Source organism: Mytilus edulis, chromosome 2, assembly GCF_963676685.1.
Source record: "Mytilus edulis chromosome 2, xbMytEdul2.2, whole genome shotgun sequence".
NCBI classification, from domain to species: Eukaryota; Metazoa; Mollusca; class Bivalvia; order Mytilida; family Mytilidae; genus Mytilus; species Mytilus edulis.
The window spans coordinates 17,823,991-17,937,196 of NC_092345.1; the positions used below are offsets into that span (position 1 = coordinate 17,823,991).

Sequence of the window (113,206 nt, forward strand, 5' to 3'; positions counted from 1 at the left end):
CTGTCTGTAGGACCAGGCTACTTCGAAAGGAGGGTAGTATACCTTACCTAACAATGACTTCACGGTTTAGCTAACAAGCAAGCTAACCAAAGATATTTTCTTTGCCTACATACGCAATGGAATCGGCTGTAACTAAAAACTCGAATACATTTTAACAGACAGTGATCATGTTTGTTGAGGAATATTGTTTTTCCTAGATTCACTCTTGAAAAATCATTTGGTAACATTTGGTCAAGTAATTTCAGAAAAGATCTTTTTGTAATTGCGGACGCAAAGACAATACATGAACCTCACACGACTCATCGACACAGGTGAGCTTATATATGATCTTACAGCGATTCGGGTTGATAACCAGTTGAAATTAAACCAGTTTTGTGTGTGTGTAGATTTGTATTGTTTTAAACTGTTATGACCTTTTAAAGGTAAATGTAGGTGATTAATCTAAGAATTTCTTTTTTAAACTTATGTACTTGTTTTATACTCAATTGGTAGTATGAAGCTACGAGATATTTTAATTTTTGAAATTGAAGGCACAATTAACAAAGCAAACGGTAGTTTCAAATACTTTTAAATAGATCTTTAAGGATAATGTACCCTTGTGTTGATCCCATGCTAAACATAACAAAAATCTCTGTACAAAGGTTAACTCGTCTTCATTCTCTGACATATTCTAGTCTGCCCTTTCATAAAATAGTGAATTTTTCAAGTTTTAGTGTTGTATCGAACTTTCGAAAAAAAAAAAAAAATACCTGATAACCGTTCAGAAAAAAAAATCATGTTGAAAAAATCTTACAGATACAGCAAGTGATTCTTAATAGCTATAAGATACATTTTTCTTTTTAAAATACAACTTTAAAATCTTACGAGAAACTATTCCAAGCTTAAAACTTTTACTGTAACCTCGCGCTAACTTATCCCCCCCACCCCCCAAAAGAAAACAACAAACAAACAAACCCGCAATACTATCGTCATTCTTATAGTCAGCACTAAATTGTTCACAAACAAATGTCTTTTAAGCTACTAAAGACATATGATTCAAACGCAAAAAGTCCTTTGTTTAATATTTTTGCTCTCCATTTTTATGCAAAACCTTTTACATTTTTATTTTATGGGTTATTGTTGAAGGTCGTACGATGACGTATGGTTGTTAACACATACTTCCTTTGGTTTCTTATGGAAATTTGTCCATTGACAACAAACATCCCACATCATCTACTTTATAAAAGTATTGTATAAATTACAACGTATTTTGGTGATCTTGCAAAATGATCGTAGTCCCGAAAATCGTAAACATATTTTCTTATCTTAAAAGGGGGAAAGAAGGGTTCCATTAACAGGCCAATACATACGATTACAGTTGATTTAAAAAAAAATTAAAAAAATAGGGGTATTTTTTCTTTCATAATAACAGTAAACAGATTCACAACAATGTCAATTTCAAGAAAGCAGACAACAGTTAATTAGTCAATAACAGTACAGCATCAATGATCTTGAATATATGCCACTTTTAACTAAAATATAAAGGCACAGAACCAGGACATAGGAGCACAGAACCAGGACCGTTTTTCTTATCACCAGCACAGCGTCAGGACAATTCCGTTTAACGAACTTGCACGACTTTTGCAATATAATATTGTTGTAATATACTTTGTATGGTACTTATGACGCATCAGAGAAAAATTAAGCAACAAAACAGTCGTTTTATTGCCGTTCTGATACAATGTAAACAAACCCACCAGCACAGAATCAGGACCCACCAGCACCTGACAGGACCAAATCACCAGCACAGAACGTTCTCTCGCAGGACAACCATAACCACCGTGCTAATGCAAAACAAGTTCATAATTAAATTTCAATCATTATTTTAGTGTAAAATCTTCATTAAAGAAAAATCCGCGAAAATATGTTAACTTCTTTGGTCCCTACACTAGGTGACGTCATAGGTATGCTTCCGGCGTCAAACATAAACACCGGGCGTTGGCTGGCTTTTGTGCCGCTTCAGAATATAATCAGTTGGAAAGCAGGTCACGGTTCAGTGACCCCAAGTTTATCAGCAACAATAGAGTCACGTGACCGTGAAAATTCAGTAAAAAAACGGATGAGACAAACCTCATTTTAACTCACTGAATACTATTGTCGTAATAAAAACTTATTGACCTAACTAATCTTGAGTATCCATAGTTTATTCTCGTCAAAGCTCACACATCAAATCAAAGTCCTTTATTCTTTATTTTATCTGCAAACTTGGAGTTTGGGTGAAAATTGTCAAGTCTCCTGAACGAAAAATCTAAATATTTACGAGGAAACTAAAAATGATGGGCTGAATTTAAATTTAATAAAGCATCTCATTAAGACAAACACTCGATATGAATATCTCGGCAATAGAATGTTGGATACGCAAACGTCAAATTGATTTCAAACCGAAGCGGTGGTGTTTATGCCGATTTGTGCAAGTGGTTATCTCCCCTTAATATCACCAGTCAAAAATAAAAACCCAGCAAAATGCATAAAAATTACAAAAAGGAGTTTACTTTACAAAAATTAGAAAGAAAATAAACGAAACTTGATTTATAACTATGTTATGATAATATAAAGAAGAGATACTTCCCCCTATTTTTCAGAGAAGGGCTATAACATGTAAATATTAAAGGACAAAATATTACTGCAGTAAAAAAAAAACAATTCAGAAATGTGGATAATGACATCTACATGTAAAATTAAAAACCTAGCTATATTGAAAGAAATTAGATCTGGCGGATGAAATATACTACATGTAATTTTTATATGTGGGATCATTCCTAGCAGAATTTTTTTAAACACTTCTAATTATATTTAATGCAATAAAACATAGTTTATACAATTTCAATAATCTTTCTGAAAATTGATATAATTATTAAATAAATAGTACTGATCATATATATTTTATATTCTATAAAGTGTGACCAAGAGTTACAACAAATTTCTTCAAATTAAGAGAGCCTTTAAACTCAAGCCTATGTTTCTTAGTTGAACAGTAAAATACAAAAAAGGGATTTATAAGTTTTATACCAGAAATATTGACAGAAATTCTGTAAAAAAATATGCTTTAAATTATAAGTGAAAGTGACACAATTTTGAATTTCAGAATCATTATTATTGTAAAATTAAACTATAAGTTTAGCTTGCACAGTAGCCCTTAGTCTTATTTCTCAGGGTATTTTATAGATTATGAAAGTAAACTTTTTGGAAAAAATGGGGCTTCTTCTCTTGAACAGGTTGCTGTATCAGCTTCTTTAAATAATTACATATTTATAAACAAAGTATTGTATATATACTTTACCTGAATACTGGTAATAGGAAATGAAATGAAACTGGTGGACAAATTTTGTGCATTTTACTTCAATAATGATCAAAGATGCTTAAAAATTTGACAAGAATTTGCCATTTGAATAAATTCAATTTTGTAAGAACACATCTCTATGAATAAACTTCTTGTTTGGCTGACTTGGCTTGATAAGCTAGTTTTTGCTCTTATTACTATAAAATTGAGAATGAAAATATAGCTTACTAAGTAAAGAGATAATAATATAAGCAAAATTTTATTAACTGACCTTCATTTTCTTTTTTCATATGTTTTTTTCCTACAGAATTTTCTTTGCAATGCATTTTCTATTGCTATTTTTGTGCTTTTGTCCATCCATACAGTAGGCTATCAATAATTTGTCAGATCTGTCAGAATTTTCCAAGACGTTTAGCTTTAAACGCAATAAAGAAGATCTTTGTTTGTTGTTTCACTTTTCCAATGTGTAAATTTTTACTATGCACATGACCCTGACACATATTTTGTTATAAACGTTACATGACGTATGTTGAAAAAAGAAAACAATGTCACCGTCAATTTGTGTAGGGGATCAAAAGGGGTTTTAGTTACTTTAAAATACAAGTATCGTATGGAATTGTGAAAATCCACAACTTTTAATCAAAATTTCATTCATGTCTTTAATAAAATCAGTATTTTAGAGCACTTTGAAACAGGTACAATGAAAAGAAGCTAAACTTTACTGTTTTGAAGTAGAAATGTAGCTATTAAAAACCAGATAAAAATTGACATGGCTGGTGGTCACTAAAATTGATGTATAAAAGTAAAAAATGATGGCTTCAAAACAGTGTATAAATTTAAAATAGGTTTCCCGGTTTCATTTAAGATTATAACCGTTCTTTTCTGTATTTGGATACGCAAACGTCAAATTAGGAAAAATCGATTTTTTTGGCGAACAAAAAAGATGGCTATTTTTTTTTAGAACGGACAGGATAAAGGAATAGCAATAACAAGCTATTTTTTGTAATGTTTGTATGTCGTAAAGAAATTATATTGGTCACAAAACCTACAAATTTTAAAATTTAATTGTAATAAAGCATGACAAGTTGCAAAAAATACTTTAAACGTCAATCTTTTAGCCGATTCATTTGGCGGACTTTTTGACGTTACGGACGACTGTAGCGCCACCTAATTATTTCCCCCTGCTATTGTTGCTGATAAAGCTTGACGACAACGGACGTTTCCAAGGACTTGCTTTCCAACTGTAATAAAATTTGATAAAAAGATTTTTAGCTACAACAAGTGAGTTTTTTGGCTTATTATTGTAGAAATTACATGTCAATACATTCAGCAATTCAAAATGTCGGCTTCCTTAGTTACAGACAAGGAGATAGAGAATTTTACGCTAACTGTCATCCAATCAGAACCATTGATACAAAGTGACACCAATATCATGCGTAACGTCTATGCAGTATATCAAGTCGGTTTTGAAGACCCTTTTTAGTGTTTGATAATACAATAATGTCATCGGCGTACATAAGACAATCAATTCTACTCCCATTGATATCAACAGCATCTGGACTTCGCTCAAATCTTGGAGGCAGATCGTTAATGAAAAGCTTAAATAAGTTTGGAATGAATGTCATTAAATGACGAATGGTGTACCCTCTCAAGTTCTGTGTTTTGGACGAAAACTAAATAAGATGAAGAAAACAGTAAACAGAAGTCTACAATGATAAAAATGCCAATAGACGTGAGAGACACATGCTCTTAAAACCTATAATTTCTTCTGCAAAGATATCATTATTATTACATATCTAACAAACATCATGCGCTTTTCAAGTAATTGCATGCAGTATATCTATTGTGGAGAAGTTCAGGTGTTTTATTACTGTGCAAACAGAAAAAAATCTATGATATCTAAGTAACTTGCATGCATGCATAATTTTTATCTTTTTGTTTAGTGTTCACACTTCTGGGTAATTTTATTGTTTGAACTACACCTTTGCTCATTCATTTTTCATAAGAAAATCCCTCAGGACCAACCCTGTAGAAGATTCTACAAAGCTGAATACCTGCTTTAATAATTGATAAGTCCAAATGCATCATTGCTAGTTGGATTATTTGTCTAATTACATGGCAACGATTGTATTATGGTTTATGTATATCGAAAAAGGTACTGTCGGTACAATTCAGATTTAAAAGAATGCAACTTGGGCAATTAATAACCGGTTTTCCAGTGAGAAGGACACGTAACAAGACAATGGAAACAGTTAAGACCATTAGCGAACGTTCAAACAAGAGAGGAACAAAACGAACCACTATGGATAAGATGTTCAGAGAACAGAATAACAACAAAAAGCCGTCAAGAATCAAGATTATGGAAGTTTATGATTTTCCTAAACAATTCTTGTTGAGAAGCGAAGTTCTTTCGGACCCAGAAGACTATGTGACTATTGACAGTGAAGATAGGACTCAAAGATCAAAATCTAGATTGAAATCAGGGAGATTGAGACCAAAACTGCCAGATAAACATTCAGACTATTTAGATTTAGATTTTATGATGCCTACACAGGTTAGGGAAATTTTATTGGAGGAGGGACTTTCTAAAGATGTTATTGATTCAACTTTGGGAGTTGACGAAAAACAACATCGGAAAATTATGCAGTTGACTTTATTGGCTGAGAAGTGAGTAGGTTATTATAGTCTTTTTTGGTAGATATACATTTTATAAGTTCAATAGAATGATTTATTGAGCTTTCTTGACTAGACAAGGATACTGTTATCTGATTCGTGAATTATTGAAGCCAGTTAATGACATCTATTATCAACTCAAATTTCTGTAGAGGAATTAGCCTGTTATCGACAAATTATTCTACATTTTGATTTCTTGATAGGTAAATAAAAGTATTGCTGTGATACCATTCTAAAGTATTTGGTAAAATTTCTTGTCATCATATCGTAGTTCATGTTGACTTGACCATGCATGAACGATACACAAAGACATATATACATCTGGATGGCTATGATAAAATTTAAAAAAAGGTAGGACAGCCGGGGGTTTTGAGTTTAAAAAAATGGGCAGGGTGAACAACTTTTCAAATTAAAAAGTCAGTATGGCAATATATGTAAAAGAAAGTCAGGATAAACTAATAAAAAAGGCAGGTCCGAATTAAGTGAAAAATCAAATGGTAGCTCCCTATACGCAATTACAGTTCAACATTGTTTGCTGTTTTATTTGCGGGGACAACACAATATTTGTCATATAGGTAGGACAAATGTTTTTGCAATATTTGAGCCTTTAAAGATTGATGTAGCATTGGTATTAATAGTTAATAGACCCACTCAGTTTTTGGCTTGTATCAACGACCTCACGGCTTTAATCCATTCGGAAAGAGTTTCTACGTCTTCGTTCTCGCGTTTAACCCATTGGCTGGTATAATTCTCGACTAAATCACTCATTATTTTGAGGTTGTGTTTCTAGTTGATAGATTTAGGGAGTCGATATTTCGGGCCTTTAAATAATACATATCGCAGAGAAGTGATACTGGCAATGTTTAGGTCACCAGCAATAACGTAGCCAATTCGATATTGACGATTTTCATGTTTGCCGTTCATAAGTTAGTACCAATGGAAAAATAAGTAATTTCCGCGCCATATACACCAGGGTCTGTTCTATAAGTGCTTTTTTAATATGAATACTTGTATCTATCTGTCTTTCTTTATGACAAAATTCAGGCAAAATTCATTGTAGAAGAATTTTTAAGGAGTTAAGGCCCTTTGTTGCTTTAAAAATGACACTGACAAATGTTATGTAAAATTTGACAGCCTCTTGTTTTAAACTTTTAATGAATGAATGTTCATTTCGGCTTTGTTTGTATATTCCTTTTTGCAATTTCAAAGACGAAAACTAGAAATGTCAAACTGATCAACCACCGTAGTACTTAGATTTTAATTCTGGTTTTTTTTTCGGAATTCATTCTATCACAATTTCCAGTGTTTCTCTTATGTTTTCTTTGTAACGTGGTTAACATGGAAAAGTTAAAGTTCTACGTTTATTATGCAAACACGAATTTTATATATTGGTTACTTCATTTTGAAAAAATTCTAACCTTACAAGATTTTAATTTTTAAGGTGTTGATCAATGTTTTGTCACGCTATTTTTTTTTTCGTTTTTCTTTGTACATGAAGTTATCTATATAAGCAGCTGATATTCTATTTTTGTTTTGAGGAAAATAATATCTAAAACGACCACTCATTACTTGTTTGAAAAAGTGATATATAACCACAAATTAACGATAAGAATCAGGAAAACAAGAATGTATATCATCTTCTGAGGGATCATTATTAGTATTGTTCAAATAAGTGTCGGTTTTTACATAAATTTTCTAGTTTATCGATTTGATGAGATTAGATCTTTGTCCATAGTGAGTGATTATTATTGTCAATTGTTTGTTAATATGTCGCGATATTGACAATCACAAACAATCTAAACAAATTAATAGCTGTATAGAACAAAGAAGTTTAAAATTACAAAAAAAACCAGTTTTAATTCGCATAAAATTTCCAACAGATAGAATAAAAAAAAAAGTAATAAAAAAGGAAATAATAGAAAACATGTTACATACTGAATAATAATCTGTTTAAAATTGTTGTGGTATAACTGCACTATCAAATCAAATCAAACTTTTTTACGCTGCGGAAACAAAAACAAATTGTGTGGGTGGATTTAGATCGTAAGGTTTAAAACTGAATGTCTAGACCCACCTTAATGCAGAAGCGCATATGGCCCATGCAAAGACATTTGCCTTTTTAAATAAAAATCCCACCCCCTTTTTGAAAATCCTTTGATCCGCAATTGTCATTTAAATATTCGAAATGATGGAAACGACAAAACATGACACGAAGACAACAAACAACAAAATAATCAACTTGTTCTTAATGTATTGGCGTAAGAAGCGAAATTTATAACAGAAAAAAAAATCACATCATTATTCCAGGAATTTTCACAGGGGACAACAACAAAAAAAAACTAAACGCCGCTGTGTTCTCTTTATGTAGTGATCATCTCTAGTGTGGGATCTAGTTGATATGAACAAGGAGGTTAAACGAGTAAACATTCGGTATTTACTGCTGCTCGTGGCATTAAGGAGTTAGAACGAAAACTGAAAGGATCGTAGTCATAATGACGTGCACGGGTAGAGTGACATGTAATACTTGACACTGGCCATTCACCTAACATGGTTCATTCATCAATCAGAACACACAGATGAGGCGATTAATAATGATATTCTATTAGTGAAACATTATATGATCATAATGAATATATAGTAATTTGAACAATTGTTTATTCATCCAGTTCAAGGCTTTAATATAAATCTATTAACAGTCCGATAATCAATTCTACTATACAAATTGGGACTACTTAAACGAGTGATACTGACATTATTATGTTCATTTCTGTGTTTCTAATTAAGGTATGGTATTGCTTACAGCTATTTTGCTCATTCATAGAGGACATTGTCATATTTTCCATATCTCTTTGGGATAGATTCAGAAAAAATATCATAATATAGGATATTATATCGTCAACGAATAGCAAGAAAATGGTAAGTTTAGTAATTCAATAAATCTTTTTAACAGAAAAAAGATTCTGCTGAAGCAATTTAAAAATATCAGCCTTTAATTAATGCTCGTATTTGATATATAGTATATCCGGATTTTCCTATACGCTAGGTTTTTATTATTTGAATTAGGTTTTGAATTTCAAATATCTCGGCATCGAACATCACTGAAGAGACATTTATTGTTGAAATTCGCTACATCGGTACCTTTAACTTTACGTAATATGAGTTCTTTATCAAAATATATCTTTTTTTTTGTTTTGTATAAATATGCAATATAGATACATTATCGGAACATATAGAATGTATAGATATAATATTTCAAGGACTGGAGCTTGCATGTCAGTAACTGCTAGTAGTCCTTTGTTAATTAATGTATCATTGTCATTTTGCTTAGTTTCTTTTGTTACCTATTCTGACATCGGACACGGACTTCTTTTAAACTGAGTTTTACGGTGCGTATTGCTGTGTGTTTGTATTTTACAGTTGCAAGAGTATACAGGGAAGGGTTGAGATATCACAAAACATGTTTAACCCCGTTTCAAATCTTAGTTATTTTATAAGTTTTGGAGTTTAGGACATGACGTCCATTTTCACTGAACTAGTACACATTTTTTATTTGGTGTCCAGCTGAGGCCCATCTCCGGGTACTGGATTTTCTTGCTGCATTGAAGACCTATATAACTTCATCCAGGTTATTACATGAAAAGTGACCTGAATATAATTGTTTGAATTCCTGGACTCGACAGACTATTCATATAGTGTTATGAATAAATTATGGCTTAATTACTGGACATGAATAGGCTATCTCAGAAAAAAGTGTTGCATGGAAAGTTAATTATGTCGATATATGTGGTTCAATTCATAGGTGTACTGCTCTAGTATGCCAAAGAACAAAACAAGAAAATTAAATACAAAGGGGAGATGGAGGGATTATAAAATTAACATCCTTACTTTGGTAAAAGTAACTGGCTCTTTTTTAGAACTGTTCTATTCAGAATTGAAAGGAAATAATTATTCTATGCATTCCTAAATCGCTAACCCCATCCAGTTCTGAATACAATATTCGTCCAATAACATCACAATAATCGAGAAAAATTATAAAATAATTAGAAAATTTGATACACAGTAGTCCACAGACAGGAATGTATAGCCAATTAAGAAAAACAAGATTGTTTCAATGGTTGTCTCAATATATACGTGTATTTACAGCCGGTTCCATTGAGTGTGAAGCCAAAGGGAGTGTGAACCCAAAAGTAATATCTTTGGTTAGCTTGCTTGTTTTTTTAACTGTTCTATTCAGAATTGAAGGGACATAATTATTCTATACATTCCTAAATTGCTAACCCCATCCAGTTCAGAACATAGCGTTCGTCAAATAACATCCCAATAATCGAGAAAAATTGTAAAATAATTAGAAAATGTGATACACAGTATAGTCCACAGACAGGAATTTATAGCTAATTAAGAAAAACAAGATTTTTTTTCAATGGTTGCCTCAATATATGCGTGTTTTAAATCTTTAAAACGATCGTTGTAGATCTAAGGTTGATCGCTCGATTGATGTTTGCTTTACGTCCAGTGGAGAATATAACATTTTCATTATTAGAAGTGATTGATAGTTCGTGTTTGAGAGCACTTGATGAATGAAAAAACCGTTGCAAAATGTAAAATGACTGATTTTGTTTACCAAACTGTTCAACTCGGAAAGTCGATATTTTGTTCTACCTCTTCAGGCTTTGAACGTTTAAAACTTTGTTTTCAATACAACTTAATCTAAGTCATGTTTCTAGTCAAGTGATTTTGCAACAACCACTAGTTGAGGTAAAACCCATGTAGTAGTATAGAGGAAAGTGCATGGCAGCTATCAAGAGCCATTATTTACGTGTAAACTGGTATTGATAACGACAACAATTTATATCATATGAAAAAAACAGCAGCGCAAATTCATAAATAAATCTTCATTTCTAGAAATTTGATATTTTTGTACATTTGTCCTTTTCTCTTTCAGCTAATTTGTTCGCTAACTTGTTAACATAATAGTGGTAATCGACAGAAAAACATTAAATATTTAAACAACTAAAATGTCAACGGCAATTATGTGCAATTATTGCTAACTTTATACATGAATGTGCAAACAATATGCAGCATAATTTAATCTGGCATAGTTGCATAAGAGACAAATAAAGCCTTGTATATTGTTAAAGCAATGGCGTGTAAGTTTAACCTACCTTCAACTCTAACCGTTAACGGATTTACTGCGCTTTTTTTATTCTTTTGATTATTATGGGGGTAACTTCGATTTTTCTAATTGGATCATTAAGGGATTTACTGCGTTTTCTGATTAGTATTATTAAGAGTTTTTTATTTGGGTTATTAAAGGTTTTACGTCTTTTTTTTCTCTTATTTGGATTACTAGTACTCCGGTTTTGTTGCGTTTTCTCATTTGGATTATTAAGGGAGGCGAAAGATATCTGAGGGACATTCAAACTTATAAGTCGAAAATAAACTGACAATGCCATGGATAAAAAGAAAACGACCAACAGACAAACAATTATAGTTCACCAAACACAGCATAGAAAACTAAGGACCGAGCAACACGAGCCCCACCAAAAACTGGGGGTGACCTCAAGTGCTTTGTTTTCTGTATGTGCCTGTCTCAAGTCCACAACCGGTAATTCAGTGGTTGTTATTTATGTATCACATTTGTCTTTCTTTTATCAATTTGTACGTAACTCAGGCCGTTAGTTTTCTCTTTTGAATTGTTTTCTCGTATGTCATTTCTGGGCCTCATATAGGAAGCAATATGCGGTATGGACTCAATGTTTTAGACTGTACGGTTATCTATACTTGTAACCGTCAGAAACTCGGAGTTGTCTGATTGGTAACACTGCATGTGACATCTTATTTTTATATTTAATGCGTTTTTCTGGTTTGCATTATACAGGTTTTAAATTGATTTTCCTGATTTTAATTTTCAATGTTTTTACTGCATTTTGTTGTTGTTGTTCTTCTAATTGATTACCTTTTTGAAAATAATAAGAGTGTTTATAATCAGTCTATCTAGATTTCTTGATATCGGTTGTTTTTGTAGATGGTTTTATTGCGTTTTCTGATTTGAATTTCTAGTATTAGGGATTTTACATCGTTTTTCTAATTTGGATTATTGAGGGAGGCGATAGATATCAGAGGGATACTCAAACTTATAAGTCCTAAATAAACTGACAACGCCATGGCTAAAAAGAAAAAGACAAACAGACAAACAGACAAACACAACATAGAAAACTAAGGACTGAGCAACACGAAACCCAAAACACGTTTAATTGTGCTGAAGTTTCAATTTGTGGCGTAACTAAAAAACAAATATTAAGTTGCCATTAAAACAAGACTGGTATTATGGGAATTCTGACAAAAAACGAAATGTATGGTAAAAATTGATATTTACATCATCTGACAATGTTTAGGCTAAATTTTCTAATTAATTACTGGAAAAAAAGTTGCATGTTTAAATAGCAATCAAATTATCAGAACGGCAAATATTAACGTTAATTATATATGAATTTGATTGTTAAACATCACGAAACAACGAATTTATATCTTAGAGAATTGAATATTTACACCCTACAGCACCTAATATACCAGATAAATGTCAACGCATTTCAGATACAAGAGGTTTCCACAAGAATGTAAGACTACAAGCACAACAGATATCAAACCGAAAAATTTTCATAGTCTTTACCACGAACAAGATCATATTGGATGTAAAAGCTGCAGTGACGTCAGAGCCAGACAGGAACGAAGAAATACACGGACCCGTCCTTGGAAGGAAACAAATATACCCGACACAATGTCATCAAACGAAGAAACCAATGAAAGCCCAGGTAAGTAACGTCGATATTAATCATAGCTCATGTAATTCCATGTAAATTAATTATTACCCCAGTTTAAGCTGATGTTAACTTGTGATAGCTCAGGTTAGTCAATGTTGACTTCCGACAGCCCAGGTAAGTCGATGTTAACTTGTGATAGCTCAGGTAAGTCAATGATGACTTCTTACAGTCAAGGTAAGTCAATAAATTTGAGAATGGAAATAGGGGGTAAGTCAAAGAGACAACAACCCGACCATAGAGAAAACTACAAATGTTGACTTCTGACAACTCAGCCAAGTCGATGTTAACTTTGATAGCTCATGTAAGGAGATGTTTATTAATAAAAGCTAAGGTAAGTCAGAGTAAAGTTTTCTATTAGTTTATGGACAGGAAGTTGCCTTATCTTGATTTTAAAAGGTTTTGACTTTATTTCAGTCAGAAGGGTACTGATACTTGCCAAACGTCAAATAATACAGCCTTGAAAAAATATACGTTTTAAAAAATCTAACTTTAAATACCTCATGTATATAGACAATGCTTCGATTTTATTAGGTGAAGTATCTAGACTCCGTGATGCCTCGAATTTAAATCGTACATTATAAAACATATTTTTTTAAATAAAGCAATTTATACGGCAATCAATTTCCAGCATGTAATGAACAATTATACGACTTAAATCAATTACTATGCCGAATAGCTTCAAATGTGCTAAAATAAGATAGATGACATGGAATAAAGCAGTTATAGTGAAAAGTGCTAAAAATTTGAATATAGAAGAGATCATAGGAAGTGAATGGAAAGTGTTTTCATATTGTTGTTGTTACAAAAACTAGATAAATCGAATGTTTTTTCAGGAACAATTGAATATAATGCATATGATTATACAGAATGATCATACGGAATATTTATAAATAATATCAGACATTGGCATAGAATAAACAGGACCATATGGAAACGTTCATATACACTCATGACAATATCAGATTTGTTTATTCATTTAACCTTTTACAAACACTCGGTCAACACTAAATCAATAGAAAGGAATTTAGTTTCTTGTATCACAAGAAATCATTACATAAAAATCCTTCGCTAACATCTGTCATAAAGAAAAATCCTGTAATGTTCCGAACAAACATGTTTTCCGTGAACACGAAAAATCTCTTGGGTCTTCATCAATTTGTCATCCTTTGCTTTGTGTAAATATTTCTCTATTGACTTTTTATGGTAACTAATGTCAGTATTTGTTTTCGTCAAACATTTTTACAATATCATGATTTGTAAAAAAATATATGAGATTGATTTATATTTATTTTGTTTGTTATGTATCAGTTTCATCAACATGATATTAATTGTCAGTAAAGAATGATAAGTTTCATTCGTTCTCCTCAAGCTTCACGATCAAACCTGTGAACTTGTTTCCAACAACATTTATTTTTCAGGTTACTATGTCGATTACTTGGAATATTTTATTTTTGAAAAACACATATCTAGATTGTATCCAAAATACATATTTCTTTAAAGATTTCAATTCTGTTTATTTTGCTCTTAATTTGAGTGTGAGCGTTTCCAATACTATAGTTTTAAAACAAGTAATATTTCCTTTTTTTCGCGAACAATTGTAAATATTAAACTGACTCAGATACATACCAGCATTTATAGCTGAATGCGAGTTTCTATAGTTTGTTCCCGGTCAATGGTCTACAGAGAGTTTGCGATTCAGTGTATTCGTACACTTATGGTCGACAAAGAAATACATCGGAGACTAAAAGATTTACTTATTAGAGTTAACGAGAGAAATTTACTGCAGCAGATAAGCAGTTCAACCAGTATAGGTTAACAGTTTGGATCGGCAAAACTTATGACAAGCTTCAAAGGACTGTTATAACCAAAAATATTAAAACTTAAGCCAAACCCGGACTGCACATTAAAGATACGCATGGGGATATTTATGAGATTTTGACACAGATCTATGACTTACAATATAAAAAAGAAGATGTGGTATGATTGCCAATGAGAAAAGATTATTTCAATTTGTTGAAGATAAGTTGAAAACCAGCAAAATTATGTTATAGATTCATTTAACCATCGGTACTGACATTCACGAAATAATTAACAATCACTGATTTACTTTAAAGTGAAAGTATGAAGAAGTTGATTTTTCGACCATCTAACAGAAAAAGGTTTCACGCTTGTTCTACTTTTTACAGGTGAGAAGGTAGAAGAGACATTTTTCTTGACTGATGCAGAAAAAATAAGATGGTCTGCAGACCAAGAAGAGGAAAGAGTTTTGATGGGAAACCATTTTGATCCTCCAAGAGTTGTGGTTAGTAATGACTTTATTATGTTTCGGAATTAATGACGATGTACACAAATTTAAACTTTTATCAATCAGCATGAGAAAAGGGACCACACTTTTATTGTTACTTGACCATTCGTTTGATGTGTTTGAGAGTTTGATTTTGGTATTTGATTAGGGACTTTCCTTTTTGAATTTTCCTCGGAGTTCAGTATTTTAGTGATTTTTTTCTTTTGACTGTAAGTGTTGCTCTCAACCTGTGCAGTTTATTGAAATTCTGACCAGATATCAATTTGCTTTCTCAAACCAAACTGTTCAACTGGTCAGAAATTTCAACAAACTGCTGTAGAAAACAACGAACAAGTTGTGAAAGTGCAACATAACATAATTGTGGAAATAACAACAAATATCGACCCTCAATTTCAAACAAAAGAACTTAGTATTCAAATGTCAACGAAGAGATTTAAGATTTGATTAAACCATGTTTATGTTTACAGTTGTATGTTCCAATATTTTTTTTTACAGTGAACAAAGATATCTGAGAGGAATGAAATTTTGGAGAAAAAAAGATGTTAACGAGTGTACTAAAAGATATATTATAAATATGATTGTGATATTTAAATGTTTGTTTGATAAAAATATCTAAGTAAACATTCAATTCTTTTGGTTTTTTTTAATTCAAAATCATGCAAACATTACATTTTTATGATATCATTTTCTTTTATACTTTGCTAGTAAGTGAGTAGTTTTTCATTGAGTTTATTGACACGGTTCAACTGGATTTCTCTTTCAATGATATAATCTTGATAATATGTTGAGTTTAATTTATTTTTTTCAGCTGATATCTTCCAAAGTTCCAAAGAAACACCTTATTCCAAAGCTCTTTCATGACAATAAGAGAATATTACAAATTGTTTACGTAAGTGATTTCATTGGTGTTACTGGAAAGGGGTTTTGGAGTATTTTGTTCTGTTTTAGTAATACAATTTCTCGAAAGAACAATTAGGTAGACCTACCTGGAACAATGTTTAGTGTCCAATCCTAATCGAAGTATGAGTTATAATGATGAGGTGTTTTTTCAACGACCTTGACTACCCATGTGGGTCAATTTCTTGAAAGGACAAAGGTAACACAAAAAATTAGGTAGACATACTTGAACAATGTTTAGAGTTCAATCCTAATCAAAGTATGAGTTATAATGCTGTGAGAGTGTTTAAACGATCTTGACTACCCATAAGGGTATTGCACGGTCGGGTGTGCGGTAATATGTTGTTAAAAAATGAGTTGAGTAAGATTATTACATTTTTGAAAAAAGTAACAAACAAGTCAAACAGGGTTTTCAGTTATCTGTTTGTAACCTATCAAAAGATATAATTGGCCATAAATTACTGCTTTCACATACCTATCAAACATGATAACTTCACTTCATTGTCCGTTTTACACACTCAAGTATATGTGCTTTAACGAAAATTTTGCGAAAACACTTCATTGGAGTAACTTGTGGTGCGCCATTCAAACTATTAGTGTTTTATAGCAATTCATAGTCAGTGCCAAAGTTATAATTCATTAGAAAGTTTCCTTTTTTCATTTTTCCTTTCAGTTTTTTACAAGTGTACATGTACATCATGCCAAAAAATATGATAACTGATATTTTTTTTTGTCCTTTTCAGGATTTTGATACTTGGTCTTTCTCTGATATAAATGGTAAGTAATACATTTTTACTTATAAGAATAAGGAGATGTGGTATGCTATATACTGTTGTTGTTTTTTTGTATCTAAATGAAACGGTAGTCTTAAAACTAAACATAATTTTATTGAAGCATTTTTGTCGAAGGTTTTAGTTTGCAGACAATCAGCCACTTAAGTTTGACCAGGAGAGACATAGGAATTTAAACAAACGTATGCATATAACTTGTGGTCGAACTGTTTTTAAATATGTTGTTTCAAATAACACATTTTATTTTTGTTCTTTCTAAATTACAGTTTATTTTTGTTTATCATAAAAGAATGTTAAAAAAAAGTTATATGTTTGCTTTTTTATTCCTTCAGAAATATTTCATTCTGTTAGAAAAATTTCTTCTCATTTATATAACGTGCGATCCATTTGATACAAAATAGGACATATAATGCATAGCAAGGATAGACCCTTGCGAGGTTATTTCCTACATCCAGTTTTAAATTAGTTGGGTTCTTAAAGGGTTAGTTTAATAAATAAAGGCAACAGTAGTATACCGCTGTTCAAAAACCCGATGTGTATTCATTAGTTTGTGGTTATCTCTATTTATATATTAATTTTCTTGTACTTCGGGAATTCGCTGTTGACAACAGAGTATAGTTTCTATTGAATATACTGACAACATTTCTAGGTTAGGGACGGTTGAAGTCGACATATTTTTTTTTGAAGACTTTTCTATTGTTGAATTCCGTACAATCATGTCTGAGTAACTTTGGGTAGGTTGCTGTTTAATTTATATTTATTCGATCTCTTTTTTTTTGTGTGTTAAAATCAGAGGTAGTCGCTAAATGTGGACAAAAATATATCACTAAAACATAAGAAATCGTCATGTGGATAAAAAATTTATCACTAAAACATAAGAAATCGTCATGTCGATAAAAATATATCACTAAAGCATAAGAAATCGTCATGTGCTTAAAAATATATCACTAAAACATAAGAAATCGTCATGTCGATAAAAATATATCACTAAAACATAAGAAATCGTCATGTGGATAAAAAATATATCACTAAAACATAAGAAATCGTCATGTCGATAAAATATATCACTTCAACATAAGAAATCGTCATGTCGATAAGAATATATCACTAAACATAAGAAATCGTTCAGGTCATCATAGTCAATACTTGGCGGTTATATCTACAACAAAGAATTTGTTCAAGCGTATACTATTTGGTGACTCCATTAGCATATAATTCCTATGCATTACCTACATTTGCCTGGAATTTGATGCGAATGTCATACAAGTGAAAGGTTTAGCTAGTTATAAAACCAGGTTCAATCCACCGTTTTCTTCATAAGAAAATACCTGTATCAAGTCAGGAAAATGACAGTTGTTATCCATTGTTTGGTGTGTTTGAACTTTTGATTTTGCCATTTGATCAGGGACTTTCCGTATTGAATTTTCCTCAGAGTTCAGTATTTTTTTTATTTTACTTTTTATAGTCCTATTAACTAACTTACAATAATCGTTTTTCAGATGCTATTCAGAAGAGATTGGATAGTGTTAAACCTGCCTGCAAAGCAAAGTCTGTGATATTATTTTGTCAGGTAATGTATGCCAGGAATACAAATAAAGTTAGAAAACGTTTCTACCAATCATAACAATTAAACTTGTTGTTAGCATATATTCTTGTGACCGTTAAACGTTTCCATGATAAGTACTGAAATCTATAACTGAAAACTTTGCTTATGTGCTTGGTATGATATTTTATGCCGTTAAGGATAGGAATTTATATTAATATTGAATTCATGTAATTGTCTATTGATTCTAGTTTTATAACAACCTTCTCTTTCAAAAACTGTTGACTTTTATGTTATAATTTCAAACATTCCATTCTATAAAGTAAACATATTCATGTAATTACGAGTTAATGATAATTGTGTGAGAACTAAGTGTGCCGAAACAAATGATTTAGTTTGTCTTCACTTGCGTCGCCAAAAGCAAGAGCATATCGTGTAACCACCCCGTTAGTTTCAACTAAAAGTCATTTAGGGGATCATGTTCATGATCATGTGTCATTCGTATCTCCAACAGTTTTTCGTTTACATTATTCAAACTTTGCACCGATGCCGCACACAGAATGAATATCTTAACTTCCGATTTTATACAGATATATATACTAGTATATTCCAATCACAAATCTCGACACATTTGTAATCCGTAATACATGTATACATATATATATCTATATATATATTTGTCTCAAGTTCTACATGTCTGCTTTTTAGTCATGCTTGTCTTTGAATTTTATTGATGGTACCTAAAGATATGTGTAACTCAGATGATTTCGTTCAATATTATTTTAACTTGTACTGTACAGTGAGTGTAAATATATTGAAGACTGAAGACTAAATAGAACTACATCCTCCCTAAGTTTTCCCATACATCCTTTCCCAGATTTCCCACGCTGCGTTGGAGATCCATTGGGGACCTTCAGCTTCTACGCTTTGGTCGGGTTGTTGTCTCTTTGACATATTCCCCATTTTCATCATCAATTCTATGATATGTTTGGAACACAGTCCTTTTGTCATTGAATGAGTTAGCTTGTAAATTACTACATCCTCCATCGGATTTCCCATGTATGACATGTTTGTAACGTAGTCCTTTTTGTCATTGAAAAAAATCAGGAAAAATAGTAGAGGAGGGAATCGCACGAATTTTAAAAGGAACCACACCGTTTGCATAGGATTAGCGACCTACGTTATTTGGTCCCCGGTTGATAGTTGTCTCATTAGCGATCGTTCCACATATCTGTTTATTATATAAGCGTCCACTTATATGCATACATGACTATTTTATTAAGTATATTATAGAACGCATAGTTTGTGTCATGTGTTATGCCAACAGTGTTCCTCAAACATTAAACAATTGTTCATTCATTGAAAGCAGATTAAAGATGTATTTTCTTATCCCAGGCATAGATTACCTTAGCCGTATTTGGCACAACTTTTTGGAATTTCGGATTCTCAATGCTCTTCAACTTTGTACTTGTTTGGCTTTATAAATATTTTGATATAAGCGTCACTGATGAGTCTTATGTAGACGAAACGCCCATCTGGCGTACTAAATTATAATCCTGGTACCTTTGATAACTATTTACACCACTGGGTCGATGCCACTGCTGGTGGACGTTTCGTCCCCGAGGGTATCACTAGCCCAGTAGTCAACACTTCGGTGTTGACATGAATATCAATAATGTGGTCATTTTTATAAATTTCCTGTTTACAAACCTTTGGATGTTTCGAAAAACTAAGGATTTTCTTATCCCAGGCATAGATTACCTTAGCCGTATTTGGCACAACTTTTTGGAATTTTGGATCCTCAATGCTCTTCAACTTTGTACTTGTTTGGCTTTATAAATATTTTGATATGAGCGTCACTGATGAGTCTTATGTAGACGAAACGCGCGTCTGGCGTACTAAAGTATAATCCTGGTACCTTTGATAACTATTCACAATCTTTTTTGGACAGATTTGAATGATTTTTGTCTTGTGGTTTCGTTATTCAAAACTTTATATTTTTTATTGAATGCTTAGAGTGCCATATTGTTGGTATCATGTTTTAGTTTAATGGCGTTTCTTCAAAATAATGTGTTTAACTTTGATAAATGTTTACACACAAAATAAAGATACAAACCTCTTCTTTTTTTTTTTTAGACATATTGAATTATTGTATTGTTTCTTTGTGTATTAAAATTTATAATTGTCATAATAAAGCCTAGCGAGTTGTCTCATTGGCACTTAAACAACACCTTCTTATATCTATATATAGGATTGAATACCCTGATGGTAAATACAAAGGTTGAGAGCATAATTGATAAAATAAACAAGCAAAAAAACAGGCTAACTTGACTTTTTATAGTCATTTCAGGGCAAAAACTCATGAAAGATAACAAAAATATATTCAAGGGCACAAAACACACATTTTGTTTACAAAAGTCAAACTGATTGATGGCACTCAAATCAAAATAGTTTGTCACCCAAATCAATTACGACTCTGAAAAGCATTGAAAAGCATTGAAAAGCATTGAAAAGGATTGAAAACCAAAAAAACGTTGTTTCAAATCTGACTAAGTACATGTAGATATAAAATTAAAACTACATTGTATAGGGGCGATTGTATTAACACACCGACAGCATATAATATTAAAGATTAAATGAAAGTAAAATGTTAATAGTTCAAGAGATGTTAATTTCATATTTCTACTTTAGGGTGGATCCGGTTTTTTGTACTTATTGAGAAAATATGTAGTAACTCCTCAGAAAATGCACAAGGAATCGTATCAAGATGTTAGAGAGTAAGTAAGTATTTAACTATGAGTCGTTATCTGTCACATTACCCATTTCCATTTATTCTTAGTTTTATTGGTTTTTCAAATAGTCTGGAAATTGTATTCATAAATAAGGTAGACATCATTCATTATTTATTTAATTCATAAAACTTACCATAGTTACATTGGTAAAGTACATAAAAATTCATAGAATTTAAGCAGATATGCATTTGCGTTGAACATTTATAGACCAATTGAATTATATGTTATGTCCAAAACAGACAATCATGATTAATGCCAGAATATTTTATATTTGCATTTTTTTCTTTCTATCGCTATTTCATCGTTTTTTCGTCATTTCACGATCTACTCTTACCAGTATAGACCCGTGACTAAATGTCCCTTTTCCATTTTAGTATAGATGACTGTGTAAGTGCTGGTTTATTTATGTATGCAACGTATTGAAGACTATAGTCCAAGAGTGACATACATTCTATTAACTTGGTACGCTTTCCTGTTTACATGTATATGAAATATCTGAATATACCATTTATTCTATTCTCAGATTCTGGAAACGTCTTGGAAGTCAAATCAGCAAACTTTGCCAAGGAGAATCAAAAATAAACATTGTATGCAAGAACGTGAGTGAAGGTCGACAAGGCAAAGAGGTATAATACTGATATTTATAATATAACATATCAATACTTTTGAAAAGGAATTTTTAACTGATATACTAGTTTACAATAATAAGTGTAAATATGAGTTAATCAATAGTGATATAATATTGAACATGGTTAGCAAACTAGTATATATTGTCCGCTTAATAATTATTCAAATTCAGTTAAACTTATGTCACACATACCTCAGACAGTAGTTTACCAAAGTTGAAATATCGTTAATCGATTAAAAAAATACAAATCAAGGTATTAAATCAAAACCGTGAGAATTAAAAAAAAAAAAGAAGACCAGCGCATTGACAGGGTACGCGTATACTGTTCATGCTATGTCTGCATCGCCAGCCTTTTGTAGGATTCGTGTTTCTCTCCTTTTCTATCTGTAAAAGTGTTTTGTGGTCTAGTATTCTCTTTTTCACCATTATGTTACATAGATTTCTTCGACATATGTTTTATTTCACATGTGTCGTTTTTTTTTTCAATCGATTTATGACTTTTGAACAGCGGTATGCTACTGTTGCCTTTATTTATGAAATTCCTTTTTCGGAATAAATACATATTATATCTACAAAAAAAGATATGACATTTACACTAAGAGTTATCATAACGTCACAGACACATGCCTTGCACAACAAGATAATATAAATTTGTCATTAGATGAATTTAAAAATAGCAATTGTTTAGTAAGGTATGACACTTTTGCATAATGTTTGCTTGCACTAGTCTACATAACTATACTCATTTTGAAAATGTTTTTGTTTTTATAATTACATGACATGTATGTTTCTTAAATATTGGTCTTTTTAATTAGCTGAAAGTAATTGCGGGGCATTATATTCAAATTGAAAGTCTCAATAAAATTCAACATTGATGACTGTGCTTTCAATGACAACATCACCACAATGCTTTAGAAAACAAACAAAATTCTTGATATAACTCATACACTCTTACACTTTATACAAAATGTGCTCCGGTCAACTCTTTTTACTCCCAAATAAAATTACATAAAGAATCATATAATTTTTAAACGAAAAAAAGGACGATGAATTACAGTTATAATTTCACCTCATTGCCTAGATGATTTTCAGAACAAATGTAGACATCAATGATATAAATACCATTTAAGGTGGTACCCAACACTTTTACTAAAATTAATTTGGCTCGTTTATTTTCTTGAAATTTTGACAAAGTATTTACTTTGAACCTTTAACAAAAATATAAAAATTCTAAAAAATTTGAACCAACCGTTTTATCAGAAAAATTACACTGGTTATATAGCAGTTTGACAAACACTTATTTTGATGATTGAGAAGCTTAATATTCCCTTTACAACACAACGTAATTAAAACGTGTAGCTGATTTTACAGAGTGATCTCCCTGTAGTGTTAGGTACCAGCTTAATCATAAATATTTTATTTTTTCCAATAAAGGTGATTAGATCAATCCAACGATTGGTTCACTCAGACATGGTGAAAGTTGAAGTAGTCGACAATACAAATGAACAAGGTATGTATTTTTCCTTGTCGAAGGAACTTGCCGGGTTGTGCACAACGACTCGAAAAAGGCTGCTTAAATTTCTCTTCAAATTAAAGCTTACATGATGTATATGCATGTACAATATTAAACCTTTGCATAAATGAATATACCCCTTGATCTCTTATTTCTGTAAAGATTTAGACAAGTAGGTTAAGAAGCAACTGTATTGGATGGAAAAAAACAAAATGTTCATTGACCCTTTTCACAAAGAACTGCTTATCTGACGGTAACTATTTCATTTTAATATTGCATTTTTGGCGATTTAAACTTATGTCAGATTCATTTTATTGATGAACAAAAACATGAAATTTGTTATAATTTGAAGTCTTGAAGTACTGCAAACAGAACATATTTTTTAATTTGAAATTTTAGTTGCAGTTTCTTGTCTAGTGTAATTCATGTTATTATAAAGAAGACGAAAGGTCTAGTTTTGGAACAGCTCGAACATTAAATAAATACGTTCATAGATAACCAATACCATCATACAAACATCATACAGATTTCTATATAATTAATGTGTGATTTACTATTTGTCTCTTCAGGGAACCGTGTTAGATTTTGTTAACGTAGTTTAATTAAAACATTAACAGCGAGATCAGTTTTTTTTTACAGTTGTGATATGTTTCCCGAGAGAAACAAGCACGTTGAACCTTGTAAAATGTGTAATAACAAAATAAAATTTTATAATAACACAATACCCATTACTTGTTCCAAACGATACAGGATAAATTGAAGATGTAAGGACTTGTAAATACTCTATGGATGAAAATTATTAATAAAATCGTTACATTTTAATCTAATATTAACAGTTTATAAATTACAAGAATATAAAGTATTGCTAAACTAATATCACAACTCCCGCAAGTAACATTATTCTATGATGGTTTTCTGTTAACGCCCATTTTATTCAAATATCCTAAACGTTTTACAATTTAGGCTTGCAAACAATTGGTTAGAGCTTGCCTTACTTGTGTATATTGTATTAGAAACAATGAAAACGATATTAGGTGTTGGTTTTGTTTTAAACTATTTTAAATAACTTTGCGCCTTCAAACTTGTTATATACGCTGATAGAAGAAAAGTAAAATACTCCAAGGAAAACCAAAATCGGAATGTCCTTTATCAAATGCAAAATCATAAGCTCAAACACATCAAACGACTGATCTTATTGATTTTTACTGCTCTTTTAAAATTTTGTCAAAACATCTTATTGTAAAATTCAAATGTTTTACCTTTTTAGCTCACCTGGCCCACAGGGCCAAGTGAGCTTTTCTCATCACTTGGCGTCCGTCGTCCGTCGTCCGTCGTCCGTCGTCGTCGTCGTCGTCGTCATCCGTCGTTAGCTTTTACAAAAATCTTCTCCTCTGAAACTGCTGGGCCAAATTAAACCAAACTTGGCCATAATCATCATTGGGGTATCTAGTGAAAAAAATGTGTCCGGTGACCCGGCAAACCAACCAAGATGGCCGCCATGGCTAAAAATAGAACATAGGGGTAAAATGCAGTTTTTGGCTTATAACTCAAAAACCAAAGCATTAAGAGAAAATCTGACATGGGGGTAAAATTGTTTATCAGGTCAAGATCTATCTGCCCTGAAATTTTCAGATGAATCGGACAACCCGTTCTTGGGTTGCTGTCCCTAAATTGGTAATTTTAATGAAATTTTACTGTTTTTGGTTGTTATCTTGAATATTATTATAGAAAGAGATAAACTATAAACAGCAATAATGTTCAGCAAAGTAAGATTTACAAATAAGTCAACATGACCGAAATATTCAGTTGACCCCTTTAGGAGTTATTGCCCTTTATAGTCCATTTTTAACCATTTTACGTAAATCTTAGTAATCTTTTACAAAAATCTTCTCCTCTGAAACTACTGGGCTTAATTAATCCACACTTGGCAACAATCATCATTGGGGTATCTAGTTTAAAAAAATGTGTCCGGTGACCCTGCCATCCAACCAAGATGGCCGGTACGGCTAAAAATAGAACATAGAGGTAAAATGCAGTTTTTGGCTTATAACTCAAAAACCAAAGCATTTAGAGCAATCCTGACATGGTGTAAAATTGTTTATCAGGTTAAGATCTATCTGCCCTTAAATTTTCAGATGAATCGGACAACCCGTTGTTGGGTTGCTGCTCCTGAATTAGTAATTTTAAGGAAATTTTGCTGTTTTTGGTTACTATCTTGAATATTATTATAGATAGAGATAAACTGTAAACAGCAATAATGTTCAGCAAAGTAAGATTTGCAAATAAGTCAGCCATGACCGAAATGGTCAATTGACCCCCTAAGTAGTTATTGTCCTTTATAGTCAATTTTTAACAATTTTCATAAAATTTGTAAATTTTTACTAACATTTTCCACTGAAACTACTGGGCCAAGTTCATTATGAATAGAGCTAATTGTAAATTGCAAGAATGTTCAGTAAAGTAAGATGTAGAAACACATCACCATCACCAAAACACAATTTTGTCATGAATCCATCTGCTTCCTTTCTTAAATACTCACATATACTTAGGTGAGCGACACAGGCTCTTTAGAGCCTCTATTTGATGTTTGATGTTATATTTATAATATTACACTATAAGGATAACAGGACTTATCTTAAATTTTGGACAGAACGAAAAACTTAACTACCAACTAATAACAAACTCCCCCTACAAAACATAGATGTACAAATAACAAGGAACAACCCACGGTCCAGATAGCAAGACTTGGTACAGTCACACAGTGCGTTTGTGTTAACTGATCATACGTGCATACAAACCCTTTAGTCGGTGATAACCATTGGTTGTATAATTTAAACATACATGTTGTGCAGTTAAAAAGAGGATGACCATTACCTTGAAAAAAAATCAATAGAAAACGGTTATAGTTTGGAAAGCATTATGCTATAATATTATAATTTTCTTATTTTGATTGTAGGTTTAAAAATACTTGATCTTTATTTTAATGTTGATCGATTTAACTTGTGGTCAGAATCTATGGACGATAGTGACAATGAAATAGATTTTAGTATTCTGGATGAGAAAAGCAAGAATTGTCAAATAGACGATGACAAGGACATACCACGAACTATCTCATCATTAGCAGCAGAAGTGGAAAATGAATCTTCATAAAATGGACTGTTTAGGTTTATGATATTTAATCATTTGTGCTTTCACTTGACAATTTAAAAAAAAAGATTGTTTTGATTATGCAAGTTCAGTTAATAAAAGATGTAAATTTCATAGGACTTATGGATTTACTAAAAGGGGCACTAGCTGCGAGATATATAAAAAATCTAAAGTATGATTTTTTTTTTATCAACAACAGTGACTTTGACAACAACATAAGTTAAAACTATCGTGCGTACCTTACATTGTCGTATACTAAATTTATAAATTGTCTATTGCATTTACCCGCACTTGGTTGATACAACAGCTAGAGGACTATTATTGCTCGAGATTAATTACTATTGTTGGATCAGTCTTCACTGTTTTAGAAATTACATGATTCATTAATCAACATTTTTTTTATAGTTCCCGTTTGATATAATTAGAAATTATTTAGAAACTACGTTTGAAAAAGTTGAACACGGACAAATTTTGCTATTTTTTAGGTGCATATTGATCAGGTAGATAATTAATTTTGACGCATTTATACATTTCTGACTTTCAAATCTTTTAAGTTGAGTGTTCCTAGAAAAGGTTACAGAATAAAAATTATTCGTTGCACGAAATTTATTGAATTTTATTTTCATTTACCTTAAGTCCAAATGCTTACAGAACTACTCTTATTTCCATATGCAAATCTTTTAAAATACATTGACTGTTATCTTTGATGAAAATCTTTATTACACTAGTAGAATATCGAAACCAAAGTCATGGAGAGCCGAATTCTCGTGCTGCCTTTTTTGAAGCCTAAAAAATAATATCATTAAAGCAACATTTTTGCGACTCACTAAAACGGTGCAATATTAATTTAAATATGGGAAAAAAATGACTTCTTTTTTAACTAATTCCATTCGATACATGTAATGAAATCGAGTGGACCTAAGGACACAACTAGTTTATGTACTAAAATTGCAGCACCAATATCGCATTTAACAAAGTTTTGTGACTATTTACTTTTGTTTTCGTATTAAAATCATTTATTTCTTTTATTATATATTTTAATAACGTATTTATTAGTATTACGTTAAATCTTTAACTTTTATTTTGCGTTTATTGTTTTCCATATAAAATTCATCCTCCCTCTCTTTACATATATATAGAAACTAAAATACAATAAAATCTATGTCATAGAATTATCTACATATTTTTTTCAATTAAATAAATGTGTTAGGATTATCTTAGGACCATCATTGTTAGGACTGTCCTATGGCAGCTTTGTTTTACATCCTAAGACATGTCTCAGACACGTCCTAAAACCATCCTAAATAATGTCCTAAGACATATCTTAGAACATATCCTAGGATACTTTTATTGACACGGCCCCTGGGTTTTAAATCCTTTGGTTGAGAATTCTTGATGAAGGTAAAAATAGAAAATCACTTCAGACGCACGAAATGTTTTAAGTATTATTTTCAATTACTAGTTCTTGGACGATGTGTCTTGATTAAAAATTGGAGTAGTAATATGGCGCTAGCAAACTAGTTCAACCTGTAACATTGTCTGTGTTCCTGTTCAAAGTCATGGGCCTGTTTTTCAGTGGTTGTTGTTTGTTACTTTTTTTTCGTTCATTGATTTGTACATAAATCAGGCCGTTATTTTGACGGAGTTCAAATGGAATTTTCGCAAATAACCTTTTTTTTGATAAAGATTATAAGGATATTATAAACGGATTTTTTTCAAATGGTAAAATCAGAAGCTCAAACACATAAACGAACTAAAACAATTATGATATTTCTGACTTGGCATAGGCATTTACTTATGTAGAAAATGGTGATTAAACCTGGTTTTATAGGTATCTAAACCTCTCAATGGAATGACAGCCGCATAGAATTCCATTATACTAATATTGACACAATGTGTGAGCCAACTATACAGACATTAACAGGAAAATATTTCAAAATAAAAGTACAGGCGTCAACATTCACGAATAATACTAATCGATATAAAACAAATAACTATTTTAACAAAAATAAAATGGTATATAGTCACTCTATTGAAAAAGTAAATAAGCAAAAACTAAACGACAAGAATAAAAAAAAAATTACATTAGCCAAATAACATAATGAAGGCATGTATAAATACTGAACCACACAAATTGATATTAATCAACTAGAGCCTGTGTCGACCACCTGATATTTTTATTTACAATTGATACACGAAATTATGCAACCATTATACTTTTGCTTTAGTTAGAGATATAAATCAAAACTACATTTCCCCCTATGTTCTAATCTTAGCCTTGACTACCTTGTTGGTTGGCAGGCAGAGTCATCGGACACAATTTTAAACTAGATACCCTAATGCTGATTGTGGCTTATTTTGGTTAAATTTATCTAGGTTGTTTCAGGAGAAGACTTTTGTAAAAGATTCCAAAAATTTACGAAAATTGTTAAATTTGACTTTAAGGTAGATAGGGTGTCTTCCTCCATCTTGGATTTTGAAATACTAGAAAACAAGGTCTAAATCTTTGATGAAATGTGCAAATTTTTATAGTAGTAGGTAATTCATGTGTAAGAATTTTCATTATAATATAGAAAATGCCATGTTTGATCATGATTGTATTTTACAAAAAAAAGAATTCTTTTGTTTGATTTTTTTTTTCCAACTTTGTCAAATAAGGGGAGGCAACTCAAATGCAAGGGCAGATAATTCAGATAGTGTTACTTTTACAATAGAATGTGTTAGGAATTTACCCATTTTTACATATAGCAAGAAAACGAGTCCGGTGACCCCATTTTTTCTTTTTCTTATCTGAAAGCATAATATTGGAGCTATCTCCTCATATTTTATCTCAAAATTCTATGGTGTGGTTTGCGTTTCATGGCGGAAAATTGGGTTTTCCATGCATAATCTATACAAAATCTTGACAATTTTGTACAACCTGTAGTGTGAAAATAAGTCCGGTGACCCATTCTTTTTATTAATGTTTTTAAACAAGCAGGATATGAACTACATTTTGGCAAATTATTAAAAGATTCTATGGATTATAATTTAGACACCCCATCTACCTTAAAGGACAATAACTCCTTAGTTGGTCAATTGACCATTTTGGTCATGTTAACTTATTTGTAGAACCATTATCCCACAAAGCCAATCCTAACCATCCCTTTTTGGTATGGAACTTGTTGTATAATTTCAGAGAGATCCATATACCGTTCCACAAGTTATTTTCTGGAAACTAGAAAAATGTTAATTCTTGACCCTTTTTGGCCCATTTTTCCTAAACTGCTAAGAACATAACCCCCAAAATCAATCCTAACTTTCATTTTGTGGTTTTATACCTTGTGTTTTAATTTCATAGATTTCTATTGACTAATCATAAAGTAATTGTCCGGAACCAAATGTCTTCGGACGATGCTGACGACGACGACGACGTGATACCAATACACCACAATTGTTTTTGCGCTCGTATAAAAAGTGCAAAAAATCCTTAAAATTACTTATTTAGGGGCATCAACCCAAAAATGCTTTTCTGATTCGTCTGAAAATTATACGCCAGAAAGATCTTAACCTGATGAACATGTTTACCCTTTGTCAAATTTGCTCTAAATGTAAGTTTCAGAGATGTAAGCTAAACACTGCATTTAACCCTATGTTTTATGTTTATCCATGCCAGCCATGTTGGTTTTGCAGGCGGAGTCATCGAACACACTTTTTAAACAAGATACCCTAATAATGATTGTGAACAAGCTTGGCTAAATTTGTCTCAGCTGTTTCAGAGGAGAAGATTTTTGTAAAATTACAACAGTGGAACAATAACTCCTTCAGTGGTCAATTGACCATTTTGGTCATAATGACTTATTTGGAGATCTTACTTGGCTGAACATTATTGCTGTTTTTAGCTCATCTCTATCAATAATAGCATTCGAGATGATAACCCAAAACTGCAAAATTTTCTTAAAATTACCAATTCGGGGACACCCAACAACGAATTGTACGATTTGTCTGAAAATTCCAGGGCAGATAGATCTTGACATGATACACACGTTAAGTTAAAGAGATATAGGCGAACAGCTTAATTTGCTCTAAATGCTCTTGTTTCATGGATACAAACCAAAATCTACATTTTACCCCCATGTTCTATTTTTAGCCTTGACTGCCATCTTGTTGGTTGGCAAAGTCACCGGACACATATTTTAAACTATATACCCCAATGATGATTGTGGCCAAGTGTGGTTAAATTTGGAACAGCAGTTTCAGAGGAAAATATTTTTGTAAAAGGTAACGGACGACGACGGACGCCAAGTACTCAGAAAAACTCACTCGGCCATTTGGGCCAGGTGAGCTAAAAATGGACCAAACAGTTAAGACTGTTGACACCGTTCAAGACAAATAATGCAAATAAAGAGAGCACTATAACACGTATAAATCACAATGACAAACAACGCCAGTACCTACAATCTATACCTAACACAATCATGTATTATCTTTGAAATTGATACGTAATATTAATCAACAAAGTCTCGGTATCTTCCGAAGAACTTCTTTAAAAAAAGGACGAGACGTTCTTTGACAAAGCCCTCGTAGAATCAGTGTAAATAAAGCTATCATGTGAGACCAGAAGTGTAATTTTTAAACCGGAATGTGACGATTATCTCCCTTATTTCAGGCTATATAGAAACATTTATTTATCTAATCAGTATAATGCTATATCGTCGTCGTCGTCGTCGTTCGAAGACACATTTTTTTCTTCAAATTTCGAATTTTGTAAAAGTTTCAATGAGAAATCTTCAATTTCACAGTATTGCGTAATAGATTTTTAACCACATTTATTTTGTGTCAGAAACCTATATCATGTATATGATGTCAAAATGTGGATCACAATCCAAATTTAGACAGTATCAAACTTGAACATTGTGTCAGATTATCCCCAACTGTTCAGGGTTTGACCTTTCCAGGCGTATCAGGCTGCGCTCACAGAATCATTTTATTCTTTGTATGCTATTGCGTTGTCAATTTGTTTTCGACTCATGAGTGTTGAACGACCCCTTTATATCTTCCACCTACTTTTTACTGGAGACAAATGTCTTTGAATGTTAGTACTTAAAACGTCCAAGAGAAATTATTCAGGAGACCAGTCTTATTAAAACCAGCCCCCACTTGCTACATTCCCCGAATATTAAAATAACAACGACAGTTTCTTCTAGTAATTATTCGATTAGAAGACATCTAACAAAGAAATAAAGACCAAATTCGATAAAAGCACCTTACTTGTGCAAGGCACTTTAACATAATTCAAAAATATATCAATAGAATCAGATGTCTACGCAAACACCCTTGACTAAAAAGTAGTTAAGACATAATCATATTCGTCACTACACGCAAGCAAGTGTTTTACAGGCATCAAGAGTTTTGTCATATTACTCGTATTTATATAAAAAAAAACCTGAATACTGATGTTTACCGATATCTTTATTATAGCCGTTAAGCTTTAATATTTTAACTCGAAAGCGTGTTCAGATTATACAAATAAAGTTGCAGTTACGTTTAAGGATAAGTTAATATGACATTGCAGGTTATTTCAGAATCAAATATTGTTCGCATAGAAATCTTGTCGAGCCTCGGCAAAAAATCTTTGGTGTGGTCTATTCCGTGCATATTGGGCGCTCAAGTATGATTAACTAGAATCATATTTTATTTTGCAGGATAAAGCAAGCCATTTAAATACAGCCAGGAGTCTGTAGTTCAAAGGTTGTTGCTTGTATGTGTATATCATATTTGTTTTTACTTTATTGCGAACCGCTAAGAATACCCAAAAATGAACTGTGGTGCAAACAATAACTTTATATTACCCTTCGTTTAACATCGCAGCAAGATAGAACAATAGTTTATCTGTATATTAAACATATTATTTATACATTTTTATTTCTACAATAGTTGGCTGATTGTAGGGTAAATATAGAGAAAATTAACTTTGGGGGTAATTATAGATTACTGTAAATTTTATATAGTGTCGATTTTAGTTGTTTTTCTTCATAACTATTTTGGAGCAGTTTTTGTGCATGGAGCACATCCTGCTAACTATGTTACTGCTGAGAAATTACTTTTGAGTTACTATTGAAACAGGTAAAATGGTTACACAAGGTGAAACAAAATATACGCTCTTTCATATAACTATATGAATTAGTCTTACAACCGGATTTGTACTTACATGAGTAACACGACAGGTGTAACATGTGGAGCAGGATCTACTTATCCTTCCGGAGCACCGAAAACCATCCCCGTTTAATTATGACCGGGTTTCTGTTGCTCAGCTTTTAGTTTTCTATGATGTGTATTGTGTGCTTTTGTTTGTATTTTTCTTGTTTTTTTGCGGTATTGTCAGTTTGTTTTCGACTCATGAGCTTGAATCTCAAAGTCGTCTTATAGGTTTTAAATGTCTCTGTAATCAGTATCGTTTCAAAATTTATATGTGTGCAAATCTCTGTTCTTTGGATAATAACACAGGATTCATGGTGTCACTTTTAATGCATCATATGATCAATCCACCTACTGATGCATGAGGAAAAAACATATATTTTTTTTCTCCAATTTGTTAGCATAGCACATACCACAATTGTCCCACACGTCACATTCATATTAAACGACATGACGTATCTAGAACAGATACATTTTTTTAAGCTCTAACTATTCATCTCAAATTTAGATTTTTTTTTAAAACTCCGACATGTTTGTCCATATTTTTAGCAATACGTTTTTACATTGTGCTTGTTCATTCCACGTTGCGTACACATAAGTGTACGTATATGTCTTCTTCTACTTCTTTCCATTAATTTGCATTCCACCGCTGGATATTATCGCAAATGACTATTTACACATGCTAAAGGAAACATCTTTCCAAAATTTATTACATATTGAAACTTTATTAAAGAAAAGTAATTTTTATGCAAGAAATTATTGGCAAATAAAATACATAGATTTACATATATGAACGACACTGATACATGTTTTAAAATATTACACAAATATTGGACAGCATTTACTTGGTTGTAAATGTTTTGTAAACTGTGATCTCTCAACACTATACATACCTTTGTAAATATATTTTGCAAATATTTATGTCTCTGTGTCAAACTTTGAAGCAAGAAAGATTTCGCAAATAAGATCCATATCTTTACATACTTGAACGAAATATACAAATGATTCTTAATATAACAAACATCTTTGACAGCATTTATTGATGTATTGCCCAAAAAACTAAAAAAAAACCATATAAATAGAAACTAGAAAAACTGCTAAGCCTCCATTTACAAATGTAGGATAATATAATTATACGATGAATTTAATTAAATATTGAATAAAAATAGTTAAACAATGAAGTTTACATGATAGCTTCATGGATGTGTTATCACATGTCAATCTACTTTAACACGTTCAATGTGTTATACATATTGTACATGCATGATATAATTTATTTTGTTTTATTTGGTTGCTCAATTATATACCCATACTTTGCCTTGACGCTAATGGGTTTCAAGAAAAATTATCAGTGGGTCATTTTCAACAAATGTTGATATAGCAAAATTGAATTTAAATTACTAATTAAAACCAACCTCTTCATACGCAAATCAAAACAAACAATACTTATGGAACAACTTATGAAAAGATACAATCTTGATAATGTCATACAACTTGGAATATATGGAAACATTTTTGATGGTGCAATATTTTTTCTATCGCTACCATGTTTAAAAGATATTTTTAGTTATTTAGAAAAGATTTCGATAAAATGTTAAGCTTGTTTTGTTATGGTCAATAAGATGGTTTTCAAGAGTAAAAATGTCTATATATTTAAATTCTGTGTAATGATAGATTATTTGTCAATTTTCAATGTTGAACTGAAAAATACCTCTAAAAATTGGGTTTCAAAGGTCATAAAACTAACCATCAATAACGCTAGTCTAATATAGCAATTCATAATGTTCAGCCATTTTTACTCTTTCTAATAAATCTAACACCAAGTAATTCCCTCACATGTTAGTTTACTTTTGTCGTTTTATTTTTGGTAACAGGAAAGACGTTAACAATATCACCATATCAAATTCTATACTGTTACCATTTTGTCTATCCTGTTACCGATAACAGTATTGCATTTTGTATATGCTTAATTGCGAAGATTAAGACGTTGTAACCTTTAAATGATCTAAAACACCCAAATATTTCATTATGTGTAAAATTTTATGTAATTATATACTTTTTAAAGACGTTTCAGTCAAATCTGGTCTATTCTGTTACTGTAACCAAAGTAACAGGACAGATATAACAGGATAGACAAATTTCTTCAAATATGAATGCTGTTGTGAAATAACTACTCTCTCTGATGCAGTGATAAGGTTTCTTTGATGTGATTTGGGTTTTCGTCACGTTATTGCACATTTTACAAGTATAATATTGTAGGAATTAATAAATGTGTTGGTAACAGCATAGACGTGATAAAAGGGTACCCAATCATATTTTTCGTAAAATGTCTAAAATTTTCTTTTCTCTAGACTGTTATGCAAGAAACGTGGTGCGTTAACTTTTAAGGGCCCTTCGTAGTTTTGAAATCATCGCTGAATGGTTCTATATGCATAAGGGAGACATTTAACTGTTGATCTAGTGTCGGTAATAGGATGGACATGAACTTCATGTACATGTTGTACGCTGATTGAATTTAGTTTGTAGAACAAATGTTACATTTATTAATAATGAAGCTGTGATTTTTAGTTAGAGTAATCATTTATAGTCCAAAATAATTGCCTTTGCAGATATCAATGCAAACAAAAAATAGGAATGTGTTACCCTGACACTGTACGCACATAAATTACGCAAAAATCGGACTTAAATATATTTTAATCTGATCAAAATAGATATAATAAATTGTATTCATTATTGATGTTCCGACTCATAAATCCTGTTAACCTATATTTAAACACTTACATCTGCATTTGTTCATGAAAAATAAAAATAAAATAACATGCAATGTTGGGTTTACTGAAAATTCCACATTTTTTGAAAATGACCCAAATACGTATGTGACCGATGGTGCATGGCACAGGTAGAAAAATGCCTTGAGCAGTCGTATTTTATCATATGGGACTTTCAATTTGATAGATCAACAGTACAAAATTAAGTACAGAAAAGGATAGTGAAATTGCAATTTTCCTGTAGAATTTGCGCACGTGAGTAATTTTCATCGATTTGAAATCAAAGATTTTTTTGGCTATTTTAGTAGACTCTTTTGTCCCATTTAATACACATTAAATAAGGATTCTGTTATTTCGGGTTGAAGACACAACACCCACGAGGTGTTTTGAAGTGGTCCAAATAACACGTAAAAGAGGGCGAAAGATACTAAAGGAATAAAAAAAAAAATACGTCGAAACTAACTGACAATGCCTTGGCAAAAAAAAAACAACCAAAAGACAAATAATAGTCTACAAAAAACAACATAGAAAACTAAAATTGAGCAACAAAAATCCTCACCAAAAACTGGAAGTGAGTTCCGGTGCTCCGGAAGGGTAAGAAGATCCTGCTCCACATATGGCAACCGTAAATCTGCTCATGAAAGTACAAACTCAAGTAATATTAATTCCTGCTCATGCTTCACATTACGTTACAGGTTTACGAAATAGTATTTAAAAACTACCAAATAAACTTATCATAGAAAAGGATTAACCCCTTTTTCGTCAGACTCGCGTTTCGTTTACAAAAGACTCATCAGTGACGCTCGAATCAAAAGAGTTAAAAAGCTCAAGTACGAAGTTGGAGAGCATTGAGGACCCAAAGTATCATTAACAATCGTACCATATCCTTTTGGTTTTATGTTAGGTAATATGAATATGATAGACATATTTTACGTAAAAAAAAACTTTTATATTAGGAGACTTAAAAAAAATAGTAGATTTAATATATTTTTTTCAACGTAAAAATAAAAATAAAAACATTTTGATAAACATGTTAAGAGGACATTTGAAACGCCAACTTTCCTTGTTTTATTATTAATATTTGACATTTTCGGAAAGTAAAGTTCACAATAACTTATAGGTTGAAAATTAATCACAGGTAAACTTACCTTTTGCTCATCCCAAAATACACAATGTCTCGAAAGATGTGGCAACATGTTTTATACGCTAAAACAATGAGAGAGTGCAGTGTGATACGAGAAATAAATATCATTTCATGCAGGGAATAGATAACAGGCCACAATCATAACTCCTTTTATCAAATGTTTTCACTTCAAAGATACTCCTTTTATCAAATGTTTTCACTTCAAAGATACTCCTTTTATGAAATGTTTTCACTTCAAAGATACTCCTTTTATCAAATGTTTTCACTTCAAAGATACTCCTTTTATCAAATGTTTTCACTTCAAAGATACTCCTTTTATCAAATGTTTTCACTTCAAAGATACTCCTTTTATCAAATGTTTTCACTTCAAAGATACTCCTTTTATCAAATGTTTTCACTTCAAAGATACTCCTTTTAACAAATGTTTTCACTTCAAAGATACTCCTTTTATCAAATGTTTTCACGTCAAAGATACTCCTTTTAACAAATGTTTTCACGTCAAAGATACTCCTTTTATCAAATGTTTTCACGTCAAAGATACTCCTTTTATCAAACGTTTTCACTTCGAAGATACTCCTTTTAACAAATGTTTTCACATCAAAGATACTCCTTTTACCAAATGTTTTCACGTCAGAGATACTCCTTTTATCAAATGTTTTCACGTTAAAGATACTCCTTTTATCAAACGTTTTCACTTCGAAGATACTCCTTTTAACAAATGTTTTCACGTCAAAGATACTCCTTTTACCAAATGTTTTCACGTCAGAGATACTCCTTTTATCAAATGTTTTCACGTTAAAGATACTCCTTTTATCAAACGTTTTCACTTCGATGATACTCCTTTTAACAAATGTTTTCACGTCAAAGATACTCCTTTTACCAAATGTTTTCACGTCAGAGATACTCCTTTTATCAAATGTTTTCACGTTAAAGATACTCCTTTTATCAAACGTGCTGATTTTGAACAACAATATCAAACAAAGGAAAGTTTCTCAGTTTTGTCATATTACTCGTATTTATTAAAATTCGCGAATAATGATGTTTATCGATACCTTTATTAAAGCCATTAAAGCTTTATCTTTTTATCTCGAAAGAGTGTTCTGATTGTACATATAAAGTAGCAGTTACGTTTAAAGATATTAAGTTCATATGACATTGCAGATGAGAGTTGTCGGGAAAAGAAACTTTCTACTACGTAATTTAAAGGTATCGTTCCACAGAGGAATAATTTACAGTAAGTTTTATCCATCTGCGAATATCTAGTATATATTTTCTTCAACTTACAGATCAGTCAGATCTTCAATATTTCCACGACAATGGCGACACCATCAGCAAAACATGCAACTTTTGCAAGTAGATCTATCAAAGGTGTTGGAGTTGAAGATGTACCAGGAATCGGTGACAAATCAACAGAAAGACTCAGTAAAGAGGAAATCACTAAAGTAAGAATAACTACATTTTGTCTTTATCTTATATATGTTGCAGTGAATTTGTATAATCAGGGATAATGTAGAATCCCTGATTTTTCAGGGATTTTACATAATCACTGAAATCATTAGTGAGTATATATAATCCCTGAAAATGACCAGTGATTTTACATATTCACTGAAAATTTTAAGAATAATTTTACAAATTTCCTAGAAAGTATAATCAATCTGGTTGGTAAAAAAATAAAATACAGATAAATAAATCATGTGTATAACCTCTTAATGGGTTAAGTGGACAATTTTCATTCCCTGTTCATTTATCAATTTTGAAATCTAAATGAGCAGATTCGCTGGTGATATTCTATTTAACTATGATAAACCAGATTAACTCATCAACAAATAAGTATCTTAAATTTAAATTACATTTACCAAAATAATAGGATGAAATTCAAAACAGTGTGGCTGTGGCCATTGATTGACACATTAAATTCATCCATTGACTGGGACAATTTAGGTGAACGTTTGTATTTAACGACCACTGATCACTATGTACTTTTTAAAGACACTTAAACTATGGGGTCACCAAAGGTTCTCAACACCTCAATAAAGTAATTCGAAAAAATTAATCAGAAATAACACGATGTTTTGATTTATATCAATTATATAAATCAAAACATAAAGGTTATTCCTGATTATTTCTTCGAATTATTTAAAGGCGTTAAGAAACCTTTGGTGACCCCATCTCAGTCAATGGATGAATTTAATGTGTCAATCAATGGCCACAGCCACACTGTTTTGAAATTCATTCTATGTAAATGCACAGATCATGTAATTTACTGTAAAATAAAGGGGGTGAAAGTTAACAAATAAGGAATTCGAACTAAGCAAAGAAATACACTAAACATCCAGAAACACAAAAGAAAACATGCTTGAAAAATTGAACACAATTTTGGAGGAGGCTGTAAATAAACTCATCATAGATACCAGGACTAAATTTAGTATACGCCAGACGCGCGTTTCGTCTACAAAAGACTCATCGGTGACGCTCGAATCCAAAAAAGTTAAAAAGGCCAAATAAAGTACGAAGTTGAAGAGCATTGAGTACCAAAATTCCTAAAAGTTTTGCCAATTTCGCATGTTGTTCATGGAAAGGGAGCCCCCCCCCCCCAAAAAAAAGAAAAAGAAAAAAAAAGAACGTAATGGCCATCGTTCATAAAAGAGCTGAAAGGATAATGCCTGACTATGAAACATGAAATTATGCTTAGATAATACACAAGAAATCAATTTGAGGTGTTTGACTGACTTTTTTAGAACCTTCAGATATCTTGAATGCACACTTTATTTCTCTTTCATGTGCAGATTCAATATGTGAAGTCAAAGGTTTTTTTGGGTTTTTTTTTTTGTTGTTGCAAAAAAATAAAAAGGATAAGCAGAGCCAATATTCATTAGTAAAGAGTCTAGGTGTGGTTTACAGAATAGATAACATAAAGGATAAACAGTGCAAAATAAAAGGGTTAAACAACAAAGAATAGACAAAAATAGACAATAAATAAGAATAGAGAATAACAGTGTGCTATAATATACAGAATAGAGAATAACAAATAAAGTAAAGAGAAAAATAAAGGACCCACTATCCAGACCCACATAGTAGATATTAACCAAATTTACAATGTAGTTTGTAAAAATAATTGATTTGTATTATAATATTGTGCTTAAGATTTTAATATTTATGTTTCTAAAGATTTAATACAATGAGTTATTGTACTTTTATTCATTGTCTCTTCATTCCAGTTATAGCGCTATAGAACCAGGTTTAATCCACCATTTTCTACATTTGAAAATGCCTGTACCAAGTCAGGAATATGACAGTTCTTGTCCATTCGTTTTTGATGCGTTTTGTTATTTGATTTTGCCATGTGATTATGGACTTTCCGAATTGATTTTCCTCTAAGTTCAGTATTTTTGTGATTTTATTTTTTATCATGCATAATCCCTGACATTTTTCTAGTGATTATATATAAATCCTGAAAATTTAAGTAGTTATATATAATCACTAAAGTTACCAGTGGTTATACATAATCCCAGAAAATTTCAGGGATCATACATAATCCCTAATTCTACAAATTCACTGTAACTGACGAGGAAAGGAAAAACCCGGCCACCGAAACCTTTATTATTGTAGAGCCTAGGTGGTTGAGTGGTCTAACGCGTCGGGCACAGTGCAAGGCTATTTTGGTGCCACGATATCTCAGTAGCATGAGTTCGAATCCCGGCCAGGGAAGAACAAAAAAATTGCTTCCGCAAATTTACAGATCTTACATTGTTGGCCTGATATTTAGACGAATTATATATATATATACATGAAGCATAGCCAATAAAATGCGTACACAAAGGGATATTATGAAACTATCTTGTCTACTAGCATCAATTATGTGATAAGAATGATATTGTTGTTATGCTTGTTTATTAACTAGAGCACACTAAGTTCATTTTGATCTTAAGTTTCGTAAACTTTTTTTAATCTCTTTTAAAAAAAACCAGAAAGAAATAAAAGTCCAGTTTATTGGTATTCTTTTTTGCTTAGATAATTTTGTAAAACGTAATACTTTCTCTTATTTTAGGCACAACAGCTTTTGGGCCATTTCCTAATACTGGGTATGGACAAAGAAAAGTTCAAAAACTTTCTTCAGAAATTTGGAATGAACGAAAAGCAGCAGAATGATGCATTCAATGCTTTGAATGATTGGGCCGAACAACATCTTTAGAAACGAAAAGTATAGACATATCACCAACCATTGAATTTTCGTATTCACCAATAAATAGATAAATGTTTATACTTGTCAGTCCTTAGTCATATGATTCTAGAAACACGAAAATTTTACTCTTTGCTTTTTACTGTCACAGGGTTGATACCGCCTCTGGTGGTCTATTAGTCCCCGATAGTAACTTCGGCTTTGTAACTAACAGAGCGGATGGTATTCTCGGACTCTATCATTTACTTCGGTTTTTCATGATCTAAATGCTACTTTTGTTCTTATTTCCAGATCATGTATCTCTGCTGAATCTTCCCCAAGCAAGTTTTCCATTAGACTGGTTTGGCTCTTTTTCTTTATGCTTTCAGGCGATTTATATACCGAAGGTCAAGAGCGTTCCTCTTGAAGTTAATATATTTCAGAATCACATCTTGTTCGCAGAGTCGAGCCTAGGCAAAACAATCTTTTGTATGGTCTATTTCGTGCATATTGGACACTCAAGTATGATTAACTAGAATCATATTTTTTTGCAGGATAAGACAAGCCATTCAAATGTCAAGTCGGGAGTCTGTAACTCAGGGGTTGTTGTTCGTATGTGTATATCAAATTTGTTTTTACTTTATTGCGAACCGCTAAGAATACCCAAAAATGAGCTGTGGCGCAAACAATAACTTTATATTAGCCTTCGTTTAACATCGCAGCAAGACAGAACAATAGTTTATCTGTATATTATGCAAATACAAGCAAAACTTTATTGTTATACATGTTATTTCTATAATAGTTGGCTGATTGTAGGGTAAATATAGAGAAAATTAACTTTGGGTGCAATTATAAATTAACCGTCAACTTTATAAAGTGTCGATTTTATTTGTTTTTTCTTTATAACTATGTTGGAGCAGTTTTTGTGTAAGGAGCACATCCTGCTTACGATGTTACTGATGAGAAATGTCTTTTGAGTTACTATTAGACGTGCTAGGAAAGGAATTTAAATATTGCGCTGATGTTAATTACCAATACCGATACAAGATTTAAGTGTGGACTTTCTCATAATGCAATTGCATTGAAAAGTATCCCGACGTAATATAGTTGAGCTTTGATGTGTGTTTGGTACAAATATGATGTGAACGGTTAACGTCAACTCCAAATTTTAAGACGTGCATTAGCCTTATGTAAATCTTCATACATTCATTTGTATTTGTTTGATTAAGGAGTACAAAACAAAACTTTAAAAAAAATATATGCAAGGGTCAAGAATGGAAATGATGGATTTTACGCCCACAAGTCTTAATAAATACATGAGTGATACGAGAATAATATTTTTAATATTCAAATAATTCAGTTTGCACAATCTAATTAAAATTTAGTTCTCTGATTTCGCTAAACTCATATGCGTATACGAGCACACGAGTTAATATGGATTAGAATTTTAATCAGATTTTTCCTAACACGTCTTTTGAAACAGATATAATGGTACATATCTTGACTCACATCTAGAAATTAAAAATGAAAGTCGGTTGAAAACAAAAAATTACGACAAAAGAGATGATTTCAGCTTCCAAGTTGTGAACTTTCCATTTCTATGTAGCAACATTCCAGCATCGCCTGCATACGGAGTATATATCTCCCAGTTGATACGATATTCCAGGGCTTGTATTTCCTATATTTATTTCTTTGGTAGAGGGTTGCTGCTCATATGGAAGCGATTCAACCCAGAGTTCCAAGTGGTGAAAAAGAAATCATCCCTTTATATGTTTTACAGATGCTATCATGTGTTGATTTACCGTTATGAAATATACGTTTCACAGATGATAGCGGATATGTTCCTAATGTCGTCCCTACAATCCCGTCCCCTTTTCCCTAATGTGACCTACGATTTAGACTTCTTACCGGGTTTGTACTAACATGAGCAACACGACGGGTGCCACATGTGGTGCAGGAACTTCTTACCCTTCCGGAGCACCTGAGATCACCCTACGTTTTTGGTGGGGTTCATAATTCGTCTGTTTGTCTTTTTCTAGCCATGGCGTTGTCAGTTTGTTTTCAACTTTTGAGTTTGAATGTCCCTCTGCTTGGTATCTTTCGCCTCTCTTTTACAAAAGAGAAGTTCAAAACTATACGCTCTTTAATATAACTATATGAATTAGACTTATCACCAGGTTTGTACATACACGAGCAACACGACGGGAGCCACATGTAAAGCAAGATCGTCTTACCTTTCCGGAACACTTGAAATCACCCCGGTTTTATGGTTAGGTTCCTGTTGCTCAGCCTTTAAATTTCTATGTTGTGTATTGTGTGCTGTTGTTTCTCTTTTTGTCGTTTTTTTGCAATAACATTGCCAGTTTGTTTCTTAATATTATAAGCTTGAATCTCAAAGTCGTCTTTAAGGTTGTAAATGTCTTTGTAATCAGTATCGTTTTAAAAGTTATATATGTGCAAACGTCTGTTCTTAAACAATAACACAGGATTACTGGTGCCACTTTCAATGCATCATATGAGCAAACCAACTACTGATGCACGAGGAAAAACAGATTTTTTTTTTCTAATTTGCAAATACCACAATTGTCCCATCTATCACATGCAGATTAAAAGATATTACGTATCTAGACCAGATACACTTTTGAAACTCCGACATGTTTGTTTATATTTTTAGCAATACGTTTTTAAATTGTGCTTGGTCATTCCACATATATGTATATGGCATTCTTCTTCCATTAATATGCATTCCACCTCTGAGGTATTATCGCAAATGAATATTTACACTTGCCAAAAGGAAACATCTTTCAAAAATGTATTAAATATTAAAACTATATTAAATAAAATTTAAAGTTTGAGTCTATGTAGATGATTAAAAATCTTATTAGGTTTTCTAAATAGAATGCAAATCTTTACAAATAATAAAAATGACAAATACAAAATTAAACCGCGGACTCTAAAAACTATTTTGCAAATACAAATATTTCCAATAAAACTTTTATTCAAGAAATTATTGGCAAATAAAATGCAAAGATCAACATATACATGTATGAACGCTACTGAAAAATGTTTTCAAATATCACATAACTATTTGACAGCATTTACTTTGGCTGTTAATGTTTTGTATACTGTGATCTCTCAAAACTATACATACCTTTGTAAATACATTTTGCAAGTATTTATATCTTTATTTTTATCATATAAAACAAAAACAATGTTGGCAATTTCAGTTCATAATTAATTCCTATAACAACAGTTACCTGGGTCTCATAAATATATTTCAATAGCCACATCGTTTTCAAAACTTCGTGTTTGCACCTAAATATATCAAAATTAAATCTAGCTTGGTTTCTATTTGATCAGAAATACTTTAAAACATTTCTATTTGTTTCAAATGATCATTACTGTTTCAAAATGTGTAGTTAAATAGTCTGTTTGCAAAGGGATGGAATTAACATTGGATACCGTCTGAAAATGGAAGTTTTTATCTTATAGTTCGTTTCTGTGTGTGTTGCATTGTCTTTTGTTTTTTGTTGCACTTCAGTGTTTCTGTTTATTTGGTTGTTTTTCTCTTATAGTTGATGGGTTGCCCTCAGTTTTAGTTTGTAACCCAGATTTGATTTCTCTCAATCTATTTATGACATTCAAACAGCGGTATACCACTGTTGCCTTTATTTATCAGACACATTTTGAACCATCAGTTCCCCTATACTAAGAACTTTATTGGTAAAAATCCTCTTAAATGCTAACAAATACTCATCTTTCGTGGATGCATTGAAGCAGCTGGAAGATTTTTCATTAAACATTAAAACATTGAAATCTCTGCTTCACTGGAGTCTGAATAACTTATTTGTAAACAAAAATGGTCAATCTTGTGTAGTTCCTATCAGATTACAAGTAACTTTGGCAGAAAACTTTATATCAAAAATTGCTTATTAGTTGAAAGTCGCATGATCGTGACCTATAGGCGTAGATATACGGTCTTCAAACTGACTTAAGCAGAAAACATTACAAGTGTTGCATATTCTTTATTCAGTTTTTGCAATATATTGGCCAAAAAAGTTGACAAAAAGAAATGTCTGATATTTTTTTGTAATTTTGATATTGTAATACAACAGTTTATAATCAAATGACAATATTGACTTATCATAAATGTTTCCCTTCATCTTAACCTAAATGTTTAGATTCATGCAGAACTTATGGCTTAAATGGCTTTGTTTTCTTCTCAAAATTTACTCTGAATGCAAACGAACTTGTGCATATTGAATAGTTTTAAGGCATATATAAAATAAAAATCCGTTTTAAGAATCATAACCTCGACTGGATTTTGCACATCAACTGGATTTTGCTTTGAACTTTTGTTTTCGCTCCTGTAGAAGATAATAAAATTTACAAACGCTTGAATTTCGTTTTGTATAGATACAATGGATAATCGTTGATTCTTTAAAAGAATTCACGAGCCCGAGGAGCGAATAGTTTGCTTTCTGAAATCAACGCTTATTTATTGCCTCCCACTTAAACTAAAAAATCAAAATTAAAGCATTTTCTTTATTAGAAGGTTTTGTCAGTTACGTCAAGTAAATGGTTAAACTTGGTATGGCTCACAGTGTCAGTTCAAATCACCTATATTAAGGTCAGTAATGTAATTAACGGAATATGAAAGGAAGAATACGTTTAATGAAGATCGATTAAATTTTCGCAATCATCTCAAACAAAGAGAGTACAATGATAAATAATAATAGGTTTATATCATCAGAATCCTACAAATTTAAAATGTCTTTTCTCTTCAAAATTAAAATTACCGTCAACTGAGGCTATAATTCCGTGTCATAATAGTCTAAGTCATTAAAACAATATTCCTGCGCCTTATTTCCATTCGGAAAATATAAACGACTTGTAATTAGATTTTCCGCGATGAAATATTTCATAAGCTGAATTTTTCTTTAACATCTAAGCCAAAAGCACAGGGCATGATAAACTATGTACTGATTTTTATTGAGCACTACTCACTATGTGCATCTTCAATCATTTTACGTTGTTTCACGCTCATTAAAGTATGAAACAAGTGTACAATTAGTGATATATAACATATAAGTCTGCTGGATAATAACAATGGTACCTATCTCAGCATTCGTCGGGTAAAAGACAAATATAGGGTGCTAGCAGAAGGCAGCTTAAATGCCTGAAAATTGTCATTCAGGGGCAATAACTTCTAAAGGAGTTTGTTGGCAATTTTAACCATGTTGCCTTTTTAGAATTTCTAATCATGCTTTACAACATCTTTGTTATTTACATTTTCTCTCTCAATATTTTATGGTTTATGCGGGCACACATATTTATATACCCCCATTTGCATATAACATTTTAAAGAGACAGAACTCAAGACCGGTAAAAGTGCAATACCCACATTTAAACTTAATCTGAGATTTTTGGTTATAAGCATTTTGTACAAGTCTCATAACAATTGGTTTAGGCAAACTTAAGTTAAGATCCGAAACGAAAAATTTAGCTTATGATCCATTTGTAAAGGGGCATGACTCAAGGGTAAACGGACAGAAAGTCACAGGACATAAAGTCACAAATTTGATAGGACAAAAAGTCATAGGACAAAAAGTCACAAATAATTTGTTGACAATTGTTTGAATATATAACAAATATATCTTGAAATATTTACTTTTTGTTACATAAATTTATATTAAAGATAAGGAAATTTGTCATTATACTTAAAAAATTAAGATTTATTAAATTTTAAGCACGCAAAAGGTATATTTATTGGTACCATGAAGCTATTCAAGTGCCAAGCCACTTTGACAAGTGACAATTATATGCAATTATTTGATCATCTTTGATATTTTTTTTGATAAATTTTGTCTACAAAGTTGGTTTATTTACAACAGTTCAAGAAAAATACAAAGATTCTTTTTTTTAAATGAGGAATTTTTATTCAAAGAAAAAAATCTGAAAAAAAATAATTGTGACTTTTTGTCTGTGACTTTCTGTCCTACATTCGACCCAAGAACGGTAAAAGTGAAGCCACCATTTGATTAAAGTGAATCTGTGTTTTGTGGTTATAAACATTGTGTATAAGATTAACAACGTTTGATCTAGTAAAACTAAATTAAGAGATTAGAAAGCAATTAGGTGTGTATTGGCGAACATGCCTATAGATGTTAAAGGGTAAAACTTGATACCCATCTACTACGGCATGGGCGAAAAAATTATATTAAAACCATCTTTCAATGCCAATAACTCTGATAAGCAGTAATTTGAAAAATGTGGCCAAGTTGACTTAATCATAATAAACAGCACAAAGCTGCATTCGTCTCAACTCGGCCGATTCCGTACCCTCATAGAAGGAGAGTAGTGGATTCTACCGAGGATTGGCGAAAGCACAAAGCTGCATATAATTTGTTTTCAAAACCTTAATTAAGCATACTTCTGTTGTGAAAGACTTGAAAGTTTAAAACTTTTGTCAGTTCACTTATCCCATTGAATAACTACAACAGCTATTGTTCTCTGTGTAGTTTGATCACTGGGAAGCTCAAAACAATCTATGTATAAATATTGATTCACTCAAGGGGTCTTTACATCAGAAATAAACACATTTTTTTCTAAATAAAGGCAACAGTAGTTTATCGCTGTTCCAAAATCATAAATCAATTGAGAGAAACCAGTTTTAAGCATGACTCCATATATGTTCTTTTCATATATTTTATGAAGAGATGATACTGAACCCCTAATGGAAGGGATTGTACTTGATTTTTATATGATGTATACATAATCCTTTAATCTTTTTAATTGAAGTCTGAATCTGTCATGTCAGTAACAGTTAGTAGTCCTTCATTAATTTATGTATCATTGTCATTTTGCTTAGTTTCTTTTGTTACATATTCTGACATCGGACTTTTGACTTCCTTTGACCTGAGTTTTACGTTGCATATTGCTATGAGTTTGTTTATTCTACATTAGCTTGATGTATAGGGTGAGGGTTGAGATCTCACAAAACAGGTTTAACCCCTCTGCATTTTGGCACCTGTTCCAAGTCAGGAGCCTCTGGCTTTTGTTAGTCTTGTATGTTTTTTTAATTTTAGTTAGTTTACTGTAATTGCAGAAAATATTGCATGCATTTATTATTGCGAATTTGTCAATTTGGACTCGAATTCTATTTTAATTTTTGCAATATTGAAAACTATGCTGCTTAATTCACATAAACAATAGAAACATCATATTCTGAATTTACAGTATATGTTTTGGAGTTATTTTGTCTAAATAGTCCATGAACAACTTGAATTGCATTCCAAATTTCTTGTAAATGATTTGATGATGTAACCAGTTTTGCAGTTACACAATAAAAGACATCAATTAAAATCAAATATTTTTTGGCACCTCATTAGGCATATCATGTTACAAATATGTATCTCTTATAATTGAGATTTTTTTTTATTTTTTCAATTTTTGTATTTGTATTTTGTAAATGTCAGCTGGTATCATTTCTGTATGGGAATTTACACCAATAAAATTATTTGATTTGATTTGATTTGATTTGTTACATATCATAACAACATAAACTTTTCAGGCGTATTCAATTTAATAATAAAACACAGTAATGAATCTAAAACAATATGCAGAAATTTAATGTCAACATTGATTTGTGTACAATATCTTTTAAAACAAAGTCTATTCAAAATTTTTGCTCTGCAAAGTATTATTTCAAAAACATTGTCGGAAAAGAAGAAACTGTATTGCTGTTTTGTTGACTATACAAAAGCTTTTGACACTATTGATCGAATGAATGTATGGTTTAAATTGTCTAAAATTGGTATACAAGGAAAATTACTGTCTGTAATAAAGTCTATGTATTTAAATGTCAAATCATGTGTTACAATAAATGGGTTTTATACAGACTTTTTCAAAAATAATTTTGGTTTAATGCAAGGGGAGGTATTATCGCCCATTTTGTTTGCTTTGTATGTTAATGATTGTGAGATGGAGTTTATAAACAATAATTGTAAAGCTGTAGAGTTGAAAGAATTCAGTTTATTTTTATTAATGTATGCAGATGACATGGTCATTTTTTCGGAAACCAAAGACGGTTTGCAAGAGACGTTAAATGCATTGTATATTTATACCAAGAAATGGAAATTAACTGTTAACATTGATAAAACCAAAATTGTAATTTTTAGAAATGGTGGCGTAGTAAAGGATGAAGATAAATGGTTTTATGATGATGTACAAATAGATATTGTTAACAAATTTACTTATCTAGGTATTGTTCTTAATCTAAATGGAAAATTTGCTGTTGCACAAAAAAAAGTTGCAGAACAAGGTAGAAAAGCTATGTTTTGTTTATTTAGTAATATTAGACAATTTTCATTTAATTATGCAACGTTATTGTCATTATTTGATACATTTGTGAGTAGTATTGTATGTTATGGTTCTGAAATATGGGGTTTTCATAAAGCGCAAGACGTAGAAAAGATACATATTGATTTTTGTAAAAGAATTTTAAATGTTAAAACAAGTACACCGAATATCATGGTCTATTGTGAACTTGGAAGATTTCCAATGTTAGTAACCAGGAAATTATGTATATTTAAATATTGGATTAAAGTATTGAATAATAACAATTGTATATTACATGGTTGTTACAATTATTTATATGATATGTGTTTGAAGAATACAAATGACAAAAATAACTGGGTTTGTAATATACGAAAGGAATTGTTCCATCTTGGTTTAAATGATTTGTGGTATTCACAAAATTCTTTATGTAAAGATCATATTATTGTTATTAAACAGAGACTTTGTGATATTGTCAAACAAGAGTTTGATGCTACTTTAGAAAGTTCATCAAAATGTTTTTTGTATAGATATTTGATATCCAATTTTTCTTTGCAGTCATATTTGTGTAAACCCATACCCGAAATTTATAAAAAGTGTATTGTTAAATTTAAATTGTCATCACATAATCTAGCTATAGAGAAGGGAAGGTATTCCAATGTTAATAGAAACCTTAGAACCTGTACATTGTGTATTGATGATATTGAGGGTGAAATGCATTTTATTTTATCATGTCCATTATATTCTAATTTGCGTGAATGTTTTATTAAACCATATTATTGGCGTAAGCCATCTGTTTATAAACTTTTACAATTATTAAGCACTACTAATGTAAAAGACTTGTGCAACTTGGGAAAATATATATTTAGAGCACTGAAGCTCAGAAATGACTGTTTTCAGTAAAATGATTTGTAATTCATTTGTTACAAATATTTTCTATTTTGAATTATATTATATATGTTTTTATACAAAATTCTCAGAAATGATCCTGAATATGTTTAATTGTCATTTGTTCCATGTTTGCATTGTGTTCTGATTCTTTGTAAATATTTTTCGGGTAAATTTATTTCTGTTTGATGTGATGCTGTTCTAATCTTATTTTAATTGTCTGTTGTTTATACTGTATCTTTTCTTTGGTAATCTGTTATGTAATAGGGAAATGTGTGTTAACACCTGAGCAAACATCCAAACTCATATCTTTTTGCAAATTCTTTGACCTGACAATTAAACCATCCTGGTGTAACTTTCTGCACTATATTTCAATTTCGCTAATAAATGTGTCAGTGAACAAAATCCTCAAAGTCACACATAATGAGTTCATAGTAATTTCATAGTAATTTAAATAATTTAATTACCCCTGATTTCTTTCAGAACACCCCATTTGAACTCATGATATGTAAAATTAAGGATTTAGTGCTCACATTATTATCGACCTAATTTTTCCTGCTATAACCTATCTTGTAATAAACTCCTGGGAAATACTGTGTAGCAATGCCATTGGTATCCATGTTTGAATTAAACATAAATCATAATTAAATTACAACTTTTATTTATATATATACATCACAATTATAATTTGGCCCTTGGGGAAACTACTCAGCTAAAAAAAATTATTTTTTGCTCCATGCCTAAAGCAGGAGCCTAGCTATGTGCATACTGAAAGTATCAAAGTATAGACCCCTGGCTTGACATCACACCAATCCAATTGGAACGATGGTTCAAAATAAATGCATGAGGCTATCATTCCTAGAGGCTATCATGCCTATGAAGCTATGAGGAAGCCTTTAATGAGACAATGAGGAAGCCTATAAGGAGGCTATGAGGAAGCCTAGTAGCGTTGATGTTGAATTGGTGTTGGAATGAATTTGTATGAAATTTGACAGTTTATCCCCAGAAATTCTTGGGGAATGAGTGAAATTTTTGAAACAACCAGTAATAAAATTTCATAAATGTCCATAACACAGAATATATATTTAGAGCACTGAAGCTCAGAAATGACTGTTTTCAGTAAAATGATTTGTAATTCATTTGTTACAAATATTTTCTAATTGGAATTATCTTTTATATGTTTTTATTTTTTGTGTATTTAAAACTTCTGTCTGTTTTGTCATGATCGTATATTTTTGTAATATATATTTAGTATATATTGATTATACATGTACCTATATGTTGTAAAACATTTGGTTAATAAAGAATTGAATTGAATTGAAACTGATCAGATTTCATACATCATTAATCTGATAAAAGTCTAAAAGGTATATTTCATATCACTCCTTATCAGCTAGTCATGATTCAATCTTGTATGAAAGTTTTTACATTTATTTGTAAATTTACTTGTTAAAAAAAAAATCCCTTTGCATAACACTACATGACATAATCATAGCATATTGATTAGGGAAATGAATACTGTGAAAGTACTTTAATTTGTGGGTATCAATTTTCGTGGTTTGAGCAACATTTACATGATCATGGGTTTTTAAATTCGTGAATTTAAGTTTTCTATGAAAAAATCATTTGAAAATTGAAGCCATTCAGAAACGAAGGTAACAAATTGTCTGAATTGAAGGAAATGCAAAGTAAACATTGACCTGTCTAAATCGTTGTGACCACACTAATTAACCCGAGATAGAGTGATCATTAGATTAAAGATCATTAAAGGTGTTGATTAGAATGTAGGAAAAAAAGTCACAGGAAAAAAAGTCACGAAAAAAAAGTCACGGAAACAAAGTCACAGGAAAAAAGGTCACAGGAAAAAAAGTCACAATATATATTTTGTATGAAATAGTCATATGGTCTGCACATACATGTATTAATAGGAGAAAAACTCCCAATATAAATATTTCTTTTTTATGAAAATGGTCATTTGGTTGCACATATATATAAATATGTTATGATTATTTTTGTTTAATATCTCTTAAGAAGGAGATGCAAGTTAAACAGCAACAATTTTCTTCAAGTTGAAATAAAATAAGAAATTCAGTATATATTTCTTAATATTGACCACATGTTATTTTGAATTTTGAAGATAAAAATCCTTCAATTTAGTGTTAAACAAACAACTCATTGCCATTAACAATAGTGTAGTATTTATAAAGATTGTTGATAATTAGGTCATAAACATGTCAGCTAAAGAAAACAATTACATAAACAAATGCTATAAACGTATCTTAAATCGTAAAATATTTTTTTATTAAAAGCCGGCCCAGCATGAAATTATTATTTCCTGTATGTATGAGAGTTATGAGTATATAAAATGAACACTTTATCATAGCATATCAATACCAAAAATCTGTCTTTCATCAATCAAAATATTGTTTTATTTGATTTAAATATCAAAAATTGTACAGTTAAGGTTTTAAAGATTAAATGGGTCTAATCCTGCCTGCAGTTGTAGTTCATAGTGCATTTGCCCTGTGACAACTATAATAGTATTCTCAGATTTGGCGATGTTCAATATGTTCTCTAGATCATATCAGAAGTCAAACCTACATGGGGATATTTCCATGTCTTTATTTTGACAATGGTAGTTTTTTTTCGTTGGACACTTAAATTTGTGGATAAAGTCATCCACGAAAACCAAGAAAATTGGTTCCCCACGAACAAAAGTACTTTCACAGTATCAAAATTAAGAGTTGAAACAGAATTGTGTTAGACAATGAAAAGAATGTGTCCATAGTACATGGATGCCTCACTTGCACTGTCTTTTTCTTTGTTCAGTAGACCATGAAATTGGGGTAAAAACCCTAATTTGGCATCCATTTTAGAAATATCATATCATACGGAACATTTGTACTAAGTTTCAAGTTTCGATTGGACTTCAACTTCATCAAAAACTATCTTGACCAAAAACTTTAACCTGAAGAGGAAGATGGACGGACGGAGGGACAGATGCACAGACCAGAAAACATAATGCCCCTACTACTATATCTTGGATGGGACATAAAAGTTCTATAAAGCCTTATGCTCATATTATCTCTTTATAGCACAGCAAAATAATAAAACATTAAAACCAATTTAGATAGAAAATTTTGACTTTGAATAACTCTTTGCAGCAAACTAATCAGTTATCGATTAAATTTTTTTGGGGATTAAAATGGAGATTACATGCATAATATGCTCCTCTGAATGTTGAACTTATAAAGTTACAACAAGGTCTGGTTTTGATACTCTTTCCAAGGAGGAGAATATCTTGAAGACTAGTATAATGTATCCCTTTTCTTAGATGGAAAAAAAAGATTTAACAACAGCACTTCATGTCACTTGCGATCTAGAACTTTCTTTGTCTGAAAAGCATCTTGATCCCTGTCAGGCCATGTTCCAGAGTAAGACCTCTGATTCTGTACTGAAGACTATCATCTTATCATGGGATAGTTTAGACCCAGCTTGTTTAGCTTTTGGATGACAAGATATGATTATTATGGTGACTATGGTCTTTGTTCATTTTGAGCTTTAAGCTCCTTAAATTCTTTTTCCCTCCTCGCAAATGTTTCTGCCATTATCAAGGGAAATATCAATGTTGCCTCTCCATAAACCTACAAAGTATAAATTTCAACTTTTAATTTTGATCAAATACAATAAACAATTTATTATAAACAGTTAGCTTGAAAAAAAAATCAGCTTTATATGATGGCAAGTTTATACTGTCACATTTCAATAATAACTTTACCTATAGAAAATAAATTAACAAATTTAAATGAAGTTTATTCTTCCATATATTTAATGATCCTTTGTCATTGAGTGTTAATTATGCTATTTGGATATTTTTCAAGCATGACAAGTAAATATCAGGTCTTTTTTTTTATTATGTGTCTTTTAACATTATGCAAAATTATCTAAAAATTGGTTCTTTGTTGTAGGAATATTTTGAAAGTTCCTTCATACCATCCAACATATATTTTAATGGAACAGCCAACACTTAAAAATACTTTTTCTATATGAATCCTTAACAATCCTACCTTAGCAGGTGTAGCTGTCTTTTTAATCTTTCCCCAGGATATTGCTTCATCTGGCCTAGCCCCAGAATCGCTCCCATCAAACTCAGAGGCTGTGTTGATAAATACACTAAAATCGGCTCCATTTCTCTGTTAAAATAACCACACATATTGTTCATAAACATCTCAATAGGAACGATATTGTCAACTTATAGATTATATGAGAGTTTGTTCGGAAACATTTGAACATTAACAGAGCTGTGATTTTTTTTCAAAGGCCACATGCTTCATAAAAAACTAATCAACTGTATATGTGCAAAATGTTTATCCATTATAGCAATAATACATCATAAACAACAACCAGCTTTTTATTATGGTTAGAAATATTTACCCAATATGATCATGATGATAAAAAGTCAGTTTAACAGGTTATTAAATATTCAATATTCAATATTCTTAATGTGACTTTGATGTTATATAGACAGGAACGCACATGCACAAAACAGGATCAACAAATAGTTGAAGTTGTATAAAAGCTAGACTTTCTTGTTCTATCTTTTTTGGGGGATTATACTTAATATCTGAATCTGCACTGTTACATACCATTAAATTAGCATTACATATATGATGTTTGATCACTCCACCTCCAATTATTATCATTCCTGTATTCAAGGCATAAACTGCTTGGTTGTTAATTCTTTTTATATCTGAAAACACAATACAGGTGTAGCCATTAAATCAAATATTCACAAAATATTAGTTTTCCTCAATCCAAGCAAATTGTGACCTTTGAAAAACAGTTGAAGTTGCAGTAACAGAAAACAATCAGATCTGTTTTAGTTGTGTCTATGTATCATATTTTTACTCATGATCAGCTTCTTAAAGACATGTTCAGTTTGCCTCTAAAATTGAAATTTTTACAAATTCAGTTGTGATAAGAAAAATATCAAAGTAGTTCTTTGCCATCTACTGGATTTTATAAACATACCCTCTACTAGTCCAATGACATTTTAGTGCTGGATTTTTATACCATTTTCATAGATCTTTGACATGTCTTTAATTTAATATACATACCTTCAACTAGATCTATAATAAGTCCTGGGTTTTTGTAGGAGTGGAAATAAATCATGTCACCTAAAGATCCATCTGTTAAAGCTGGACAAAAAACTGGAATGTTGTTCTGAAAAGTAAATATTCAAATAAATAAATGAACAATTTAACTGTATATGTTCATCATAGCTACATTCTACTATCTAGCAGATATGACAAAAAGCTAAAGACACCCTTATTTCTAAGGACTTATTCATAAAGCATCAATATTGGCCCTAAAATTTTATTTAAATCCAATATGATACTGACCTTGTGTGTCCAGTAATAAACAGATTCTGGATTGTCAATCTCTTTCCCTAGTCTATCGATTACCTTAGATGGAGTCCAATGAGTGCCCTGAAAATATATCTCAATTTTAATGCTGCTACCTCCAGTAAAAATATTTAGATAAGCCTTACTTATGAATGTGATATAGAGAACATGATCTTATTCATTAGTTGTAATTGGTGTTTAAGTAGCTTTAATTTATAGTTTAGTAGTTACTAAACTGGTGACAAGGGATGGCATATGACCATATATGCATGCTTCTAGGTCAGATGAGCCAAAAGATCCAAGATATATAATATATAATTTATTCTAAAAACAAGAGTGTGTCCATAGCACACAGATGCCCCACTAGCACTATCATTTTCTATGGACCGTGAAATTGGATTCAAAACTTTTATTTATATAATTTGGCAGTAAAACTAAAAGATCATATCATAGGTAAACATGATTACTCAGTTCCAAAATTAAACCTGAAGTGGGACAGAATGAATGAACAAACAGACAGAAAAACATAATGCGCCTATGTGGGACATAGAAAATTAGTAAAGAAAAAAATATACTGTTTGTACGGAAAAAACAGTATATTTGATTGTTAACAGATCTAGGTGATGAAGAAAAATTCAATTATTTGCAAAAGTCAAATATTTCACTTTGGTTTCATTCCAAAATGTCTTTTCAAACTGACCTCTGTTTTCTGTTCCTCCAGCATTTTATCTAAAATTGGCATCAACCAGTCTTCAAATTTACAGTAGTTGTCATTAGGTACTAACAAGTTGCCAATTCTATTTATACCCCTGTCTCTAAGATCTCCTCCTTTGTACTTGTTGAAATCACCGAGGTAAGTGGGAGCTAAACATTTGATAAAATCTTCCTCTATACCCCCTGCTGTTGTTACTATACAATCAACCTGACAAAATAATTAGTCTTTATCATTATGAAACATGATGTATCTCAAAATATTGAACTTATTTATTTGTAGTTAGTGCTGAAATACTAAACTTACACACTTCAAACGTAAATCCACAAAGAAGACTTCATGTAGGAAAAAATTATGTTGTTTTATTCTGTCTTTTTTTTATTTATGATTCATTTATTTCTTTATATTTTTGTGTCTTGCAGTCAATTAGAAATAGCCCTACTGGGTACTGGACAAAAAAAAAACAAAAACAAAAGTTATTTGAAAAGCGTACATGCTCCAGTTTTTAATGCAGTTCTAATATAAATACCAATTTTGTATGATTTTGCCTGTTAATAAAAAGTTTAATTTGTTGACACTTTTTAATAAAATGGATACCATCTTTCAAATGGTTGAAGATTGTATATTTGATTCCAGGTTATTGCACCTTTAACCTGTTAACTTATTAATTTGGGGATAGGTTGGGAAAGGTCAGCACCTCTGATTTTGTCATATGTATGTTTTGATTAAAAGTAAGACCATCAAAGGTCATTTGGAAATAAATTCTTATAGTTCAATAAGGAACAAGTATGGTTTTTTTTGTAATCAGTTCGAAACTGATAAAAATTCCGTTAAAACAACAAATTTCCTTGCCTTTTTCAGCTTTTTCTGTTACGATAATATGAAAGAAGACAACCAACCCCAATAACTTGAAATAAGAACTTAATGTTACTCAGATAATCAGTAAGCAAAACAACCCCAAAGTTTTCGTAAAAAATTATCTAAAATATCAAATTTATTATTAAAACATAACAAATATATCTATAAATTTGTAAATATTAAAACAAATGTTATTATACCCAAAAATACATTATTTTCCTTACATGACAGAAGAATCAACAGTAAAGTTGAGAAAAGGATGTAGATGTCCTCTCCACAACATACTTACCATATTATGTTCTGCAAGGTACCTAAGCATCTCACGGACACCAGTAGAAATCATATTGGAGGTAAAGCCAAGAAAAATAGTACAGTTACTTCTTTGTCTGTTACATGGGTTGTCATAGTAGTCTTCCTTCTTTTCCTCAGGTATTCCTTCCATCTTTTTATCAATCTGAAAGAAGATACAGGTGAAATATTTGAAATCATTCCATGAATATTCCATCAATCAAAAGTAAAAACTTTAATATATCATTAAAAAACAGACTTTTAAAATTGTTCCTCATAGGATAGTTTTTCACATACCTATATAGAAATTTGCTATAAAACATGTTATTTTATTTTTATATTTTATTACATTAAGCCAATATCATAATCAGTCTAGAAACAAATCTAACTTGTTACTTTAAAATCTGTCCATTTGTTCCTATTTCAAATATTTATCATTGTCATGATTTACTAAACAATAAGATGTTGATGCAGTATATCTTTATGAGGGAGCACCTCTGTTGTCTCATGGCAATGTGCTCGCCTACATATATGGTGAGAATTGGTTAGTTCAAAAGACATGTAAACTAAAATTAGGAGAAAGAACAAAGACTGGTCTTGTCAACTCAGAGTCGGAATATTACACCCTAGTAATTTGAAAAGAGGACATTGCGAGCACATTAAAAGTCTTTCTCAACCTGTCAATGTATCAAATTCTTATATGTACAAACCATTTTATTTATTTCCTCTACAGCTTTACCAAAATTAGTTGCCTGAAAACCACATCTCTTATAAGACTCCAATAACTGATGATAGTTGACACCATTGTTGAAATCATAACCTTTCACAGTTTCTGAGCCTTCTGGCATAGCTCCACTTTTGACCAAAACAGCATCTGACACTAATTGAGGAAGCTGATTTTCCATTTCTAGTTAGTCTGAAAAAATAAATCATTTATAAATGCATCATAAATACATTGTACATGTACAATACTCCTAATTTTATTTTTATTTTTTGAGAGGAGATGTTTACATGTAACTTCTGTGTCTGTTCTATTGCTACTTGACATGTAATTAATATACACTTGTATCTTATAGAAAACATAGTATTTACATGGACGGGTATACGTAGTCTCCTTACTCTGGACATCAGAAAATTGTTAAAATACACATGTCACATCCTTAAATAATGGACAAGAACCAAATTATTCAAAATAAGCTTGAATTTATTTAGAGTTAAAACAGACTGATTAACATGATAAAGATCTCATATCAAATTCCTAAATTTTCTGAGCTTGACCGTCAGTGACATATATCATTGTATATGGCATATCTATCTTTGAAAATAACAGGTAATTTCTAAATGTCATTTTATCCAATTCTCTTGTAAGATGGTTTCTCATTATGGTCTGTGACTGTTTATCAAAATCACTGTAAGTTAATTTAACATATTAAAGGAGACGAATAATAGTAATAAAATCTTACCAAATGACGTAAATGGTAATTTTTTCTGGTGCAAGCAATCAAAACTGAGAATGTAACATTATGTTTTATCTTTAAAATCAAGATGTAATGGATAATTATTTGAGACCTATGGTAAATAAAGTTGAAAACATGATGAATCACAATAAAATTTTAACCAAATAGCATGATTAGATGCTAATGGTAGCCGATAATGACTGTTTGAAACTTGACTATTTCTGTCAAGTGGAAGCAAGACAACTGGTCTCATTGGCAGACTTGCCAACTATCCCGATTTTGGCGGAATCATCCTGATTTTCATGCCTCAACTCGATTCTCAATACTGGCATCGCAAAACAAGTGAAATTCCTGATTTTCACAAAATATACCAGAAAAAAATTATTGGATACTGATTTTGAAGTTTTTCTGATCAATTTCCATAAATCTGTAATATGACCCTATGGCTATGCTATAAATCAACGGTCACAACAGGTGTCCTAATTTGTTGTTTCAGGTAATCCGTTTATCTGATAGGTTATAAAAATCTTCTAATTTTTTTAATTTGTAGACAGAATCAGTCAGTTGGCATTTCATCATCATACAATCACAATTTGCAATGTTTTCCGTAGTTTCAAGATAAAATAGTAATTAACTGAAAGACGAAAACTGTAATGAACTCATAACATGTAAGAAAGCAGTGTTGATCTTAAAATCCGTTTAAAATTTTGAAATCAGACATGATTCTGTCCAGGTCCAATTTTAAAATCGACGCCATTTTGTATTCACTTTTACTGTGAATAAGCCTCCGCCTGTAAGAGCACCTCTTAACACAAATTTTATCCATTTTCTCTTAAAATTAATACTGATAGACTAACTCCAAATATTTTTCATCTTTCTAAATTTAATGAATTTAGGACATTTAGGTTTAGGTCTTTGGAGGGGGGAAAAGGGGGGTCTTCACTTTGTATCTCATTAATACTGATAGACAAACTCAAAATCTATCTTCATCCTTTTCAGTTTAGGACATTTACTTTATGATTTAGGGTGAGTTCTTTTGAGTCATGGTGCAAAGGTAAGAAAGTCTTTCGAGGGGGAAAGGGGGGGTCTACACTTTGTATTAATTAAATTTAAAGCCATTTTCTCTATTCTCAAGTACAAGAATCATGCAAATATAAGAAATCAAGGCTTATTAGCTCATGTTCAGTGCTACCAAAAGAAGAATGAAGAGATATGAGACTATTTGAATAGTAAACCAGATGCTCCGCAGGGCACAGCTTTATACGACCGCAGAGGTTGAACCCTGAACGGTGTATGGACACAACATTCAAGCTGGATTCAGCTCTAAATTTGGATTGTGATTAAATAGTTGACACAGCATAGGTTTCTGACACAGAATGAATGTGGTCTAATGAACTTAAAATATTTTTTTTGCCTTTGAGCAAATCACTATGCTGTGGAATATTAATCTTCTCAAAAAAATGTTTGAAGAAATTTTCTTTTTATTCATGAAATCTGAAATGAGAAAAATTTAACCCCCCCCCCCCCCCATTTTTTTTCACATCCCCCTTTCCCTTTTTCCAAAACTGATCTCACTTCAAATTTCTATAAAGTGCATGTTATCACTGAATGGTAAAGATTGTTTTAATTTATCAGTTGGGGTAGTAAAAGTGAATATACATTGATATACATTGCATATTGTATAAAACAATGATTTAAGTTGATTCAACTACTATTCTGGACAAAGAAAGATAACTCCAATTGAAAATTTCTTGTTATTGCACAATATTGTGCAATTAGATATTTCTTGCTATTGCGCAATACTGTGCAATTGAAAATATTTGCTATTGCACAATACTGTGCAATTGAAGATTTCTTGCTATTGCTGAATACTGTGCAATTGAAAATTTCTTGCTATTGCACAATACTGTACAATTGAAGATTTCTTGCTATTGCTGAATATTGTGCAATTGAAAATTTCTTGCTATTCCACAATACTTAATATAATAATTTTGGATCCTGATTTGAACCAATTTGAAAACTGGGCCCATAATCAAAAATCTAAGTACATGTTTAGATTCAGCATATCAAAAATGCCCAAGAATTCAATTTTTGTTAAAATCAAACTTAGTTTAATTTTGGACCCTTTGGACTTTAATGTAGACCAATTTGAAAAACGGGACCAAAAATTAAGAATCTATTAGATTTGGCATATCAAAGAACCCCAATTATTCAATTTTTGATGAAATCAAACAAAGTTTAATTTTGGACCTCAATTTGGACCAACTTGAAAACTGGGCTAATAATCCAAAATCTAAGTACATTTTTAGATTCAGCATATCAAAGAACCCCAAAGATTCATTTTTTGTTAAAATCAAACTAAGTTTTATTTTGGACCCTTTGGACCTTAATGTAGACCAATTTGAAAACGGGACCAAAAATTCAGAATCTACATACACAGTTAGATTTGGCATATCAAAGAACCCTAATTATTCAATTTTTGATGAAATCAAACAAAGTTCAATTTTGGACCCTTTGGGCCCCTTATTTCTAAACTGTTGGGACCAAAACTCCTAAAATCAAACCCAACCTTCCTTTTATGGTCATAAACCTTGTGTTTAAATTTCATAGATTTCTATTTACTTAAACTAAAGTTAGAGTGCCAAAACCAAGAAAATGCTTATTTGGGCTCTTTTTCGGCCCTTAATTCCTAAAATGTTGGGACCAAAACTCCCAAAATCATTCCCAACCTTCCTTTTGTGGTCATAGACCTTGTGTCAATATTTCATAGATTTCTATTTACTTTTACAAAAGTTAGATTGCGAAAACCAAGAAAATGCTTATTTGGACCCTTTTCAGCCCCTAATTCTCCCCAGTGTTCTCCCCAGAAATTTTGGATAGCATCACATTTTGCGTAAAAAAAAATAACTGTATTTTTTTTTTAATGTCATTCGTCGCGTCGAGTTGATGCTCTATTTCCTTTATATGTTTTAGTTTATATTGTTCAATTCATAACTGAGAATACAATTAAACTATAACAACAAAAACAGTTGTTTCAGTTTATGTTTTCTTTATTCATTTATAGTTACAGAATTATTTTTTTCCTCTTGTGCCAAATAAAAATAAATATGTGCTTTCAGTTACCCAACAATAAGTCAAATGAATGAATGGTTCATTATAGTGCAACCTGTATATATGTTCCAGACCGTATGAGTATTTGGACCGTACGCGTACGGTCTGGACCGTATGCGTACTTTTTCAAAATACGTATACGGTCGGACCGTACGCGTACGGTCTGCTGACTAATATTAAGAAGTTGGTCAAGTTTATTAGATACAAATATATATAACAGATCAACATAACTTATATCTCAAATTAATATAAAAAGTTCAATAGTAATTGAAATAAAAACTTAATATTTTAACTATTTAAAAAAACACGCTTATTTAATCTGTTAATCTCCTGTATTTAGCATGTCAGTAATTCATTAATTGAAGCCCAGTATGCTCATTGAAATTGAAGTTATCGGAAGTAAACATAATGTGGGAGGACAATTGTCATAGAATATTTAGGAACTTTACAAAAAAAATGCATATGCAAAGGAACATGCATGAACAAAACATGTTAATGTAAAAAAAATATGACGTTCCTTGTGGATAGCAAGACTAGTGTCACCTTGGGCCAGAGTAACAAAATAGGATTCAGATATACAATTAAACAAATATTTAATGTCAATTGTTCGCTTATTCACTTCATCCATCTATTTGTAATAATAACAATTTGTATAACTAAAAATAAAGATTTTGATAAATATTTGTTTTTAACCCATATGATCTCAAAACATGTCTGGTCAGCTGGACCGTACGCGTATACACATACGGTCCGACCGTACGCGTATGGTCGGACCGTACGAGTATACGTATACGGTCCGGACCGTACGCGTACGGTCCAAATACTCATATGGTCTGGAACATATATACAAAACTAAATATCTAGTACACAAAATTAACTATTTTTTTTATATTATATTATGTAAAGATAAAGTAGCAAAAGTAGCAAAAATAATATCAATTTAAAACTTTTTTTATCATGTTTATGAAATTCATTGTTTCATGGCACTGAATGAATTAGTCCCAGTTGTTTCTTATCTTTACATCAAAATGATATGTATTTTCAACAAAGTTATCTAACAAATAGTCTATTAATGCGTAGTTTTCTGTATTGGTATATCTTTTCTGTCTACCGTCCGTCTGTTGTCATTATCGCGAAAATGCGGATTTTGTCATATCTGGTCCGGTTCCGATCCGTAGTTTACACAAAAATGTGCAATGGCGGCCGTAGAAAAATTTACGAAAATGAGCCCGAGAATAAACATTGGTTGACAAGAGATTGAGAATGAATAAGACGCTTTTAATGCATTAAATGGATTAAACATAGACTTAAGCCAATAATGATAACTTTTTAAAGAAGTATTAAACTTAGTTTAGCTCTAAACCAAAATTCTCGCTCTCGTATTACCGGAAGAGAAAGAAAGTAATTTTTGGAGAGATGCACAAATAAAGGACCTTTTAAAAAAAAAAAAAAATCGTTTCAATCTTTGAAATTTCGTATTACAAAACGTAGATTTCGAAATGTTTTGTGATTGCATTTTTCCATGTCGAAATTGGTGATTGCAGACACGTGGTATTAGTCATGTCACAAGTGGCAGCTTAAGATATTCGCATCCAAACAGTTATCACCCTGAGGGCAATTAACACCTAGCTATTTAATCTCTTAATTGCCTTTAGTGTCCGACTTAAAGGGATTACAATTAAAGGTGATATAATTTTTATGATCATAATCGATAATAGATGAAAGTTCAAAATTAAGGACAAGTAAAATAGCATCTTCAAAATAATTATAGCGTTTGCGGGAATAATTATAGCGTCGCGGGACTTATTATAGCATCACGGTGAAAAAATATAGCGTCGCTGTACCGCGACGCTAAAACGGCCTGGGGAGAACACTGGACCAAAACTCCCAAAATCATTCCCAACCTTCCTTTTGTGGTCATAGACCTTGTGTCAATATTTCATAGATTTCTATTTACTTAAACTAAAGTTAGATTGCGAAAACCAAGAAAATGCTTATTTGGACCCTTTTCAGCCCCTAATTCCTAAAATGTTGGGACCAAAACTCCCAAAATCAATCCCAACCTTCCTTTTGTGGTCATTAACCTTGTGTTAAAATTTCATAGATTTCTATTCACTTTTACTAAAGTTAGAGTGCGAAAACTAAAAGTATTCGGACGACGACAACGACGACAACACCAACGTGATACCAATATATGACCAAAAAATTTTCAATTTTTGCGGTCGTATAAAAATAGTGGACACAGAAACGCAGCAAATAAACGTTACCCTTAAAATCTGGTCACACACTAAATCCCCCATGGAGATTTACAAAAGTTGGCAGTGATCTGCACTGTCATATCAGCCCACAAGTAGTTTTAACAATGTCAACAGGGTGAGATAGCAGACCTTTATTTAACAGGATTTTAACAATTGTTGAAAATCGGGCGAGTTATCAAACCTCAATTAGTCGGGCGATTTGGAGTGGGGTGATTTGAGTAGGGCGAGTTGTCATGCTTGGTGAAGGTTTATGAAAGTTGTCAGCAATCTATCTAGATCCTTACGTGTCTGATATCTTGAAATCTGTGATAAAGTCCTTTATTTAAATCAGGGAAAACTATAACGTGCGTTTTTCGTCAATAGTGAGTGTGGTGCAATTTTATTTTTTCAATGTCAATATTGTTGCTGACCATACAATTAAACAAATATTTAATGTCAATTGTTCGCTTATTCACTTCATCCATCTATTTGTAATAATAACAATTTGTATAACTAAAAATAAAGATTTTGATAAATATTTGTTTTTAACCCATATGATCTCAAAACATGTCTGGTCAGCTGGACCGTACGCGTATACACATACGGTCCGACCGTACGCGTATGGTCGGACCGTACGAGTATACGTATACGGTCCGGACCGTACGCGTACGGTCCAAATACTCATATGGTCTGGAACATATATACAAAACTAAATATCTAGTACACAAAATTAACTATTTTTTTATATTATATTATGTAAAGATAAAGTAGCAAAAGTAGCAAAAATAATATCAATTTAAAACTTTTTTTATCATGTTTATGAAATTCATTGTTTCATGGCACTGAATGAATTAGTCCCAGTTGTTTCTTATCTTTACATCAAAATGATATGTATTTTCAACAAAGTTATCTAACAAATAGTCTATTAATGCGTAGTTTTCTGTATTGGTATATCTTTTCTGTCTACCGTCCGTCTGTTGTCATTATCGCGAAAATGCGGATTTTGTCATATCTGGTCCGGTTCCGATCCGTAGTTTACACAAAAATGTGCAATGGCGGCCGTAGAAAAATTTACGAAAATGAGCCCGAGAATAAACATTGGTTGACAAGAGATTGAGAATGAATAAGACGCTTTTAATGCATTAAATGGATTAAACATAGACTTAAGCCAATAATGATAACTTTTTAAAGAAGTATTAAACTTAGTTTAGCTCTAAACCAAAATTCTCGCTCTCGTATTACCGGAAGAGAAAGAAAGTAATTTTTGGAGAGATGCACAAATAAAGGACCTTTTAAAAAAAAAAAAAAAATCGTTTCAATCTTTGAAATTTCGTATTACAAAACGTAGATTTCGAAATGTTTTGTGATTGCATTTTTCCATGTCGAAATTGGTGATTGCAGACACGTGGTATTAGTCATGTCACAAGTGGCAGCTTAAGATATTCGCATCCAAACAGTTATCACCCTGAGGGCAATTAACACCTAGCTATTTAATCTCTTAATTGCCTTTAGTGTCCGACTTAAAGGGATTACAATTAAAGGTGATATAATTTTTATGATCATAATCGATAATAGATGAAAGTTCAAAATTAAGGACAAGTAAAATAGCATCTTCAAAATAATTATAGCGTTTGCGGGAATAATTATAGCGTCGCGGGACTTATTATAGCATCACGGTGAAAAAATATAGCGTCGCTGTACCGCGACGCTAAAACGGCCTGGGGAGAACACTGGACCAAAACTCCCAAAATCATTCCCAACCTTCCTTTTGTGGTCATAGACCTTGTGTCAATATTTCATAGATTTCTATTTACTTAAACTAAAGTTAGATTGCGAAAACCAAGAAAATGCTTATTTGGACCCTTTTCAGCCCCTAATTCCTAAAATGTTGGGACCAAAACTCCCAAAATCAATCCCAACCTTCCTTTTGTGGTCATTAACCTTGTGTTAAAATTTCATAGATTTCTATTCACTTTTACTAAAGTTAGAGTGCGAAAACTAAAAGTATTCGGACGACGACAACGACGACAACACCAACGTGATACCAATATATGACCAAAAAATTTTCAATTTTTGCGGTCGTATAAAAATAGTGGACACAGAAACGCAGCAAATAAACGTTACCCTTAAAATCTGGTCACACACTAAATCCCCCATGGAGATTTACAAAAGTTGGCAGTGATCTGCACTGTCATATCAGCCCACAAGTAGTTTTAACAATGTCAACAGGGTGAGATAGCAGACCTTTATTTAACAGGATTTTAACAATTGTTGAAAATCGGGCGAGTTATCAAACCTCAATTAGTCGGGCGATTTGGAGTGGGGTGATTTGAGTAGGGCGAGTTGTCATGCTTGGTGAAGGTTTATGAAAGTTGTCAGCAATCTATCTAGATCCTTACGTGTCTGATATCTTGAAATCTGTGATAAAGTCCTTTATTTAAATCAGGGAAAACTATAACGTGCGTTTTTCGTCAATAGTGAGTGTGGTGCAATTTTATTTTTTCAATGTCAATATTGTTGCTGACCATGGAATATAGATTTGCCATACGTTAAGCGTATTGGTGATAAAGAGTTAATCTCTAACAAAACGATAATTTTATGTTGATGTTTTAGATTGTAGGATTATTTAATAAGAAATTGAAATAATAAACGATAATAACTATTATAAATTTCGATTTTGATACAATATTTTAAATATGATTTCTAATAAAAATCTGTAACTTCTGATAATGTAACCACACAAACATCAAAATGTCGGCCACTGACTTGGTGCCGACTATGGATGAGAATGAAAAGAAAGTTGTGAATGAGTTTTGTCACCTTCTTGAGAAATCTAAACAGTTATTCAATGGCCTTAGGTATTTTTGTGTTGTGCACATGTTTCCTTAAAATAATAACTTACTATAGATGTTTGCATGATTACAATATTTCTGACACTAGCTATAGCTAGCATCTGAATTTTCCAAACTCAGAAGCATGACAAGCTGTGCATAAAGATGTAAATCGGTTAAATATTTCAATCATGGCAACAGATCTTAAATGTTAAATATGAGGCAGGTTTTATCTAACTGCCTAATGAGGGACGTAAAAGGGGGGTACCTGCACAGAAGAATGCGAAATAAAAATTATTGCCATTTCATGATGAATGAACAATTTAAAAAAATGTCTTGCACATTGATCTTTTTACTGATTTCACAAAACAAGGTGAATAACAAACCTTTTTCACAGCTGCACGTGGAATAAAAATGGCAAAACATGTTGCACGGAAATAACCCTTTACCACGTTTACCACCCTCCCCTCCATAAAGTAAACAGTAGTATGTTGATGGATTTCTGTTACTGAAGAAACAGGGTTAACTCATCCATACAATGTAGGTCACTTTGTCTTTGGAATTCATGCTAGATCCCTACCTATATCAGGACACAATGCATACCTTATTACATCACAGTAGAAAAAGATTGTTCAATAATGTGATTTACACCTCTTGACCTTGATCATTCAGATTCATAAATAAAGACTTTTTTGAATGAAATCTTATTCTCCTAGCATACAAATTTGTGGAAAAATATATTTTCCTTCAATACACCTTATTTTACATTGTACTTGACCGCCATAAGGCCAAAAATAAATATAGTCTTGTTTCTTGCTACCCGACCGGCCGTTATGTTTTTTTAGTCAAAATGAAATAATCAAAAAAAGAAATAGTGATTTCAAAACAGCAGTCCGACGAGCTAGTCAAAATTTTGATTAAAACTAGTCACAAAATTGTGATTGTAGACAAATAAACCTGTGAGCCAAATCCCAGATTTTTTCCTGACCTTTGCTGTCTTTATTGTTCAGGTAGCACTCCACAGTTAGGTGTGTAGTTTCGCATTTTGGCCCCTGTGGATTTTTCAAATATGAGAGCTAGTGTGCAATAAAATTCATTTTTGGATAGCTGAGTATTAAAATAGCCTTTGTATTGGGTTTATATGAACATCAAGATTATGTAATGTATGTAATATAGGCTGTTTTCTGTATGACAGTCCGTATTTGCATGTCCCTACCATACATTGGTCCGGCAATTATTGTAATGTTTTTTTCCAACTTTTTATCGCACGAACTTTGTGATTGGATTTTACGAAAAAATGAGGCGAAAGACACCCATTTTTTATTTGATCATTAGGAAGATTTATGAAAACAGTTTCTAAAAAGGTATCACTCAAAGGCATTGAAATTCTAGTTTGATCCAAATTTTGAGGGGATATGTGACATGTCCACCCCCCTTTTTGCAATATTTTATGGTAAATAAATGCAGAATGTTGCCATGGATACACATAAAAGGAATTAATTTTCACTCTTTTAACTTTTGAAAATCAAATCTATGGAATATACTGATTACATACATATGCACATGTACAACACAAACAGTTAGATTAATGTATTAGAAATCCAGGAATAGGAGATGATAAAACATTTTGTGGCTCATTTTTAATTTTATTTTCTAACTGTGGAGTGCTACCTCAGTTTATTCAGGTTTATTTTGATTGTCAGACATTTTTTACTTGAAAAGTACATGTACTCATTGGGGAGTGGAAAGAAACAGAAACAATGACATTACTTAACACATTGAAAACCACATGTGTTACAAACATCATGATGATTCTAATCAGAATCCTGGATCTCAAAAGTGCTTTCATAATATCAAAATAATAACATGAATACGAAATTATAATGGAAAAAAAAAATAAAATGAAAAAATAAAATAAAATCATTTTCCTACCCTATTTTCATTGATTTTTTTCTGGCTGGTTGCAGGAAACAAGAATATATATATATTTTTTTTGGCCTAACTGGATATCACAAAGGTTCCATTAAAATTCAATCTTCACAATGGAAAAAATCACAGAAAAGTGATTGTTGTTTGAAGTCAACTGTTCAAGAGGCGCAGGTTCTTTGGGGCAAGCAGCACAGACTTTCAAATAGTGATCTAGATGAGACAGGTGCTACATGTACCTGTGAAAGAGGTTTTTGCACTATTCCAGACCCTCCATATATCTCTTTAAAAGAATAAGATAATATTGTTATCTTCATAGCAATAGAAGATAGGTGAGATCCAGGATAGTTGTCTTCTTAATTAAGAAGTTGAAAAGTCATTATGTGACATTTTTATGCATCTACATCATGTACCTATATAGTACTTAATCACAATTCCCTAATGACAGCAGTGCTGATTGTCAATTATGAGAATTCAATTTGCCAAATAATTCGTGCAATATACCATCATAGTTGTCCAACCACCTGCTAAACATTGGAACGGAAATGACGACGCCCTTTAACGCACGAATGATGTTCACTAAAACCAAAGTTTTTGATGGAAATGCATCGAACTCAAAAGTTGTCCATATATACTGTCTAGATTTCTGAATTTTGTTTGTAAAATTAAATTGAACACAGAAATATTACTATCTAGAAATTAAAGTACCATAATGTTGCCGCCAAGAATGGAGCAGTTGAAAGGCCCTCAATATATATGCTTAAAAAATCAAAACAGAATGGTTTGCAATGAATATTGGTACATGTAAAAAAAAATGTACATGTCTATAATTAAATTATTTTTTTTTAAGACTTATTGATATATTATTTTTATTAACATGATTTATTAAAAAAGTTTTAAAAACATTGGCTGTGTAAATGTATTTATTCTATTAATGAAGATTTGTTTGAACATAAATGTACATTTTAATTAATGAAATGGTGAGTGGATTTGAGATTTATAATTATGACATTCGATTCTTATGAAAAAGTTGAAAACATTGATATTTGTAAAATTGAACATTCAACATACGTGTAGAAATGCAGTATATCCAAAACTATGTCTGACCGACAAAATGTCAGTCGAAAAATCATTCGGTCAGACAGAATGTTTAGGAGTTTTTGGTTGAATATAATGAAGAAAAATTAAAATTTCTTTTTCTGTCAGTATAACCGAATAAACCCTAAAACAGTTTGACACAGACTGGAAATGGTAGATTGTCTGCACTGTACATGTATAGCAGTAATTTTACTACAGAGATCAAGAATACCAAATAATTACCCTTCTAGTTGAACTCTAATTACCTTAGTCATGTACATGTTAGTACAGATAGATTTAAAAATATCATCACCCGAATCACAATATTTAAGGCCATTTGTTTTATTATCTCACTTTTTTTCTAAATTTTAAATATATTTATTTATTTTCAGAGACCTCCCTCAGTATGGACATAAACAGTGGCAGTCATATTTTGGTAGAACTTTTGATGTATATACAAAACTTTGGAAATTTCAGCAGCAGCACAGGTAAGAGTTGTTTTGCAAGGGTATACTGAAATTGTCTCCCTTGTCAGATGGTGCTCATGGATGCTAGAGTGAACTTATATTGTCTCCCTTGCCAGATGGTGCTCATGCATGCGAGAGTGAACTTATATTGTCTCCCTTGTCTGATGTCAGATGGTGCTCATGCATGCGAGAGTGAACTTATATTGTCTCCCTTGTCAGATGGTGCTCATGTATACGAGAATGAACTTAAATTGTCTCCCTTGTCAGATGGTGCTCATGCATGCGATTGTGAACTTAAATTTTCTCTCTTGTCAGATGGTGCTCATGCATGCCAGAGTGTACATTGTACTTTTAAAAATTGTCCCTCTTTCAAATAGTTGTCATGCATGCGAGGGTGTACTTAAATTGTCTCCCTTGTCAGATTGTGGTCATGCATACTAGAGTGTACACATTCTACAGAATAAGTGTAACAACATCTTAAACTGTCTCAAAAATTTTGCAATCAAATATTGGTATCATGTCGTCGTAGTCGTCAGTGTTGTCCGAAGACATTAGGTTTCCGGACAATAACATTAGTATAAGTGAATAGAAATCCATGAAATTTACACACAAGGTTTATAACCACAAAAGGAAGGATGAGATTGATTTTGGGAATTATAGTCCTAACAATTTAGAAATCAGGGGCCAAAGAAAGGGCCTAAATAAGCATTTTTCTAGTTTGCAGACTATAACTTGTGGAATGGTGTATGAATCTATTTGATATTTTACCACAAGTTTCTATACCTCGAAGGGATGGTAGGATTGGCTTTGGGGGTTATGGCTCAAACCGTTTAGGAATTAGGGGCAAAAAACGGGAAAAACAAGGGTTTCCTGGTTAATGGACAATAACATTAGTACAATGTTAAGTTTGGATTACCTCCCTTACACCGCTTTTAAAGTATGTATAAAGGAATGTTGTATTGTAATGAGGTGATTAGCTGTCAGTTTATTTTTAGAAGTTACTATTTTAAACATGCTTACTTAGAAATATTAATTTAAGCCGTGATTATGTATGTCATTTTCTATTTTAAATTTCCCTATCTATTAACGTTAATCTAACCTTAAAAAAACCGAACCCCATCAACACCGAATTCCGAACACTTTTTGAAGGCTCGTTAGTAAATATGTATTTAAAGATTACCTGTCAAAATCGATCGATTGCAATCAAAACAAAAAAGTATTTTTAATTATTTCATGATTTAATTAAACAAACACAGGATGACAGAGTATCCCCGAGGGTATTTGAGTTTAATGAAATGGTGACTTGTTATTACAAACTAATTAGCATGTTTGTGTCTATGTATTCAGTGATCAAATCTTTTTTTTTTGTGTAAAGAAGCGTTAAACTGGTCCGCTGCCCTTATCGCTGAAAAGGACAAGAATGGACCTTTCCCTTAGATCAACTAAATGCACGTTACTCAAATATTTATGGCCACAAACTCGTTACTGCCATTCAGTAGCTAGATTGTTTAATTAAATAATAGTTTTAAAGCGTTTCACTGGATTAAGAAGTCGTACAACACAACAAGGTCAACGGCATTCAAATTATATTTACGGGATGCCGGATTCCCTTTAGAGGCCTAATATGGACCATAATTTGCTATTGGGCTCGTTTCCTATAACGATAGAAAAGTGATAAAAATGTGTATTACTGTAAGAAAAGTTGTAACTACATCTAAAGATGCCTTTATTTTTATCAACATACAAGTGTATGCTACTCTTCCCTAGAAAAAAAATTGAAATTAACAAATTTCAAAGATTATACGACCGTATTTTTGTGTCGTTTCTCGCGTTACTTTTTGCTTCCGAAGTGCATAACACTGACTGATTTATAGATAATCGTCATCGACAAATTCGTAACTTTTGCTTTCAAATAATAAAGAACATCGACCAATAAGAATAGTCAGAAGAAAATGCCGAGAACTATAAGTATTTCTGTAGCAGGTGTAATAACAGTAGCGTTACTTTGGTTTCCGATTTCGTAACGCAAATTTTAAATGATGTAATCTGCTTTGTTGTAATAGAATTCTTTATAACAATATGCAAATATGAACTCTCGCGAGATGTTCAAACAGGTAAATCATCTAACAGGTAAATCAGAGATGATTTACATTCTAGTTTTGTTCTTTGTAATAATTAAGTTAGAAAATGACGTTATCGTTATGCGTTACATTTCACACGAAACAGAAGTCCAGTTATTTCCTTTTTTTTTATTAAAATTGTTTTTGTCGTTAAGTTCTAATCATTTCCGGTCATACGTGAAACATGTGACTAACATGTGATCACGCCCTTATGGCCAGATATATGAAATACTAGGTCTAAACATTGTTTTTGTTTCCAACGGGATGTTAGCAAACATAATCTGTAGACTTGTTTCGTCTTGTTTAAAAAAGGAAAATACAATTTTCAAAGAGATTGCGCCTGGGGTCTATTATTTTTCCTATGTGCATAATGTTACATACGATCTTGTGTGAAAATAAATGCCCAATGACTTGACAAAATCGATTTCAGATTTGACAGACGTTATAATACACTTCGTTTCCGGATAACGATGTAAAGGGTCCTTGGAAAATTCAATCGACATTACGTCTCTTATCATTGTACTGATGCTCGTTAGATTGATTTTGCTTCAGCAGTAAATATTACTGGATATTTTAGGTGAATAAAGATAATTTAATAAAAAATACATGTTAATATACCGTTACACTTGGAATGTACAAAGTTGGTATCTTTGTCACAATTTTTATTTATTTTTTTTTATTCATGTTCTACAAACACTTTTCAGAAACGCAATAAACTTGTCAAAGGAGAAGTAAACTTTTACTATGCATGACTTGAAAGGAAGTGCTTTATTGATTTTAGCCCACTAAAGTAGGTTAAAATGTGGAAACCATGTAGATGGTGGACAGGTCACAAATATCACATGGTGCCTATTTTAAAGATTTTAATTCCAAGTTAAAAGTTTTTTTCTTTACTGGATTTAAAGAATTTTACATTGCCAATGATTTGGAATAAATTGTATATAACTGGAATTTCAAAACCAAATATAAATACATTTCTTTGGCTAAAACATCAAGATACAACGATTATGGTATCCTGTATCAATGAAGAAAATATGGAAATTTCTGAATAAATTGTACTAATTGTTTTCAAAACAAGCATATATTTAGGAGTTTTATAATACTGTTACATTTAAGATGGATTTTAAGAAAAAGTATACTGTTCAGATTATTTTAAGCAGATTTTGCAATAAAATAAAACTAAAAAAATGCTTTCTGTTTCTTATGGTTTCCTGACCACAGTGTAGACACTATTCTGTACGCTATCCGGAAGTCGCGATTTTCGAAGCGATGATTTCCAACTGGCTAACAGGACGGTTTTGCCTACGGTAACTTTTCTCATCATTTGTTTACTCCTATATCTACAAAGTGCTTTGAATATCTTCAAGGTATATATAGCATCATAAATATGAGTTACTGTAACAAAAACATGCATTAGAATATAAAATATACGCGTGCATCACATCAACTTGGTACAAAAAAGTGAAATCGATGGACAATTTTGCTCTCGTAGCACAAAGCAAATAATCTTTTATTGCAAATATTTGCATCAGTTTACAGTTAAGTATATACTGTTTCAATATTCTTCTCGTATTTAAGTAGAATATTCGTATTTCCCATAAAAAATATGTTTTCTTTGAGGATCCCAAAATGAATTACTGTACGATCAGTCTAGAACTGACTGTATTCTAGAAGCGATTTCAGATTTTTTGACTGTATGACCAGTCGTGATTTTGAAGAAAAAACAACAGCAAGATGAAGGTATATACGTGTATATGTGATATAATGAACTATCCAGGGAACTATAACGTGTAATTACTTTCATTAGACAATACAAATATATTTCTGATGATTTTTTTAGATGGCAAAATAACTGTATTTTTGTTCCATCAGTCTTATCTAAAATCAAATGCCTAAAAAGTAATACATGATTCGCTGGTGGACTTTGTAATAGTGTATCGTTACAGTTATCTGTTTATAGCTATTACATTTTTAAAGATTATTTACACCGTCCTCCGTTGACCAATTGATGATAACATAAATCAAGCTTGTCTCTTTTAAAATAACAAAAAATGGATAAAAACAGCTTTGCGTAGGGGGTTAATTCATATGATATAATTTTGGTAAGTTTACAGAAATAGAAGGTCTATAATGCATTAATCGAGTAAAAATGGAGCAGTTTGTTTGAAATACCTGATTGGTGCCCCCGTATAATGCAATGTTCAAGTCCGTATCTTATATAAAGTAACCCCATAAAAGATTTTTACTAAAATTCGAAATAGACGGTGTACAATACAGTCATTAAACGGGAAACTCCACACTAAAATTTACAACAAAAGAGACGATTTTTCGTTTCCTATTGTTAATTTTCCATTTTTAGATGGTGATGTTCCTTTGGCACCATCTTACGGTGTTTATATTTCACAACTTGTTCGCTATGCCCGTGTCTGTTGTGACGTTTTTGATTTTAACGAACGCAACCTATGTATTACTGGTAAATTATTAAACCAGGAATATCGTTACCATAAATTACTTAAAACCTTTACTAAATTTTTCCATAGATATAAAGATTTGGTTTTGAAGTTTGATTGTACCTGTAGAAAACTTATTTCAAACGGGATAGCACATCCTCATTTTTACGGAAATGTTGTTAACCGTGCCCGGAAATTTAGAAATGATCCATGTAAACTTGTCGCTCCTTTAATTAAACTTATTCTAAAAGGTTACCTATTCAACACTGTAAAAAGATCATTGAATATTGTTTTTATTGGTATAAATATTGATTTTGTTATCAGTAAATTAAAAGCTAACTAAATATTACTAGTATGTTATATACATATACATATTCATGGATCTACAATCTGTCGATACCTGTAACTTGGCATTTCACAAGGTCATGTTTTTCTCTGGCTGTTTATGACGTCTTTACACTAAATCCATTGGATGTTGGATGTGTACGGATTGATAGTTTAGTCTTAGATGCATGATTTTTTTATTAGTTGTTAGTGGCTTTGAACTAGCTGTCAGATAACTGCGAGTACTCTCAGATCTGTTCATTGCGTCTTTTTGTGTCGGGATCTATAAGTACGCGGCCACGTCCACTTGTATTTTTGTCCATCTGATGAGTTAAGCCTTTTTCAACTGATTTTTATAGTTCGTTCATATGTTGTACTGTTATATCACTGTCCCAGGTTAGGGGAGGGTTGGGATCCCGCTAATATGTTTAACCCCGCCACATTATTTATGTATGTGCCTGTCCCAAGTCAGGAGCCTGTAATTCAGTGGTTGTCGTTTGTTTATGTGTTACATATTTGTTTTTCGTTCATTTTTTTACATAAATAAGGCCGTTAGTTTTCTTGTTTGAATTGTTTTACATTGTCTTATCGGGGCCTATTATAGCTGACTATGCGGTATGGGCTTTGCTCATTGTTGAAGGCCGTACGGTGACCTATAGTTGTTAATGTCTCTGTCATTTTGGTCTTTTGTGGATAGTTGTCTCATTGGCAATCATACCACATCTTCTTTTTTATATTATCATTTATGATAAGGAATCCGAATAAGATTAATTAATAGTTAAATCAGTTACAGATTCAAAAAAAAGGGATCCGGCAGTTTGAAACCCTTTTTTAACTATTAATGCATTTGTATGGGAACATATATTTAAAATCCCCTTTTCTCCTGGATTGGACCCCCTCTCCATTTAAAAATGGCCGGAACCCCCAATGTAGATAAAGTGGTTTATGAGGAGACACGCCTACAAAACCGGCGAAACATATTGTACCGGTCCAATGGACGAACGGAAAGACAGACTTCTTTATCACTATAACCCCCCGCTTGACAAAGTGGTGTACAATTGAGTGTCAAAGAGACAGCTCTACATCTTAAACAAAGTGAAGGAACTGTGATCAATTATAGGCTACAGTACGGCCTCAAATGTGTGTAAATACATGCATTTTTATATAACAACTAAATCTTTGTGTTTGTACAATTTTAAGTATAACGGAGGACATTTCTGAAACTTATATACTAGTATACATCAAACCTTACAAAGCAACATTTAAACATCCTTATACTTAATGTAGTAAGTCGAGTACACCCTATTTAGCTAAAAAAATGTTTCATAAGTTTTCAGGATGTGAATGTATTGAAATATATTTGTGTTATTTAGAAAAATGCCACCTCCTAATGTATCGTAAATAACTTTGAAATCACCACTAGAATACAGTGACATATAGACTGATCATACAGTTTTAAAATATACAAGCGAGACTGATCGTACAGTGAGAAATTCAAACAAGTGTAATTTTCTTAATCTTGCTTCAAAGATCTGGTTGAAACTTTTACCACCACTTGAAATATACTTCATTTAGTTAATTAAGTCTGGTTTTTACGTTAATTTGTACATTAAGAGGGTAAAAAGATTGTTTTTAGGTTCGCCGACTGATTTTTCTTAGTGATGCACTTGAAAATCTCTTGATTAAGGCAAAGAATGAAAGATACGAATAATGAATGTGCGGAATTTAATTCTAAACCCTTTGAGAATATCGATGTCGGCTGAATTAATCATTAAGCAATTGCAATGTACAGATGATCAACTTACCGTTTAATTCAGTATACCCATCAAATTTAAAATGTGATCCAAAAAGTTCTCGCTTCGAAAATCGCGACTTCCGGATAGCGTACAGAATAGTATCTACACTGTGCTGTCACGTTTAAAAAAAACTTTAATTTAACATTGAAAATAGATTTTAAATATTAACATGAAGCAAGTAACACTAGTAATGGTGTTCATTTATGTCTTTTGAAATATATCGTGCAAAATAAAGAAAATAAAGATTGGTTTTCTATTTGGTTTCCTGTCACGTAAACGGTGAATCAAAATGTATTAATTTTTTCTTGAAAAACTCAATTGTTCCGATCCATTAATACTATTCTAACACCAACACAACCCACAGAATAAAAGTTAAAGTTTTAGAACTTTTAAAAAAGGATACAAAAAGAAAACAAAGGCCGAATACCAAATTATGGTCCATATATAATATCCAGATGCTCCTGCAGACTCTCATTAGCTATTTATCAACGATGAAGTCCGCGAATAAACTGGACCCCTGCTGTTGTTTCGCTCTTATCTTGTGGCTAAGTATCAATCAGTGGGTGGCCAGTTTAGTCTGAGAACTCGTGTGTACAGATAATTGAAAATGACGATCTCGATTCAACCACAGACTCGTCATTTGGCAGTGACTGAGAATCTGAATTGGTCAGTGAATTAATAGATGAGCAAATAATTATATTAAGCAAAATCGCTCCACGTCGGACATCATTGAACCATTAATACCTTTACACAACGAGGAGCGTGATTGCCGGAGTGGTGTTTTATTAATATATAAAAAGGAACAATATGTCTATCTTCATCTACCTAGATTTTTACATTTACATCTATATCATCATGAAAATAAATTGTTGTCTGTGTGTCACCTATCGTCCCTTGTCAGTATTAAGTGTCAAAATTATTTTGGTGTCGACTTCCGTTTACCTCTTCCATCCGAACACCTGTGAAAACCGAACAAAACCTAAAGTACCGTGGGTGTTCAGTTTGGACAGGTTTCACTGTATAAAAATCCGTTGAAAAATAGGTTTGACACAGAATAACTGTTGTTAAAGAACTTAGAATTGGTTATAAGATTTAAATTTATAGTCAAGTTTTTTGCTGTTACGAATTGACCCCCCCCCCCCCCAAAAAAAAAATTAAATTACTCCCCCCCTTTTTTTGCTTTTGTGCAATACACTATGCTGTTGCAAATTATTCCCTCCCCCCATCCCCCTTCCCATTTTTGACAATTAATTCTTTCCATCAAGATATGGTCAGGATCTCAATATTGAAATTTCCAGTGGAGTTTGCAACCATAATTATCCATTTAAAATTTTGTGGGACTTTGAAAATTGTTTGGTTTAAACTGAAATTCGGTTTTATCAGGGTTCGGTTTCCCCAGGTTTCACTGTAGTTCGTTCTTATGTTGTACTGTTATACCTCTGTCCCAGGTTAGGGCCGGGTTGGAATCCCACTAACATGTTTAACCCCGCCACATTATGTATGTATGTGCCTGTCCCAAGTTAGGAGCCTGTAATTCAGTGGCTTTTGTTTGTTTATCATGTTTATGTGTTACATATCTGTTTTTCGTTCATTTTTGTTCATAAATAAGGCTGTTAGTTTTCACGTTTGAATTCTTTTACATTGTCATTTTGGGGCCTTTTATAGCTGACTATGCAATATGGGCTTTGCTAATTGTTGAAAGCCATACAGTGACCTATAGTTGTTAATTTCTGTGTCATTTTGGTCTCTTGTGGAGAGTTGTCTCATTGGCAATCATACCACATCTTCCTTTTATTCCCCATTTATTATGCCCCATTTATGGGCATTATGTTTTCTGGTCTGTGCGTCCATCTGCACGTTCGTTCGTCCGTCCATCTGTTCATCTCGCTTTTGGTCGAGGTAGTTTTTGATGAAGTTGAAGTCCAATCAACTTGAAACTTAGTACACATGTACCCTATGATTTGATCTTTTTAATTTTAATGCCAAATTAGAGGTTTCCCCCATTTTCATGGTCCACTAAATAGTAAACGATGGTATGGTTGGGGAATCTGTGTACTGGGGACACATTTTTGTTTTTTATTTATGGGCATTATGTTTTTTGGTCTGGACGTCCGTCTGTACATTCCTTTGTTTGTCTGGACGTTAGTCCAGCTTCAGGTTAAAGTTTTTGATGAAGTTGAAGTCCAATCAATGTTCCCTATGATATGAATCTTCTAATTATAATACCAAATTATCGATTTTATCTCATTCTCACGGTCCACTGAACATAGAAAATGATGGTGCGGATGGAACATCCATTTACTGGGGACACATTCTTGTTTTATATGTGTCAAATATTAAATACAATCCAATTCAGACCTATATCAAGCACGAATATTGTGTCCATTTTTGTCCCAACTGTTCAGGTTTGGACCTCTGTACTAAGTCCTATCCAGCTGTGCTTAGCAAAGCAATACAATATTAAATATCAGATTTAACATTTGGGATTATTGGGACTTTTACTAGTTGGTCACATGAGTTTGATTGAAGCATTATATTTAAGACAAGCTAAAAGGAGGATGGGTGCATGATTTGCTCATTGCACAGCTCTTTATTTCAAATACAAACTACCCGGTAGTCATGATAAAATTCACTACTCCATGTACTCTGGGGCTTGATATTGTTGGCTAAAGATTCAGATTGCTGAACCTAAAAACTACAGCTCCCAACTATAAAAACGATATACATGTACATAATGTACATGTAGGAATGGTTGAAACTTTGGACCCTGTTATGTGCTTTATTTTGATAAGCAATAAAGGCTTAAACAAGTTGGTTGATATTAAAAGGGGGAGGTTTGAGATCTTTAAAACACAGTATTACTTTCCCACCCCCACATTTTCATATTCCTATCCCAAGCCAGTAGCCTGGTTAATAGTTTTTTTATGACATATCATAAGTTTTTATACAACCACAAATATTTTTGCGTCGTATAATGGTATCATGTTGTTGTCTGCGTCTTCGTCGTCCGAAGACGCATTTAGTTTCCAGACAATAACTTTAGTTTTAGTGAATTGGTGTCTATAAATTTTTACCAGAAGGTTCAATACCACTAAAGAAAGGTTGGGATTGATTTTGGGGGTTATGGTCCAAATAGTTTAGGAAATAGGGGCCAAAAGGGGGACTCAAAATAAGCAGTTTTGTAGCTTTCAAACAATAACTTGTGTTTTAGTGTATGAATCTCTCTGAAATTGTACCACAAGTTTCCATACTATGAAGGGATGGTTAGTATTGACTTGGGGGGGGGGGGGGGGGGGGGTATGGCTCAAAATGTTTTGGAATTAGGAGCAAAAAAAGTTTTTTTCTGGTCAATTGACAATGAAGACAATTTAAAAGCAGTGTAAGGAAGGTAATTCAGAAACATTTAACATACAATGTTAGGTATGTGTGAATTTACCTCCCTTACGTACACTACTTGTAATTTATATATAATAAAATGTCAGGTTTTGGACTAAGTGCAAAAAAAAATGGGGATAGGTAGTAGTTTTCCAATTTTTTTTTCCAAATTTCTCAAATTCAAAATTTTTTAAAAGTTTGAACAAGAAATCTTTAATTGCACAATATTGGGCAATAGATTTGTAAGATCTTGACATTTGTTTTGTGTCAGAAACCCATATTATGTCAAAAATTTGATCACAATCCAAATTCAGAGCTGTAACAATCTTGAATGTTCTGTCCATACTTGCCTCAACTGTTCAGGGTTTGACCTCTGCAATCGCATAAAGCTGCACCCTGTGGAGCACCTGGTTTGTTTTGGAGAATATGGTTTTAATGTGTTTCTGTTAGATTTATTGACTCCTTTCCAAGACTAAGGACAATTTAGAGCTTGAACTATAATTTAGGCAGTCACACCTGTCTATTGATGAAGTCTATGTTGCCCTCTACATGAGGTGTCATTTGTTTATATTTTTATGTTTGGCTGTTGTTTATTTGACGTATAATCCACATGTACTGCTTTGAAAAGAGATACATTAGTTTGGAAAATGTTTTGAGCTATTCGAGCACTGTATATTCATGTATTTTTGTGTGAACCAATTTGTGGATTGATGAAAAATTTGAATTTCATGGTTAGCCAAAGTCTGCATATAATTATGCCTTATAGGAAAGAATTACTTTGTTGAATACCTTAATTCTTAGTTCACATATATAATATACATGTATATCATTGAGGGCCATGAAAAATTTGTATCCAATGAAAAATTATGAATGCACAGTAAAAATGTATAGGTCCTATATTTATGCAAACACTCATCGCCTGGTGATACAATTGTATTTTTAATGCCCCATTTATGGCCATTATTTTTTTATGCCCCATTTTTTGACATTTTGTTTTCTGGTCTGTGCCGTGTGCATCCATTCGTCTGTCTGTTCGTTCGTTCGTCCATTTGTTTGTCTGTCCCGCTTCAGGTTAAAGTTTTTGGTCGTGGTTAAACTTTTTGGTTGGTTTAGTTTTTGATGAAGTTGAAGTCCAATCAACATGAAAATTAGTACACATGTTCCCTATGGTATGATCTTTCTAATTTTAATGCCAAATTATAGATTTTATCCCATTTTCACGGTCCACTAAACATAGAAAATGATAGTGCGGAGAGGGCATCCGTGTATTTGGGACACATTCTTGTTGTAAGATATATTGGTGGACCAAACTTATCATGCTATAGTAAATTACTAAGGGTTTTCTACCTCAGGCCCAGGACTAGATATTATAACATTTACTGTGTTAATGGTAAAACCTTTCAGAATTTTTGATCCTCAATGCTCTTCAACTTCTTACCCTTTACACTTTTTTGATTCAAGCTTCACTGATAAGTCTTTTGTACACAAAACATGAGTTTTGGTGTACATTATAATTTATAAGTCTGGTATCTTTGATGAGTTTATTGTACAGTTATATATATATGTTCCTTATACATTTGTTTTTCAGACAAATATTAGATACAAAGTATGGTTTGAAGAGATGGCAGATTGGAGAAGTGGCATCAAAGATAGGGCAGCTATATTATCACTATTAGTGAGTATTTTGTAGCAGTAAAGATGGATGCAACTAAGATACTATTTTTGCTAAAAATGTGTACAACGGGTCACAAGAACTTATTATTAAGTTAATGTACTTGAAAAGTAAATTGAACAGTGAAATATTTTAAAGTAATAAAATGCTGAATCCTGAGTCATGGAAATGTTTCAAATTGATATGTTTCAAATATTTATATACCAAAGGTTTTGTGTATATATAAAATGTGTCTTTAGATTAACCTCCAAATTTGACAATATATACATCTGATTTTTAAAAACATGAAAATATAAAAGAAAAAAAATAGCTGTTTCTTGTCCCTTTGCTGAACCATAAACCAATTTATCCACTTCCCCCTTTTTCAAAGAAGATATGTTTTTACTACCAATTATTTGCAGTCAGAGAAACATACATGCACTGCAATGCTAGATGTCTTAAATTGCTGCAATAGCTAATACAATTACTAAATGTTATTGAACTGTTTTCACCAACACCTACTCAAGGAATTCTGGAAATTCCTGATTTTGTTTTGTAAATTTTGTTTTTGTTCTATTTATGGAAATATCAAGGATTGTCTTTGAAAAGGATCAACATTTATAGGCTTTCTAAAATAAAATGTTATTTTCAAATTAATTTATTACAGTTACTAAACGCAAAAAGTAAAAAAATATTGCAAAATGAATGGACTTTTTGACATATTATAATGTAGCTTTAAAATCCAACAAATTTCTGTCCAATTTCAATCATTTCTGTAAATGCATTTGATTTATAGTGAAAAAGATAATGAAAATAAAAAATTAATATGAGTACGGTTTGTAATTATATTAAAAGCCTTCAGTGGAAGACTTTCTCTCATTCTATACTGTAGTACAGACTGTTACAGTATAAATATATGTTTACAAAAAAAGATAAGTTATTATCGGCATCATATAATGACTAATTCACACGTAATCTACACATATTATTGGATTTTGTATCAATAGAGGGATATATTTGAGAAAATTATGACGAGCTTGTATCCCATATCAAACTATATACTATCTCTGTAGCATTAATTATGGATACTGTGATCAATAAACAACAAGTAGAGTAATTTTGTACGTAATTGATTTTTTAGTCTGTAAAGTTTAGCGACATTAGCTAGTATGAAATTACAATACAAATAATTTTGCTTAAGGGCAATAATTAGGTCATACAGCTGTAATTGGTGTCTTAGTAGTTCAATATCATTGAGATAATTAGGTCATCATGTATTTAAGTTGGATTTAACTGTATTGACTTATTGTATCATCAAAGATACCATATAACCATTAATTAATTTTAGCGCAAATGAAATTTGTCTTTAAACTAATATAGTGACATGTAATGACTATTAGTAAATTAATTCTGGCCTTCAGCATGTTTATAACACTACATCAATGATATCGTGGTTTTATAATAAGATTTAGATAAATTTAATTAAGAAATGAATGCTTCTTTATATAATTTTACTATAGTGTTAAAGCTTGATTGAAGCACATTTTGTAGGAATCTATATATTTCAGAAGGTGAAGACTAGGATGCTCCATACTATATGTGTGCTGGTGTCTTATTATGTTTTTGAAGATTTTGTCAATCATACGTCCCTGACCTTATTTTCATGGTTCAGTGACTTTTTGTTGTGTGAAATACTCACTTATTTATGTTTAACTTTATTTTGTATATGGGATCCTTGTAAGGTCAACATGTTCTTTAGATAAGGTTTTCTGGACTTGTACCTTATTCATGGATCAGAGATTAAGGTTAAGGTTTCCTGGTCAAGTCAATAATTCATATACTATAAGCACTAGGTCAATTAATATTATATTTGGTGTATGGAATGATTGTAAGGTCTTCATGACTGACTTGCAGGTTTCATCTGACCTTGATGACATCATTTTCATGGTTCATTGATCAATCTTAAGTTTTGTGGTTTTATCTGTTTCTCAGAAACTATAACCAATAGGTCAACTGTATTTAGTGTGTGGCATGATTTTATTAAAGGTGTACATGTCCTACTGGCAGGTTTTATTGGACCTTGACTTCATTTTCATGGTTTATTGATCAATGTTCAGTTTCTGTGGTTTGATCTGTTTCTCAGATACTACTGGTATAAGCAGTTGAATGATTATAATGTGTACATAAAAACTGGCAGGTTTTATTTGACCTTGACCTCATTTTCATGGTTCATTGATCACTATGAAATTTTGTTTGGTTTTGTCTGTTATTTGATTCTTAAAGCAATAGTTCCACTATCTTTGGTGTACAAAATTATTGAATGGTGTTCAGTTTGTCTGAAAAGGTTGATTTGACCTTGACCTATTTATGGTTTATTGGTTATTCTAATATGACGTGCTTCTTTAGCTTTGTAAAGAAACCATACTTTATTATCCAATAAAATTAGTTTGCACATGCGTATATTGACTACGGCAGAACTTGAAATGAATTTCGTCAAAATGGTATGCATTTAATGTATTTCCTTAAATTAAAACACTTTCAAACACTAAAATGATACACATTTTGTTACTAATACTTTAACAATGACAACAATGTGTCACAATTCGTAATTGAAAATAGTTGACCTAGATACAGCAACGTCCATGTTGGCTGTTCTAACTTCAAAACCCATCCCCCTAAAAACACGTTTCATCTCTCCTGTTAAAAAGGCATGTCATTGTATATTAATTTCATTGAAACATATGTTCCGACGATAAAATATAAAACAAAGAATAGGTTACTATTACTGTTGTACTGAAATGACAAAATTGTTTCATATTTCTGATAAAATGGATTGACCCTAGCAGGGAATCGAACCCCATTCTCCTATAAAAACAAATAGGCGTAATTACCAATATACCACCAAGGTTTCCAATCCATTTTACAAACGCAACAAGATTGTCACCCAGTATTAATTTTAATCTCATGTATAAATACAGCATTTGAAATCGTCAGATGCACAAAGGCGTGCCCTTTGATCAACTTTAAAAGGTGTAGCCACCGCAAGTATAAATGGATTTCTGTCAAAGGGCCCCTCCTGCCAAGTCTCGAATGTCAGCACAACTTTATCAAGAAATCCTCTATCAGATATGAACATATTTACCAATGCTACAATATTAACCGGCGGAATATTTACGATTAATTTAGTAAATAAAGACCTACCCGATTCTCCTTGTGCGTCCACCGCCATTGACGACTGACTTGAAAATGTGCGTGTCAGAAATTGACCTCAAAGGAAAAGACTGTTGAAATATAACTTTTCTGTTATATTGTGACACAAATATTAAAAATTAATTTATTAATATCTGTTTCAATTTTGAATTTTAGAAATTTATACAACTTTGCCAAATTAAACTGGTATGAACTAGTTGGATAAAAATCGACAGGAAGGTTGATGGAAGAGCCTACACAAATACCGTACACTTTATACACAGCGAACATAGATATTACCGTAATTGTCCTAATCAGAATCGAAATAATTGATGCCAGCTATACTTTATTGTAGTTTTAACATGGGTAGGCATTATATTCGTGTTATTTTAGCCCTCGCTATCGCTCTGGCAAAAATAATCACGAATATAATGCCTACCCATGTTAAAACTACAATAAAGTATAGCTGGCATCAATTATTTCTTAAATATAAGCAATAACCTAACTATATTAGGTATAAAAAGGAAGATGGGTATGATTGCCAATGAGACGACTCAAGGTGTATATAGTATGAAATTTAATCAAGTAAAGGTATTAAAATTATTATTTCACTGTTCTATATATATAACCTCACATCTTTAATTTATTTCAGTTTAAGAACGAGTGAAACTAACTATTTAAATGAGGCCTTTAGTTTTTACTCTGCCATTAGGAATAGAGGATACTATTCAAAAGCTAATAAAGAAGAAAGGTTTGTAGTTTACATTAAGCACAAATCAGGGTTGAATCCATGATGTTTAAAATGGGGTGTCAATCATTAAAAATGGAAAGTTAACTGCTGAGCAGAGTGGATAAACATTTTTAGGGACAATTTAATGTTAAAAGGAATTTATTTTCCAATCTAAGGGGGAGTGTATGTATTCCCTTTACATACCTCCCCTCCTCCCCCCTGAATCCTGCCACAAATTAATAATTACATTAGATGTATGTTTCATTATAATATGTTATTCTGATTGACAGTATGAAGCTTTTTTTTAACCTCAACATTAATCATCTATGAAATTGATTCATGTTTGGTGTTTTTTTCTCACTAAAAACCCACATTTTATTTTTCAATTGACTGTATACAATATATATATATATATAATTAATCCAATAGAACTTGAACAGCCTTCAGTAATGATCTACAATGGGGTTTTTTGCACATTGACACTTATCTCAGAATACTGTAACAGGTGTTGTTGAAATTTTATAAAAATTGTAGAAATTAACAAATGCTTTCAAATAAATGAGATGAGATAATATTCCAAATTCCTGTATTCCTCTGGGATATCTGTTCATTAGACTAATTTAATTATTTTACCTAGTAAGGAGTCCCACTCATGTGTCCCTGAATAACCATCTTTTGTCAGTAGTTATTGTTTTGAATCATTGATTTTATTCCATTGTTTTATTTTTTGCCAATTCAATGAAATGTTCTGCATATTCAGAATTTTTTGTTGTAGTTTATAAGTTAAAGATTCATGTTAACTTAGTTGTTTGATTGAGTGTTCTAAGTATAGGACCAAATTTCGCAGTTTATATATGATCAAAATAAAGATAACTTCATGATATGTTGATTCATATACTAATAAAAGAAGATTTCCAGGTGTCACTAACTACTATACTTGTATATTTATTAATCTCTGACAGCCTTAAATGGTTACCTTGGGAACAGACTCTGTTCCCAAAGTAACCAGTTAAGGCAGTAAAACCAGAAGCAATTAAGCATGATACAACCTTGTAATGGAGTCCCTGCATACAAAACAATAACACCTTAAGCTTCTTCATTTTAATCTATGAGGTATTTTTTCCAAAAAAATATCTGAAGCAAAATTGCCTATAGAGCTGCTTAATAACTAAAGTTGTACCAAAAGCATTAACTTTTATTACTACTCATTCTTACAGATCGGACTTGATGGTGAAAAAACTCAGATTTTATGCCAGATTTATAGTTGTATGTTTGTTGCTGAAAAGAATGAAACTGGTTAAAGATTTAGTGAAGGTATGTGTTGGACTTTTCAATTTTTATGGCCCGCAACGAAGTATTTGGTGTCATATAGTTTTACCCTTCTCCAAAATTCCGTAATTCTGAAATTCTGTAATTCCGATATTCTGTCATTTCATCATTCCGTAACAAACCATTATATGGAGTTTTTTTCTAAACGCCTTCAGATATTGGGCTGATTTAATGTATGTGAGTTAACCATAATGAGTTACAAATCAAGTTCAAGTTTGGTTCAGCTCCGCTAATTTTTGCTGAAATTACAGGCTTTGGACTTGGATAAATTGATGAAAATCACAGTTATACAGACTTTTTTTCTAAACGCCTTCAGATATTAGGCTGATTTTTGGTATGTGAGTTACTGTAAACCAACTTATTTTCGCAGATACTTTATTTTGCGTTTTATCTTTACAAGTCCACTTTGCGGCTATTTAATTTCGCGATTTTTAAATTTATATGATGTAGTTTAATAAGGAAAGATCCAAGTTTTACATTTTCGCGACTATTTATATTCGCGAAAGTCGCAAAAAATAAATCGCTCGTTAATATAAATCGCTCGCGAAAATAAATAGCTCGCGAAAATAAGTTGGTTTACAGTAACCATAATGAGTTACAGATCAAGTTTAAGCAGGGTTCTGCTCCATTAATTTTTGCTGAAATTGCAGGCTTTGGACTTTGATAAATTGATGAAAATCACAGTTATACGGACTTTTTTTCTAAACTCTTTCAGATATTGGGCTGATTTTTGGTATGCGAGTTAACCATGATGAGTTACAGATCAAGTTTAAGTTTCGTTCAGCTCGGCTAATTTTTGCCGAAATTACGGGCTATAGACTTTGATAGTGTTGAAAATCACAGTTATACAGACTTTTTTTCTAAATTCTTTCAGATATTGGGATGATTTTTGGCATGTGAGTTAACCAAGATGAGTTATTGATCAAGTTTAAGTTTTGTTCTGCTCCGCTAATTTTTGCTTAAATTAAGGATTTACAACTTTGAAAATTGTTGAAAATCACAGTTGTACAGACTTTTTTCTATACGCCTCCAGATTTTGAGCTGATTTTTGATATTTGAGACTACCATCATGGTTGTGTCCACATGTGTTATTGAAATTGCAGATTTTTCAACTTTTTGAGACGGAGCCATTCATGTCACTTTGACACATCTAGTTGATCAATGATTGATAAATATATCATGGCTTATAGTAACCAAGTAAAAGGGAGTTAACACATGTACAGTTTCAGGGGAGTTAACTGTTGTCAGTAGCCTTTTGTATAATACGTCAAAGAAATAGTAAAAAATTATAAGTTGGAATAGTTTTCTGTCATTTGAAAATTTTCCAGATTTAATTAAAAAGTACTTTGAAGAATGTTAGCAAACTGTGACTGTTTATTTTATTATAATTTTTCAAGAATTCAATTTATGAGTTATATAAGCATCTTACTTCAAAGTCTTTTTCATTTGTAGTATGTTTCAACAACAACCAAAGTTAATATTGTTATTCCCCATAGAGGAACTATTCTGTACATGTTTAATTACTTCATGATTAAAAAAAAATCAGATTTTGTTTTATTATATTGAAGGAATTACAAACACAGATAGAAGACTACACATTAACCTATGAACCAGAAGATCAAATGGAATGGTCCTTAGTGGTGGGAGAAATCAATGCATTTTTAGAAGTAATATTTTAAAGCTATATACTTTATACATCAACATACTAGTAGACTATAGATATAATAAAATGTGGTATGAGTGCGCCAATAAGACAACTCTCCATCCAATTCACTATTTGTAAAAGAAAAATCGTTATAGGCTAGGTCAAAGTAAGGTCTTCAACACGGAGTCTTGGCATGTTTATATTATTGACTTTTGCCACCAGTGTATACAAATTTTTAGATATTGTGGTAGGACATTCTGGTACTGGCTCAAACAAGTAAAATCAAGCTTATGATTGGTGCAATTTGGAAAAACAATTAACTGTATTATTTTTTTCTATATATATACAAATTATATACAACAAAATCATCAGAAAATATTTTTTTAGTTTCAAATTTGTGAACTAAAATTTCATGTTACATTTATTATTTCATATTGAGTTAATTAATTTTGTCCTATATGAAATAAAAAATAATGTGAAAAAATTTGGTTTTGTTATAAAATTAATTTGCTAATGTATTTTCTTTTTACAGTCAGACAATTTAATAGACATCCATGATGTAGACCCAAACTATTTCTTGTTGTCACACAGACTGACACCATTAAACACGCCCCCATTAGACAAAAGTACACCGGTGTATTTAGCATTACAAGAAATTATCATCGTGGGAAATACAGCAGATCAGGTAAGAATATAGATATTATCGTGGGAAATACAGCAGATCAGGTAAGAATATAGATATTATCGTGGGAAATACAGCAGATCAGGCAAGAATATAGATATTTTTTTTCTTTTCTTTTCATTTGGTGTTTAACACCACTTTCAGCACCTTTGGCTATTTCATGGCCGCCAATTTTTATTGGTCGGGGACACTGGACTTCATTAAGAAAACCACTGACTGTTGACAGTAAAACTGGCTATGCAATCCTAAATGGTTAGGATTGGAGTTGAACACATCTGCGACATTTAGGATTCTCACACCCAACCTCAGTGTTGACATGCTAGTGATTAAATAATTCAATTGCTTAGACCTCTCATCCACTGATGCTTCAAAAATTGACACTTAATAGAAAAATAAACATCAGAACAATATAGCCCTTTTGTGCTGAGTCAGCAAAAAGCAAACACCAATCAATCAAAACAATGTATTCAATAAAATATTTATTTCCTTTTGACTAATGTGCCAGATTTTGGTTTCAGGTGAAGTTCAGTGAATTGACACTTGATATGTTTAGGGTGCTACAGACTTTAGAAAGAGAGCCACAAGAAGATTTTACAGGAACCCAGATATACGATGCTTCTCCTGCCCCTGGTAGACCACCATTTGTAAGTCTTAACTTCATTCATTTGATTATGAAATGTCAGTTATTTGAATATAAGGGAGAGTTTTTCAGTCAAAACTCCTGGTTGAATGAAAACTCTTTTCTAGTTTAGAGACTGAAGAAGTATATAGATATAAGAAGATGTGGTATGAGTTCCAATGAGACATTTCTCCATCCATGTCACAATTTGTAAAAGTAAACCATTATAGGTCAAAGTACGGTCTTCAGCATGGACCTTGGCACACACCGAAAACAGCAAGCTATAAAGGACCACAAAATGACTAGTGTGAAACCTTTCAAACAGGAAAACCAACAGTGTAATCTATATAAAAAACGAGAAACCAGAAACACTTATGAACCACATCAACAATCGACAACTACTGAACATTAGATTCCTATACTATTTGTAAGTTGATCATGAGAGAGCTTTTATTTTGTGAAAATTTTTCCCTAATATATTTGGATAGTAGATCTTCCTGTGCTTATATTCAACATTTTGTACCCTCATGGCCAACTGCATTAAACATTTAGTACCTCATAGGCTAAAATATGTTTACTATTTTGCAGTTATTTGTAAATTATTGATATTTTCAAAAGTGCATACTTCAAAAGAGATCTTACTGGGCCATTACAAATTTTTAAAAGTTTTTGTATCCATGGCATAGTTGTTCTTTCAAAAAGTGTATAAAAAATGTTATCATTTCTTATTAGATGAATAGGTAAAATATGTTTTGAGATGATTTTGTTTTAAAGGACTACATACTTTTCAGAAGAAGCATATGAGAATATTTCATAATTCTTGTGATTTCATTTCAGGAAAATGGTGACAAAAATTCCAAGAGAGATAACCCTCACAAATATTTATTGTACAAACCAACATATAGTCAAATGAATACATTTCTAGCCTCTGGTTTTAAAGAACTCCCTCCAAATGGTGCCATGTTATTATATTTGTCTGCAGATGGTAGTTTAGGCAATGCCAAGCACACAGATGATGGTAAGTTTTACTTTAAATTTAAAGGAGAGGAGGAGGCCGGTGCCAACATTTATCGAGCTACATTGGTGGTTAATGCAGAGACATTTTATATGTCCTACTCCAAACGTTGGCTATTTTGGGTCCTGGGCTACATATATGGTTAATGCATATACATTTTACATGTCCTACTCCAAACATTGCCTATTTTTCGGGGGGGTGGGGGTGTCTATTACTCCGTTTTAAAAAGCCCTGGTTCCACATCTGATTTATCACAGTTATGCAGTATCTCTTTGTTGGCTCTGTTTATAAAGAGAAATTCAAATTCAATTTTGAATTTGACTTTGACTTAATTCACCAAGAATAAGACTGCTGCGGTTTTTTTGCAACAATGTTAAAAAAGTAATACTATTCAAGTTAGATTTATGATAAAGATGGTTGGTATTATATATAAAATTGGCATGAAGGTTTATTGAACAAAATGTTAAGGATGGATTAACTACCTATCAAGTGCTCTTAAATTGTACATAGAATATCAAATTAGTTAACATGGTTACAGTTTAAAATACACTGGAATCAGGTAAAAATTGATCCTTGGAATTTATTTTTACAATACAGATAGCATGTACTTTTTTTAGTTATTTTTATGTAACATTACTGTGGATTCCTTATATATTATTCATTTTAGGAATGACTGTAATATTTTTTCTGTCTATGAAGAAATAACATAAAAATTTGGTGCACACTCAATAACGCGCGTAGCTGGTTATTTAACAGTGTGCACCACATTTTTTATGTTATTTAGAATAGACAACCGTTGTTTGGTTGATTTTTGTTCAATTTCCACAACTTCAACATTACTATCAATTTTATTTAACTTATTTTCTTTATCATCATCGTCATCTGCCTTTCTTGTACCCCGATTGACAAATGAAAACATTGAAATTTGACGATTGGACGCCATCTTTATCAATGAAAACAAATCAGGGAGGTGCCATTAGTATTCAAATTTAAACGGTGAGGAACCGAAAAAAATCCGAAATTTGAAAAAAAAGCCAACCACCTCCTAAAATCGAAAGGTGGTCGGCTTTCAAAAGAAGGTGGTCGGCACACCCGGCTTAAATGCCGAATGGAAAACACTGTGCATACTCAGGCAAAATTACCACATCAATTATCTATGATAAACCATTTATACCTCAATCCACGAAAATTAATATCGACAGAATATATTTTCTATGACAGTTGTCTAGCGAAGCATTTGTTATTATTTCTATTACAGCTCACAATAACATATTTAGTATTACTTTTTAGCTCACCTGGTCTGAAGGAAAGTGATGATAAAGTGAAATAAATTCATAAAACACATTTAAATCGGACAAGTTGTCATTGTTTGCATCTGTTTTTATAGGATCATAGGAAGTAGTTTCTTAATCATTTTAAGGTGGTATGGGAGTCTAAAATAAAAATGATAGAATTTGTTCATACTTTGCCAAAACGTTGTATCTATTGATACATGTTGAAAAATATAATAAAAATGATAGGTCACCGCGCATTTTCTCAAGCTACAGGACGGGACAAAATGACACATTTTGTATGGATTATACAGGAAAAAACACCATTTTGTGATTAGAAACTAAACAAAATGATAGAATTGTTAAATACTTCAGGAAAAGATAGCTTTCAGACACTGCTTTGAGAATATCAAAAGAAAAGATAGGGTCACCGTACGTTTTTTCCGGCTAAAATACAAAATAGGAAAATTCCATACAGAATCCTTCAGAAAATGCACTTTTTTAGAGTTACCTCCCCTTAAAATGCCAATTTTCAAAAAAGATAAAAACAACCAAAAATAATTAACATTTGCAAAAATATCAATATTTAGAAGTTATATTCTTATAAATTTGTACTTTTAAATGAAAATGTACATTAAACATCTGCATTCCTGCATCAAATTTTGCTAACTTGATGGAAAATCTGGACCTTTGATTCTCTGTTTTTTACAATCCAAGATGGAGGAAGACACCCATACCACCTTAATGGTAACTGTATCGAACACTTGCTCATTTTGATAGGTCGATAGTCTAAATTTTACACGTTAAGATAGTCGGTAAGATAAATTTGTTACATAGTGTCCTAGTGACGTAATAAGGTATATATGGGGTCTCACCCTATATGGAATTTACTGACTCCATATATACCGTATTAGGTCACTAGCACACTGTAACTAATAATATTTTGAAAAATAGAAACATTTTTTTATTTCAGCTGCCTATGATTTAGGAGGAGTTATATGTAACAGTAGAAAAGATGCTGATATTATCAATAAAAACAGAAGACCAGGAATGTTGAAAGAATCCAACTGGTAAATTCAAATGTTTAATATCAAAATGGTGTAATCAAAGCATATCAATTGGTATAAAGCAATGCTTAGTTATTGGAGTAACATCCAATAAGGAAAAAGATATGAATAAATTTTAAGGTGATCAGATATAAATAAAATATTATAACACATTGTCGACATGCATACAAATGTTCACCTATATACTTAAAACTTGGTTTCTCCATGATAAATATGTATCAAGAAAATTAAAAAATCATGCATAAATCACATCGCGTCAACTGGAAAAGATAAAATATAAAATGAAAATATTTGTAAAAGAAATTGGTTTACAGTAGTTTTAAGGTTATGTGAACAGTAATGCAAAGAAAATCAGAACAGAACACTCCCCATCTGTCTTAAAAATTATCCGGAAACTCAAATGATGCATGTTTTAACAAAAATGATAAAGCATTAATTTAAAAAAAAAGATTACCATTCAAGTTTGAAATTATACTCAAAAGCTTCCTTTTATTTATAATTTGAAAATGCATTTTAGAGTAATTGAAAACACCTGTAATGCCTTATGATAAGCTTCCATAGAAAACATTAACTAAATATTAAATATTCAATGTAATAAATCAAGTTTATTTTGATCTGAGGCTAATCAGTTTCTAACATTGCAGTTTACATCCAGGAGATCTATATCCTTACACAAGAAAACCATTATTTTTAATTGTTGATAGTGACAACAGCTCTGCATTCCAGGTATGTGTATTTTTCATTAAGGTCTTTCTATGGTTATGAAAATAAAAAGACAAGGTATGACTTCCAATGAGACAATTCACCACTAGATATCAAACAACTATAATCCACTGTATTGCCATTAATACTAATAGATTTTGATATATGTATGTCACCACTTGACATTGTAAAATGGGACAGAATTTTGGATGTTATACAATTATTCAATCCAAACATAATTGTAACCAACTTTTTATACTTAATTTGCCCATAAATGAAAGAATAGATTTATCTTTATAGTAAAGTCAATTTATTTATTTATTTAAAATACACAATGGATACGTTGCTATCAATTTTTGGGGATTACTTAAAACTTGCAAATTTATATTTTATATCTATTTCAATGTATTTGATTACATATATATGAACTACTGTTGATCCATTATTATGGGTTTTGTTGGTACAGGTCAACCACAAAATCAAATGTTAAATGCATAAACTTTTTGCAATAGGCTTGGTATACAGAGATTGGCAAAACCACAAAATCAAATAGGTGTTTTTTTATTATCTTTTGTGGCTTTTTTATTGTGCCAAATTTATGACTGAAAATTGACATGATGATTATAAAAGGATATTATATTTTTTTCTTTTAAGAATTTTCCAAATTTGTTTGGACAGCCAGTTGTATGCTTTCTATCACCAGAACAGGTCCCTCATGCCATGCAAGGTAACTATCTTAAGGACACAAAAAGACTGCATTCAATTGAAATTTTTAATATTTCACAGTGATGTCCCTTTGTTATCAAAATGTACTACAATAATAAAAAAAAAATTCAGAATTCTGTAAGTAGAATATAAAAATGCATCAAAGTTCAATTCTATTTCCCGTCATAATTATTGTGTAGTTTTTGTGATTCCTTTTATAATAAGAAATATACAAATAGACAATTATTTCTCTTAACTAACTGCATGAAAAAGAACCTCCTAGTAATAGCTTATTATATGTTTCAACTTTTGCTTCAGTATACTCCTTTGTATAAAATTATTTGAAATTATCAAAACTATTAAGAATATAACCATGCTTACTTCGTTTGTTAAATGTATAGCCATTTCTTTATAATGCATGTTTTTATTTTTTAGCTGTTAATCAACCTATTATAGGTTTGTTAGTTTGCTGAAATCCTTTTCTTTTCATGGTTCTTTTGGGGTCTATCAAGTAAAGGGTCAAGAAAGGTGCATTTTATTTTCAAACAAGAAGGAAAATTTGATAGGTTTTAACCAATAAAAAATTCTTCATTGTTTGAATTTTATTTTTGTAACATGTAGATCCAATTTAAACATTTGCTGTAATCAGGTGTTCAGCATTAAGCAGTTGGCACATATGTGCAAGTTTAGTTGTGACATTAATCTTTTGTATCCCATGTTCTATTAGAATTACCAAACAATAAGTTGTTACAAGGGAGACAATCTGTGATTCCATATGCACCTTTTTTGATCCAGTACATTCTCTTTACCTTCTTTGCTCTTAGTTGGCATACTATGAATTTTATGTAGGCTATTATCTCATGTAGGGTTAGATTTTTTGTTTATTTCATTTTTTCATTTTTTTATTTTGAATGAATCAAAGACAGTAAGATATACTGTCAACTTGTGGGAAATACCTTCAAATGAGAAAAGTGTTTGGACAAGCAAATTTAATGTTTCATACAATAATAATAAAACAATATGAATAATTTATCATCACTACGAAAATAATTTTATAAAAAGTGATTAGAACTATTGAGATATCCAATTTCTAACATATATTCTGCTATTTTTGGTTTTCAGAGAGAAGTATGTACATTATGTGTTGATTTTTATGGATGTTTGATAACACTTGTATATGATTGGCTGATTTTTATGGATGTTTGATAACACTTGTATATGATTGGCTGATTTTTATGGATGTTTGATAACTCTTGTATATGATTGGCTGATTTAGATTCTCTCAAAAAAATTGGGACATCATGAAAAGAATTTGAATACAATAATTTTCAACAGAAATACCTGTTTTCTATCTAGTCATTGTTTGTGCCTTAATTGATTCTTAATTCATTCTGATAATGACCAATAGATCCTAATTTAAAATTTAAGCTATAATTGGGGAAATAGAAGCAGAAAGAAGTATTGTTACAATGTCTTTTTTTATTTACATTAATAGAGAGAATCTAAATACATATTTTTTGGTATTGGTGTTGTCTTATTGCTGCTATAGACAAGAAATCAATTTGATAGTTCCACAAAGATTGAGAATGTCACATTGGCTGTTGTGATATTATGTATAGCAAACTAGCACAGTACTATTTTTTTATTTTAGTTTGTTGTAGATAAAATCAGGGATATGTTAAGAAAATTTTAATTATTTTTTAATTAATCCATTCACTTTAAATCTATATACATTTCAAATATAGTTCTCAATACTTATTGTACGCTTAACGAAATTAGATTTAGTGTGAAAAAATTCCTATTTTTTTATTGAAGTACATGTCTTTTCCCGTTTTAATCCACAGTATCTATAAACCCCTCCCCTGTTTAACTATAACCATACCAAATACCCTATCATATATGAATAAGTACTGGTAGGTATATATAATGCTGCTATAGCTATGGAAAATTGGTTAAGTGTATGTGTTAATACAAGTACAATTTTTAAAAAAATGTGTAGATGTGTTTGCATTGTAAATATTTTTATTGAATGGTAATGGTGCTTGCTTTTACAATGGCTTTATAGATTTTTGCTTGTATATTTTTTTGCATGTAGATTTTTTTGATGATTTACAAACAAGCTCCTTGGTTTAGGTTTTTTGTGTGTGGTTTGTCTTATTTTCAGACACTATTTGAATGCATAAAATTATATACAAACATAGAAAAGTTAGATTTTCAATTTTAAAGAACTTGTATAGCTGATGGTAACAGCTTGTATGCCAGAGAAAAAAAGATGTAGTTAGTTCAGTTCAAATTCTTAAGTATTTTAATGCCCCACTTACGATAGTAGAGGGGCATTAAGTTTTCTGGTCGGTGCGTCCGTTCGTCCATGCGTCGTTCATCCGTCCGGGCTTCAGGTTAAAGTTTTTGGTCAAAGTAGTTTTTGATGAAGCTGCGGTCCAATCAACTTGAAACTTAGTACACAGTTTTCTTATGATATGATCTTTCTAATTTTAAAGCCAAAGTAGACTTATGACCCGAATTTCACAGTCCACTGAACATAGAAAATGGAAGTGCCAGGTTCAGGTTTAAGTTTTTGGTCAAGGTAGTTTTTGATAAAGTTGAAGTCCAATCGACTTGAAACTTAGTACACATGTTCCCAATGGTATGATCTTTCTAATTTTAATGCCAAATTAGACTTTTTACCCTATTTCACGGTTCATTGAACATGGAAAATGATAGTGCAAGTGGGGCATCTGTGTACTTTGGACACATTCTTGTTTAATCTCTACATCAGGACAGTGCACGAAATGAATGCAATTATCTATTAATTAATATCAAACATACAGAAAAAAAAAATTGTTTGTGCCAAATGTAAAAATGTAAACTGATTATCATGTTAGAACGATATTACTTTGTAGTAGGATGTTTGTATGACTTTAACTTACAATATTTCACATCCCAAATAATTTCATTTGATATTTTCAAAATGATACTTCAAATCAGCATAGTTGGTACAATCTTAGCTCTGAATTATTAAACTTCATATAAATGGAAAAAAGAAGAGAAGTAATTGTAACAAACTAGCCTAGCAACTCAGTACACATGTTAGTATCTAAGTTGTGAAAATAACAACAATCCTAAGAATAACAAGGTACTGTGGCTTCATGTATTGTCATGGGAACCAATATTATCAACTTCAGAAAACTTGCATTTTCATGGATATTTTATTTTTTATTTTCAAAGTCTGCCTGCAAGTATATATTTTTTTCATTTCGTTGATCATTTAAATTTATGGTTCATCAGATTCCGTGAAATCCATGAAAATTTGGTCCAACGAATAATAATAAATCCATCGTATATATTCTTAAAATCTTGTTGGTTACGTACTTTCAGATCACTGTCTACAACTGAATAAAATTTAAGAATGTTCATTTTCTATTTCAGATCAAAACCAGAAAGGCAAATTGTTTACATTGTTTTTACATTCCCCATTGATGGCATTCTGTCTAGTATGTAACTACATGTCAATATCCATAGCAACATGGGACAAATGTCAGGCTCAAGTCAACAAGTTTATGGCAGAAGCTTCAAAACTATTTGTTAAGTCTAGGTCAATAGGTAAGTACCTGGATGAAGTTTACTGATGGAATTAGTTTCTATCTTAGTACTTTATGCTGTTTCATTTGTAACGTGGGTGAAATAAATTCATTGTATATTCTTTACAAAATTGGGGTTGAAACACCAAATCCAGTATTTTTATTTTATTAGTTGAGTTCTGAGTCTGAGTAAGATAATTAATAAGTTTGCAAATATTGGTGTGTAAAAAAATAGTTTTCTCATAAAATACCTATGGTATATGAAACCTATCCACTTTTATTATTTTATTTTGAGGTAACTTTCATTTTATGCTTAAATAAAATATCTGTAATATAATATACTCTTATCTTACCATTTCAGATCATGCCTACATACAGTTTCTTGGAGATGACTTTTTACGGCTCATTATGTTGAGATTTCTGTAATATAATATACTCTTATCTTACCATTTCAGATCATGCCTACATACAGTTTCTTGGAGATGACTTTTTACGGCTCATTATGTTGAGATTTCTGTAATATAATATACTCTTATCTTACCATTTCAGATCATGCCTACATACAGTTTCTTGGAGATGACTTTTTACGGCTCATTATGTTGAGATTTCTGTAATATAATATACTCTTATCTTACCATTTCAGATCATGCCTACATACAGTTTCTTGGAGATGACTTTTTACGGCTCATTATGTTGAGATTTCTGTAATATAATATAGTCTTATCTTACCATTTCAGATCATGCCTACATACAGTTTCTTGGAGATGACTTTTTACGGCTCATTATGTTGAGATTTCTGTAATATAATATACTCTTATCTTACCATTTCAGATCATGCCTACATACAGTTTCTTGGAGATGACTTTTTACGGCTCATTATGTTGAGATTTCTGTAATATAATATACTCTTATCTTACCATTTCAGATCATGCCTACATACAGTTTCTTGGAGATGACTTTTTACGGCTCATTATGTTGAGATTTCTGTAATATAATATACTCTTATCTTACCATTTCAGATCATGCCTACATACAGTTTCTTGGAGATGACTTTTTACGGCTCATTATGTTGAGATTTCTGTAATATAATATACTCTTATCTTACCATTTCAGATCATGCCTACATACAGTTTCTTGGAGATGACTTTTTACGGCTCATTATGTTGAGATTTCTGTAATATAATATACTCTTATCTTACCATTTCAGATCATGCCTACATACAGTTTCTTGGAGATGACTTTTTACGGCTCATTATGTTGAGATTTCTGTAATATAATATACTCTTATCTTACCATTTCAGATCATGCCTACATACAGTTTCTTGGAGATGACTTTTTACGGCTCATTATGTTGAGATTTCTGTAATATAATATACTCTTATCTTACCATTTCAGATCATGCCTACATACAGTTTCTTGGAGATGACTTTTTACGGCTCATTATGTTGAGATTTGTCTTTTGTTATATTGTTCTTATCCTACACAGAGGCTTCAAAGTGAGTAATGATAAATGCATATAGAGTATTGTCTTTTAACTCTTATCTAATAATGTGGCTTTATTTATGATAGATCATTACATAAAGAACAGTTTGATTTTTATACGACTGCAAAAATTTTAATTTTTCGTTGTATATTGCTATCACGTTGGCGTCGTCGTCCTGCGTCGTCGTCGTCGTCTGAATACTTTTAGTTTTCGCACTCTAACTTTAGTAAAAGTGAATAGAAATCTATGAAATTTTAACACAAGGTTTATAACCACAAAAGGAAGGTTGGAATTGATTTTTGGAGTTTTGGTCCCAAAATTTTAGGAATTAGGGGCCAAAAAGGGCCCAAATAAGCATTTTCTTGGTTTTCGCACTATAACTTTAGTTTAAGTAAATAGAAATCTATGAAATTTTGACACAAGGTTTATGACCACAAAAGGAAGGTTGGGATTGATTTTGGGAGTTTTAGTTCAAACAGTTTAGGAATTAGGGGCCAAAAAAGGGCCCAAATAAGCATTATTCTTGGTTTTCGCACAATAACTTTAGTATAAGTAAATAGAAATCAAAGAAATTTAAACACAAGGTTTATGACCACAAAAGGAAGGTTGGGATTGATTTTGGGAGTTGAGGTCTGAACAGTTTAGGAATTAGGGGCCAAAAAGGGGCCCAAGTAAGCATTATTCTTGGTTTTCGCACCATAACTTTAGTATGAGTAAATAGAAATCTTTGAAATTTAAACACAAGGTTTATGACCATAAAAGGAAGGTTGGGTTTGATTTTGGGAGTTTTGGTCCCAACAGGTTTTTAGGAATAAGGGGCCCAAAGGGTCCAAAATTGAACTTAGTTTGATTTCATCAAAAATTGAATAATTGGGGTTCTTTGATATGCCGGATCTAACTGTGTATGTAGATTCTTAATTTTTAGTCCCGTTTTCAAATTGGTCTACATTAAGGTCCAAAGGGTCCAAAATTAAACTTAGTTTGATTTTAACAAAAATTGAATCCTTGGGGTTCTTTGATATGCTGAATCTAAAAATGTACTTAGATTTTTGATTATTGGCCCAGTTTTCAAGTTGGTCCAAATCGGGGTCCAAAATTAAACTTTGTTTGATTTCATCAAAAATTGAACAATTGGGGTTCTTTGATATACCAAATCTAACTGTGTATGTAGATTCTTAATTTTTAGTCCCGTTTTCAAATTGGTCTACATTAAATACCAAAGGGTCCAAAATTAAACTAAGTTTGATTTTAATAAAAATTGAATTCTTTGGCTTTTTTGATATGCTGAATTTAATCATGTACTTAGATTTTTGATTATGGGCCCAGTTTTTAAGTTGGTTCAAATCAGGATCCAAAATTATTATATTAAGTATTGTGCAATAGCAAGAAATTTTCAATTGCACAGTATTCAGCAATAGCAAGAAATCTTCAATTGCACAGTATTGTGCAATAGCAAAAAATGTTCAATTGCACAGTATTGTGCAATAGCAAGAAATCTTCAATTGCACAGTATTGTGCAATAGCAAATATTTTCAATTGCACAGTATTGCACAATAGCAAGAAATATCTAATTGCACAATATTGTGCAATAGCAAGAAATTTTCAATTGATTGGAGTTATCTTTCTTTGTCCAGAATAGTAGTTGAATCAACTTAATTAATTGTTTTATACAATGCACAATGTATATTCACTTTTACTACCAACTGATAAATTAAAACACTCTTTACCATTCAGTGATAACAAGCACTTTTTGGTTACATTTTAATATTTTATGATGTATTTAAATGAGTAGTTATTGTTGCAAACTCCATTAGAAATTTGAATTGAGATCAGTTTTGAAAAAAGGGAAAGGGGGATGTGAAAAAAAAATGGTGGGGGGGGGGGGGTTAATTTTTCTCATTTCAGATTTCATAAATAAAAAGAAAATTTCTTCAAACATTTTTTTGAGAGGATTAATATTCAACAGCATAGTGATTGCTCAAAGACAAAAAAAATATTTTAAGTTCATTAGACCACATTCATTCTGTGTCCAAAACCTATGCTGTGTCAACTATTTAATCACAATCCAAATTTAGAGCTGTATCAAGCTTGAATGTTGTGTCCATACTTGCCCCAACTGTTCAGGGTTCAACCTCTGCGGTCGTATAAAGCTGCGCCCTGCGGAGCATCTGGTTTTATTTGTTTTAACTGCACAACACAAAAACTTGGGAGTTAAATCTTTAAATAACATGTATTGCTTAATCCTTCAGATTCAATCACATTTGAAACAATTGTGCTTACATTTATATTTAAAAAAAATGATTGAATTGAAAGAATGACTCAATAATGACCTCACTAGAAAGCATTATACAAATGTCTTGCTTGCTCCTGACTTCTATTTGTGTGGTAAACCTTTGCCAATTTGTACTGTTAGTAAAATAAAATCTAGGAATGGAAACAGGAAAATATGTCAAAGGGCTTCAGCTGGCCTATAATCACAATTTGTACTAGTTCAGCAAAAATGAATGGCACACTAAACTCCTATACTATAGCCAATATAAAATAAATACACACAGCAATACGCACAGTAAAACTCAGTTTGAAAAAAGTCCTAAGTCCAATAATAGAATAGGTAACAGAAGAAACCAAACAAGGTGACTATGACAATAAACTTCTAAATAGCTGAGGAGATATATATATATATATTTTCAATTTAAAATCTAGTTTTAACATCAATCTAATAGTTATGAATAATTTTCAGGGGCCTAGCTACTACCCAATGTCTCACCCCCCATTGCCTACAGAAGAGATACTGGAACACCCTGTGCTATGTAAGATTGTGCTTGAACTTGCTACGTTATTGGACTGTAGACATGTAATGTCAGAGCCTGGTGAAGTTGACATTCACGCGACAACGTGATCTGATGATGTTTTACACAACGTTTTTGTTACATTCCATGTGTTCTTTAAACATTTTGTCTCAAATTATACTGTAAGCTACTTTATTTTTGTAGCCAGAATTATAGAAAAAGATTTTTTATGTAAATTCATAATATAATTGTCACAGTTAGATTGAAATTAGTTTTGAGTACTTTCAAATTTAGAAAGTTTAAAAAGATTAGTGTAATTAAAAGTATAATTTTTAAATTTGTTGATGAAGCTTGTTTTGTATGATGGTTAGCATTTTTATAAAAATAAATTAGCTTGCAGTATGTATTATTAAGCTTTCAAATGAGATTTTTTTAGGATTTAAGCATGAATGTAGATGAGTTGTAAAAGATATTATTTTTGTGCCATTTTTAGATTTTTTTTTATAATTCACAAGCATTTGATTAATTATTTTGCATTAGAAAGAAGATTGGATTTTTAGCTCACCTGGCCTAAAAGGCCAAGTGAGCTTTTCTCATCACTTGGAGTCCGGCGTCGTCCGGCGTCCGGCGTTGTCGTCGTTAACTTTTAAAATCTTCTCCTCTGAAACTACTGGGCCAAATTAATCCAAACTTGGCCACAACCATCTTTTGGGTTAGTAGTTTGAAAAATGTGTCCGGTGACCCAGCCATCAAACCAAGATGGCCGTCATGGCTAAAAATAGAACATGGGGTAAAATGCAGTTTTTGGCTTATAACTCAAAAACCAAAGCATTTAGAGCAAATCTGACATGGGGTAGAATTGTTAATCAGTTCAAGATCTATCTGCCCTAAAATTTTCAGATGAATTGGACAACCCGTTGTTGGGTTGCTGGCCCTGAATTAGTAATTTTAAGGAAATTTTGCTCTTTTTGGTTATTATCTTGAATATTATTATAGATAGAGATAAACTACAAACAGCAATAATGTTCAGCAAAGTAAGATTTACAAATAAGTCAACATGACTGAAATGGTCAGTTGACCCCTTTAGGAGTTATTGCCCTTTATAGTCAATTTTTAACCATTTTTCGTAAATCTTAGTAATCTTTTACAAAAATCTTCTCCTCTGAAACTACTGGGCCAAATTAATCCAAACTTGGCCACAATCATCTTTTGGGTTAGTAGTTTGAAAAATGTGTCCAATGACCCGGCCATTCAACCAAGATGGCCGCCATGGCTAAAAAGAGAACATGGGGTAAAATGCAGCTTTTGGCTTATAACTCAAAACCCAAAGCATTTAGAGCAAATCTGACATGGGGTAGAATTGTTTATCAGGTCAACATTTATCTGCTCTGAAATTTTTAGATGAATCGGACAACCCATTGTTGGGTTGCTGACCCTGAATTGTTAGTTTTAAGGAAATTTTGCTGTTTTTGGTCATTATCTTGAATATTATTATTGATAGAGATAAACTGTAAACAACAATAATGTTCAGCAAAGTAAGATTTACAAATAAGTCAACATGACCGAAATGTTTATTGTCAATTTTTAACAATTTTCATAAAATTTGTAAATTTTTACTAACATTTTCAACTGAAACTAATGGGCCAAGTTCATTATAGATAGAGATCATTTTAAGCAGCAAGAATGTTCAGTAAAGTAAGATGTACAAACACATCACCATCACCAAAACACAATTTTGTCATGAATCCATCTGCTTCCTTTAATATTCACATAGACCAAGGTGAGCGACACAGGCTCTTTAGAGCCTCTAGTTTATATATATTCCTATTACACCAAAGGATCAAATTGTCTTGTCTGGAAGGGCATATTTTTTAAATAAACTTGTACAAGCTATTAATATTTTAACTTTTTCTTGCAATCATATTGATTTGCAAAAATAATTCCAATCATTGATAAGCTCTTTAAAATACTATCTATATTTTAAAGAATTCATCAAAAATTATTCCTTTAACTTTATTTCATAGTTTTTTAAAGGTTATATTTGTCATTATATATAAGTCTTGGTTATCACAGCACCGTTTTAGCCCAGAATTTGTGTGTGAAAAAAAATGTCCTTTTGACATACCAGTGCTAGTCTATAAGAATCATATCCGTTTCAAATGCATTTTGGTGAATCTCAACAAAACCATTGAACATCAGATTTTTTACATTTACTGAAATTGGATGTTTCAGAGTATGTTGATTATATTGGGGCTGAAATTATCATGTAAAAATTTTCCAAATGAAATGGTTATGCTGTGACATTTTAGTTAAGATAAGGGATGTATTTTAATGTTCAGAAGTAAAAAACGGGCATTAAGTAATAAATGCTTTTATTTTGTCTTTCTTTTTAGTTTTTGAAGTATTATTTGGATAGTGATATTCCATATGAAGAAACCAATTTATGTTAACCTTTGTATTATACAATAAGATATTATTAAACATAGGGTTATATAATTAGATAAACGGAATAAAGCAAAATGCAATATTTACAAAATATTTTGAGTTCAGATGGACATACTTGTATATATTTTCCATTTTAAGAAGGCAGTGCATAAAAATAAAAAAATGAGGCCTAGATTTTGATGTTTTAGCTCTAAGAGTTGTAGAATAAAGAGTTCAATTGTAAAAAAATATTGAATGAGTGACTGAAAAACATTTATTCACGAATTTGCGTAGTGTTTTTCTGTCACATATTTTTCTACAGGGATAGATTAGTCCATCTTTTTATTAAATATGCAAGGAGCTATAATATTTGCTTCTGTACATTTAAAATTTATTTTGAAGTAATGTCATTGACATTTTCTATGGAACACATTTGATGATGGAAATTATCGTATTTTATTTTATTGGGAAATTATGGTATTTTCATTGTAACCAATGTAACAATTTTAGAATTATGACTTGTTCAATTTAGCACTGATGAATGTTATATTAGAGATATTTTATATTTTTCTTTTTTATTTATTTAATAGAATTTGTAAACCTCAATAGCATTTCCAATACCACCCCATGTCATTGGAATTATAATACACTGTTAGATCATATTGTTTTCTTGTTTAGAGAGTAAGTACTGATAAACAACATTTTTATACCCCATGCAACGAAGTTGCGGAGGGTATAATGTTTTTGACCCGTCCGTCCGTCCGTCAGTCCGTCCGTCCGTCAGTCCGTCAGTCCTGTTTCTTGTCATCGCAACTCCTCTCAAACCACACAACAGAATTTCACGAAACCTTTTCAGATAATAAGGACATACTATGTAGTTGTGCATATCGACGGGAAATTGCGATTCAATTTTTTTTCTAGGAGTTACGCCCCTTTGAACTTATTTACTTTAATGTACTACTGCAACAGTTTGTCATCGCAACTCCTCTCAAACCACACAACAGAATTTCACGAAACCTTTTCAGATAATAAGGACATACTATGTAGTTGTGCATATCGACGGGAAATTGTGATTCAATTTTTTTTCTAAGAGTTACGCCCCTTTGAACTTATTTACTTTAATGTACTACTGCAACAGTTTGTCATCGCAACTCCTCTCAAACCACACAACAGAATTTCACGAAACCTTTTCAGATAATAAGGACATACTATGTAGTTGTGCATATAGACGGGAAATTGCGATTCAATTTTTTTTCTAGGAGTTACGCCCCTTTGAACTTATTTACTTTAATGTACTACTGCAACAGTTTGTCATCGCAACTCCTCTCAAACCACACAACAGAATTTCACGAAACCTTTTCAGATAATAAGGACATACTATGTAGTTGTGCATATCGACGGGAAATTGCGATTCAATTTTTTTTCTAGGAGTTACGCCCCTTTGAACTTATTTACTTTAATGTACTACTGCAACAGTTTGTCATCGCAACTCCTCTCAAACCACACAACAGAATTTCACGAAACCTTTTCAGATAATAAGGACATACTATGTAGTTGTGCATATCGATGGGAAATTGTGATTCAATTTTTTTTCTAGGAGTTACGCCCCTTTGAACTTATTTACTTTAATGTACTACTGCAACAGTTTGTCATCGCAACTCCTCTCAAACCACAAAACAGAATTTCACGAAACCTTTTCAGATAATAAGGACATACTATTTAGATGTGCATATCGACAGGAAATTACGGTTCAATTTTTTTTCTAGGAGTTATGCCCCTTTGAACTTATTTGCCTCAATGTACTTCTGCAACAGTTTGTCATCTCAACTCCTCTGAAAACACACAACAGAATTTCATGAAATTTTGTAGATAATAAGGACATACTATGTATATTGACAGGAAATTATTATTCAATATTTTTTCTTATACAATTTTTTTTCTTATACTTATTTAATTTCTCCAATGACAATGTGGGGACATGGGGTATGTGAGCGTGCTCACTAAGGTTCTTTAATCTTTTACTGTAACTGTCTTAAAATTGTAAAATATAGTTAGATCATACATCACTTTCCTTAAAATTCTTAATTCAATTTAACTGTGAAGTACATTAGACAAGAAAACAAATAGTTTACCTAATTCTATAATACATGAGTACCTTAAATTTTTATAAGTAGATTTTTTTATATAGATTAGACTGTTGGTTTTTCTCTTTGAATGGTTTTACACTAGTCATTTTTTGGGGCCCTATTTATCTTGCTGCTCAGTGTGAGCCAAGGCTCTGTGTTGAAGATCGTACTTTGACCTATAATGGTTTACTTTTACAAATTGTGACTTGGATGGAGAGTTGTCTCATTGGCAATCATACCACATTTTCTTATATCTTATTAATTGTAAAATCATAGAATTAGATAGATTTTAGAGGAATGTTAACCACTTTAAATAGATTTAATACTCATGATTGAAGAAAGCCACCATTTTATTATTTTGTATATTAAAATAAGATTTTATGATGCTTGACTATCAGAATATAAAATCATCAAATTCTAGTGTCTAGATAGATTTAGATTAGAATAAGTTCTTAAATATTAGAATAAATTCTCAAATATTAGAAAAAATTCTCAAATATTAGAATAAGTTCTCTAATATTAAAATCAATTCTCAAATATGTGAAAAATGGTTACACTTAAACACTTGTCTCAGTTATAGCTTAAATTCTGATAGTTTTGGGTTAATTTGGTATTACAAATTATTATTGAAAAATGAACAAAGATGTGAGATTTATTACTACATTATCATATAATGATGCAACAGGTTAAATAAAATGATATTGCTTGTCAACTTCTAGAAAAGCATTTTTTATGCCCCACCTACGATAGTAGAGGGGCATTATGTTTTCTGGTCTGTGCGTCCGTTCGTTCGTTCGCCGTTCGTTCGTTCGTCCGTTCGTTCGTTCGTCCGTCTGTCCCGCTTCAGGTTAAAGTTTTTGGTCGAGGTAGTTTTTGATGAAGTTGAAGTCCAATCGACTTCAAACTTGGTGCACATGTTCCCTATGATATGATCTTTCTAATTTTAATGCCAAATTAGAGATTTTACCCCAATTTCACGGTCCACTGAACATAGAAAATGATAGTGCGAGTGGGGCATTCGTGTACTGAGGACACATTCTTGTTTTTGCAAAAATTAAAACATTGCAAACATTCTTAATTTTCAGTACTTGTTTAATACTACCAGTAGGTGTTATAAATAATCAATTACGGTTAACCTTTTTTATTTCAGGAATTCCCTTTCAGAACCTCTTGACCTCATAAAACCTACTTATAATCAATTTTAGTGTTATTATAATGTGATATTTTGTTTAGTTTATTATACATTATTTTTTATTTTTATATTTTAGTTTTTTGCGTGTTTGTGTAAATGGTAAAAAGGTATACATTCTACCTTTTCTAGAAAATCGTTAGTCATTGGTTTTTAGTTTTAAATTTACTTTTCATTAAACATATTTTTTTCTCCAGTTTGTTTATATTTAGTACTTAATTTTTATTTATTTTGTAAGTCTAAATTCTGTAATTTGATAATTAACTTTTGGTAGGTAACACTTTGAAATAAAATTTTCATTTATCACAGATCTCCATCTGTGGGTTGCCATTTGATGTTACCTGCATAAGGCACTGACATTGAATGTGACAAAAATATTTAGATAGACAAGTTTTTCATGTTTTCCAACTTGCTAGTTATAGATAGGTATTGTTATTATTATTTGTCACAACAAATTTTGCTTATCAAGAATACAGGGTAGTTTTGAGATTTCCTATTACCCAAAGTTTCTTTTTGTTTTTGCAAAGATTTTACAATTTATTTATTTTTTTCCTTTGATAATTTACTAAGTTTGATATGTTTCATTACATTTTGTCAGTGTTATGACCTGTGTTTTTTTGTGATATATTTATTTATTATTTTTTTGTTTTACTTTGAAAAAAATCAAAACCATTATGTTACCAAAAAAAATGGATTTAAATCCTCTAATTGATTGAGAAGTTCTTCTAAGTTTTCATAATTAAAGACTACATTGTATCTAATGGTAAAATTGCACAGTCCACTGTAAAAAAAAATATCAAACTAGTTTTGATTGTGAAGAAACACTGAACCCATGAAATCTCAATCTTTTTTTTTCAGGGTTAGGTGTAGAAATTATATTGATATTATTTCTCAAAAGTCTTAAACAAAATTGAAACAGTGTTTGAATTCAATTTCTATTCCTGTGTGAGATGTAAATTCTTATGTTTGAAAATAAGATTTGTTTTCTGAGCCTAATCAGAAAAAAAAGAAATTATTAAATCTGTGCATGCAAAAATTATGTGAGAATAGTTACCAATTACTAAGTTTTCAAATACCTAAAACTAAATTATGTGGTTTGGTGGCCATTGTTGGTCTATTTTTAACTACAGGTCTATTGGAATATAAGTGTAATAAACTATGATTTATGAATAATTGCTTGCCGCTGTAGTAATATTCTAGTCACATGATATAGATGTAATATTTTATTTATATGTAACCTCTTTCTTTGTTAAAAACTGAACTAAAATTTGTTAAAAGAATTTGAATATTGTTTTGGATAAGATACTTAAATCGAGTACCCATGGCAAATAGAAATAGGTCATATATTTTGTTTTCTTGATTTGTAAACTATTTTGTAAAATGAACAAGAATAAGTTGAAATCCAGTGAAATCCAGTTTTATTTCGAAGGAGCTTTTGTCAATTTAAGTTGTTTTCCCATGGTAAGTTAGAAGAGTCTTGGAGTATAAAATTAATCTATATTTCTTGTGAACAGCAAGGAAAATTATAAAAATATGTTCCTAATGACATTTAACAAAATATTCTGAAATGCTTGAGAACAACTTTTTATTACTTTTTTAAAATTACTCTTTTCACTTTATATTCCTGTCATACATTCCATGAACCTAATATAGAAAATAACGAAAAGACATCTCATGGGCAATATACTGTGGTTTCATTGGTACAAATTTTTCATGGTTTAAGGAAAACTTGCATATTTGTGGATATCGAATTTATTGGCTCTGACGAAGTCTGCATACAAGACTGTAGGAAATTTGTCATTCGTTGAACATTTAATTTCGTGGTTCACCTATACCAAAGAATTAAAAGATTTTGATTTAATTCAATTTTATCAATTCTTATACTTGCCAGGACGTTTTATTAATATTAAACTACAACAAAAATCATACATGTACTTAATGCATTCCTTAATCATGTTACTCATTTTAATTTTCAGTATGTCATAACAAATTTATCCATTTCATAGACTCTGTGGATTCATAATTATTTGTTGGATACCAATTTTCGTTGATTTTGTGGTTACCTGCGAACCATGAATTTTAATGTCTAACCAATTACAAATGTTATTTAAGGAATGACTGTAATATTTTTTCTGTCTATGAAGAAATAACATAAAAAATGTGGTGCACACTGAATAACGCGCATAGCGGGTTATTTAACAGTGTGCACCACATTTTTTATGTTATTTTGAATCGACAGAAAAAATATTAGTCATTTCTTATAATTTAATTCTAAAGTCCATTTTAAACCGTAGAAAACCATGAAAAAATGTTGATGACGTCACAGTCACATGACTAAATTATGTCTATGGGCTCATAACAAAATAACGTCAGCCAATCAGAAGATGCGTTATATTTAAAATTAAATTATATAGAAATGGATGCAGGCTTTGGTAAAACCTTGATTCATGTAGAATTAAAATTTTCCTCAATCCACAGAAATTGGTACCCACTTTATATTTAAATAAATGAGTCCACAGTACTATTAATATGTGGTGTGTACTAATTATACACAAGTACTAATTATACACAAGAGATTGTAGGAACAAAGCATCATTGCAAGATCAGAACAATTTAGAAAATTACCAAATGAATTTTACAATTTGATATGTTAGTTTGTTTGTTTGTTTCTATGTTATTGTTTATTGCAAGCAGAAAACCTTGTTATTTATTTTTGTTTTTAGCTATGAATTGTGATTTATTTTACATGTTGAGCGTATTGAGCTCATATTGTCATTTATATAATTACATGCACAAAAAAACAATCAAAAAAGATTTTTTGTTTTCTTTTTATAAAATTAAATCATTTTGTTAAAAGGATATGCAAATTCTTGCCTGTAGATCAATAACAGATGATGTGCATACAAAGGACAGACACATATAGTTTCAAAAATCTTCACATACAAAGGAGAGGCTTAATATAATATACGGTAAAATGGATATTCAGACTCCTTCTCTATGTGCCTGTCCCAAGTCAGTTGTTGGCGTATGTTGCTATGTTACATATTAGTTTTTCATTCAAAATTTTGTACATTAATTAGGCCGTTAGTTTTCTCGTTTGAATTATTTAGGGAATTTTATAGCTGACTATGGAGTGTGGGCTTTGCTAGTGGTTGAAGGCCGTATGGTGACCTATAGTTGGTTATTTCTGCATCATTTGGTCTCTTGTGAAGAGTTGTCTCATTGGCAATCATACAACAATTTTTTTTAAATCATGTTGAAAAACAAACTGACAATACCATAGCAAAAAACAAAAAAAACATAATCAACGGTACACAAAACACAACTTGGAAAACTTGAGACTGAGAAACATTAACTGTAATGGTGTCCACACAGTTAAAAGTGTTCATTATAATGTTTTCCACTGTAATGCTGTCCACTGTAATGGTGTCCACACTGTTAAAAGTGTTCATTATAATGTTTTCCACTGTAATGCTGTCCACACTGTTAAAAGTGTTCATTATAATGTTTTCCACTGTAATGGTGTTTTCTGTAAAAGTGTTCGTTATAATAGTTTCTACTGTAGTACTGTCCACTGTCATAGTGTCTGCTGTAATTGATTTCATTGTCATAGTGGCCACAGTAGTTCTGCCCACTGTAATTGTGTCCACTGTCATATTGTCTATTGTAATGGTTTCCACTGCAATAGTGTCCACTGTCATAATTTCTGTTGTAAAAGTGTTCACTAATGGTGTCCAATGAAATGGTTTCTACTGTCATAGTGTCTACTGTAATGGTCTTCACTGTTATAATGCCCATTGTTATAGTGTCTACTGTTATGATGTTTGTTAAAAAAGTGTTCTTAAGGTTTTATCCACTGTAATATTGTTTACTGTTATGGTTTCCACTGTTATACTGTCCATTTTAATAGTGTCTACTATAACACTGTCCACTGTGTCTTGTAATGCTGTCCACTGAAATAGTATTTGCTAAAAAAGTTTTGTCCACTGTTATATTGTTAACTGTCTCTACTGTAATACTGTCTGCGGTGTCTTTTGTTATACTGTCCAATGTGTCTATTGTAATGATGTCTACTGTAATACTGTCCACTGTGTCTATTATAATGCTGTCCACTGTATTAGTGTTTGCTTAAAAAGTGTTAGCCTAAGGTTGTGTCCACTGAAATAGTGTCTTCTGTTATGGTTTCCACTGTCATACTGTTTAATGTGTCTTTTTCAATGCCTCTACTGACTGTAATACTGTCCACTATGTCTATTTTTTTGCTGTCCACTGTTATGGTTTTTGTTAAAAAAAATGTTCTCTTAAGGTTTTGTCCACTGTAATAGTGTCTACTATAATAGTGTCCACTGTAATGGTGTCTACTGTAATACTGTCCACTGTGTCTACTGTAATGCTGTCCACTGTGTCTACTGTAATGCTGTCCACTGTGTCTATTGTAATGCTGTCCACTGTGTCTATTGTAATGCTGTCCACTGCCATGGTGTCCACTGTAATGCTGTCCACTGTCATGGTGTCCACTGTAATGCTGTCCACTGTCACTGTGTCTATTGTAAGGCTGTCCACTGTCATGGTGTTTATTAAAATAGTGTTCTCCAAAGGAATGTTCACTGTCAAAGTGTCTACTGTACTGGTTTCCACTATTATACAGTCCATTATTATAGTGTCTACCGTTATGA

The 113,206-nt window shown here is 31.5% G+C and overlaps 4 protein-coding genes across 9 annotated transcripts; 3 read left to right on the forward strand and 1 right to left on the reverse strand.

The window, feature by feature from the left end:
• The first annotated feature begins 5,375 nt into the window (after positions 1-5,375).
• LOC139511608 (NMDA receptor synaptonuclear signaling and neuronal migration factor-like) lies at positions 5,376-26,543 on the forward strand. Its single transcript, XM_071298509.1, has 10 exons — positions 5,376-5,986; positions 12,587-12,804; positions 15,000-15,115; positions 15,927-16,007; positions 16,759-16,792; positions 18,306-18,376; positions 21,041-21,126; positions 21,665-21,767; positions 23,204-23,279; positions 26,239-26,543. Exons 1-10 carry the CDS (start codon positions 5,505-5,507, stop codon positions 26,430-26,432), a joined length of 1,461 nt encoding a protein of 486 aa, XP_071154610.1. The 5' UTR covers positions 5,376-5,504; the 3' UTR covers positions 26,433-26,543.
• An 8,944-nt stretch (positions 26,544-35,487) lies between these two features.
• Positions 35,488-40,777, forward strand: LOC139510509 (barrier-to-autointegration factor-like). The gene is made up of 3 exons (XM_071297082.1): positions 35,488-35,629; positions 37,805-37,960; positions 40,567-40,777. The coding sequence occupies exons 2-3, from the start codon at positions 37,835-37,837 to the stop codon at positions 40,708-40,710; spliced, it is 270 nt and encodes an 89-aa protein (XP_071153183.1). The 5' UTR covers positions 35,488-35,629; positions 37,805-37,834; the 3' UTR covers positions 40,711-40,777.
• Positions 40,778-48,243: 7,466 nt separating this feature from the next.
• Positions 48,244-66,530, reverse strand: LOC139511609 (deoxyhypusine synthase-like). Of its 4 annotated transcripts, none has more exons than XM_071298513.1 (11): positions 66,496-66,530; positions 57,876-58,139; positions 57,167-57,331; positions 56,008-56,229; positions 55,305-55,391; positions 55,020-55,125; positions 54,549-54,652; positions 53,970-54,095; positions 52,122-53,546; positions 51,171-51,674; positions 48,244-48,351 (listed from the first exon to the last, which is right to left on the reverse strand). In XM_071298513.1, the coding sequence occupies exons 2-9, from the start codon at positions 58,068-58,070 to the stop codon at positions 53,439-53,441; spliced, it is 1,113 nt and encodes a 370-aa protein (XP_071154614.1). In that variant the 5' UTR covers positions 58,071-58,139; positions 66,496-66,530; the 3' UTR covers positions 48,244-48,351; positions 51,171-51,674; positions 52,122-53,438. The 4 variants fall into 4 exon arrangements, with proteins under 4 accessions (XP_071154614.1, XP_071154613.1, XP_071154612.1 ...); XM_071298512.1 differs by lacking the exon at positions 66,496-66,530 and adding an exon at positions 64,276-64,409 and having other exon boundaries at positions 48,244-48,369; positions 51,177-51,420; positions 52,934-53,546; positions 57,876-58,081; XM_071298511.1 differs by lacking the exon at positions 66,496-66,530 and adding an exon at positions 64,276-64,409 and having other exon boundaries at positions 57,876-58,081.
• A 183-nt stretch (positions 66,531-66,713) lies between these two features.
• On the forward strand, positions 66,714-104,684 carry LOC139511610 (protein SCAI-like). 3 transcript variants are annotated; one of them, XM_071298514.1, is made up of 16 exons: positions 66,714-66,828; positions 70,197-70,292; positions 81,925-82,011; positions 85,829-85,927; positions 87,124-87,220; positions 88,804-88,902; positions 89,413-89,565; positions 90,081-90,206; positions 91,019-91,199; positions 93,441-93,537; positions 94,179-94,260; positions 94,891-94,963; positions 95,377-95,397; positions 98,368-98,541; positions 99,915-100,015; positions 102,743-103,036. In XM_071298514.1, the coding sequence occupies exons 1-16, from the start codon at positions 66,722-66,724 to the stop codon at positions 102,899-102,901; spliced, it is 1,752 nt and encodes a 583-aa protein (XP_071154615.1). In that variant the 5' UTR covers positions 66,714-66,721; the 3' UTR covers positions 102,902-103,036. The 3 variants fall into 3 exon arrangements, with proteins under 3 accessions (XP_071154615.1, XP_071154616.1, XP_071154617.1); XM_071298515.1 differs by lacking the exon at positions 95,377-95,397 and having other exon boundaries at positions 102,743-104,684; XM_071298516.1 differs by lacking the exons at positions 99,915-100,015; positions 102,743-103,036 and adding an exon at positions 98,881-98,972.
• Positions 104,685-113,206: the final 8,522 nt, after the last annotated feature.

Bases quoted from the DNA above. Each gene is read 5' to 3' on its own strand.
- LOC139511610 (XM_071298514.1), top strand. From the start codon at position 66,722: ATGTCGGCCACTGACTTGGTGCCGACTATGGATGAGAATGAAAAGAAA. The intron at 82,012-85,828 runs GTGAGTATTTTG...AATTTATTTCAG, and splicing joins CAGCTATATTATCACTATTA to TTTAAGAACGAGTGAAACTA. The intron at 98,542-99,914 runs GTAAGTACCTGG...TTACCATTTCAG, and splicing joins TGTTAAGTCTAGGTCAATAG to ATCATGCCTACATACAGTTT.
- LOC139511609 (XM_071298513.1), bottom strand. From the start codon at position 58,070: ATGGAAAATCAGCTTCCTCAATTAGTGTCAGATGCTGTTTTGGTCAAA. The intron at 57,332-57,875 runs GTTTGTACATAT...ATCTTCTTTCAG, and splicing joins TAGAGGAAATAAATAAAATG to ATTGATAAAAAGATGGAAGG. The intron at 55,392-56,007 runs GTCAGTTTGAAA...ATATATTTTCAG, and splicing joins TGGAGGAACAGAAAACAGAG to GGCACTCATTGGACTCCATC.
- LOC139510509 (XM_071297082.1), top strand. From the start codon at position 37,835: ATGGCGACACCATCAGCAAAACATGCAACTTTTGCAAGTAGATCTATC. The intron at 37,961-40,566 runs GTAAGAATAACT...CTCTTATTTTAG, and splicing joins GTAAAGAGGAAATCACTAAA to GCACAACAGCTTTTGGGCCA.
- LOC139511608 (XM_071298509.1), top strand. From the start codon at position 5,505: ATGCAACTTGGGCAATTAATAACCGGTTTTCCAGTGAGAAGGACACGT. The intron at 5,987-12,586 runs GTGAGTAGGTTA...AACGCATTTCAG, and splicing joins TTGACTTTATTGGCTGAGAA to ATACAAGAGGTTTCCACAAG. The intron at 12,805-14,999 runs GTAAGTAACGTC...TACTTTTTACAG, and splicing joins AGAAACCAATGAAAGCCCAG to GTGAGAAGGTAGAAGAGACA.